Raw genomic sequence first — 121,896 nt, 5'->3', positions numbered from 1 at the left:
CCTGCAGCCCGGTGCACTCTACAGCGTGCCGGGAGGCCAGGCCTCTGCAGCGCTTGCTGGTGGCGGCCGGACAGAAGCTGCGCCTGAAGGGTTTGAGGTAAAGCGTCTTTTTCAGGTATCCCGGGACGCGGCAAAGGGGACACGCGACGTCCGCCCTGCCCGTGGGGGTCAAGCGCCCAGGCCGCGGCCTGTGGGGCCTGCGAGGCCGGCGGGCCGCGGCCTGCCCCATGGCGGGCGTTACTAGGAGACACCCTCCCGGCACCCCGCCCGCGTGGCCCCGCCCCCTCTTTAACATGGCCCCGCCCGTTAACAAGGCGCCGAGGGGCGTGGCCAGCAGCTAGCGGTCCCCATGGCAACGCTGCGGACGCCCCGTACATACGGCGGCCGGCCGGGGTCCCGTTCCCTTCCGGTGCAGGCTCCGCGCCCCCACTCCCCGGCGGCGCTGCCGCCATGTTAGCCGACGAGCAAGAGGAGGCGGATTTCCAGCGGTTCCTCCGTCGCGTGGACGACATCAGTAAGCAGCGCGGGAGGGGCGCTGCAGGGAGCTGGGCTGCGGGGGTGTGGGCGCCTGGCGCGCCCGGGCAGGTCCCGGGGAGTCTCGGAAGAGCCGGGGGCGCACTTGAGGTGGGAAGGGACGCGAAATGGCGAAGAGGAGCGCCCCCCCCTTCTCGTCCGGGCTTGTTGTGTGCGCAGGCTCCGTGAGAAGGCGGGAGTTGCGGCTTTCCAGGTGCCGGGAGCTGCTTCCTGGCGCTATAGGTAATTTTTTGCTAATGTGGAAGCTACCGATAGCTTTCAGGAGTGGGAAGCAGATTTGTCAGTGAATGTTTCCATTTTAAAGTGCTCTCCTGGTCTCTGGTGGCTTCAAAAGCATGTGTCACCTGAGGCAGAGCTGAGCTCCTGATCCTCCCGAGGTCACCCAAGTTCATGTGTGTATGTCTGGTTTTTCATCCCATTTTTTTTAGCCAATTTAGTCGAAGGCTTGAAGTCCACAGACCCAGCTATCCAGGAAAAAGCCCTTGCTGAGACAGAGAAAAGGCTCTGTGATGAAGAGGCTAGCGAGGAGGAAGAATGCAAGACGAAGGTGAACAGAACAGCGATCAACACACGACCTTCTGTAAGGTTTAACTTTTCCTTTGCTGTTTAAATTGTGCATGTTTGAGATCTTTTAAGTGATGTGGATTCACACAGCTTGCCCTGGAGGAAAAAGCTTGGAAAAATGCATATGCATATATTAGGGCATGACTTTGTCTTCTTCACTAGCACTCTTATTGGAATGTAGTTGATGTTGTGTTTTGTCTTAAGACTGTTACAAACATAAAACATTTCTCTTGGATTTGTCCAAGTTGGATGCAAGCATTCAGATGTCACAGGATGTAGCTTCTGCTTGCACTTCAGGGACTTGAGCAAAGCTAGTTGAAGACATAAGAGTGCTTTCATCAGTCTTATTAGGCTTTGATTCATGCAGTAGGGTCTGGATTTCAGTGACTTGGCCTATTAAAGACACAAATAGAAGCTTTTTCTTAATTTTAAAAGAAATTAAGTCCTTTATGTCCTTTGTTAGAGTGTCATTTTGACATTTCCACTGTATTTCAGTGCCTGTGTCACTTTGAACAACTGAACCAGATGTTCCTTTGCTGCTATGGGTTTTATTAAATATCTGTATGTGTACATGCATGTACTATGTTTCTGTTCTTTTAGGGCATGGAAAATGTGGAGACAGTGAACTCAGGTAGGACAATGTTCCCTCTAATATTTAGCTTCTCTTCATTGTTGTTTTAGCTGAGTTAGGGTGAGGTTTGCTGTTACCTCATGCAAGGTCCAAGTTCACTCCCACTACAGTCAAAGCTGTTTTTTCTTTTTAGCGAACGTTCAGTCAGATTAAGCAATGCATTCAGGAATCTTAGCTTTATGGCTGCATTTATTCATAGTTAGGAATCTTTTTGTTGTAGTTTGTCATCATATTCTTGCTTCTCATCTGGAAATTAATTATTCTAAATTCTAAAGAAACAAGCTCTTCTGTAGAGGTGAGATACTTAGAGGCAAGTATACAATCCTCAATTAGTAGGATGGTCTTTATCTATAATAGCTTGTCATTCACTTTCCAATTTCATGCTGGATTATTGAAATGATTTGTTGATTATATACGACTATTATTGAAATTACGATGTGATTTTCTTTGTAGAGAAAAGACTCAGAAATACTTCAAAAGTGACTTCTGTCTCATCTGCAGTTTGATTTTAATGAAGGTTTTTTGTGTGTTTGTTTTTTGACTGAAACTCCACCAACTCTCCTGGCTCAAAGATGGCTTTCTAGCAGTTTTGGAAAAGGATGCGAGAGAGCGTGCTAAACGAAGGAAGAGAAATGAACATTTAGCAAACGGTAATTGCTGAAGTTTTTCTAGTTAGTGCCTTCAGAAACTATTTGGAAGGAGATGGATGATTTAAGAGGCTGTTGTGCCACTCTCTGAATGCCATTCTTATGCACACTGAGGCGATGATGTCGTGTTTTTGAGATCAGTGATCTTCTGCACAGTGTTGATTAGCTGAAACAAGGTTATACGCTTCATACAGTTGTTGCAACTCATTTTTCTTCCTGCTCTTCTCCTTATGATAAGGTTTTGGGATGGAGGAAGGGAGTTTAAGTATTTAAAAATTGGGCTAAGCAAAGAAAAGACATGCTCAGAGTTTGCTTTTTAATGGAGGAATGCAGGCTGTGTACGTGGGATACCTCGGAAATCTCTTAAAAAGTATGGCTGATGACAGCGGCAGAGAAGCTGTAATTGTTGCAGCAGGAGAATATGGCCTCTCTCTTCCTCATTACCGTTTTGTAACAAATGTGATTTTGAGTGTGTGTGTGTGTGTGTCCTTTCTTTTGCAGCTCTGAAAGAGAAAGGAAATGATGCCTTCAGGAAAGGAGACTATGTCACAGCCATTCAGAAATACACTGAAGGCCTAGAAAAACTGAAGGACAAGCAGGAACTTTACACAAACAGAGCACAGGTCAGCATGCAAAAGTGAGCCACCAGTGTACTGCTTTCAGGGTAGTACTGCCAAGATAAAACACGAAAGGGTCCTGTGGGTGCAAGTACTTCTGCAAATGCATTGCACAATTTGCATGCATCTTGTGTACCTATAAAAGCTAGCAATGTGTTATGAGAAAATCCAAAGGAATCTGAAAGCTAAAAGTTCAGGCAAATTGAATAGAGGAGGACCTCAATGTAAGTTGGATTACAATGGAGATTTGATTTCTTGCCCAGAGATTATAGTATTCACTTGTCTTACTTGCTAAGATGACTCATTTGTAATATTTCAGTGTCTTTTTACAGTCTTAATGAAAGAGCTACACAAACATCACTAGAAATGTGAATTACTTGCTTTCTGTCTAATGTCTCTGAAGTCCAGAAAGCTTTTCCTGCTGTGACTAGTCCTTGCTGAGGGTGTAATCAAGCCTTCTCAGTCTTCGATGTTGCACAGATCAATCCCTGCTACCCCAAAAGGAATAAAAACTGTCTTGTGTATAGTTTTCTTGAAATACACTGCATTTTCTTTCAATTATCATTTTTATAGTTGTGGAAAGATGATGCTTGTTTTGTGTTCCCTACTTGCCTGGTCTAATCCATACTTGTGTTTTGAATTCCCTTTTTTTGTGTTTAGTCTAAATGACAAACAACCACAGTGAGATGGAAGAAAGATTAAGAAACCACTGATAATTATCCTGAAAACATCTATGTATAGGCACATCAGCAGGCTAATTCTTAGTTCATGTTTGCACAATAGTTAGGGGAAGATGTGTCAAATAGTCTAATTTTTCTGCCTAGACTCTCTTGGTTCTTAATTTCAGGCCTACATGAAGATGCATGAGTATGAAAAAGCCATTGGTGACTGTGAATGGGCTTTAAAGGTAACTCCAGGTTTCTGTCTTTTGTGATCAGGTCATGTGCCAATGGGAGGAGGGTTCGCGTATAATGATGGTGTAGAGACAATGCACTAATAGAAATAAAAGAATGTGGTGGTGGTGTACAGATTCGTGCATCCTGAGTTAACTTGCCTGCTATAAAGGAATTAACATTTCAGTGCTGCCTGTATGAAAAAAGTTTTCTACTTCTCAAGAATTTTTAATTGAAACATTTGTTACAAGTGATAAGCTAATTACCACACAAACTGGCAGACAACATCATGTCCATTGGGAAAAAAAAAAGTTTAAACCCATGAAGAGGAACTATTCATGTGCTGATGGTTTAAGTGAAGATTGTATAAAATACTAAAAAGCTGAATCTAGATCCGGTTGTGTTACATCAGCAATGCCCATTGAGTACAATGTGATTGAGAGATCATTAATAATATTGGCAGCATCATTTCAAAAAAATGTGTTTTCCAAAGATAATTGAGCCAGGAAAGATCAGCTAGTCTGTTAGCACTGAGTTAAATGTTTCTTATTTTTTTTATACAGCTAGTGGCAGTTAATACTCGTGTCATTCTCAAATTAATCGAAACAGATGTGGAAGTTCTGTTAAGGCTTAATATACAAACTTCAGACAGCAATAAGTGACTTGCACGCATAAAATGAGCGATAGTACAAAGATGGCCTGAAGTTATAATAGAGTCAAAACAAACTTTGTTAATTGCTCTGCAGCTGAAGGAGAACCTTACTGTACAATTGAGTTCTTGGCAAGACTTTTCTTGCCTGTAAACACCAGTGAATGCTTCTGACCTCAAAACAAGAGGGTGTTCCCTAGCTCTAGTTTATGATTCCACCCTTGCCATTTTGCTTTAGAATGGGAAAATACATCATTCTGTATCCTAACATCAATTCACTTGATGGTCAGTCTTATTGTAGTTTAGTATAGAAATTTAAAATGCTTGCAATTGGATGAGAATAAACTGCTACCTGGGGTAAACCTCCTTGAGAAAATTCAATCTGGACAACTCAACTGCATTTTTAACTGCATTAAAATATGTCCTTAGATATCTTACTACTGTTGTTATATAAATTCTGATGCCCAGGGAATCTATTAGCTGCCAGTTTTGGGAAGGGGGGAAACAATCTAAACTTTACAGATCTAGAATTCTGTTCATGTGAAGGTGATCAACTTATTCATGCGGGTCTAAATGTTACCTACGAGCATGAGAGTCTGCTTGAATTACCTAAAGGCAGTTTTCTGGGAAGGACGTTAGTACCAGCTGCTTTCAGCCTTTAAGCAGAGCAGAGCCAAAGCCTGTTCCTTGCACAGACAACAGAGCGAAGTTAGTACCTGAAAGTAATATTCAGTGTGTAAACAGTAGATTCCTCTAGTAGATGGTGTGACTATCCCCTTCTGTGCTTACCGTTACTTTTGGGCAGTTTTAACTGTGTTAGCCAGAAGTCTGGAAAAACATTTTATGTTTCAAAACTCTACACATGTCATGATGTGTGGGGTTTGTTTTTGTTTCGTTTTGCTGGTTTTAATTTTCTTATTTTTTTACACAGTGCAATGAAAAATGTATTAAAGCCTATTTTCAAATGGGTAAAGCTCACCTGGCACTGAAGCACTTCAGTGAGGTAAGTTGGCTAAGTCTTGGGGGCATATGGCCATATTTTGTTTTGCTTTTGACATGATGTGGATGAGAAGAATAAATTTGTGATTTTGCTGCAAGATACTTTACTACATTCCCTAACAAATTTAACACTTTTAGTACAACCCCCGTAAAGCTTCAGAAATTTTGAAGTGCTTGAAGAGAACAGGCAAGATCAAAAGCATTTCTGATCATTTCAGAAATGCCTGTAATAAAATAATTGTAGAAGATGGACCACACAAATCTACACCAAGTCTACCTCGGAGTTCCTGGCTGCTCAAGTCTATGAAGAAGGTTTTTCGTTGTCCTAAACTTGTGATCAGTTTAATTGTGAACATACCAGCAAGACATACAAATCAAATCCCTACTGATAGTTACAGTTCCTTTATTTTTTTTTTTGTTATACCTTATTTGCTATTTCATCTCTAGAAACTTGGCTTGTTTTGTTCCTACCAGCATATTCTTAGGTTTGCATTTCCAATTTTCCTTTTTATTTAGAATAGCAGGCTTGAGTAGTGACTGACAGTCATACTCATCTGGCACTTCCAATTGTGAAGGTTTTGACTTGTCTCTCAGGTTTTTTTTTTTCACACTTAGTAAAAGTACTGTGGTCCAAAAACTGTTCAACTTAAACAGGTTGAATCTGTCTAGGGTACAAATTTTTTTCATTTTCCCATTTCATCTTAAACTGTCTGTTCTTTTTCTCTGTTAAGTCCAGGCAGTGCTATCAGAAGATCTTAGAAATTGATCCCCGAAAAGAAAGCCTGTTTAAAAGTAAGAAATCTAAATTTTATACTCTGGGGTCTTGTTTTCTGATCAGAATAGAATGTAGACTCAAACCTACTCTCCAGGTTTTCAAAACTTTTCATGGAGTCTTTTCACACAGCCTTTGTATCCAACTGTTGCTTGTGTTTAAGCCCTGTGCTTCACTCAGCACAGCCACGGGTCATTGTAGGAAGCAGAGTGCTCCTTCTGTTGTGGAGCCAGTTTTGTTTTTGACTTGAAACTTCACTGTGTTAGAATACTTCGTCTAACTTGCTTTACTTTCTTCTGATTTCCAAGATTGCATGAATGAATTAAACTTGGAGGAAAAAAGAATGAACGAGGAAGAGAGAGCATTGAAGGAATTTCAGTCTGGCAAGTTTACAGCTTTATCAGTAAAAGAACTGCTGCACAAACTTGATAGGCCTGACCAGAACATTCTCTACTATACAGGAGGGATCAAAGTTTTGACAGGAGCCATCAGAGACTGTAAGTAGTTGGTGCAATTTTGGTAATCCAAATAGATAGTTTTAGGAAAATTGGTGTAAGTTTTAAAGGAACAGAAAAACTGTCCCTCTATTTAAAAAGCAGAAATCAACAATATGTTTATGTTAAAAGTTTAGGCCAGCAGATCTATTTTTATACATAAATCGATAGTGTAGCTGAGCTGTTAAGAGCTCTCAGGGGGTTGAGTGTTGATTTGGTGTTTAATTTCTTTCATAAGCATATTGATTTGCAAAGCCAGTCTCATGTTGAAGTCTTCCTAAAAAGCTTTTAACATTGTCAATCATTCTGTATAGCACCAGCCATGAATTAGAACAGTGTTCAGCTGCAAAGCTGTTTATACTTAAATTAGTGTTCTGAGGACTTTTCCTCTTTCAAAGATGCAACCCCCCTCCACCCTGCTGCAAGCTGTTGATGCAGTGACCGTATCATTTAACAGTATATTACAGAAGAGCAGGAGTCTGCCTTCACTGTGATGCATCAGGAAGATGGATCATGGGGCTTATTTGGTTATACTTGACTTTTTTCAGGCACTGAGCAGACTTTATTTAGAACAAATGATGGATTCAGTATCATCAATGACAACAAGGTCATAAGACAGTAAGTACTCTCCAAAGGAGAAGCAGGGTGTTACAGCATGAGGAAATGAAAAGATATTTTCAGGAAACACAATCACCATGTGAAATTCAGATGAAATGACTGAAAGATAATGTAACAACAGATTTTTATGTATGAATAGACTGACTTCTATCTGATCTTTAGACAAATAGTACTCTCTTGGCTGCAGTGGACAAAACTGATGGATTTCTGTTTCCGTCTCTGATCTCCTCTTTCTCTACCCTGTCTCTACGGGTGGGAGCAGATTTGTTAACCTGTTGTAAAAGAGCCTCTGATTTCAAAGCTTAGTCACTTTAAGTATATCTGGCTAGACTCCCTGCTCCTACAAATTGATATAGGTAAATATCTGGCCCCCTAGCTTTGTAATGTAATCTGAAAAACTATTTAACCCTATAAATAAGGAAGAAGATCATCCTTGGGGAGTTGTCTTCTCCTTTTTAAAGTGGCTTCTAAGACAACACATGTTATGTTTCAGTAGTCAAGAAACAAATCTGACCTATAGCTATCTAAATAGCTCCCTAAACTCTGTCTTAGATGGTATCTGTTCTCTGAAGGTGTATTTGAGTCAGGTTCACATAGACAATGGAAACAAGACCTGTGCGAAAGATGTGATTTGAAATTCTTGCACAACTAAGCCGGTTCAGAACATGGTGCGGTTAAACAGGACAAGTGCTATTCTTCAAGTTTCAACTGTCGTTTGCTCTTTTTAAAAGCTAACATTTCTAATTTAGGGGCTTCTGTGCAGAGAGGAAAGATGCTGCTGAAGTGGAGCTATCTGTTTCCCTTGTCTTCCTTTGGCAAGCTGTCTGCACTGGGAATGGTAAAACTGTAACCCATGCTAATCACTGTTAATGCACTGTTAATATGGCCCTTACTGTGCCTAGAATTGTTTTGTACAAATATCACTTCTTCAGAGCACTTAAGTGTAGACCTTACTGGAAATCAAGTTTTACAGGTCAAGTGCAAGTGCTGGAGATGCACTTTAGCTGCAACCACAATTTTGGCTGTTATATCCATCGCAAGATGAAATTTCCAGTCTGTTCCAGTGGGCATTTTAAGACTAAAGGAGTAGAAAGCAAGTATGATTATTGCTTGCTGTTAGGGTAGTGTCACTTTTTTTTTTTTTTTTTTTTTTTTTTTTTTTTTTTTTTTTTTTTTTTTTTTTTTAAGATGTTATACCAGTGAAAAGCAGATCTGTATAGAAATGCCATTGGGAAAAAGGTGATGTTGATATCTTTTTGCAACCAGGGCATTAGTAGTCACTGGAAGGTGATCTTTACCTCCAGTTCTAGGAAGTTTGCAGATAGAGGAGAAATGTGCCAGGGTGGGGCTGCTGGGGAAGTGTAGCAGACTGACACACAAGTAAAATTTATAATGCTTGGAGTCAGCATTTGAGCTGTCTTGTGTGCTATGGGATCTAGCTGATACCTAAGGGCGTATCTGTGCTTCAAGTGAAGGGGGAGACCTGATTTATATTTTGCCTGTAGACGGTTAGCAGTGAATACAGGTCCATACACAGGTCTAGCTCCATGTGTGTGCCTGGCAGGGCTTGAACAGCTCTGTGCCTAGCGGTTTGCAGACAGCTGATGGAGTAACTATGTGGAGCGCTCTGTGCTCTTGATTGTACTGACTGTTCTTTTGTAGCAATGCACGTTGCCCAAGAAGCTAGCCTGTTGCTAGTGAGAGTAGAAATTTAAACATCTAAAAGTATTAAAGCTAGTGGAGCTGTGAGAAGAGTGGTGGGTGTTTTACCTTACCATTGCTCTACAGGACTACTATGCAAGACGAACACATCAGTCATGGAGTGAATGATCCTGTTAGTGGATGAAAAAGATATTAAACTTCTTAAATCAGACCCTAGAGGAAAAAACCCAAGAGTAACAGGGGTTTCATTGTGCATGACTGATCATAAATCTTCTTTTTCAGAGGAAAATCAGCGTCTTCTATTAACTCACCCTGACATGAATGTACAGCTGTCCAAATTGCTTTCTTCTGGGGTACCAGAGATCCAGAAGGAGACCTTGGCACTAATCTCCCTCTACTCAGAGACTGAGAATGGGAGGAGACTGCTGGTCAGGCACCAGGACCTAACCAAGTAATAAATGCTACAGCAAATCAGAAAAATTTCCGTTTTTCCTTGGGCTCCCAGAGGTTCAAACTCATTCCACTAGCACCAAGCTGAGCAGTACATAGTTGGCAGGCTTTCTGAAAACTTGTAGGAACCCAATAACTTTAAGACTTTTGCCCTAGAGTGGTAGGCCTGCTTGAGCGAAAACTGTACAGTACTGGAGCAGCAGAGGTATGAAGTTAGGTATGTGGGGACAACTGCTTTGGTAAACTTTGTACCTGAACATGTTTGTGATGCTAAGTAGAAAGGGCTTACTCTCAGAAGTGTTTACATAATTTTGAGGCATAGTTCCTCCTCTAAAAGAGTAAGAGTGTGTTTGTGTAGCACTCCAGCAAGAACTTACATTGTTATCTCTTAATGGCTTGGGGTTTCAAGCTGCCACTCTCTCATCCTCTGGCAGTCAGCATTTGTGATTATTCACAGTGCTGCAATGACTCACTAAGTGGAGAAAGAAAGGAGTCTATTACCTCTAAACTATTGTCCTGCTATTTCCTTCAACAGTTAAGCAGAGGAGAGAATCTAACGTACTTGTTTGTATTAGATGGTTTGAGGTAACTGATGAACAGAAAAGGTTTTCCAACAGATGTATGCACTTCAGTGTATGATATAGCACATTAATTCCAAGACATTTTTTCCTCAAAGGGAAAGTTAAAGAAACAAGCCACATGTGAGAGGAAGTTTAATAAAGGCAGATAATATTGCTATGGCGTGAAGTGTCAGGAGCCTGAAAAAAAATCTTCTGTCAGCTTCTGAAAAAGATTCTAGGACTAATTGCTAGAAAAATGAGGATGTTCAGAAGGTAAAGTTGCAGGTATTGAGCTTCTTAGCTGTTGGGCTTATTGCCAAAAAGGGAGGACACCGTAGGTTTCCTTTCTGAACTGCAACCCCGGAGGAGGGTGTCAGGGAATTTCAGCTCAGCAGAGGGTCGTGTGGGAACCCCAGGTATTGAAATCTTGTGAACTGTGTGCAGCTCAACATCACACAGCAGCAAGCATGCTGTTCCAAGAGCTGACAAGGTGACTGGTATGATGATCTTTCTATTTTGGCAGGAGATGAAGTTTCCATTGCTGCTTGGGGAGGTTAACCTCTCCCCAAGACTGTTGCATTTGCTCAGTCTGTTCTTTGCAGCCATTCAAGTATCAACACTCTGACCTTCCTTGCATGTGTTTATAATCTGTTGAAAGCTGAGTACTGGGCTGATTGTGTCCTCTGTCCTGACTCCTGCATTCTGCTTATCTCAGGTGTGTTGTGAAGCTTACATGCTGATGAAATGTTTTAACACTGATGGATACTGGTACATATCTGTTAAAATTGGTGCAGTTGTGCAAGGAAGTAGAATTTTGCAAGAGCATCTAGTGCCAAGACCTTGTTGCAATGGCAATTAGGTGACTGAATATGTTTGGAGGATCTAGTATATGCAACTTGGCTGAAATCCTGCTGAACTGAAAGGAATTTAAGATTGCAGATTGCATTGGTGCACTTAAATTGCAATTTTGATCCTTAATTAAACCAAAGCTGATGAAAGTTTGTATGTTTTTTTTATAACAGGTGGCTACAGGTTTTGATGATGTTTGTCAACAGCCCTGATGCCAGGGCTAGCAGAGCCATGAACATACTGACTGATCTAACCAAAGAGGAAAAGTAACTTGCATTTCATCACTTATTTCTGGAAAGTTGTGCTTTGAAACACACTGAATGACCTTATCACTGTCTAGACACTAAGGGCAAATTGCAGAGCTGTACCCTGAATGCTCTTTTGTCCCATAGACAAAGAACCACTTCACATGGGTACTAGTAGATAAGAAGCTTTGGAAATGAAAGGATTTCTGTATTTTCTAGTCCTTCTGAAACAAAGACCTGTAATATATTTCTGTGGCTGATGCAAACTCATGCCATCAGGTTTGCCCAAGTGTAAGTTGGAACAAATTTGACTTACTAGTTTACATCAGAAGGAAGTCTTTATTCATACCTAAAGAGGATATTGAGAAAACGAATATACTTGCTTATTTAAATTATCCATGCTATTTTAAACATCTCCAGCTAGGACTTAGTTTCTGTACCTAGACCGTTTGTCAGCAGTAAAGTTGTTTAACTTGTCTTTTTGTTGCTGTTGTGTTGGCTTAGTTTGTGGGTTGGTTTTTTTTTTTTTTTTTTTTTTTTTTTTTTTTGCCTAAAGATATAAGAGTTTGATTATTGCTTTCTTTATCCTCAACAGTTTCAAAACCCAGTGTCGCATGAAGTTTTCCACAGATGTTTTACCTTTATTCAGCCAGTTGCTGGTATGAAAGATCTGTTCCTGTATTTCTTGGTAACTTTTGTACAATGTCTTTCATAACCATTCTTTCCAGTTTCACTGCCACTTGCTTACAGATAACTGGATTTCTTGTACCTACAGAACTAGATGAAATATGGTAACTCCTGTAGTTCTACCACAGAGGAGTTAAGTCATAGATCTTCCTTGGGAAAATGTTCTTCTTGGTCCCCAGTACTTAGTGCTTGGCTTATACCCAGTACTGGCTTTATAAACAGTGAAAACTCTGGACTGTGTTGCAGAGTCCCACTGATAATCTGTCAGGTCAGGATTTCATCCCTTAACTTTGCTTTAGACTGTTTTTGTTGGAACTTTAATGCACTGTCACTAACTGCTTGCATCTTGGATAGTGACTTTTCTTAATCTGATGGTTAAAAGATGACAGGTCACAAATGAAGTAAGTTTGGTGGTTCAGGTTCCTTCACTGGCTATCATTTATTTGCACTACACACATGTTTACAGTACTGTTAGTACAAAAACCTGTCTTCAGGCAGAGGAGAGATGATACAGGACATGAGTTCTGTTGCAGAAAGGCAGTTATAGGTATAGCTGGGAAGTAAAATACTTGTCCATTTTTCCAAATGAGCATGAAGAAAATGCAGTAATAACAGCTTTTCTTCACTGCTTGCTGTTCTCTCAGTCTAAGCAAACCTTACTGCAGTTATGACTACAGAAGCTGTTAGGTTCTGTGACCCCAGTACGTGACAGTGGACAATATTTGCAGTCTGAGATCAGGGACCACAGAAATCCTTTCTTCAGCCATGTGAATTTTTCAAAACAGGCTCAGAGGTTTTAGTTGTGAAAATGAAGGTAACTTGCAAACTTTGGACAGTTTGGATTTAATGCAAATAAGAATGATTCTGGAATCCTAGTTTCCATTGCCAGAGGGGTAGGAACACTGATTTGTTGTTTCCTTCTCATTTGTTCATAAAACTGTTATTCTGCTCTTCTGTTTTTTTAGACCTCTGCCAAGCTGGTGAACTGGACAGCCCTTGCCCATTGTATTGGCATCATGGGGGATCTGTGCGCAGATGTAGTCATGCGAAAGCAGATGGCTGATTGCCAAGAGTGCTGGCAGGCCTGCTTAAAGCTTGTGGTAAAGAGACTTGAACCCCCAAAACAGTGTTTTCAGACTCATTTCTTGTGGAAATGACGGTTGTGTGATCCTGTTTGTCTGCCTTCCCTAATAGCTCTGAACCCTTAACTGATACCCTTCAAATCTGACAAATGGATAAAGGTTTCAGCTGTCCATTGTTCACATAAGTTGAGTTGGTAGGTGGGTGGAGGAGTGAGGTCACATCAGTGGTCCCTTTCAGGGTAAGGATGCAGTATGAATTTGGTCTTTAGCAAGCAAAGAATTCAGTGTGGGAAAACATTTTCTGAATTGTCTATATATCAGTAGTCTCAGTTGGAGTGTACAGCTTTAGACACCTATGTCAACCATAAGAACAGATTTGTGTGAAAGGGGCTTCATTAGCTCTGGTGCTCATAATACTCTTTATTTTCCCTGGAGATCATGGTGCATCAGAGGAGCACTTTCCAGTACATAAGCACACAGTAGACTGGGGAATACACATTCTGAACTTTTGAATTGAATGTACTCTTCTCCCCTCTGTGTATAGGATGAATGTCTTGGTGGCAGTGCACCCAAATACCATGAGTGCTTGTTTGCAGTGCTGGGCCTAATAATGAACTTACTGCTTGAATCAAATGAAGCCATCCAGGTAAACAAGATGTATAAATGTTCTTTAGTAGCCTTCTTGCTTTAATTACTTCCCTGGAAATTTAGAATTGCTTGAGCGGTTACAGCATCTTTCTCCCTTATTACTGTAAATGGGCCTGATGCAAAGCCACTGATGTCATAGCAGAACATTCAAATAGAGTAGGAGACTGGTGGAGAGGGGATGATCATGGAATATCATGAACCTTGCAGTATGCACAGGGGAGGAGAGCTTGGCTGTGCTGTACAGATTTAGAGCCCTATTTCATTTCAGATGTGGTGAGGAACTTCAAGACTACCAACACTGGGTTTTACTGTTTAGTTAATTTTAAAAAAACTTTTTTAGTGTTTAAGGTGATCATTAAGGGTAGTTGACATTTTGAGAAATCTGAAAAGTATGTTTTGTTTTGAATCAGTCTCCAGTTACTGGATAGCTGCAGATGCTTAGCATATTCCAAAATTATGTAAAACTAAACATTTCATCAAGAAGGTAAAATTTTTTAAATTACATAAGGGTGCTGAAAAGTTAGTAACTTACTGCCATGTGTCCTTTAGAGTCTCCATTGGGTTCTTTCCTGGAGGCTAACTTTCCTTTCTAGCCCATCTCTGCTCTAACATTTCACTTGGTCACTTGGACCTGAAGCAGTCAGCTGGGCATGAATTTTTCACATTGTTTTTTCAGTATTTTGCTGTGGATGTAAGCAGGAGATGCATGCCTCTCCTCAGCAGTAAGGATGGAAGGATTGTGACAGTAAGTCGGTATCAGTGGACTAAAAAGAATGTATTAGCTGACTTGAGCTGGGTTCTTCAGGGCAAACTACTGCTCTGTGCAAGTCTTTTGGAAGTTTGCACGTTAGGCTTTGAAGCCTAAGAAAAATATGTGCAATTGTTATCAGTTAAAAAAAAAAAATACCACTTGTATTGCTCAGTTTTTAGTACTGTGTTTGATACAATAGGGTTCTCCATGTTCCCTTGAAATCTATTTATAGAAATTCTTACAAATCATTTGATCTTAGGATGGTTTTCATTACAAAACTCTTTTCAAAGTGTTAAACAAATCAACCTAGAAGCAAAGGAACAAGAGCAATTTGGGTGTTTAACAGCTGTTTCTTTTTACAATTCTTGCATGTGAATCATTCCTAGGAGATTGTACTCCCATTATTGTGTGTGTAACTCCCACAGAGAGCAGTTCTCCAAGGCAGATTGATAGGAGTATATGTGGTCTGAAATGGGAGTGCTATGGCCTCTAGCTGAACTTCTATGAACAGTTCTTTCCTGTTCTGCTTGCATCTACTTTGGCTTGATACCAGCCGTGTTGAACTAGTTTCTCCTGTGAATTTGTTTCGATGAACAAATATGTGAGGAGCTGTCCTGATCTTGGTTTAGTCTCCCCTCTACACTGAGCCTTTAGAAGTTCAGAGTTCAGTCTCCAATAAGAGGAGGAGCAATGTCCTAAAGATGTTATGTTCATTGTATTTCTGTAAATTTTTCTTCTTATCACTTTATCTACTTTGGTTTTACTCTGACAGCTGCAAAAAAATTTGAAAACTCCTAACAAAGTTGTTTGGACAAATAAACCTAACTTTCCTTTTCTCTCATATTCTTGTTAAGAGAGCCATTGGAGTGCTCAGTCGCATCCTGCCAGCATCCTCCTTGGCAATAGAAGAAGTAGTGAAAGGAGGAGTGGTGAAGAAAATGATCAAATTCCTGAAAGTAAATTAACTTAAATTTCACATTATTCTACTTTTATAGTCCCCAAAGAAAGCCAGCCAAAGTTGCCCCTGTGTTTAGCCTCCTGTCCCAAGGAAAAAGACTCAATTACTCTGCACCTGCGCATCATGTTGTCCATTGTGTCAGAGGGCCTGTGCTCTCAGATGTAATTTTAAGGAGTTATGAGAACAGGCAGCCAGGCAGTGGGGAGAGACCTTATTAGTTCCCTGAGGAGAAGGCATCAAAGAATCATGACACTGCTACCTTATTCTTGTAATCTGTAGCCCGGCTTCTTCAGTAGTTTCCATACGGGCTGGATGTCTGCCCACGCACACAGCTCTACTGAGAAGACCTGTAAATTGAGGAATCCACTACTGCAGATCCAGCTTGAGGATTAAAGCTGAAGACTGGGATAGTCTAATTCAGAGTCCTGAAGGGCAGTGGAGCCCTCCTCACTGATTTATCAGTGAGTGCTGAGTCAGGCCAAGGTGCAACTTGTCTCTAAGTGTATACATACCTTAATCTGCAGAAACTGTTTTGCTGTATATCTGTGTGTCAAACTTAATGTGTGTCAGCTCAGCCCTATGTGGATGCTGTAGAATCACTCACTATGATGCACATAAAATTAGCATAGAAGACGGCTATGGCACCCAGCCCAGCTATTGTAACTTGCAAGCATCACAGGAGTTAATAGTTACTTTGAAAGGAAGTGGGCTCCAGAGCATGAGGGAATTGTTTATGTATGATATTGGGAAATGTTTATGTTGGGAAAGAGATGTTCCTGTCTCACTCTGAGCCTGTGTTCTAAGATAGTACTTTATGCTCTCTGTTTATATGGCCAAAGTTCTTAATTTCAATTATCACTGTTAAACTCCAGTAGGCTGAATAATCTGGTGACAGCTTGCATTTCTCCTTTCAAATGACTTATACATTTTTCAGTATTGTGCAGGGCAGAGTCAGCTTCATAAATACACACACTCTAAAGTTTCTTTACTCTGCCCTTTACTGCATAATAAATCTGCTTTAATAGTCTTATTCCCTTATCAGTTATTAATTTTTGACAATACTCCTCTGATGTCAGTTTGCAAAGCACACTTATTCTTGTGGGTGTCCTATTAAAGGTCAGGTTATTATAGCATGAAGGTCTGAGTCACTGAAGGTCTGTGTCTGAGCACAGTCATGAGCTAATGTATTTATAGAGTTGGAGGGGGAGCCAAGATGTATACTCTACAAAGGTCTTAATTTGGTATTTGTGCTTAGGCATAATATCTAAATATCTTCATGGTACCTAGGCTATTCTCTGTGCTTGAGAAAGCTGGGGTATGAACTGTATGCTTTTTTTTAATGTGTGTGCTTTATTCCAATAAAAATCTAGGCTGGAGGACAGATCACATCCAGTTATGCTGTGAAGACCCTTTGCATCTGCACAAAAAGTAACAGTCAAGCTCAAGAAGAGGTGGTGAAGTCAGATAAAAGTAAGTGACAACTTCACTAATTAGAGACTGAATGTGGAGATGTAAGCATCATCTGAACACTTTCTGCCCTTTTCAAACAACTGAATGTCGATTTACTCCTGCAAGACTCTTTTGCCATGTTTTTTCCTGTAATAGTGCTTAATGAGCTTTGACTCTGTGTGTAGATGGAAATATGAGCATCAGATAATGAGCCTGAGTTATAGAAACTGCTTTAGTAAAATGGCTTGATGCATTTTTTTTCAGGGCTATAAATCTGTACATTTTGAAAATACTGCTTGTTAATTGTAACAGAGTAGGGCACTATTTCCAGAAGTTAGTAGCTGAAAGAAGGTATTTCATTTAGATACCTGAGTTCCAGTGGCTGAATTTGTTAATAATTTCCTTCAATTTTATGTGGAAATTTTTCCTGATATTAAAAGGAAATGGGTGTGGAGGAAGAGTAATAATACCAAACAGGTGTCTGGGTATTTTGAGTTATTAATATTTGTTCTAGTTGTGCGGAGCAACACTATTTAGATTGCTTTAAAATCTGGGTTTAATTAGTGCTAAAGTGATTACAGCTAAGAATGCGTATGTTTTATCTGGATAGCTGAATCTGTCAAGAAACTGTCAGCTTGTGTGGTTCGGCTGGAACCGTAAGGATTTTAGCTTGTTGAAAGCCTCTCAGAGCATCATCTTCCTCTTGTATATTCCATGTCAATGTCACTGTTATCTGTAGATGAAGCTTTCATTTCCTTGGATTAGCAATGACACTTCACTGTGAGTCTTCCCACCAAAACTCACTCTGGGTGTTTATCTTGGCAAACTGAGATGACAAAAACAGTGGCTCTTCACAATGCAGATGCTGTCCTGCTGCTATTAGCCCTTTGGAGTCAAGCTTTGGTACTATGACATTACATTGCATTCCAGCTGGGCCAGTAAGTTCAGCTTATTCACCAACAACTAACTGCTGGTACACTATCGGAGTCTGGGGCAACCCTGCCTTTTCAGAAGTTTTTTGGTTTTTTGGGTTTTTTTTTTTTTTGCAGCAGGAAAAAAGGGGGAAGTGTGATATGATTAGGTAGAACAGATGGGGCTACAAAATGAAATGAAAGTGGACTTATGTAACCCCAGGGAAACTTCCTGCATGTGAAGGCCATGGCTGTATTTTATTCTGAAAGCAGCAGCTCTAAATGGTACTAAATTCTGTGGCCTGAGGAGATGTTTCTACTGTTTACAGATGCCAGTAATAGCCATACAATTCTCTATCAAGAGTATAGACCAAATACTCTGCTCCTGTACATTGGTATAAGTTACTGGAGTAGATGGAACTGAGCTGATTCATGTTAGGTAAAGAGATGTAAAGCTTTATATTTTTTTTCTTCCATCTAGTCTTTCCAAAATAACACTTCTGTCTTAACAGATGTAGCTTGGTGCTGTAGGTGCTCTACTCTGCTTGCCCTACTAGTATGGTGGGGTATGAGGGGTTGATTTTTAAGTTGATTTTTAAGATCTCTTAGTCTGCAGGCAGCAAAGGTGGCATGTTCAGTTTCAGGGGAATGTTTAAGAAATGGAGAAACAGAAATTCCATGCTGAAGAACCTTATAGAGTAAAGAACCTCTCTGTTTTGTGAGGATGGCATCTAAGCAGGAGAACCTGAGGCAGCATCCTGGATCCAGAATCTTGCTAGGAAACTACCACACTCTTCCAGGCTTTCTAGAAAAATACCCCTTTAGGCATGCGGCTTTTTAGGCACGCAGCTTTTGCTATGGGAATAAAATGGCCTGGGATCTAGTGCCATTGATCTGCATTTTATAGGTTTGACAAGTCTGTTTTATTTTTCCAGAGACCAAGTGTTTATGCTTAGCTTTGTAATCTGATCTGTCCCAAGAACAAGCCTTTTGCAATGTTTTTCTTGTATTGCTTGCCTCACGTGTACTTAAATCCTTTAATTTAAGTTTTCTTTTCAGTTCCTTGAGCTCTTGTTATTTCCATAGGAATAGGTGTCACTCTTCCAGCCAGCTGTACTTCTCCTGACTGTTCTAATTATTATAGTATTGCTTAATAGCTATGCACAAGTAATTGCCACACTGCCCAGCCACATGTTGCTGAGATACAGGATACTGAAACTATTACCTGAGTTGAGGTAAAGGCAGGAGAAAATGTGAATGCTGTGTGAGCACTTCTGGGCGTATCCTGTGCAGTACTCTTTCTCCCAGGGTTTGGTGTGCTGCTGAAGCTCTTGGACTCAGAGAATGAAATGATTGTGGGAAATGCTGCTTTATGCCTTGGACAGTGCTTCGTAGTTCCTGGAGCAGCGACATCTTTACTGAATTCCAATGTTGTGATGATTTTGTTGAAACGTGCTGGTGGTGATGCTACAAACACTTCGGTGCAGGAGAATGCAGCGATTGCTCTGGGGAAGCTTTGTGTTGCTGAACCAAGGTATTGTAAAACAGACTTTGTTCTCATGTGCCATGCAGTGATTACTAGGTGAGAATGCTTGAACTGACATGGGAACCTATTTGGCAACTAGAGGCCAGCGGGGAAAAACTGGGGGATCCAGTAACACCTAACTAGTGTACTCAGTTTTACTTGTAGAGCAAGCAGGTACTGGGGAGAAATAAGCAGTTCAAATAAATATCCTATGAAATCTATCACCCTTCTTTGAACTGGAATTCCCACTTGTGGTGCTGTCCCCAGAGTCCTGCCTTAGAATTCCTGTGTTGTTATTTGGCTTGCTTAAATGGTTTTTGGAAGGTCATTTTGCATTGTTTTCTGATGTTACTTTTGCTGGAAGAATGGAAGGAAGGAGAGTGATGTTACATGTTTGTAGGGGTCAAAAATGAGAGCAAAACAAAAGTATAAATGTCAGCAAAGAATGTCTGTGCTGCTGCCTGCCAAGAGTATGCCAAGTCCTAGCTAGAGGCAAACTGTCAATTGCGTATTGAATTGCATTCCAGACAGAGGAACTGAGTTTGTTCCAGCATATTAATATACCTCCTGAACTACTACACAGAAGTCTAGGGATTATGTGTAGCTTTAAAAGTTTGAGAACCTTGCTTCTGCTTGTGGATGGACTTCCCAAATTAGCAGTGAAGAAAGTAACTGCTCTGAGATTTGCAAAACACTCCTGAGAAATGAAAAATCAAGAACTTTGTTTTGCTGGTTTTGTTAATTTGAAATATCACCTGTTTAAACACTTATGCCAAGTATTTAGAACTCTTGTTTTCTGTTTTGTGGGGAATAGTAATCTGGAAACTATTTCTCATCCTTCTTTTAGGAGGATTTGATTGTAGCACTAAACATCCCTGACAGTTTGGGTGTGGGATGTAGCAGAGCAATGGAAGCTTACAGTTCTTGTTTGTTCAGTCTTATTATCTCAGCATCTTATCCTTCCTTTCCGTGTTGGTCTTTTCAGGCATATTTTTCAACTGCGGGAGCTCAATGGAATGGCCATTCTGAACTCCTCTATGAAATATGTGCATAGTGTTTGAAGTCCTGAAGAATGCTTCAATACATGCTGTTAATATCATTTGCTGTTGAGTATTGCTGCTTCATTCTTGAATAAAACTAATTTGTAGGATTTTTCAATCCCTTTTAAAATTTTTTGCTGTTCCTCCATAGAAGCAAGTGAAACTGTATCAATACAAATATAAGAAGAAAAGTTCATTTATATTCTAGGCTAACAATTAAAGATATGAGCTTGCATTGGACTTGTTTTTGCTGTGATAAATGATGATGCCATTTGTTACTGCAAGTTCTTTGCTGTTGAATCATATTAAAAGCTAAGCGATGTTAGACCAATGGCTTGTCTAGTCTACTTTCATGTGTACCTGTGTATCAGAAGTACCCTGTGTTTCAGAAGACAATCTAAATATTCCCCTACCCTACAACTGTGGAGTGAACACCACTTTGAAGAATCCTTTTCCCCACTTGCTGTCCACCAGTGGCTAGACTATGCTTCAGGATAGTATGTGTGATACCCCTTGCTTTGCTTAAACCTGTGGGCGCTCATATTTACCTGCTTAAGTATTTTGGTCTCTCATTTCACTAAGTGCTCAGTCTCAGTGGTGTCTTATGGCAGTGAGGTTTACAGATGAATTATGGGTTGTCTCTCCTAGCATTGTTGTATTTACTGTCTTAGTGAAATTAATCAGATTCCTTTTGTCTTTTTTTTGTGTGGTGTCAGAACAGTAGTTGACTTTCCTGATTCTAGGTACTTTGTCATGGCCCCTGGTATTCATCCCTGATATTCTGTATGGTCATTCATTAATTAAATAATAACACAAATGGCACATTCTTCTAGTGTCTGTGATGAGAGGTTGATAATGAATTAATAGTAACTGCAAATGTAACTTGGAAAGAAAGCCAGTAATGCATTGCTCTTACCTCTTACATATTGTTCCAAAAAGGCAGTTTAAACCTTGTGAGTAAGAGGTCGGTCTGAAAAGGCTGGTTTCTGCACTAAAGCATAGTGGCTTTATTGCTGAAATTTACTGTCAGCCATAAAACAGAGAGCCTTAGAGTCAAGGTGAAGCACAAGGAATACACATTAATTGTCTGTGAATCATAAAAACACAGCTTTAGCTGGTGTTTAAGACCTTCTGGAAAGCATATCTAGTGAGGACTCTATGGTGGTGGTGTTGACAGAAGAGCAGCTATAGTACTGGTGGCTGAAGGCTGTTGAATTTAACAAATAGGCTCTTTACAAATAAGCAGATGCACATGATCTATAGTATAGATTATCCTATATATAATGTAGAGAAGTGCCCTTTCAGGGCATAAGCAGTCTGCAAAGACAGAGTAATACTACTCTTTCCCTTAGAATTATTCCTCTGGTTATAATTGTCAAGTTTCATGCTGTTTAGTCCTAACAGTTCCAATTCCAGTATCTACTGATTTATTGTGCTGCTTCTTATCTGTCAGTGTGATATGGATTGAACTGTAAATCACAATTTAATTACAGTACCTAGGACACAAGATATTGTCTGTTTTAGTCTAGATAACACAGTAATATAGACTTGGCCTCACTGCCAGCTGTACGAAGACAGGATAGGGAAGGCAATGTTTAGGCTATCAGCCAGAGGAATAAGCTGAGTAAAACTTGGAAAGGTGGAACTTCTGGAAACAGCCTTCTTGTTAAAAATCAATTGATGCCAACTGGTGCGGGCTTTTTTTGTGGGGGGTGGGGGTGGGGGGAGACAGATTATTGGTTGCTGTCTGGCCTAAGCTGTTATAAAGTAACCCAATACCCTGCCCATCCAGAACAAACACTGCAAATGCCCATTGCTAAAAGACAGCAGTGACTCCTTGGCCGGCAGCTACCTGTCTGAATATACTGTTATTGGGCTGACTCAGGAGCTGCTTCACGAGATGCAGGAAAAATTTCCCATCTTTATTTTGTTTGCAGCTGAACTACTGGATTTGTCTGGTGAGTGATGCATTTAGTTTTAACCTCAAGTGCTGTCTTCCTGCCGCCTTCTCCTACAGTATTTGTGAAGGAAAAACTGTTAGATGTTTTGCCATCAGTCTCAGGTGTGTGATGACAGTGAGATGAGGGACCAACTATTCTGTTTGTACAGCTGTTCTGGAAGGCTCAAGATATTGAATTAAATGATTTCTGTTATGGGAGTGTTAGTGACTCCAAATCGGGGCCCAGTTGTGCTACGTACCCAAGCTAAGAGACAGTCCATGACCTAAAGAGTGTGCTCACCTTTGGCTGGGGGGAAAGCAAAAATAAATAAATCAAGGGGGGGGGGGGTGACTTATCACGTAGTAGGTTAATAGTGGAACGGAGGATCTAATTCATCTGCTGAACTCTGGTTTACAGTCCAGTTTTCTGGGCACCATTGTTCCTATTTATTACTTTAAGCAAGATCTTCCCTCTTCACTGTGCAGTAGCACATTGTTCTGCATTTTTCTCTAGAAACAGCTGTCTTGCCAAATATTTCTGACGGCTTGAAATCAATGATGAGTCTGTAATGCTGTCATGCTTCAAATGAGTTCTTGGGGCTGCTGTCACTCACAGCAGGAGACCAGTCAGTCTTTGCTTTCTACCTCATGTTGTCTGTTTATGAGCATACCCTGCAAGCATTCATAAATTTAACTTGGCTCATGAAAGTAGTCTTGTGTATTTTAATCAGGACTTGAGTAAACTCTTGAGTAAAGATAAGCTTGGCTGCATTCAAAGAGTATTCTATCTGTCTTGTAATTCTGGTCCTTGTTTTTTTTTCTTTATGCACCTTTTTTCCCATGCAAAGATGTGTTGGTGTCTATTTATAACACTTGCTCTATCTGAGACCTTGATTCAGTTAAGTACTTGAGACCTTGATTCAGTTAAGTACTTGAGACCTTGATTCAGTTAAGTACTTGAGTTTGTCTGTACCATTTCTTGCATTTCTTCAAGTTCAGGCCAAACTGCGGGAGTTCTGTTTTCCTGTACAAAATGACAATTCAGACTATTTTATACATGTAATGCCATCTCCATCATCTGTTAACTTCTGTTTCTTTTTTTAGCAATAAACTAGTTTTTTGGCTTCCCTTTATATTAGTTTAGCTTGCTTGTAACTAACCAAAGTAGTACCAGTTCATCAAATGACCACAGAGAAGCTGTCAAGGCACAACTCTCGGACATGACCCCCTGGGATGCCATCTGAATTGCAGCTGGCTGACCTCTGCTTTGTCTTTGTCAAAAGCACAATTTAACTACATACCAAAATCACCTCTTAGCTTTTCTATACCTGTATTTGCTGGCAGGTGCCTAGGGGGAAATGCTTAAACTTTTGTGGGGAGGAAAATACATTAATATTTCAGCCCATGGTCAGCAAGCATGCTTAGGAATGTGGACCCTGTAAATGTGAAAGAGAAAAAAAAATCTGTTCATAAAACAGTAGCCATTTCAGTCATGAGTCTGCCTCTAAAATGGCCAAGTGTCTGCTTTTGATTTGAGAATTTAGAAGCAGAGAGGTTACTGTATTCTGCTTTGTGTCACTTAGGCAAAACACAACAGCTTCATACTGCAATGGTACTGAACCTCATGTAGCCTGTTCCAAAGCTTCCTCAAGCTAAAAGGTTGTGATGATGTCCTAAGTTTAGGAGAAGGCTATTGTGCAATTTGTAAGGCTAGTGTACCTGTTTTAGGGTTCGGTTCTTAAAAAGGGAACTTTGTTTTCAGTGTCTTTTTCTGCCTCTGATTTCTGAGACTCAGTGGAAACAGGACAATTACAGGTGGCCTGGTCAGCCAGCATAAATCAGGAAACTCAGCATAGGATTGGGATAATGGGAGAGGAGGAGTGATTAAGGAGGGCCAGGTGAGTGAGCTCTTTAATGTATGTTTTAATCTTGCTTTGCTTTTTAAGATTTGCCAGCCTGGCCCTGAGCAGCCTTAGGGCTTCATTCTCCCTGCATCTTAGGCTGCCATTCGTGCCTTTGAACAGTTAAGATAAAGGGTTCTATTCTGACTGGTTAATCTTTTGCATCAGTAGGGTGCAGGTATGAAGTGTCATCTTTACATGATATTGAATGTAAACAGCTAGAGATCATATTTATAGCAACTGGCCTTAAGAATGGCAGTGCCAGAGGTGCTGGTCCTCCCTTTTGTATGCTTCTGAATGGAACTAGTGGCTACTTAACTTTCCACTTCTCTTTCAGCCTGTTGCCAAGTGCTGCTGCAGACTATTAAAAGCTGATGTACAGTAAAGAGACACAGGGCTTGTTTTCTGTTCATTAGGTGCCTCCAGAAATGAAGAGCATGGCAGTGAACTGTTAGACCAGAACTTTCCTGGAGAAGCCCAACTGAGAGCTGAGAGCAGCCCAGTGACCAGTGAAGTGCTTTCCATTACAGAAGATAATTTAGACGAGGTGACCTTTGATTTTCAGACTCCAGCAGTTGACTCTACCACTGAAGTGACAGCTGACTTCATTCCTGTGCAAACAGAGGAAGCTGCGAAATTATCGGCTGTGGTGCCTAAAGGATTGGCTAGACATCTGGGGGGTGCTTATCAATTGCAGAAAGAAGCAGCAGCTTTAAAATTCCAGGATGGAGGCACATTTCCTAGCAGGCTTTTGAGTAGCCCAGGCCTCCCTATCTCAAGGCAAGGATCACAGTCAACCAGGCACCAGGAGCAGCCAAGCAAGTCATTACCAGGTAAACCAGAAAGAGAAAATAATACTGAGCCCAGTATTAAACCTCCCAGCTCTGGTGCTGGTTTGCCCCAGCCCAGTCACAGTGGGGGTATGCGTCAAGATTCTCTGGAGTTTGCAGCTGTCTTTTCTATTCCTGCTATCAAGCAGACAGAGGTGCCAAGTCCTAAAATGTCTCTTTTGACTTCAACAGTCAATTTCCATACTCCAAGAAAAGAAGCAGCAGGCTCTCCATTTTCTAGCACAGTTAAGATGGCTCTTGAAAGTGCTAGGGTGGATTGGTTACCAACATTAACGCCTTCAGCTAGCAAAAGGCTGAAAGACACAAATGTAGAAGGCCAGCCTGATAGCAAAGCTGGTGTCACACCTGCATCCCTGAAGAAGATTCAAATTGTGGATGCTAGAGTTACAACTCCTGCATTCTTTCAAAAGCCAGCCTCAGGGAACCTTGATGCAGTCTACTCTAGAATGATGCAATCAACTGCTGTCCAGTTTTCCCCTACTTTCTCTCTGAAGGAAGAAACAACAGACAGTAAAGCCAGAAACTCAAAAGCAGCTGAAATGAAGGGCTCTAGATCCCCAAGCCAGCTGCCTGCTCTCCAGACACTCCCACAGGGCAATGTACACTCTTCATTATTGATGCCTCTGGAAACACTAGTTAATAGTGTCTTAATTCAATCTTCATTTCAAGGGCCCAGGAAAACAACTGATAGATCACAGTCCTTCTCTTTGTCCCAGACTCTGAACTGTACTAAACATGTTTCTCAAGGAACCAAGAGCAGCTCTCAAAGTGGAGTGCTAGTTTTGCAAGGTGATGCTAATCATCAGACAATTACTAGGAAACCTGAAACAGCTGGATCCCCTTCTGCTAACTCATTCCCATTAAGCCAGTCACAGATGTCAGAGTTAAAATTTTCCCAAACTACTAGAGAGAGAGGAGTAACACCTGCCTTCTTTCCAGGTACATCTACTTTTGTGAATGCAGGCCTTCAGCCTCTAAGCACATTTGATTCTGTTCATGCAGGACATCAGCCACCAGCTACATCTGCTCCTGTTTATGCTGGATTGCAGCTAAGGGGCGTCTCTACTTCTGCCAAGGAGGGATTTCATGTACAGATTTCATCTGCTTTTACTAGTTCTGGGTCTCAGATTCAAGCCACTTCTACCCATCCTGGATCTCAGGAAACCTTCCCTATGAAGCTACATATGAGCACGGTGAAAGACTCCAAGGGAAAGACAAGTCTGTCGCATCAGATAGATAAGGCTGGTTCTCCCGAGCTGGGTCCACAAGCTAGCACAACCTCCAGCCCCCCTGGATTGTATGATGACAGTAACCAGAAAGTTTCTCTTCATGGCTTTATTTCTTCAGCCTCACAGAACCAGCAACCTGGCAGCCTAGAATCTTTTCCTCCAAAATTGGCCTTGCTCCACACACAAGGAAGGCAGCCCAGCTCAACAACAGCACATCCTGAACCGGTGGTGCCCAGTGGCTCTCATGAGATCCTGGCACATGTGGCACAAGCACTAGTTCAGCAGTCTGGTATGCTGGATGATACAGCTGCCAAAAACCTCAGTGACTTTAGAGTCAATCAACTTACAGTCCTACCATCATCCCAGTATTTGTCTTTTCTGCTTAGAAACAGTAATGGCATAATGTGCTTGCAGCCCATGCAAGACTCTGCTCTGCCTACAGGATTCCCAAACACCAGTATTGGGACTCTGGTTTCCATTCAACAAATGCTGGCAGCATCCAATTCTTCAGCATTAGATCTTGTAAACTTAAAAAATCTGAATCTTTCTAGCTTAATTCTGGTTAAGCCTGTATTTATCCTTTTGCCTACTGAGACACCAGAGTTCCAGATACCGCGTTCTCCTGAAGGTGAGGATGACCACAAAACTGTGTTATCTTTTACTAACAAGCAAGATCTGAATTTGGTTACTCCTGAAAGCAGCCACAATATTCCAATGAAAACTAGTTCCTCTTATTCCACTAGTAAGCCTTTGAGGCCTGAAACTACACTCTCTGCTGCTTCTAACCAGTCAGTAGAGAAAATAGAAGTAATTTCTCAGCCAGTGGTGATTAATACAAATTCTACAGCCAGTACTAGTTTATTTCAAGCTGTGACCTCAATATCAAATCACTTGCTGCATCCACTGACAAGGGTTAGCACTACAGTGCAGGCCACCCATCTGCATGGTCTGCCTGAAGAGATTCAGTTATCTGCTCCCTATTCCCAAGACAGCAGAGAGACTGATATCCTTTTGCTTAATGGAGGGTTTGCAGAGCCTCTCACCTCTGCTGTGCCACCATTAGTGTTGTCTACACAGCATAGCCCCTCTCTCTCCCCAAAAGTATTTTTCACAGCTGAAAAGCCAAGCTCTTCTGTAATTTCTTTACTGTCAGCAAAGAGACTCCCTGCTTCTGGAACACCAGCCCAACCTCTGTTTACTGTGGGAAGGACTGTGGATCACTGTCAGCACAGTATAAAACTAATGCTGCAAACAACCAGCCTTCACCAAGGCGTAGTGACTACATCTTCCTCCATCAATACACAGCGCACAAGTTGTTTGAACTTGCGCTCAGCTGGAACCATAAAACACCCATTGAAGATGTCTACAAACATCGTGCCTTTACAGTCTGCTTCACAAAGTGTCCCAAGCATGGCATCACTTCAAAGACTGCCAGCACAAGTACAGTTTGTGCCCAGCACACTGCCAGCTTTCTCAGCGCTTTCACCTGGTAACAACTACAACGATTCAGCAGCAGGAAGCAGTGCCCGTTCAGGAGGAGTCACTGCGCATGCTACAGTGGTACAAACACCCACCACTTCTATAAAACCTCATCTTACTAAACACTTGGTATTTACTCCTACTGTGCCTAAGTCCTTTGTGGTCACAGAGAGACCAACAGTAGCACCCGTGCTTGATCCATTTTTAACCAAGGTCCAAGCAAAAACAGCTGTTTCTGGGAAACTGTTGGCTGCAGTTACGCACACAGGGATACATGCCAAGTCTCCTGCAAGCCTACCTTCATCTGTGTCAACAGATGCCCCCCTGCCATCAGCTCTGAAATATGAGCAAACTAGTCTAGCACCTACTAAATTGCTCTCACGCACCAGCGTGGGAGAAAATGCAAAACCAACTCAAATCAGCACAAGTGCAAGAAAAATAGGAGCTAGTGCACTTTTGGGAACAAGCGTGTCTCTGCCAGCCATGTTTAACACAAGGACACAGCAACCCTCCGCAGCAGTTCTTGGCAGTAAGGTTGCTTTAACTCTGGTACAACCATCTGTGCCTGCAGGATCTGTTGCTCTTGAGAGAGAGCCTAAATTAACACCAAGCACATTACAATCTCCCTCAGCAACGACTTTCCTCTTTACAGCTAAGAATGATCATACGACTGCTTCAGTTACAAAAAAAAAAGTATTTCTTCTGCCAGTGTCAACTATCAGATCTGATCCATACATGGTTCTTCCTACAGCTGCCAAGGTGAACAAAGCAACTGTGGTCTCCCCATCAATAGGGAAGAGTGATGGTGTGTTAATGAAAGAGGAATATTCAGCAGCAACTGGCCGGCTGCCCATTCAGGCACCTGTATTTTCATCACATCAGGCATCAGCAAGTCTACAGAGTCACCCTTTGGAGAAAATATTATTGGTAGATAATACTGAACAACAGCCTGGTCATTCAAATCCTGACACTGGATTCATGCAGGTCACTGGGTCATCTACAACAAAAGTTGTAAACAAGGTTATATATCAGTCACCTGACTTAAATGCAGTAGCTGTCAATGATGCTGAGATGCTTCTAAACCAGTTCCTTCCAAGCCCGCAAAGCCCCTCATATTCTTCTCGGATTCTGGTAGCACTTACACCAGAGAGAAATTCCCTGCCAGATGTTATGAACACTGGACAGTCTGAGAAGCCGTTCTTGAATGCAGAAACAGAGGAGATGTTTAAAACAAATGAAGTGACTGAAGAAGCAGCTGAAGGCTTGGTAACCGTCTTGACACTGCTGGATTCTGAGCCCAGACTACTGCTGAGTGAATCACGCCAGAGAAGTGTTTTGCAGTCAGATGATGTCCTTCTGAATGGGTAATTATCTTAGTGGAGTTGCTGCTACATCTTTATGCTGCATGGTTTGAGGAGGAGGGGGGGAGGCAATATCCAAATTGCTTCATGGGCTCAGTAGCATGGGAAAGCTGTATTGTGATTTTAAAAACTCTTATTTCCTTCTAGATTAACCTCACATAAAAAAGGTGGGCCTTTCTGCATTTCAGATCCTAATACTGCTTTTCAGACCTTTCCCCCCTGCCCCATAGTAGCTTTCCATTCTGTGACTGTCCCCCAGACAAATTCTATAGGTAATTTTGCAAGTGGCAGCATTTAATAGTGCTCATGTAAATGTGCTAGCAAAGAAAACAGATATTCTCACTCAGTAAAACATTTCTAGGCTTCCCTCAGCTCAAATGATTTCATAGTGCAGAGAGGCAGGAGGTGTTTCTAGTCATGGGAATTCAGTCATGCTAGGGTCTACATCTTGTTCATTTGTTTCAACTTATTTGTAAGTTGGACTCACATTTCTGTTTGATTTAATTGAGGAAACAGACTGTAATGTTGTTTTGTTCTTAACAGGCTGCAGAGAATGCCTGGGTCTCATCTTTTCTTCCCTCTTTTCCTTCAGCCATGCAGTTGTGACTGATGTCTGTGGCTCTGATAACTACACTGTACAGATGAGCCTGCGCCCTGCCAGAGAAGCAAGCTCTGAGGTCCGTGGGTCACTGCTTTCCCAGGAGACTTTCCTGGCTTTAATCACTCTGCAGAGTAACAGCAGCCACCCTGTGCTACAAATCCGGTCATGCTGTGTGACCCCTACCACCATGCCAGAGGGACCAGATGCCACATGCTGTTTGTTCCACAGGTCAGACACGGAGCTGCAGGGACGGGCTGGGAATGGGATGAGGATTATCTCAGTCCTTACAGAATGCTTTCCCTTGTGTTCTATAGCTATAGGGAGTCTGTGACTTCTCTGGAGTTAAGATTACACTAAAAGCAGTAAGAATGCATCCAAGGGCGCACTGCTTATTTAGCAGTTTTGTAATCTATATAAAGGGCTTGATAAGGTTTAGGGTCTTTAGGGAAAAAAATCCTTCTACTCCTTTCACCTTTCGATTTTTGTAAATGAGCAGTGGCACTTCTCAGACCGTCTGCATGATCTTGGGCACAACACTCTTCCCTGCAATACATATCCCTGTCGGTGTTTCAAGGATGTTATTGCCTGAACTGTCTGGGTTGGGCACAGAGATACTTGAGGATTAATTAGTTAATGTTTGTAAAAACCCTTTGGGCATGAAATGTACGTTAGAAGTGCTAGGTATTGTTATCATCCATGAAAGAGTTTACTAATTTGCCCATGTTGGCTACAGTGGGAGGTCACCTAAGTAGTGCTTCTGAATCTACCTAGATCAGGGAATGATTATCATGCTATGGAAGCCTTTTTAATGGCTTTAGCAAAATCAGCTTCGCATAAAAAATTCTGCTGCTCTGGGACTGTGGCTTCCACAACAGTGACATGTACAGCCTGACACATTGTGATTTTGTGGATTTTTGTTTGATTGACTCTAGACACAGATGCTTGGCTTAGAACTTGTGTATAACTTTGCTAGCAGGCTCCACCTTTCTTGACTTGAGTCAGAGGAGTGCTAGAAGTTGAAACTCTTTTCCATTTGTCCTTGCCAGGTTGCCATCTGAATGCAGACATATCCAGTTACTGCAGAGCAGTCAGTCCAGAGCTGCTAGTTTCGCCATCCAGGTGTTCCAGATGCTGAATCACTCAGTGGCCTATTTGCACTGTGAGCTTAATGTCTGTCTGCATGGCAAAACAGGGTGTGAACAGGTATGTGGGAAGAGTCCTCTCCTCTCTCACTAGTCTTGTGACAGAGAGAAGTTGGGGAGAAACAAGGGAGAGGGAAAGATATCAGTAAGGAGTTTTTGGAAGGATTGGGTGCTTCCATCGAGTACAATTGATGGAGCAAAGATCTGTGATGGTAGATTGAGGGGTTCTGCTTTCTTCTAGCCTGCATGCTCTTTTCTTAATCTCCTGTATACTCTGTGTCTCCTAAAACCCTGACTGAATTTCTACTCTCAGTTAAGCTTACAGAGCTCACAGCGCCCTATTTTCACCTTACTATCACAAACTGTTTACTGCCGTATGGTGTAATCAGCTGAAGAAGCACAGTAACAAACAAGCAAGTAGCAACTTTTGCATGGTAGAATTACACAAAAGGGTTCAAATCTGTCTCTAAGTTGAGTTGTGCTGGGTCTGGGAGATGGGACTTTTCAGGCTTCTACAAGCTTGGAGGTCTCAGGGATAAGGTAGCTGATGTGTGTCTCTGTGGAACACTTGGCACAGTGTCTGATTGCTTAGCCATGAGCAATACTGTGGATTTAAATGGTACAGGAGTACAAAGTGTTTGAGAGGGGTGTAGCAGATCTATTCACAAAAGATTGAGTGGTTCCCCAGTCCCCCATTAGAGCTGGAAAGGCTCTGAAAATTCATTCAGTTAGGCTCAGGCTGCTTTTAAGAAGCTTTGGCAGGAATTAGAGAAGTCAGCTGGGGAGAGGTTTGTGAAGGATGAATTTCTTCATCTTTCGTATGTTCTGGCTGCTCAAATGGCACTTCCTAGAGTTTGGACACAATATAGGCCTAAAACCATGGTCAGACACTTTGGGAAGAACTCAGCCACTCTCTGTAACGAAGTCCCCAGATAGGATCATCCTGTATCTGGTCAATCCCTTCGCTAAAAGTCTGGAAGATGAGTATTTTGTATGTTAGTGCTATGAAATGGTAGCAATAGGTGCTAATCCCTAAGGAAAAGTAATTGGGGGAATAGAGATGCACATATGAGCTGGTCCAAGCATTAGGTAATCCACTTTTTGGAATGACAGCAGAGCTAGGCAAAGACTGAATCAGAAGAGATCTGCCACAACTGACACTGCAGTTGCTGTGGATTGCACGCAGCCACCAGTGCAGGAGATCCTGTTCAGGCACCTCCAGTACGTGTTTAAATTTTTTTCCACATGTCTTTCCTAGGACTGCTTTGAAAGTGTGGAGATGCTTCCCCCACCAAGTGATAGGAACAGCTATGGAAACCTGCACAATCTGATCTCATTTGGTCCAATTTTGAGAACGAAGAACAGGTTTCTGTATAAACCTGTGGAAGGTGAGTGTCTTGTTTTTTCGTGTCTCTGTCCCTCTTGAGCTGCAATCTCTATTCAACATACAATTTTTCTATCTATAAGGAAAACAGTACACTTTTAACAGCTTTCTTGACAACTGTCTAGTATGGCTAGGTTTTATCCAAACAGCGCCTCATGTTTGCGTTGGCCTTACTAAATCCCAGATGGGCAGATTAATCAGCATCAGATTTGGTAAACTGTCAGACAGGAGGTGCAGCCAACTTTGTTCCCTGTAGGAACTCTAGCTTTATAGGAAGGAGAGGGAAGGAAAACAAAGCAAAGTATCCTCTAGCTGAAAAGAGTTTTCCTGCGATTTTGTAGTTTTTTGGTGAAATATGTTGATTGAGGATGAGGAGTGCCATTAAAACTAATTGAGAGATCTGCTCTTTCCTTCAAGTGTCAGGGTTCTGAGAGAGATGGGATGGGAAGAGTGAGACAGGACATAGGGGCCTATTTTTAGATATTTTTCTTTTTTACTAGCTTTGGAGCTTGTAGAATCAAAGAGCAGTGCTGTCATTTTTTGTACTGAGTTTAGGGACGAGTCCCCAAAATTAGAGGCAGTTATCTGGTACAGAAAGGTAAGCCCATCCCCAGGTAACTGGAGAAAAATCTCACTCCAGTTTATGAACACTAGAAGCAGAATGAGGAGTTGAGATTGGTCTTTAGTCAGGAGCGTTTTCTTTTTTCTTTTTTCCATAGGTGAAATATGTCAGCTGGTTTGTGTTAATTAGATGCTGACCAGGTATTAGAAATGAGAAAGATTGAATCTGGCATATCATGAGCACAAGGCTTATTAAATCCCCTGGCACCATCTCTGAGAATCACTTAGCTTCTTGTGTCTCTGATAAATGTATGTATATGATATTTAATGCTGGGCTTTTATGGCAAAGAAGGTAGTGTGTTTGAAAAGGCACTGTACATTCAGATTACTCTATGGAAAGAGAGTTAGCCATACCTGCTTGGCATGGTATAAAGAATAACGGTGTTTTACGTCCTCTTTCCTCAGCCTACCTCTCTTAATATTGTTCACAGCTTGATTACTTCTTTCTTTCCAGGTCCTGATTCTGCTATGTTGGTACCTGTTCTGCTGGGATCCCTTACTGGTTTTGCTGTCTTGGGTGGTGCTTTCCTCAGCCTCTGGCTGCATCACAGACGGAGCACCAAAAACCTTGGTTATCCACCACTTGGGGAGATCCAAGGCCTGTGAACTATGAGCAGCTGACTGCTCCTGCAGGTTGCACGCCACCACTACACTGATCAGAAAAGCACTTGATTTTGTTTTGCACACTGTATTGCTTTTATAGAGCTTCTGCTGACCCAGGGAGCAAGGGATCCAATCTCTGCTTTAAGCACATCTCTCCCTTCTTTCCTTCTGCAGGAGAGAGTCCAAAACCTGCAGAGTAGAGAGAGGGCTGTAGTAGGGGTACAGCTGTAAAGGAGACGAGAACTTAGAATGCTATATCTGCACAGCAGCAGCACCCAGTCTACTCACAGAAATGGGAAACCAGACAGGAAATCAAAGTGCAGAAGAGAGATGTAAAATAAAACACTGTAAAGTACAGCCAAGACATCAAGGAAAATGAATGGCTATGAAAAAATAACAAAACCTGAGATTGCTATTTGGAAATGTGGTCAAGGGTCCAAGAACTCCAGACATCCAACCACTCAGCTTGTCAGCTTTTCTCATGTCTAAGATGCTGAGTTCCCTTTATTCTTTTGCTTCACTCATTACAGTGTTTTCTTGCTTTCAGTGGAAGCAAGTTTCCAGTAGCTGCCTGTTGGTAAAATCCAAATAGTGGGTGAAAGTTAAGAATTCAGGAGTTTTCTCTACAAGCCTGAATTTCAGAGCACACAGAAAAGAACTTGCCACATCCAAATCCTAGGCCTAGTTTCTTTGCCACTGTTGTCAGAACAGCAGACAGTGGAGGGGCAGTTGCCAGGGCAGCTTATGTCAAATGCAACAAAAGTACCTTGCACCTCTATCTCGATCAGCTTTCCTCCAAGAATTTCTTCAGATCTGATAAGCAGCTAAAAATCCTAGGTCAAGATTCAGTGACAATTTACTATTCAGAAATAGTAATTATCTGCACTGCAGTAGTGCTAAAGGAAATGGTAGCACATGGTATTTGACGTGGACTTGCCTACATAGAATGAAAATGTCTCTGTGCTAAATCATTCATGATCTCCGTGTGAGAGGCTGAATCAGAAGACTCCGGAGGACACCAGATATGCCCCCTTCTGCTACCTCACTTCTTGAGAGAATCCTCTTCAACCCCTCTGACCCATCTCCAACCACAGGATGGCCCAAGACCCACCTGGCAGAGAGCTCTGGCATTTCGCTGGTTGTGCAGTGATGTGTTCAGATGTAACTCTGACGGCTCTGGTACAAGAGTGAGGTTCTTCCTCCAGCATGAATGTGAGAAGCTGTTCCTTCAACTCTCCCCGCCAAGTGTAGGGTGTAGGAGCCTTTGGCTTACAGGCTTGCCTCCCACTGTAGATTGAATGGGGGATCCAGTATCCTGCCTTGCATGGTGAAGGTAGGATTGGTATCTTGGCAATATGGCCTTGCTATTCTCTGCCTTCAGATTTTGAAGGAAACATTCCAGATTTTTGGTACATCAGAAAGATTTTCTTCCTCTGGCTGCCTACAGGAGATGAGGTTTATAATATTATGAAGGGATATAATTGACTTTGCTTTCAAAGGAACCATTTTCCTTGGGGAAATGGATGATGTTACTTTCGGAAAAAGTTGAAAAGGTTCATTAACCGCTGCCTGATAACATCCAAATAGTCTGCCTTGATAAGGTAAAAGAAAAATTTTTCTCCTACTAATTTCATTTTGATTTTTATATTAACTAAAAATATTCATGTATAATGTATTTGAACTGTTTCTCATGATGTTTTGACATTGAAGTGAAATCTTTAGATATTATAAAAATGAATGGGTTATATTAAAATAATTCTCTTAGCTTTTGCCATGGGTGGAGTAAAGAGCTGTGCAGGTAATGATTTGAAATGCTGGAGAAGTTTTGTTTTGCAGGGAGCTTAAAAATGTACCTTTTCATTCTATTTTTTGTAACAAAAAACAAGTTTGAGGTACCTAGAAATACTTTGAGAATGGAAATAGTTTTTGCCCACCTTCTGTGTCTTCCTGGTTGTGGTGGCTACCTTCCAGAGTCAGCTTATGAGGCAGGCTTTCAAAGGCATGGAGAAGGAAGGGGACAGAAACAGTGGGATTGGAGGCTGCCGTAAGTGACATGAAGGAATTGTGAAGCCTGTCCCCATCATACAATATGGGGCAAATCCTCCATTAAGTGGTGCAAATAGCTCCTTAGTGACCCTCCTTCCTTTCCACAGTTAAATCTCCGCAAGGGACTGCTCATGTGATATGGAGATTGCAGACACATCAGCTATATTGTTTGAGATGGACTCCCAGGTTAGTTCTCGTTCATGCATGATGATCATTTTCATGAGAACGGAGCACTGTGCACAGAGAGCATCCACAGAATTGCCCTTCAAGTGATGGGAGAATATCATTCACTAAATACATTCCCTGTTCTTTTTTTCAGCCATCATAGTATTTCTCTTCCAAAGAGCTGAACCCATCTGTTTAGCTTTTAAGCCCATCTTGGAAGTCCAGAGTTGTTTCCCAATGTTGGCTGCTAAATGTGCCCTGTCTCCAGTCCAGATTCCTTCATAGTAAAACTTGTAATGCTTTGGAAGTACTTAAATGTTGTTTCCTTATAGATTGTCCTTTCGAAGCAAGTGTGTTTTTAATTTGCTTAACTGCAGTTGAGTCACAGTGAGCAGTCTCCAAAGCTGCTCAGAGAGTTCATGTTGTGTAGTGAGTGTCCCTTCTTTTAGGCTCTGTAGAAGGGGGAGGCTGGGAGCTTGGTGGTCCAAACAGCCTCCTGACTGCCAGATGGGTGCTGGGGGCTTTCAGGGTGTGGTGGGCAGGAGAAGCCCCAGACCTGGGTTTTAGAGAGAGACAAGGAAGGAAGGAGCTTCTGGAAAAGTTACTGAGAGCTGTTTTGCTTCATCTTTGGGTGAAAGGTTAAAATTACCTTTTTTCTGCTGGCAGTGACTCCCGCCTGGGGGGAGGTCAGGTGCTTTCTCTGGGGACAGGCCTAGTTAACACCAGCTGCGCTGACCATGGGGGTGCCCAGGGCTCCTGTGCACAGAGCAGGACTCAGACCAGCGCAGCCATTGCTGTTATCCTGCACCCCGCTACAGAAACAGCGCTCCTTACAGCTGGTCGCAAGCAGTGGGCTCTTTGTAGCAAATCGGAAGCTTCTCTAATTAACATGTCATACTTTTCATACTCAAACAGCTTGGTAGTCTCTTGCTGAGACTTAAGCTGTTTAGCTGTTGTTAAGCTGTCAGAGGCATAACATTAAAGAACTGCGAGGCATCGACAGATAGCTCTCCCTTGGTGTGACATTTTTACTCCAATATCGCTTTGAAGCTATTTTTCTTAGCAGTGATGCTTGAAATTCTGCAAAATGATGGATGTGACTGGCAGCAGGAGTATCAGTCTCGCCGTAGTGGTAATGCCTTAAAAATTAAAATCAGCAACAAGAAACCCCAAAACCTCAACAGTAACTGCAGTAAGGCCAGGGTGGGTTTTTGTTGATCTGTCTTTTCAAGGGCCCAAATTTGTGACATAAACCTCTGCAGTTCATTTTACTCCCTTTAATCTCTGAATAGCAGACAAAGAAAAGTGAGGCAGGGAGGACTGACTTGCACCAGCTGTGCACAGTTCAACAACAAGCTTCACAGTTGTGTTCATCAGCAGGCTGGGCTGTATGGAGGCACAGTGAAAAGTAACAGCATTTATACCGCAATGTAAGGGTCAGGGTCAGATCCAAGGCTGGCATAGTTGGGTCTGCTGCCCTTTGGAAAGAATCTGCATCTGCTTTAGGCCAAAAGGCCTGCTGCCATGAGACTCAAATGTGGACACTGATGCATCCTGGTTTTAGTGGTAAAGCAGGCAAAACAGATCGGTGGAGCACAGGAGACCTTGCAAATTGTTGTGTGAATAACCATGATCCATGTCCATCAATCGCAGCAAAAGCTTTGCTTCCCTTTTCCTTCACTTCCCCACACTTTGCTCCCTACGTGTTCACTTCTTTGCTGGTGTCTCTGTGTTCCTATATGTGATGGTATTTGTGAGGGGAATAATTGAAAAGCAACTGGGGAACATGCTGATGTGGCATGGAAGACTGAAGAACTTTTTTCTCTTGTAATATCAGTACTTGTTTTTTAATGTATTTGATCTTGATGTCAGATAATATCACATCTTTTCTTGCATACTTCTTCCTCTCCTCAGAAACAGTAATGTTACAGTACTGTTTGGTTTTCAACAAGTTAAATCAAAAGCTTTAAGATACCAGATTCTCCCATAAATGCTGAGCGAGGACAGGTATTAAAGTTTTAATTATTCGGTAATGATTATGTCACCTTGGGTTTTATGCTTGATATTTATGTCCAGCTGTGAAAGTTCTGCAACTGAAATATAGAAAGCAGATTGTGTACGTCTTCAGAAATCAGGACTCAGCTGTGAGTCCTGAGCTTTTGCAAAACTTCTGGCTTTACTGTGTCAGTGACTACCAACTGCTTGTCAGATAGAAATAATGACAGATATTCTCAACCCTCACTTTGTGTAGACAGAAAACTTGGGTGTGGGCATGGATTTGTTTTTCACACAAGGCAGCCTATATCCTGTTTTGAGGATCTTAACATGGTAACATAAATGTTAATAACAACGATACAGGTCTTCAGACACAGCTTGTATAATTCAGGACACTGGTTATCTCATGATCTGATTAATTTTACCCAGTACAATAATGTCAGTTACTTGCATGAAACAAACAGGATGCCCCAAATCAGGGAATTAACCTAGAATAAGCCTCCTCTTTAAAATTTGCAAAGATAAAAACAAAAACAAAACAAAGAAGTCCACCATTCAAGTTTTAGTCCTGTTGGAACATTGATCATACAGTATGTGTTGCTTGGTAACCAGTCCTGAGTAAAACAAAGAGGATAGTCGGAAGAGTCCTCCCTGGAATAATAATATCTTGCAATTATGGCCATCAGAAAGAAAAAACTGTCACAAGGAAGCAGTGTTCAGCTGCTCCCTCTAATCTAGGGAGGATCCTCAAATGCCCATTTCACAACAAAGAGTAAGATTTTATTATTATAATTTTTTTTCCCCAATTCACTGCTGCTGTGCAGATTTCTCCATTTGAAGCTCTGGTCCTAAAGCTGCTTTCATATGCCTGATTTGTTCAGAGATAATCTGTTCTTCAGATGTTCTGCAAAATGGCAGCTGTGGGCATTATCCAGTAGAGGAGAGAGGACTGTCTGGATGGCATACTTCAGACACGTGAACCTTTTATGTACATCTTTCTCTCAACTTTCCCCAGCTGAATCAAAACAGCTAAATTGAATGTTTCCACTGCTTAATATCACGTGAAATATTTACACAGGAAAAAAAAAAAACTAATTGTCACATAATTCAGCAGCTCATTTCCATCATCACTCTGACAGAAAAACAAAACTCAGCTTTGTATGTCATAGAACGTTCTCTAGAGGAGCTTAATTAAATTTATATTGAAAATAACAGGGGATTAAGAAGGCACAAGAGAAATACATTCCTCTTGCAGAGCATAACTGAGGTGGTAAAAGCACTTTTCAGAGAAAATTACCTGTTTGCTGCTCAGTTTCTATAGAAATTAAATGAGTCTTTACAAACTCTGGATAAGTGCATTCCAGCCCCCGTCTTGTGACTGTGCAACTTGCCACTTGTTATTTATAAAATTAATCGTAGGTCTCCATCCCCCTTTTCCCTTATTCAAATACATTTAAGTCTTTTGTCCCTGCTGATAAATATACTGATGGTTATATCATGTTCTTAACCAAGAACTGCCAAAGTTGACAGCCAAGGCAGCGCATGTCAGCTGCGTCTTTTGAAGGAAGCAGTAACAGGACATGAATCTTCTAAATGGCTCATTTCTTGAGTGCTCTGTTTAGACTCTTTAAAAAGACCCAGATTATTGAGCCCTAGACCTCATGAAACTCATGTCTTTAAGGTATCCAGAGTTGCTTGGGAAAATATAGTGTAGTGTTCCTTGCTTTGCCCCTGCCCTTGTCTGGGAAGGCACATGTGAATGCTTCTCCAGCACAAGATGTTTTTCTCTTGTTAGCATTAGCAGTCTTTCTCTGGTGAGACTTGAGTGAATTGCCTCTAGCCTTGAGCTGCAGGGATAGCTCTGAATCTACAATCTGTTGTTGTCTACAACATCCCAAAATCAGTGTGAAAGGCAGTCATACTTGCCAAGGGTCTAGTCTTGCCCCTGTTTGGGGCATGTGAGATGTACAGTACCTTCAATAGTGGATTCCTGGCACTCTGAGTATATGTGTAGAAATAACATTAAAATGATAAAACTACAACCCTGAAGCAGCAGCTGTGTGACAATGAAGGGGCCATTTCAGAGGTCTAAAATAATCTTTGTGACCTCTAGAAATTTGAGGTAATGTGGGATGATGATCACAATGATTAATTAGAAAATGTCAGATGCATTAGATCGTGTTCTCACTTAAAAGGCAGTCTTGTTCTGTTTCGCATGGGGTACATGCAGATAATAAAATTCTGCTCCAGCTCAGGAGGGCTCAGTGCCTTGGCTGAATGTTTCACGTTAATCCCTGTGTTGCTTTTCTGATTTTCTGCACTGTTAATTCTTCCGTTGCAGCTGCAATGTAGTGACTGCATACAGTGAAATAAAAAGTAGAAGAGGCCTTCTCAATACCTGAAAAAAGGGTGTCCCTGCAGTAGCGTTGGGAAGTTCACTCATCTAATAATATTTGTAAAAGACTCAGAGATTTGAAGATGGAAAGCAGAAAGGAAGTGCCGGGTTTTATTTTGCATCAGTCTTGTGTAGGCTAAACTTTCCCCATTTCTCTTTGGTCTGAGGTTCTTGGATCGAAAGGACTTTTCCTGTGTAGAAGATAAAGTGCCATTGGCAAACAAGGCTGTGCAAAACACACCTGTCAGTGCTCTCCACTGGCAGGGCTCCCTGTGCTGTCATTATTTCTCATAACAGGCCTGACTCAAAAGGAACATCTCTCTTTCTCCAAGGCTAAGACTCCAGGCTAGTTTGTTAGAGTTTCAGTTTGATTTGGATAGGGAGTGGTTAGGATAGGTGCTGCTTTTCCCTACTGGTCACAGTCTGCAAGAAAGATTTCCAGCAGCCCAGAGCCTGGCAGCCTTTGGATCCAGGGCTCTAGACAGCAGCATAGCAAAGTGCTACAATCCTCCAGTCTGGATGAAATCTGAAAAAGGGAAGGGAATCACTCTGTGCCTACTGCCGAACAGCCCTGGATTACCCAGAAAACTCTTGTGCAAAGCCCACAGGCAGATGAATAGAGAATTTGCTAGGTACTTTGCTCGTATTTGCCTGAGGAACGTAACCCCCAGCAGCTTCCTTCTGCAATGGGCATTTCATGTCAGGGAATTGCACGGGGTGTATTTACTCCTTGCCTCCTAATGTGATGACTCAGGAGTGCTGCCCCAAACACACAACTTTGTAATTCAGGTCCGGCACCAGGACCTGTCTTCCCAATGTCCTGTCATCATCTTGTTTCATTTTTGAAGACGTTCATAACAAAGACACAAAAGAATGAAAGGATTTTGGTGTTTCTTGCCCTTCAGATGATGCCATTTTACTGCATAGTCTGGTAGGAGGACAGTCCAGAGTGGGAGAGAATGAAAAACCTTTGCTCAAGTACAGATATCTGCATTTAGCTCATGGAAGACAGGGGAATTTCACGCTCTGGGAGGGAATCAAAGAGCTCTTGTCCTTTCTCAGCACTAATCCATTTCTGCTATTACCTGCATGCCCAGTCACATCTCACTTGCAGAATGATCTCTTCTGTCTGTACCAATTTGGTCATAAGATCATAGCACAGCATCATTCAAATCATTTTACTTCTTGCTTAGGAACCCACTAGTCTGCTTGTCAGTGCACACCACTTTTCCATTTTGCCTGTTGCTTTACTCTTGTTTTTAAAAGTAACCTTCATTAAAACTCAGACTCCTTAATTTTCTTCCTGTCCCCACCCTAGTGTAAGACTTTAGATCTTTCAGTTGATTTGAACTTGTCACAACCTTGATCTTTTCATTCCCTGCTGTCTCTGAATTCCTTGACATACTTTTTATCACACAAACAGATATTCAAAGGCTGTCTCTGGGTGTATGATGCTACTTTATGCTGCTATCCAGACAGCTTGGAAGAAAGCAGCATTCAACCCTATCAGCAGTCTGCTGTTTTGCTTGAACTTTTCTGAAGCAAGGGATTCTCAGAACAGAAGTCTTTTGAAGTCACTGCTTTCTCCTGGGTGTGTTTCCAGTGTTTACTTCTCTCAGCAAGTGGGAACTCCCAGAGGGAAAGCTCCTTCTGCTCCTCAGTAACTACAGTTTGTTTGTTTGGCAGCCGTGGGTTATTATGGACATGCAATTAAATGAAAATTAAAATAATCCTACATTTTGGGGAAACAGATCTTTATAAATAGGGCTGGAGTAAAAGGCTATTTTTAGTAGAAATGCTTAAGTTTTTTGCATGGCCCCCTAGGTGTGGAGAAGTAAGATGTCTCTGACAGCAATGATGACTGTAGGAGGGGGTGATTTTAATGTAAGAAGAAATGTTGAATTCTGTGCCTTCCTTTTATTACAAGAAGGGGGTTATAGGATCTGTACTGTATCAGATGTCAGTATGACACATGCTGTACTCCCTTCCCAGGCCTTTCATAGCCTGATATAATTAATCCTGAACTTTCCAGGGCCAGACTTTATGGGGAGAACAGGTGACTCATTTGGTTGGGAGGGTGATAGAAAAAAATGGATCCTAACAGCAATTTCTCAGGGCTTTATCATTCATTTGGAGAAGTTTAAATGGAGACTGGAAATTTAATATGGCATACCATGTCCTGCTGAGAAGCATCTGAAAGCTAGGAGATATAACCTTTTTCTAAGCTGTTACCCATGCCTGCATGCATGGCTGTGATCACATGAAGCAACCACAGTAGAAGAGTGCAGATAGGTGGTTGTGAACACTATGGGGTTAATATGTGGGACTTTTTCAGCCCAAAATGCAGATGGAAAGGCTGATCAGGTCAGCTGCAAGATGCAGTTCTTGGGCTCTGCTTCTTGCCTGATGTCTTAGCCCTGATCCTGCAAATATGTTCTTGTAACTTTTCTCCTCCTCCCTCTGCAGGTGATGTACTGTGGCTGTGCAGCTTGGGTGTCTGTGGGCACCTGAGATTGTGTGGTGGGGAGGGTCCGCAGTGCTGCGTTGTTGCTGGAAAGCGTGCCTTCTCCTTGCCTTCCTCAGAGCTCTTCTGGCCCCTGCCCAGCCCCAGCGCAGCACAAAAGGTAGCTGAGCCCTGGCTGATAAGCTGTGCCTGACCCAGGGGGGTTGCAGAGCAGGAGGGAGCTGCAGCACTGCAGATGCATGAGCTATAGAGGACACACGTGGTGGGGAGTCACCGCACGGGATAACTGGCAGTAGAAGATGCCCATGTACACCCTTAAATGTGTGGCACTTCCAAAGGAAAGGTGCACAAGAGGATGAGCAGGAAGCAGAGCTTTGTGCAACCCTTGGATCTCTTCATCACAATAGCTCTTTGACTTGGATGCAGAGGCCCTGCAGTCAGTTGTGTCTGCTTGCTGAAGCCCTGAGAAGAAACTGAATCGCTTTTGTTGGGAGGGAAGAGCTAGAGCAGCAGGGTGGGCTTGAGGGGCATCATCAGAGCTGTGCTAATGGGGCAGGGGAGAGTCCACAGGTACTGCAGACTGGGTCCCAGGGCCAGTGTGTGTAGGGGAAATGGCAATATCAGAGAGGGGCGGTGGTTCCCAAGAACAGACCTTCCTGAAAGCCTTTTTGAAGAAAATTGTCAAGTGCTGCCTGCATCAAGCCTGGGCTGGCTGGAAGGAGTAGCCCTGGGGGGTGGCAGATATTCCTGTGGCAGGTGAGATGGTCTGAGTGCAGCACAGGCCATTTCAATCCACCTGCCCCTACACTGTCTGTTCTCTTTCCAGACTGCACAGCACTTCTCTGTGCTACTGCTCAGCTTTAGGGAGTATTCTCAGCCTCTCCTTTTGAAATCGGATTACATATTGTTTCTAAAAGCAGCTCCCCACCCAGTTCTATCATTGCATGCAGACATGAGCAAACTTCCATTAAAGTAATGGAAGAAAGTGCCTGACTGGGTATCAAGGAGCTCTTGCTGTTTTCTCCTACCAGGCATTTCATCCCCAGCAAGTTTAACATCTTTCAATTCTTTCATCAGCTGCTACTTTCTTTTATTCTGGCTTAGAGCACAGCATGAAACTCTTCTGTAATTTGCCGCTGGCCTAGTTACAATCCCTCTTTCTTTCCTTCTGGGGAAAAAAATAATTGTTATTAAAGCTTGCAAATACTTTGCATAGTTACCGACCTGGAAAGGCCCGCGTTCAGCAGCACGGAGGCAGTTTGGAGAGATGTCATGGTTCGGATTCTCGGGTTGGGAATTCAGCCTTCTGCTCCTCACGCTCTCTCTGGCCTTGGGAAAATTCCTTTGTACCTAGACAAGACCCAGGAAGAGAGGTTTATATCACTGCTGTAATGAGCAGTGTAGGCTACCTCAGGGGTTCAGAATTGCAGGGCCCTAAGTCTGTTCACGAGCACAAGCTGCCTTGTGTTTGGCATGGCCAGGCTCCAGGGCAGCCGCAAGCTGAGGGAGCTGTGCCAAGTAGTGATGCTTCAAAGGCAAGACCGATGCTTTTATGAGTCCCTCAGAAGTACTGCTGTGTTTAATAAGTCGCTCTACTTTTGCAAGGAGGTGATACTGTGGCTTCTCTTTGTTAAGTGAGTCTAACAGTTTTTCCTCACTGGAGCTAGGACTTATGGACATGGGTTATCAAACTGGGTTTTTAGGTCCCAAATCTGCCAGTGTGCACACATTTAATGAACTCTGTACATATGCTCAGCTTAAGTTCACCAGTTTCCGTAGGTGATCAGTGTGAAGAGCTTATCTCTGATTTTATTACAACTTTCTTCTGTCTAGTGCTGCTTATTAAAGGGGACAGCTGTGAAGTCCTGGAATAAATATCCCAGAACTTCTTTGCTCAATTGCCTGCAATGTCTCTATAACACAAATATCCAATTATGATATACTGAGTTGCGTGAGTGCAATTTAGTTAAGAGGCACTTTGTATGTTACATAACTAATGTGCAGCTATAATGAACTACTCTTTATTAAATAAGTAATTGCTTCATTTCTGTTTAAAAAGAAAAAAATCTAGTTTGAAAAATGCAAAATGAAAGAGATCAAAGATCAAAACCATCCAATGGACAGAAAGCTCAACCAGCCCCCATAGAACATGACTTAATGCTCCGTCCTGGAGATGCGTGATAATTGAGTTTCTGAATTAACAAAAAACCTTGCTAGTTAGAAATTATCGCATTAAAGATTCTGTTTCTCTATGGAGCAATTTTAGAGAGGAAGATTAGGCCAGGGTCAACAATAAAGAGGTACAGTAATTAGCTGCAATAAAGGATAAAATGAGCCTTTTTCCTTGTTGTTAATCTTGCAGTACAAAAAGAGAAACATTAGGGATATTGTCAGAACTTAGTTTAGATAGAATTTGTTAAGTTTGGGGCATATCTGGACTCATTCCATGGGAGTTTTACTGCTCTTCAGCAGAAGCTCACTTCTCAGTAAAGCAGTGGAGTGTTTCTTCTATCACTGTAAAGATTTCATTGCTATTCTCTGGACAAACTGATCTGTCTGCTCCAAGCAGAAAAATACTTATAAGAGATTTGGGGAATGAATTTGTCTCTTTGTAAAAGACTGAAGTCTGCCAAAAGGCTTTGCTGAGACTGATCTGCCTTTATTTTGAAGAAATATTTGTTGTCTAACATGCAGGAAGTATGTCCCAGGAGAGCTGAGTAGGCCTGTCTATTTGCTGGCCAATGTGTTGTTCCTTTTGACTGAACACAATTGTGTTCTGTTTATGGCTCATCTCCCAGTGACTCCAGCAAATGCAGCAAAATATCGCAGGTCATCAACCCACTGAGACATTTTAAAAAAGGCACAGGGGGAAAAAAATCAAAAAAAAAAAAACCCAAAAATAGGGCAGAGGAAAGGTGGAAGTCACTGGAAGTCCAGTGAGGTTCTTGGGATTCTGGGAGGTGCTTTCAAGATCGTGTGTATGTTAACAAGTTGCTCAGTCAAGACATTTCATGTTGGTGAAGTAGGACAGGGTTAAATTGGCATTTCGCAAGCCTAATTGGATAAATATATCCATACAGTGGAAACAGAGAAAGCCCACTTTACCCTTTGCATCTGTGCAGGGGAGCTATTATTAATTTACAAGTGAATGGCTGTGCGTGCTAATAGAAGCTGACATTCCTCCCCATCTTAGTACAGCTCTGTTTGGCCTTTTTACCTAGTGTGATCAGTTTGCCAAACTGTGTGCGTGGCCCCCACCAACCTTGTGAGCATGCCGGGTGTTGTAGCTGCGTGGTGTGGCGTGCACCGTACATCTCCTGGGAACCGCTGTGTAGTGCTCGCCACTGTATCTCCTCAATGGCATGTTAGCGCCCAGTCAGGACAGTGATGAAGGAAGGGAAGAAGTACTTTACCACCGTTCTTGCACTGTCTCTAGTACCCAGCTATACAGTGATATTCAAGTGGGAAATTAATTGCATCGTTTGTGGTTCAGCCCTTTCAGCCAAGCATCCCTTCTAGGGGACTTCAGAATGCCCTCAGACTTGCTGGTCAATAGCATTGGGAATGTTACACGCATGTTTAAGTGCGGATTTGAAGTGAGACTTGATCCAGAGGACTCCATTACTCAAGGTAACGAGGAATCTGAGGAGGAAGCTGAGTACATTGTTTTCCAGGATTTTAAAGTGATTGGGGACTGTAAGATCAGCTCCTGTAACAGTATGTCACATGTGCTATATTCCTTCCAGATACTGTACATTAAATCAGAAAGACTTCCGTTAAACCTTTAAAATATTTTGAAAAAATTGACTCCCAAAGCATGCAAGGTCCTTTGGACAAATTTCTCAGGCATCCTTCTTTTTGCATCCTTCATTTCTCTGGATTTTTCTTTGGCCAGAGGAGGTCTTGGAGTGCAGCCAGGTTTATCTTCGGTCGTCCTTCAGGTCTGTGGGATGGAATATGGTGCTATTCTTTGCGTGAGCTTTTTCTACCCTTACCCAGGCAGACAATAGCATCAAGAGCAGAGTGCAGGAGTTTGACTTGCCGTTGTAGAATAGCTCTGTATTGTGATGACGCTGGTTTGGGGCAAGAGGAAGGCCATTCATAGCTGAAGTTAAAGTAGCCCTTATTTTACATGCGTCATTAGCTCTACAGATATTTGCAAGTCACTCTCAAGTCAGATTCCTGGACTGTCACTGCTGTGGTAACATTTACAACAGCAGCAATAATACAGAGACATTAAAAATAGTGCCTGATAATTATTTTTATTCACACCCACATTTTTCCAGAAGCTGTTGTTTTGAAGACACCTGCATAGTGTGATGAGATTTGGTGCTTATGGATAAGGCTAGTCTGAGCCCCAAGAGGAGAGACTGATAATTTGGAGACAGGGCACCAATTTGTGAGACTGGTGTGAACAGACAATAACTAACACCACCACCAGTTCCTTTACAGCCAAACACTCTAGTGAACTGTGTAGCAGGGAGAAACAGTTCTGGTCCCTTCAAACTGTGCTCTTGATGGATGTCCAAAGCCCTCTTCAGTGTCTGGAGAATGACCACCACAGTGCTGAGAATTTAACTGTCCATAGTCAAGATTAATTTAGCCTGTGCCCCTCCTGTTGCAGCTTCATTTTCAGCACTGGCATTCAGCTGCCAGATATTTTTCTCTGAGCACCCGGAGGTGACAGAGGAACCGAGGCTTGCTGTGATTCCGGGTGTTAGTTTCCGCAGTCCTACTCTGAGCCTGTCCTGTGGGCGGGTGCACATGCCGGAGTGTTGACTCTTGCAGCCCATCAGCACAGACCATGGTAATTGCAATAATTAATTCTTTCAGCTCCAGTCAGATTTCATGGGCCATGGCAGCTGGGTGCAATTGATTAATTGCCTCTGTTAGGTGGCATTGATCTAGGCTGGGAGAGAATGCTGCCTTAAACCCACTGAACAAAACAGATGCTTAAGATTGCCACATCTGCTGTTTGAACCTTGATGTCAAATGAGCTGTGCCCCAGATGTATCAGTATGGGTAGCAAGGACTAAATAGCAAGTATTAGTTCCTTGGAAACTGGGGCTGCACTCTAATTTCAGGAGAAAATCTACTTTTTTAGATCATTTGAGTAGAAGACAAAGCTTTATCTGGGATTTTTCTGCCCTGAAGCTCATAGAGAATTTGAGAAGGGAAAGGACTCCCAAATGAGCAGTTACTGAAAATATTTCACCTCATTTTTCTCTTTACAGTCTCCATGTTGAAAGATTCACATCTTTAGTTATCAGCAGAGATTGAACAGTTTGAAGCAGTGTGTGTGATATGTGTGTGTGTGTGCGTGCTGCCAGTGGGTTAAGGCAACCTTTGTGAGAGAATTAATGAATAAGATCAGAGAAGGGGGAGAGTGCGGAAGATGCTGGGTGATGTGCAGGATGTATGGAGCACGTGGGGAGTTCAGGCGAGTGAGTTAGACTAGACTGCAAACAATTTCAGACTATTTGCCTAGGAGTCTGCTCTTTTCTACACACTGGGAAGGGGAAGTCATGTTTTCCCATTTCTAATAGCAGAAGTCATGTGTGCTTTGTGTTCAGTAATCATTAGTCACTGTTGAAATTCATCTGTGTGCCAGCCAGCTGTCCCTCAGGTGGGACTCATTCGTGCATCCATTCCTCCCTTCTTTTCTCAGCACATCCCAGCCCTCCCTGCCAGCTGACGCCCTGGCACTCCACACACGGCCAGACTAGCCTTGCAGGTGCTGTAAATGTTTAGCCTGGTCCCTTTGATCTTCCTGAGGGGTTCTCAGCAAAGAGCTTTCGGGGTGGGGCTGTGCCTACCCCATTAATAGGGAGCTGAGTGCTCCAGCTCTTAATTTAGGACTCACAGCTCCCTTTTTCAGTAATTTTCTTTTTGCATACAGCATCTGCCAGCCAGAGAGGAGAGGCTTTTGCCTTTTTGCAGTCGAAACTCCAACCGGACGAGGAGATATGACGTACTTTGTCACTGCAGCACTGCTCTTCGTGGCACTTACTGGCAGTTTGTTGGAAGGTGATGAAAACTTTCTTATCTGAGTATACTTGAAAACTTTATATTTTGAAGAATTAATTTCTCCAGAAGTTCTAGACAATCAGAGATGTGGGATTTTGTCCTTTTTTGCTCAGACTAGGGTTGTCCATTTCTTCTGCTATTAGTCTTTTAAAAGCCAAGTATCCTGAAAGAACCAAGCAAAAGCCTTTGTATCATTATTAGCTGGTTGTGTTGCAGCAAGGGCTTCGTTACACTGGGTGCTCTACAGGCTTGGTGCTTTTCCCCTTCTGTGGCATAGCTCAGGCCAACTGTTTTTGCAGACAGGGATGAAAATTTCAAATCCACTTTATTCTGCCTAAAATGTAAGTGTGGATTTCAGACTTTGGAGAAACACATAGCAGGAAAGGTTGAAGGGACAACTGGAAGGCAAGTCTTTTTAGTAAAAATATATTTTTTGCTTATGAAATAAACTGTCCAGCATGTTTGTGCACATATACACACCCATACAGTCAACACTGCCTCTTTCAATCACTGACCACTGCTCTCATCTCCAGCACAAAGAAGTATCTGGATGGTCTCACCATGAACAGGGATGCCCCTACTGCAGTGCCAGCATCAGCTTGGTGTAGGTGTGCTGATTGTTTTCTGTGGGATGATAGCTTCACTGCAGGGCTTTCGGTTTTAAATATCAATTTCCAGCCACTCTGCTCTATTCAGAAAGCCTTTCTGCTTTGGATTGGCTGGGAGAAGAAGAGAGTCTCATTGTGAGTGAATCAAAATCAGCTTGCTTCATGGAAAATTTTTTTTTTTTTTTTAATTAAGAGCATAAAATTTACTAGCATTTTCCCTTTTACTATTATCTCTGAATCAAATTCCAGTTCTTAGCATTTCATTCTCTTTAATCTCCTTGGGTGGTTCTGATTTCCCCTTTGAAGTAACTTACTGAGCTTGCTTTTCAGAAAGGCAATCAGACAGGTTGCTTACCAGATGCCCTGAGAACTACCCTGTAGACCTGAACATTTCCTTGGATAGGTGGGTTCGGACACACAATCATGTCTCCATGGCTAAACAGGTTACCACATATTAACTGAACCACAATACATCACTCTGTGCATACTCCTAATGCATAGCAAGTGCAAAGTAAGCATTTTAATGTAAACATAATGAAAGAATGTAACCTAGAGCATTTTACTGTACAAGTGCCACCACCTGAGAGCATGTACAAACTCAATTACTGTAGCACAGTAAATTGCTAAGCCTCACTAATTCAGTCATAAATCTACATCTCTAGGTTAATTTGCTGTAACTTTCTCATTTAGACTCCAGCCTTCATATATGCTGCAGAGGAGCTCATTCCCTGTTGTTCTGCACTTGTGCTGTCATTTATAGCAAAACACAGTGCAAAGTGGGCGTACAGAGCTACAAAGGCAGAAGCGTATTTCCCGAAGTCTCTGCTTTTAGCCAGCCTACTCATTATATTTAGATTCTGTAGCCCATTTCCAAACTCACCAGTTTTGCTTTTGGGTCAAAACATTTAATTCTGAATCATCATCTGTGCTGTTCCCTGAGGGTGAACCCAGCCCACAGCCCTTAGCGATGTCAAAGCAGTAGTTCCAGCTCTTTAATACCACATCTCTGTGCTACTGGATTATCCAATGCAATGGATTTAATCCAGATCAGGCATGGGCACATAAGTATGTTTCTGACCTCCTAGCCAGAGCACAAGACGCCACATTTATAGCCACATCAGACCAGACTTTGGCTTTGCCCTGCTCTGAGTAAAGTCACTCTCATGCCATTACACTGCAAGTCTCTTTAAGGAACCATAGCAGCTGTTCTGCAACCCTACCATTTTTTTCTTGCCAGCTAGAAGAATTATCCCCAATTAAAGTCACTTTCATTTGAGACTAAAGCAGTCCCAAAGGGAGGGAGGAATTCTGCAAGAGATGTGCAGAAATTTTATTTAGACTAACAGTGACTGTCCATTTCTTTAGGTAGGCATACTCTAAAGCACTCATAACCTGTCTCACTGCACTGTATTTGCAGCTCCTGCGTTTTCCTCTATAGTCTGTAAATTTCCCAGCACATGGTTTGACAAAGCTCATGCTCATGAGATCTGCACAGAGATTGTTGTTTTTGCTGACTCCTAGGTTGCTGTTATTACTTGGAGATGAGATTGGCTTTTTTGCTATTTGTAATTTTGGAGTTTCTTGCTTTCTCTCATGGTCTGTAAAAGAAAATTGGCTTTATGGCTTTGTTATGGAATGTATATTAACAATGGTTAGTATGAAATGTTTGATGCAGTTACAAAACCTTAAGTTATGAACTGATTTTTCTCCCAACATGTGGAGTTTGTAGCCCTTTACATTTGGTCTGCACAGAACTGGAAGTGATTTACATAGTTGTTAAATGACGGAGATAGGAAGCGGAGAGCTCTGTGAGGACATTTGTCTTCTACAGACTCTTTTTCCATGTGGAGTGGTTACTATTAGAAGTTCAGAGTATCAGCCTCTGGTCCTTTTCTTCCAGCAGTGCTGCAGTCAGGGCTGTGAGCAGAAGGAAACACTGCAGCATTTCCGTTTGGACAGGACATGCATGTGTTCTAGCTTCAGCAAGGGCTTATCTACTGGTCCTGAATCAGGTCAGAGCTGTTCCTGCAGCTAAGTATGATGGCCTTTTCTCAGCTGAGGACTGATGCAGGCAGTCCCTTCTGAAGCTGAAAGCATGAACCCTCAGCGTGTTGCTGCAGAGTCAGGGTTTCATAGCTAACTCTCAGCGGTGACTGCTAGGTTAGTCAAGAAGCTTTCTTGTCCGCTGCCGTGGCATGGAAGTGCTCTGGGCTTCTCAGAGTTGGAGCAGATGAATGTCTTACATCTGAGGCAGGCCAGTGAGCCTTGAGAGGCCGATTTACCTCGTCTGTTCTGTGTCAAGGAGACTCCCCAAAGGGGGATGCTTGCTCCTTCCATGTCCCTTAGCAGTGCATTAATATCTCTGTAATGGCTTGGTTAAGATTTCAAAGCGATAGCTCCTGAAGTACAGCAATTGCAAAACCTCTGTGCTCTTTGCTTGCTTCCCTTTCATAAGTCTGGCATGAAATCCTGCAGCTGAGATTTAGGTGACATAATCTTTACAGTCTCATCAGAGCTATAGATAGAGCTGATTGCATGCAGCAGGGAAGCAATGGTAAGCTTGGTTCAATGTCCTCACTTGTTTTGATGATCTCCCTTTTTCATGGGCCCAGCATGGCAGCTTGGGTATGTAGAATGAAGTTTTTCCTCATTTAAAAGGCAATTACCCTGAGTTTTGCTTTGTTGTTTCTCAAGTCTCTTTAAGCTCATTTCTAGATCTGTTAATTATTCATTATAACTTAATTATATTTAGTCCGCTGTTATCACTCTTTGGTGAAGATTGCTGTTATTCATGAGTCAAAAACTATTAATGAAACAGTCTGATATTCTCAGAAAGAAGGGAGTTGGGAGAACTCTTTTAATTATAAGAAGAAGCTGTGATTTGAGAGAATGAGTTAATTTAACAGGTGCAACTGGTTTTCTCTTTTTTTGCTAGCTGTGCAGAAGAAAACATATCCATTAATCTCTGAGGCCTGGTCTGAAACTATAGGACTCAGTCAAATGTCGCAGGAGGTGGACGGGTGACTTCTCTTTCTGTTGAATGGTGTGAACAGTACTGGGTGGCATGGGTGGCTGGGGTTGTTCTGTGGTCGCATGTGGTAGAGATGGACAGCTCAAATATTCCCACCGATGTGAATTCTCACTTCAGGTGTGTTTAGCAAAGTGAAGTTTATGGTTAAGTTTTTGGGGCATATTCATTGCTACATAAAATGCAGTGCTAAAAATAATGTACTTATTGTACAAATTGTCTGCAGTACCACAGCACTCTGAGAGCTTGTGTTTATATTCTCCATGCAGAGAGATTGTAAGTTCATATATTCCACACAACCGTTTATTGTTGCCAACCAAACTCATAACAAGCTGTTGACTCATCTATATTTTTTCCCCCAAGCTTTTACAGATTTTACAGCTAAACAAATGATGTCCCAATGAAAGCAGTGGCTTTGATACCCTGTCTTGAACTCCTACTGGTATGGATGTGAACATGTGGTGCCAAAAAGCAAATACAGGCAGGTGCTGTGATGCCAAAAGTGTCAGCGTGACTGCTCTTTGCTAGGAACTCATCGGTTTTTCATCCCTTCCTCCTCCAGATCCTCCCAAGTCTGTTTTCATCTAGAAGAGGAGGGAGCTGGAGAAACTTAAGATCATTTTCTTTCCTGCCTGTCTCTCTCCGCACCTTTTATTTCCCTTCTCTGAGGCTCCTAAGTTCAGTTTAGACAAAAGCTAGAATTCTTGAGGAAAAGGTGAGATAAGGGAAGAAAATTAATCTGAAGAGCAAGTCAAAAAAAATACAAGACGTCATCTGAACTCCATCATCTTTTCCTGTTACATGTTTCTACAGCATATAGCACAATTGTAGGTCCCTAGAGTGTGATGCATTATGGCTGAATACCATTGTTGCAGCTTCTGGTAAAAAGAATGAAGTAAGTATACGACATCATGGTAGCTTGTGCAAGTCTCTCTTTAATTACAGTGCTGGCTGAGGACATTTGTTGGTGTCGCATGTTCCGGTTATGGGTAACATACATTCCTGACTCTTCAGGGAGAGTCACGTTTTCACTGGAGATTTTCACCAGAGAGATAGTGGCTATTTGTCTGTTTTTGTTTTTATTTTAGCAAGATTTAATAAGCTGGTTAGAGCTATTGTAATTAGTTTACTCTTCAACCAGGAAAATACGTGATATCATGACTGTGGTGGGAGCAAGCAGGCAAGCGCAGAGTACAGTGCAGTCAGAATTTACCAGCTTCTTAACTGAAACTTGTTCAGGAGGTGCAGAGAGCCACGCTGTCTTCAGTGAGCTGTGAATCACAGGGAGGAAAAGCCAGAACAGAAAGTCACAAGAAGTAGAACTGAAGCTTCACTTGCAAATAATGATTCACAAAACAGGGAGTATAGCAAGGGTCTCTTACAACTGCTTCTGAGTAGAATTCATTTTGCAAACTTTCTTCAGGAGCAAAGAAATAAGATCTTCTCAGTAAGGTGTTAAAAATATATCAGCATCCTTGCCATCATCAGTATGTCTCACCATCTTAAGTCCTTAGGAAGGCTGTATTTTTAGAGGGGAGGTACCGGTGAGGACTGCATTTGACAGACTCAAATCTGAGGACAAGAGGCCTTAAGAGTCCTGCCTCATGCCACTGGCCCTCGTTATTTGCAGTTGTTACTTGTTTATAAAAGCACCTTCCATCACAACTGTGGACCTGGATGTCATGTGCTAGGTGCCGTACAAGCACAGTTTGCAAAGACAGTCCTTGTTCTTGGAATTAATTTATTCTTTGTAAAGCCAGAGGTGATATGTTCCTGTCTTGCTCCTGCCTGGCTTCTAAGAGAGTTATGAAGGCTTGATTCATGGGTGGAAAGTGCTATATTTTGTCGTCTTTAAATGTAGATGTTTTATGGGAAAGAAAAACTTGCTGCAAAGGAGATAACATATGTGGCATTACCAGCTTTGCAAGAACAGTGGAGATGTTAGGAATGAGGAGCTTAAACTCATTGGTAGTTTTTCTGAACAGATGCTTAATCTCTAGGAAGTGATACCTGGCTTTTTTTGGTCCGAGTTAGGAAAGATGTGAATGACATAGGCCCTTTTTCAGTAGCTTTTTTTCTCCATGACATTTTGGGAGACTTGTTCCTTTAGTGGTTCAGGTGAGTTGAGCTATCAGGTTTTGCATCTGAATTTAGAAAGAAAATTTTCAAACAAAGTACATTGTATCTAAGATAATGATTTTGTCCCATTATGGGTTAACACTGAATATGAAATAAAATTACGGCACAAAGTTAAGAAATTATTCACTTTCCACTTATTTTGATGGCTAACACTGGGTTTTAGTACAGCACAAATATCACGTGTGGCAGCTTCCAAATGCTTTAAAGTTTTTTGTGTATATGCATATTTTTTTTTCTATTTTGATTCAGCTCCTCAACTGGTAAGTTCAGTAAATCACACGGCACTTTTCTGCTTTGCAGTTGCTAGTATGTTAGAAATTCGAGCCGAAGCTTGTTACTACTTTTTCCACAAAAAACATTGGCTTTACATTATTCTTTGAGTCTTTTAATTAAGACTAGTCTGAATTGATTCCTGTTACAGGGTCAACTTGCTTGGTTAAAATTGGAAAAGAAAGAACAGATAACGTCCTCCTTTCTTTGATTCTTGCACCTGAGATCTCTTGAGTTCTTGTTTCCAATTTTCTGATGAATAAGATTTGACAGTTTCCTGTGCTGTTGTAAGAATTATTTTTTCCCTTGCACGTAATCCTGTTGATGTTCAAAGTGCAAAGGCTCCCTAGTTGTGCGTTACAGTGCTAACACAACCTATATGTTTATAATGTTTTGTTCTGACAGCATCATATAAATAAAATGTTGGTATGATAAGCATGTAGTTCTTCTATTCAACCTAGGATATGGGACCTATTTCTGCCAAGGTTATATGCTAAAATCCTTCACTAAGCTGGCGCACCTTTAGGCAGCTGTAGGATCACTTTTCATTTAAATTTATAGCTATGAACAGACCTCGAAAAGCCATGTTCAAATGTTATCCAAGCCTAGGAGCTAAATACTAATAACACTGGTTATTGGCCCCTTCCAGGAACAGAAGGATTAGATGGGAAAGCTTTGGATCAAGGTGGAACTTCTGTTTCAGTTTAAGGAAACAGCTGAGGGTATGTATTACAGCTACTTGACATAATCTCTTCTCAATATACAGCTGGAACACATGAATTATATTATCGGCACAGTCCATCCCACAGGAAAATGCTTTGTTAGCAATTTAGGAAAAGCAGAGAATAAAAGCAGCCCCCCCACCCCCGAGCAGCAGCTTTTATCTTGTTCTTGTTTCTTCTTTTTGTTCTTGTTGTATCTTGTTTGTTCTGAAATAGAAACTGTGTGGATATTCCACAACTGTGCATAGAGAGAAAAGGGATTATATTGCTGTTCAGATTGTTTTAAAATCTTCAGAAAATAGCAGGTAATTAGAACTTGGGAGCCTGCCTTTGCATATGGCAATTGTAATCATCTAGCTATCCAGACCCTACAGTGATTTCTAGCCAGACCTATTTCCATGTCATTTTATTCATCTCACTGTATATTATTTACAGAGATATTACAAAATATATTGTGAACTGAGTACAGTTAGTAAGCAGAGCATGGATTTGGCAATGCCAGAGTCAGTGTGCTGACATTATGCTGTTGATAGATTTTCAATTGTTTTAAACCATGAAACATAGATAACAGAGAGTAAGGGATGCTGGAAACATCCAGACCTTCAGAGTCCAACCTAGACACAGGAGCTCATCCAGCTAGGGGCTTTCTTGGGCTTTTGTCTTGGCTTTTTCAAAAACACACTGTCTTTATCCCAGTTAATCTAAATTAGGCACAATGTCACTGTGCACACTCTCTGACAGACACAAGCAAATCATATCTTAGGTGATCCTTGGTTTCATGGCGCCTTAAGGTTAGGTGAGAAGAACTGGACCTAAATTTCACTTGTCCAGATTCCTATCTGAGACGGACATGGCTCCAGATGCCTCACCTGGCAGGCTGTCTTCATATTTCTGCATTCACCACAGTATCACTCTTCAGTTAGTTTTGCAGCTTCTTGTAAGAGGCTGGAGATGAAATGCTGGTGGGCAGAAATTGCTGCTGGGCTGGCTGATGATAGATGATAGTTGGTATCCTATTTAATCAGTGCATACCATGCAAAACAAGGTATCACGTCTTTAGTTTCTTTCCCTGTTTATTTTTTGGCTTGAGCTTCTGTTCAATTCATCCTACTTATTCATATTTACATTGGTGTAATGGTCCCATATGAGACATATGCTCCCCTTCTTCTTTCTGCCCATTGCTTGTGGGCCTACATTATTGTAGGGAATCTGTAGGTGGCAGAACCTTCCTGGCCCACCTGGGGTTTTCCGAAAGTTTTTTTTTTTTTTCTCAAGGCCTCAGCAGTTTAATACTGGACAAGTCAGCTGCAGGTGAAGGCAAAGCTATTGCATGGGGTTTCCGCAAGCTCTGTCTGGCTCCTATTGTGAAGCGGAAAAGATGGTCTCATCTTTGGTGAGGATTGTATCAATGACAAAACACATAAGCCAATAGTGGTAGTGACCCGTCACTACCTGCACATGGCTCTGCAAGCGTCTGTGTTTAATGCACTCAAGGTTAGTTGGCTGCAGGGAAGTATCAAGTGAGCGTGTCTCAGTTTTTGCTTCTGCTTTAAACACAGTGTGAGGGTAGCTCTTAAAAGTGCCCTTGGGAATTGGTCTCCCAGAGTCCAAAGGTCACCTCAAGGGCTGGGAGAACTCCCACATGAAGGTCGTCATTACATCCTGACCAAGAGGCCTGGGGCATGGCACAGTTGTTACAACACTGTAGGCCTTGTGCCCAATACAAGAGCTTGAGATCTCCCTATGGCTCCCCATTTGTCTCTGTGCGTGCATGACGTTGGTTTCTTTTCTGTCATTCTTAAAAATGTAGTTACTGTTTTTTTCTTTTAGCAGTGGAGGATCTTCATGAAAGCCTTACGAAATTCAATGTTGAAGGTAGTGTAAATAATTGGGTTGACAGCACTATTGACATATCCAAGCCACGTAAAGGCGCTATACATTGCTGGGGGGATGTTGCAATCGCAGTGCATGTTCAGGATGTGAGTGATGAAGAATGGGAGCCAGCAGATGATGAAAACACCTGGGGAGAAAGGAGAGAGACAGACTCTGATTGCTGAAAGCTGGAAATTTTTTGAGACTATCAGAACAGTAAGGTTCCTCAGAGTGGTAAAGGAAAAGAGATTCCCTGAGCAATATGCCTTCAGTTTGTTACAATTCGTAGTCTGTATTCTGATTATCTAAGCACTAAAGGACTTCTCTACTCATGTAAGTAGATTAGTTACAACAGAAACTAGGGCCTTAAGAGGTGCCACTTTCATACTGAACTATATTGCCTTTTGTGCTATAGCTGTATTAGACAGCCCATGAGTTTTCTCACTCCTGCACCTCACTGTGCTTTGGCAATCAAAATGCTCCACAGCTGAAAAGCTTTGAGCCTGTTGTACACCAAAGAGAACCTTCCTTAGCTGGAAAGAAGGTAGCCTTCCTACTAGGAGCATCATGCCTGCTTTCACAGCAGTCTATCTTCTGATTTATCCTGTGAAGCTGGAGGCCACTGCAAATTATTCACACCTCCATCATTTCTCCCTGCATTTCTGCCTCTATTTTGTATCTGTTTTATACATTGTTTTTTTCAGTTATTCCCTATTTCTCCTGCATGTCCCACCAGAAGGTACATCTGCTATGTGTCACATGCCTGGTCAAACAGTTGGACATCCAGACTCAATACTTAGTCCTGGGTAGCTGTTGGTTCTCCACAGAAACACGAAGAGGAAGCCAGAGCACACTCTTACCAAGTACAATGGCTAGCATCTGAGTGGCTTTCTTTTCCTTCTGTTGTGACAGTTTCCTCCTGCTCACAGTCTTGAGAGAGGTCCTTGTCTTTCCATTGGGCATAGACTGGATCTCAAAGACCTTGGCTGTTTGGAGGGTTTCTTTGGCATGTCCATTCTTCTCGACTTTCACAGGGCTGTCCAAGGTTGCCTGAAGGGTTGAATTGGTGCACTGATTGGAAGCAACTGGCACAATCAGCTGATGGTTGCTTCGTGCACCTGGTTTGAAAGTGGTCTTCTCAGGAGGACTGGTACTGGACACCATCTCCATTTCCATCTCCTCTATGTGACTCTCTGCCTCCTGGACAAGAATCAAATACCCACAACACAGACAGGTAAATATACAGGGAGGAGCAGTGAACAATTCTTACAGAGTGAAGCAGGATGCTGTTGATGAAGGATCAGCCCCTCTTCTTGCCATCTACCTTTTTTGGTGGATGCTTGGCTGTTAATTGTTCACATGGGAGAATACATTTGGGTAGATGAGACGGGCAGAACTGCAGTGAGGGGTGCTGACTCCTTTGTTATACAAAGAGACGAGGAGGTGGGAGACATACTGTCTCTATGCCCCCATGTATTTCAGTTAGGTTTTTCAGAAAATAAATCAATAAGCAAAACCCAACAAAAGCCAATGCAGTTTGAGATTTAAATAATAAGGAGAAGAATAAAACCAAAGGACATAAATTGTTAAAATGTCATGGCTTTTATAGCTGATCTTTAGGTGAGCTTAGTCTGGCTTTTTTAGCTCTCTGATCTTAAACCCTCTGCTTCACTCTAAGGAACAGGAAGAATATTTAAATTTTGCTATTGAACGTTAACCTTTGCTCTTAGCTTATTTTTCTCCCACCCTATGTAAATTCATTTTGTGCCCTGAAAGGGGAACAGGGGAAAGCTGAATGCTCTGGAAAGCTACCACTTCTCTTTAACACTCACCACTTTGCGTTTATTAACTTGGAAACTCCCATTGGACTTCACAATAACTGTGCAGAGCTTCACATCTTCTGGATGAGTGCATTTGTCCTAAGGGGCAAGCATCAGCTTATAGGTTACACAGGCAGATAGTAATTAGGAAGAGAAGCTGGTAAGGGAGGCACATGGAGATATAAACATAGGGCACGAAGCAGAAGTTAATTAGTGTGACTAAGGCACTGTAGGTGATGGAAAAGTACTCTGAAGAAGGAATAATGGAGGCAGGTATCCTTGTGCTTTTCACCAAGGGAAGGAAACTACAAGGATTTGGTCATGTTTCAGTCCACCCTGTCTCTGCCTCTTTTTCCTCACATGGAACTGGTTTCTGAGGCAATTATTAGGATGTAGGTTGGGGATGGTGCCTCTGAAACTTTACGTTCCTACTAATCGTTTTGTGCACCTGCTGGACTAGCACACTGACAAGCAGTCTCACACTTGACGTGCTCATCCTCACTCTACTTATCCTGTGCTCCGTGAGGCTGTTTTTCATGGCTATATTTCAGCGGTATCATTCCAGTGGTGTAGTTTATACAACAGCCAAGCAAACAATGTCCGTGGAGCTGCTTTGTCTTAGCAGGGCTGACTTGGGAAGTGATGAAGCCTGTAAGCTGGGGTGAGTCTTAACACCACCCAAAATCAGCAGAGTCAAAGGAAATGGGGTCTGGTCAAAGAAGTAGTTCCTAGTGCAGATCTGCTATTGAAACATCCCCTGAGATCCAGGGAGGCTTGTGAAGCATCAGCCAGTGACCTGATAATCCCCAGCGTGCAGCTGAGATTCCCCAGTAGTATCAGACACAGCATCCACCTTTGTGAGCCAACATTTCACACATTCCAGACAGTGTCATTTAGGGAGAGAAGGAAGTGCTTCAGGGAAGGAAGTGGAGCAGGAAGGGAAAAGGATGGAGATGGTTGAGAGCAAGGGGGAGGGTCTCAGTACCTTCAGCGGGGCCTGTGTGTCAGAATCCAGGGCGTGGGTGCTGCGCTTGGTGTTGACGCGCTTCCTGCGCTTCCGGAGCACTATGTAAATCTGTACGTACACCAGCAGGGTGACAATGAAGGGAACATAGAAGGAGACGATAGAGGAATACACAACAAAGGCAGGATTGGCAATGATACACTCATTCTCATCTGGAAGACAAAAAATTCCAAGATTATCATCCCAGTTTTTAGGAGCTAGTGCCAGCATTCCCCTCCTCTCTCTCTGACAGGAAGCATGGGGATACCCAGAGAGGGAGGGGTGCTGGGGGGACCATCACATCAATTGGAAGTGGTGCAAGATGAATGAACAAACACTTGGATCACAGGGAGTCACGTACAGGCCCAAGGTCTCTGGCTATTCACTGGCTTATAACAGCATACAAATCCCACGCTGTATGTGATCCAGTCTTCCTAGGAAACTGGTGACAGAACAGCCATTTCCTCTCCCCTGTCTCAGTGAAGCGTTTGTCACATGCCTTTCTTTGTCACATGTGTTAATATAATAGTGTGTTATTTAGTGGGGTGGTTTTTTTTTTTTGGTAGCACTGACAAGTGTTATGTAAGCTTCTACATAACCTCTGTTCTGACGTGTCTATGATGTTGATCTGGAACAGCAAGAGATGAAACAGATCCAGAAGTGGCTGACAGAAATATCCTGGGCTGTCACGGGGAGAGGATACCTTAAATACAGAGGGATGCATTCCGATACACTTAAAACCTGAATCCCATGTTTATTCCTGGCTTTGTAACAGAAGTCCATCTGGGACCCAGTAAAGCCAGGAAGATGCTGAGAGCCAGCTCTAGATGACATAACACTCACCTGTGTTATTGAGGCCAAACAGGAGTGGGCAGGAGATGGCAAATGAAAGCACCCAGACCACAGCAATCATGATGGTGACCCTGCGCTTTGAGCTGTAGCGGGTATTGTACAGCATTGGCATTGCTACTGCTGTGTACCTGCAGTGTGAAGAAACAAAATCAGTCTTTTGTTATTCTGCCAGGGCTGATAAATCTTGTGGGAAATTATACCTAGCTACTGTGTCCAAAAGCCAAGTCCAGAAAGAATATAGGGCAAGCCAGGTTTCATGAAGCTCCAAGTTTCCTGTTTTGCAAGGCAGGAGGCTGGGGTAAGCTTAGCACAACATTTCTCTTCTGTGCTGAGTTACTGCCTTCACACTGGGGCCTGTTCCATCACTTAAGTATATAAACAGAAGGATCGATCTAATAGAGATATATACACACAGCCTAAATTCCATTTACATTTTCAAGGCTAGTGTTTCTGTGGCTGCCACTAAGTGAATCCGTACTCAGATGCTTATTTAGGTCCTCTCTCAACAGGCTTCAAAAGCCTTCAAAACACTTCAGCAAGACTAGCTCTCACCACTGACAAGTCCCAGGGACACAGGTGAATTTAGACCACATAAAGGTGACCTTGACCACACTCCTGATAGCCATACAGGACTTGACCTGACTCGCTACCGTGGAGCCTTCACCTGTCAATGCTGATGGCACAGAGATTGAGGATACTGGCAGTACACATCATAACATCAAGGGTTACGAAGATATCACAGTGAATCCGACTGAACCTCCACTCACCAACAACCTACAAAGAGAGAGAACATAGTCAATAAAAGTAGTCACTGAGGATGCACTGCTGAGAAAGTCTAAAGGGACAATTTTGCACAAACATATAAAGACACTTGCTGGTACCTGGAGTTCTGCTGGTTTAAGTGGGATCAGCACTTTGTCCACGGAAGTTTCAGCTGGTCACGTGCAATCAACCACATTGCTGTGCCAAACAGGGTTGTTTGCCAGAGAGCATCTTCAGGGGCTTTGTGTTGTCTAGGCTAAGGCTCTCAAGTGATTGAACTGCCACAGAGAAAGTACTCTGGTCCATCTGAACCATTCTTTAGAGCTCTTTCCTGAGGCCTAGTGTGATTTCATCCTTCCCAATGCCATCCTGTTAATCTGCATTCTGAGTTGGGCAACCCATACGGGAAACACAAACCTGGCCTCACATGCTCCAATGGCATAAGAGAACAAGTCCCCTCAAAGTCAGTGTGAACTATGTAGTAGCTTAAACAGGTGTCTAAAGCATTACATAGTATCAGAAAGGAAGTACATTAATTTTATGTCCCTAGCACCTCTGATTGTATTTACAGCCTTTCATAAGATACTTTTTTGCAATTATACTTAGCAAAGATAAGTAATGGAAAAGCAGGAGCTTTCCTTTGTTTCTTTATTTTAAAAAGTCAGAGAAGAAATTCCTCATGTATTATTTTTCATGAACAAAATGGATTTAATTGAGTGAAAAGTGTTTGACATATATTACATACTGTAATAAAGACAGAGAACTAATGATAACATTTGAGTAACCAGTAGCCTTATCTTCCCTTATCTTGCTACTGAAACCAAACTTTGACAGTTAAGTTTAACAGCAATTATTAGGACTACTGTATTTGGCATGCAGTGGAAAAAGTATATTTCCCTCTAATATAAATAGAGTCCTACTGCACTTGAAAATAGAATGAATAAGATGATAGCTATTCTTCAGTTATTTCTGCTCTGATATACATAACCATAGGCAGCATAAAGAAGGAAGAATGACTGCATTGAAGTCTGAGTGACAGATGAATACACAGTGATTAAAAAAGCATTTAAAAGACAAAGTCACATCAGTAACTTTATTTGATTAGAATTTGCCCAAAGGCAAAGGTTTGCAGCCAGATAAAATCCTGTGTGACAATCAGTTTCGCGAACTTATGAGCTTATGGGAGATGCTGTAAGCTGCAGCAGTTTTTTCTCTTAGTGTATGCAGTTATGTATGAGAAACCTCAGAAGTTTGGAGGTAGAAGGTTTCTTTCCAATGGAGCCAATTTTTAAAAGGATTTCCAGTGTTTTGACATCATTTTTGTCCCAACTTGTGGCACAGACACTATAAACCATGAAATTATTTGTGGAATAAAGGATTCTGGCCAGTTTTGATTTGAGACTGCAGGCACAGAGAGGGATCACAGCATCCCTAACCCACGTCAGTGCAATGGCTCCTTCTTTGTTAGCAAATATTGAGAGGTTTATTCAAGTTATGGCAGATAGGACTAGGTTTAATAGAGTGTGGATGAGAGCAGACAGGACCCTTTATCAACAGAAAATCCTAACAACGGTAGGATATACAAGCCTAAATTTGTCCTACTTGGTAGATTAATGAGACTGAGCTTCCTAGCCAATTCCATGTACACACAAGCCCAGAAGGAGGAAAGCATCTTATTCTTCCAAATTAAAACAGAGATTGAGATACTCATAGCTAAGCCTAAGAGAGTGGGAGCTTCTCACAGAAAGAGCCTCTGTTTAAAATGGGTTGTTGCAAAAGAGGAATACAATAGAAGAGTGTAACTAATCCCAGAGGTATTAACTGCAATCACAACTAGCCTGTGGTCATGTTAATAAGCTTTAGCACATGCACAGTGCTTTACATTTTTAAAGTGCCACACAAGCAATACTTACCTAGAGTGATAATTAGTATTGTGGCTTCTCGACAGCCCGTGTCATGTCAGTGGGTTTGTTTTGCTTTGCATTAATGTTTAATGGGCTGATAACAGCTTCTTCCCCCTGCTCTCCTCTCAGTTTTATCATCTTCTCTCCTAAACAAATCTTTGACAATAACTTGAAAATTCTATCTAGTTTCAGCCTTCTGCTTTCTCGCCACCCTTCATTCTCTCCTGGTCATTTATTTTGGTGCAGGATTGCCCCCAGCTTTCCAAATCTCGGCTGACTGAAAAAACACAGACAACCCATGCATCGAAAGGGCCAGGGATGAAGGGCCGTTCAGCTTCTCTTACCCTTTCATGTACAAATTTGCTATTTCATTCTTTCCAGCTATTTCCAAGAGTTCCAAGAGTCATTTGCCATCAGGAAAATGTGTGGCGGTCTTGGGAATATTTGGCTGTCACAAAACAGTGCTGCTCAATTATGGCACTGTATGCAGAAGCATAGAGCTCATTTTGTACCAGAGAGTCATGCTAACTACGGTAATGTGACAAGTAGCTCACATGTGATTCTGTTTTTCTTATATATTGTGACATAATAGGTCTGCATTTACATCCTACTTACACAATTGCCTGCTCGCCTGATTTCTGTGGTCCTTCAGAATATGCTTTTGATTACTGTTGGGTGCAGTTTATTAGTGTGACACCCATGATGTTGTTGCAGATTCATTCTCATGCTTGAGAACACCCAGTTTGTCTGTGTAGTTTTAAAACAAAACTTGGGGTCTTATCACTTTCGAAGCCTGTATTTAAAGGCCAGATTTTTCAATGCAATTGGGTTGCAATTTAGCCTTCTGAATTTTCAAATCAGCCTGTCATCTGCTACCAAGTCCACTTCCTGGAAAAATCTGATCAGCTGTTAGGAAACCAACAATCATTTTCATTTTGTGACAAGTAGGAGGGCCTGGACATTTAGTTGATGTCCAGGCATAAACCTCACCTCTCACTAACCATCCACCAGAAATATTTGGTGCTGTGAAAGAAAACTGGACCACCTACCTCCAGATAGACCACCCAAGGCATGACCAGAGTTGCTAGCAAGAGATCTGCCACTGCCAGACTGACGATCAGGTAATTAGTGGTAGTCTGAAGGGCTTTTTCCCTGGACACAGCCATACACACCAGCACATTGCCAAAAACTATAACAAAGATGAGGAGGGTGAGCAACATGGCATAGTAGTTGTACTGAGGCTTCTGGTCTGCATCGGACTCGTTGAGTGGCTTGCTCCAGTTCCTGTTGCCGATGTCACCATTGTACCAGGAGAGGTTTAGTGGATCCATGAAGGTGAAAGTGCCACGTTCCAGCTGCACCCTGTCACAGAGAAGATGTCAAGAAGACAGTCAGAGGCCAAAAATCTAAAAAATAAAATCATCATGAATATGCTACCTTATATAGAGTCTTGTTGCCAACACGTAAGCTAGTATGCCCTGCAAAGATTGCAATATTTAATGGCCTAAAGGGGAAAGTATGGGACCAGGTCTGGAACTGTAGGTGGTGTCGCGAGCAAGCTGATGTTAGCTGATCTGCCTGTGCCTCAGTGACTCTGTGTCTGAAGAAAATGAAACACCCCTTCCAGAGTGCTGAAATAGTGCAGCTCAGAATACAGACAGACATTTCTCCTGCAATAGCTGAAAATGATGCTTTGCAATTTCAGAGAGATAATTCAGAGAAACTTTTACAGAGGATGATATAACTCAAGCTTTAAAAATCTTTTTAAAGGGGTAAAATTGACACATAAATATTCTGAGAACTTTTCTCTTTTGTCATAGTGTCTATCCCAATTCCAAATGAAAAATATGGAATTGCTTAATTTGCATAGTTTTTTTTTTTTTTTTAAAGCAAATAGCAAGCAGATTATAAAACATCTTGATCCCAGGCTCTGTGGAACCATCTCTGGGTGTATGTGTGCACACACACAGAGGCACAAAAGTATGTGTTTATGGATGATGGGTTGTATTTCCTCTCTCAATGGACCTGCTTACATGCCTAAATCTCACATTCATGCAAATGACAGAAAAGCTTCATTATTTACTGCTTCTTTAGTGACTAGTGCTGGCTTTTCTGAGATGCTGAGCAGTCTCAAGTGACTCTCTGTACCTAGTATCTGATGTCCTTTGATTCTCCCTGAGTTTTCTTCTGTAGCCAGTTCCTGCACACCTACATGGGCATATTATTCTGGATGGGTTCGTCAGCAAAAGTACAGCAATTTGACAGTACCAAATGGAAATTCCCCTTGCATCCCTGTGTGATGCTGGTTTAAAGTTTTGCTTTAGCAAAGGCTACATATGGATGCAGGGCATTTTAAAACATACTATTTAAAGTTCCTCTAATTTAGCCCTCTTTCTGCAGGAAAAGCTTCAGACAGTATCAGTACAAAATCCAAGAGGAGATAAGCAAATATATTTATTTTAGAGAGGATAATCTTTACACATCTAATAAAAGCCTAGGTTTCAGTCAGATTTTTGACATGTTCCCGATTTCTGGATGCAAGCATATAATCCTTCCAATCCACTCAATAGCACTCTCAGTGGGATCAAAAGGCACCTTCATGCTATTTTAGTCCGACGTTAGATAAGGCCTAGTTGACTGGCATCCCACCACACACACCATAATCCTGTTTTCCAACTTATATCCTGCTGTCTCTGGCTGAAGCCCATACAATGGCCTTGTGAACTACAAAAGCCACTGGGAGGTCTTAGCAGAAGCACGGAGTCTTGCAGGAGGCAGGATGCCTCTGTTTTAGGGCAACAGGTTTTGCCAAGCGAGGTGGCTTCTTGTGTTTCTCTTCAGGACAGGACGAGGCACTTCCCACTGTGATTTCCCTGCAGGGTCATCAGCAAAGACAGTGATGCTCATATCCTGAAAAGCCCTCCCAGGCAGTGCAGCTACCGGGCAGAGACAAGCTGCTCCCACAGTTATGATGTATCTTGTTTTGTTTCTCTTGTTTATTGCTGTTACTGTATTGGGTATTAGCTAGTGTCTAGATATTTTCATGGGGACATGGAAAATTCTAGGCCGTCTCCTTTATCACTGACCTGCTGCTTTGGTCACATTTTGAAAAACTGGGCTGGATTCATTGCTATGGTTTTCTTATTGATTTTACAGTTCTGTAATCATTTAAATCAATACAGATGCATTGGAGGAAGATTGTTATCTGTTAAGCAATTACTGTTGAAATGGATTGCTACTGAAAGTAGTTGCTTCTAGCTCAATAAATCATATCAAGTTTTGACCTAATGTGCCCATTCTTTCTTCTGTGTACGTCTGCATTTTGAAATTTGCCTTTTTTAAAGGAAATAAAAGTATCAGCACAGAGGGTTTGGTTTTGTTTTGTTTTGTTTTGTTTTGTTTTTACAGTTTTGCAGTCCAAAATCAAAGCCAGAGTAAATGTATGTTTTCTAGGAATATCTACACTGGTCCATGAGCAACTGGAAAATAAATCTCAGGTGCTCTGGAAATTTAGTTATGAGGCCTCTCCACCCTTCTGACTTGTCTGATTATTTGTATATAAAGTAAATATTGAAAAGCTATATAAGGAGGCTTTCTCATGGTATTTCAATAGCTCTGTTTCCTGGGCAGGTGCTCAAGTAAAAAGAAACAAACAACTGTGAATCCCCATGTCTGTTTTGGGGATAGACATACCTGGGCTCAGAGGACATACAGGCCACCTACCATATGATCTTAACTTGCACATCACAGCTGCTTCTCACTACTGTGCAGGAAACCAAGGCCCCACAGTCCTCATTGGTGGTGCTTGACATTTTTCATTACTTAGACACCGCTGTAGTCAGGTAAATCTGTCCTGGCACTAGGCTAAGTAATAGAGTAGCCCTCTATAGCAAAACCATGTTAGGGGACATTCTCCCAGAGAGCTGTGATCTGCTGCAGACAAGGCAATTTCCAGTTATTGTCAGTCTTGCACCCAGTCTGAGAAACGCACATGATGAGGCACGCTGCTGACTTGTGAAGCTACCCAAGGTGCTATTTGCCTTTCTGGCTTTCCCATTTTGTTCCCTGAGGTCAGGTAACAGTAAACAGGTCACAAAGTGGAAAGAAGTATGTAATCAAAGTGCATGATGATGTGCAGGCAAAGTAAGAAGTAAGACAGTCCATGTATTTCCTTTTTACTGGCATTAAGTTGCAATTACTTCATTCTTGTGATTGACTCCAAGGACAGTAAAGATCGAAGCTATTCTGAGATGCTGTTGACAGGGAAGAACTTGTGCAAGCACAGTCTATGTTGAATATTAATCTTTCACTTACTTGACTGTCACAGCATGTTCTTGCCTCTTGAACAAAGCAGACACGTATAGCAAAGGAGCCCCTGTGATCAGTTCCACAGGTCCAGGTAGCGTCTGTTCTGTGGTTATGCCTGCCCGTGTAGGAGGAGAAGAGCTTTGTAACCATCTCTGAGTTCACCTCCTGATTCAGCTGCACTGCACTACAAACTGTTCAAACTCAAGTGCAGTGTGCCGCAGTCAGAAAGCCTATAGTCTAACAGGTCAGTGATGCTTTTTTCCTGTTTCTCTGCGAGTCATGCCCTTCAGGCAGTGGCATTTCCAGGAAGTGCCGGACCACATGGCCATGTTGTTTTTCAGCATCATGACATACACTGCAAAAAGTTTGTGTAATTGTTTCTCTTCCCCTCCTTGCATTACCTCATAGGCAGTTACACTTTCTGCAAGCTGTATTTTCAGGATAGGGAACAGACTCTGTAGCTCAGGGTGTGAGTTAAATCAGTCTTAAAGGAAAAACAACTTTTCAGTCCCACATTGCTAGAATGACAATGAAATATCAGAAAGACTAAAAAGGAGTATCACACAGTACCTTGAAATTATCTGATCTGTTTTAATAATACTAATTTGCTAATGCTAATCTATGCAGCATCTGTCAAGATATTCAATGGAAATAACAAAGGCCTCAAATGGGGCCTTTATGAAATCATATTGTTTAGTACCTGATACATAACCCCGCTCCTATTCCAGTCATTTAAAATGAACAAGTAGCTTTCTCACTGGACAGGGAGGTGAGCACCTAATGGTTAATTGCAGTGAGTGTCTTTGTCATGAGCTATAATTAAAAGACTGGAGTCTCAGCATTCTCCAGGTCCTGTTCACCCTGCCCTGAATTCCAGCATACAAATGGTTCGCTGGCTGGAAGTAGGATGAAGACCCAGAGGGGAGGCTGATCTGATGGTCAGATACCTCGACAGGGATTCAAGAACCCCCACACTATTTCCAGTTCCTTCCATGGCTTTCTGTGGTCTGGGATCCTAGTAACTGTTGCAGCTGAGTCAGGTAGAGTGCCTGGGATTTTGCATTGGCTGCCCCTGACATGCCTCATCAGCTAACTGCTCCGCATGTTTCAGAGCAGATGTGCCGTGACCTGCTTTGTTTATTTTTCATTTGCTGCTTGGGGCTTTGGGCCAGGTTCTTTTTTTATTTTTCTTTGCTTTTCCTTATATTTTTCCTCCAGCAGGGAAATAAATAAATGAAATAACCATGAGCTGAATCGTGATGATAATGAGACTTGACAGTAGCAGTTTAGGTTATTCAGGTCAGGGCTGGACTGTGCCTGCCTTCTGCAATTCCCCAAGTGAGGTTGCAGTGCAAAGGGGAAAATGGTGAGGGCACGACTGGGTGCCTTCCTGGAGTCCAGCTTCTTCAGCTTCTGGCACTGGGAAGGCAGGTCTCATTTGAAGTCAGTGGCGTCACAGCAAGCCACCATTTCTACCCATCAGCCTGGCTGATCACCTTGCACCCTGCACTGTTAGCAAGGCAACATATAAACAAATGGTGTTTGTTGTCATAGAGTACCCTAAACCCTGTTGAGGTTCTCCTGTTTGCTATGACCCAGCAAAGAGAACTGCAATTGTGTATCTTAGGTGGCTTCCCAAGGAGTCTGTGCCCAGCCTTCCTGCCTGGGCTCAGGCCATGCAAGACGAGAGCCACAAGCAGTAGCTGTGTCATGACTTTTCAGCCAGCAATCACAAGTGGGAGCATAGTCAGGCTGCTCTGAATCCCCCTGTCTGTGTTAGCACTAAGGTACCTTTTGGCAACGCTAAAAGACAGCACCGCTCCCAGGATGGTTTCTTGTCTCCGAAGGCCACATCTGTGCTCTGCTTCCTCAGCCAGGCCTTTTTCAGAAGGCAGCAAGAGGCCAGTCCCTGAGAGGCCTTCCATGGGCTATGGATCAGGTCCAAGGTTTACAGCCATTTCTTGAGGGCAAAGAGGGAGAAGAATGAAAATGAACTCAATAGAGAGGAAGAAATGATACATAAAAAACTGCTGCTGCCTGGATAGAGAGGCCTGTGAGTTACTAGCTTCAAATGCAGACAGCAAAAAGCTACTCTCTGCCAAGAAAGATGTATAGAAAAGCTGAAGTGCAGGGTGTGGCTTGGGAAGGGAAGGCCGCGGATTCCCCTCTGGTGATACAGCGCAGTAGAATCGATATCTCTATGGCCAGATTTCCAGAGGCTGCAAGCTCGCTGAGGTCTGTGGATGTCCGTGGGATTATACCGATTTTATGCCAGCAGGTGGTGCAGCGCAGTGATATCAGGACTCCAGGTACCCCTAGATAACTGGCATGCAACTACTCAAGTGTCCATGCTGTAAGAAACTGGCTAAAAGTTCAGTTACATCATCAGGCCTGGCACCAAGTGCTCTTGGTGGGGGTCTTTGTCTGGTGCCATCAAGGGAAAAGCAGAAGTTCCACATTTCCAAAGAGGCTTCAGTACATTTGGCCACTGTCTCTGGCATATTGGAAAGACACTTTTTCTGGAACAGAGACATTTTCACCTGTGCCGAATACCTTCATGATTTTTACGCTGATACTTTTTTTGTTGAGGTTGTTTAAACAAAGCTGGAAATATCTTTGCCCTTCTGCATATCTAGTTCCCTCTAACAAGCCTTCGGCTTTCCAGGAACCTCGTGTTTTTCTTCTCTGGGCAGCTCAGGCAACTCTTCTTTTATTCTTCTTGTTTCTGTTTAGTGATCCCCTTTGCCGCATTTTGCAAGCTAGTCCCTGTGAGCATGGAAATACCCAAGATGGTTTTGCCTTAATTTTGGGCTTTCATGGCATCCTGCTGCAGCAGTGCCCAGAGGCCCTGCTGAGCAACGAGGGCCACAGTGTGCCAGGCACTGTATGTAAATGGAAGGGAACCCTGTCCCAAAACACTCACAAACTGGAATTAGGATGAGGGGGCCAGTGGTAGAAGAGAAGAGAAGCAGCACTAGGGATCAGCACAAGAAGGAAAGGTCAATTTGCAGCTGGCAGAGGAGTAGATCCTCAGCGGTGTAAGTGAGGACCAGAGCACTGACATGGAAACCAGCTAGTTTCCATCCACTGAGCTCTGCTCCTCCTAACACACACTAGCTTCCGCTCACAGCACCACAGACATTGGTTGGGTGAGTTTATCTAAAGCGAGGGGTTCTTTTGTGCTTCCAGTGACAGCAGGGGTGCTGAGGAGTCATTAAATATAGGAAAAGAAGCCTGGAAGTGGGAAAAATTGTGGTGGCAATTGTGATGGGATAGTTAAGTGGCAGTTGCCATTTGTTGCCCAGTAATTAAGCAGTTGCAAACAGCTGTGCCGCTAATCCAGCATTCCCACTGCTCCGCCTGCACCAAACGTGGATGAATGTAAGCAGCTTCTTAATGAGATAAAAATGGAAGCTGTTATTTCCTACTGATGCATAAGTGTCATTCTTTTGGCTGTTCCCCTAAGGGAAATGATAGAGAAGTGCTGAGCTCTACTCAGAAAGTGGGATATTGATAGTGCTCTGTATGTTCTTGCACATGCCTTAGAAAAAGAAGGAATTTCCACATGACGTGTGTCTGCTGAAGCAATGTGGGCTAAAACATGAGTATTGCCTCAGTCTGCAAATTATCTCTGTCCTCTGCATCAATTGAGCTGACAGTGCTGGCAAAAATGGACATGCTCAGAGCTCACGGGGCACACCTGAGTCCACCCTTTGACAGCCCCAAGAGCAAGAGTAGAGAAGTGCTGAGCCGAGTGTCACTGTAGGAGCTAATGGTTTCCCTGAGCTTGCCAGAGCTGCTAACGCCAGATGCTCCATGGAAGAGCAAGCGCAGCAGTCTGGTGACAATAACCCAGCTCTGGCTTGCAGCAGGGGCAGACAAATGCTAACATCAAGTCATAGCTGTGCCATTGAGCAGGGTGAAATACTGCCCTTGTCCCCTTTGTTGAAACAGCAGCTTTGCCAACTTTGGTAAATTAGCATAGTGAGGCCAGCAAAGGTAGATTTGCCATAGCTGAACTGACACCCACGGCTGCAAAGACTCTCTGGAACTGCATTAATCCATATTGATCATTTCAGTCCCTTGCCAGGTTTGCTGGTGTTTTCAAAAGCAAAATAGCCACATCTGTACCTCAGCCTGAAATGGTCACTACGCCAGGAAATGGTGAAGTGTCAGCAAGCATGATCAAGGAATAAAGGCAAGAGCCCTTCAAAAGCAACTGGAGATTTCATCTGCTTTCATTTTGAGCTTTCCAGTTTGAGAGATCTTAAAGGGACTTTGTTTCACTGCTCGGCACTTCCTAAAACAAGTACTTTCATACTATCTTAAGCTGCATCTGCCTGAAGACCAACCATGATTTGAAAATCTGGCCATGTTCTCAGAACACCCCAAACAGGCCATTTAATTTTCTTCATAAAAGACAAAGCAAATTAGATTTATTAAACCATTTAAGTGATCAAAATAGCAAAACATTTGCAAATATCAAATTCCCTTGGGAACAATGGTTTCTTTGTGTTTCACTGAGCTTTTTGTGTGCTATTCTCATTCAAAGAACAATTTGTATAATAAACCTTGGAAATTTGTTGCATATGGGTCTTTAATAGCTGATAATTCAAAAAGTGTCTGTCTGACAGTGCTATCAGCAGCACTTGATAGCTCTACAAATGTCTTCTTAAAAACTGTCAAAGTGTCACAAATTAATTAAATGTTAGCTTATGTGACTCAGAATGAAGGGGAAAAATCAATGCTAAATGCAGCAACAATTTTTTCTTTTCTCCCGTTGCCCTTTGATAATGCAAAACTATCTAAAGAAGGCAGAAAGATGCATAAAATGCAGGATGAAAGAAGGAGGAACACAGAAAGGTATGTTAAAAGTATAAATGGAGTGGAATGACTTAATGTGTGCAGGATCAGCACCTTGGTCCTGTCCTGGTTCCTGTTCAGCTGAGACTGCAGTTCTTCAATTCCATGTTGGATTTGCAAATAGCATTTCAAAACCATAAGTTAGGCTCATTTCAGATTCCATAAAAAGAATAAAATGAGGGTTTTTGGTCCCAGTATGTGTTCAATAAGGATTTCAGAAAAACGACTCAGGCTCAGTTCTGGTTTGAGAAAGAATAACAGTTTGAAAGAGTTTGTGTTTGGGTTTGAGTTCAGTTCAGCTCCCTGGCTGTGCGTGTATACCTTCTCTGCCTGCCCTTTCCACACCAGTAGGTTTTAGATCAAATTCATGGTCTGTAAAGGCAGAAAAAGTCTTTGCACATATTAAAACTATAATGCTTTAGTTTACAGGAAGTCTTAGATAGGTATTTTCAACACCACTTTGAGCAAAAAAATGACACTATACACTGCACTAAGGAAAGCTGGGAACACTCAAAAGCTCGGTTCTCCCTGCCTGCATATGTCTTTCTCAAAGGGAGTGGTAGGTTACTGCTACTCATGACACCTTCTGCACTAGTCGACTCATTTTGGCTCCTCTGAGCAAGAGGAGCCCCTGTGACCTGCAGCAGTGAAAGAAACAGGGTGCTGCACTTCCCCTGTGTCTCTGGCACATACCTCCCGGGCCACAATTGCACCATATGATTCACTAATAAGCAAAATTATTTAAAAATAGGAACAGCATAACGAGACCAGCTTGTGCCTCTCTCTTGTAACTGTTGCTCTTATGAAAAAAACCAATGCTTATATGATGACTTAGCTCTGTTTCAGTTTCTAGCCTGACAGGGAAAACGGAAAAGAATGAGCTCAGCTTTCAGTTGCAAGCCCATCTGCACCACAAAGCTGTTACATCAGCCACCATCATCCTCGACCTTTATCTTAATTTCAAAAAAGAATCATGAAGCTACAACATTAGCTCACAAGCAGGAAAGAAGTTTTAGTATCCGTATTGACCTGAGAAACTGTTCTCAGTGTTTCACAAAACAGGATTGTGCTTCATGGGGAAAAGGCCAGAGAGACAAGGAGGAGGTTAAGTACAGAGTGCATCTAGCCCTGCTCATTTTGCAGGCCATTGCAGTTCAGCTGAGGAACTGCCAGAACCACACACAACCAATCTCTCTTGTGCCCATTTATTGTCAGTTTGCTTGATGGGGGTGAATATAGCAGGCCGCAGATAAATTGAGCAGAAGTTCTCTTCCGTTTCTCTCTGCAGCTTCTGTAAGAGGGTTTTCTTTTTCTTTCCTCTCAGCAAAAATAATTTTAAAGCGATTAAGGTTTTTCTTCTTCATAAGGACTTGGTACAGTGGGTTTTATAAGTATATGGATTTAGGGTTGTGCCATGTTCTCAGCAGCTGCAAATTAGGGCAGCCTGATGGAAGCTGACTACTACCAAAGAGAGATTCACAACATAAACCTCCTTTCCTTGCTGTTCAACCGGTCAATGGAAGGTTTATCCTATCAGCAAAATCACATGTGCACATCCCTGCCACACTGCCCATATTCACAGTCATGAGTGGCTATGAGCAATTCTGCTATAGGTTTTTTATGTGGTTAGAAAGAGAGATGAGGTCAGAAAGCCAATTCTTTTCCTCTTCTGCACAATTTCATAAAAAGAAACAATGTTGTATGAATGCCAACATAAATAGCAGTTGGTGTTTGTGGTAGGGTAGCTTGCTTGCAAGACAACACAGCATTGGCAGCCTGACAGCAGCACGACTCTGTTTTCAGCCCGGGTCTTTTCTCTCAGCTAGCTGGTCATCATGAGAAAAATCAAAAGATTATGTTTGAACAGTTTTTAAATGAAACATTTTAGTGTTTCTGTTCAAAACAAGTTTTAATTTAGAAAAGTGAAACATGAAAACGATCCAAGTATTTTGCATGAAATGAGGAAACTAAAACATAGGGTAATTTGTGATCACAGCCTTAAAGACTGCATTTCATACTTATCCAAAAAGTAAGAAACTGCAGTTATATGGACAACTTTGGTAATTCCTAACATTTGGGAGTTTCTGTTTCAGTCCTAAAAATAATTTTAATTTCTTCAGACACCAAACTGACATCATTTGGAAGCATTATGGTGGCCATCAGAGTATCTTGCAAGTCTTTCAGCGTTAGTGTAAGAGCGCTTTGTATTTTACTGCTGACAGTTTTTCAGCAAAGAGTGAGGAAGCACTTAAAGAAGCTGACCTGAAAAGAGAGTGCTTTTTAGCACCTTTGTCCAGGCACCTGCATTTTCCTATGGCGACAGAGGGAAGGCATGACAAATACAGAGGAAGGATAGTACAAATGGCATGTCATTATATGAGATTTTATGAGAAAACCCTCCTCCTTCAAAACAGCAATCCACCATCTATACTGTCCCTACTAGTGTCCTGCAACCCCTCAGTAACCTTTCATCCAGACTGAAAGGTTTTGGCAGTACCTTGTAGTTAAAATACTGTCCAGGCAGTTGTGGGGCAGGGGGAGCTTTCTAAAATTTTTCTTTTGCTGTTCTGGTTTCTCCTCCAAATGGTTTGGTCTGATGTAATGAACTCCCATTGAAAAGGTATGGGGACAGAGGGGAAGGATTTGGGAAATGCCGGTTCTTCAGGAAGCCTTTAGAGAACACCAGGCTTCAGGACAGCCCACGCAGTGACCTGTAAGGCTATCAGGCTAAAAAATGGTGCTTGTAGGCTGCAGAGTGCAAACCGTAGTTTTACATCTTGTTGTAGTGCCTGCCTGACCTTTTTCAGTATAAAAGTATAGAGGGTCAGAAAGGATTTGCTATCATGTGCCATGTTATGCATCGGTAGCAGTAGTTTACAGAGGAATACGCTTGTATTCTCTGTGTTAAAGCTTTTGCATGTCCTTTTGCACTGAAATAGCTGGAGTTGGTGTATGGAAACTATGTGATATCCTGTTCAGTGGTGTCTGAGCCCTCTGAGCTGTTTCATATTGCTGCAGCCACCAGAAGGCTACTGGCACAGAGTTTGTCAATGTACCAAGCTGGTGTTTCTGTTTGCTCTGCTTGTGACCCTGCTGGTTCCAGTAACCCTGTGCACTGATATCCTCAGCAAGGCAGGAACCGAGGAGTGAGTTAATCTCTTAGCTGAGGCTTTGGATGCAGAATGTGGGTAGAGTCCTGAAATGCAACAAATTTCTTTGTGAATTATCTGCAGTAAAGCTACTTTAATTCCCACACACAGGCTACACAGGGTTTTAGTATGGTTGAGCTAATCCAGATATGGATTTGCTGATAGTTCAAGGGCATGAGGGAGCAGCAAGGTTATAGTCTTGCGTTTGATGCCAGCTGGTGCAGCAGCATGCCTGTGTCATGCAGAGCATCTCTGTGGCTTTCCCCTTCCATAGGATCAGAAGTCCTTCCATGCCAGTGCCAATCTCCATCACTTTAACTCCCCTGATTGTCCCTTCCCAGGTATGGCCTAATCAGCAAGCAGTTTGCCATCCAGAGGAAAACAGCCTCTCTCAGCAAGTCCACATGCTTTCCAGACAGCTTTCAGCAACTGGAGGAACTCTGCTCTCTGGTTACTACTCCGTGCTGGCAATGACAGGAGAGGGAGACAGGAGAGAGGCTGAGTGCAGAACCAGAGTTTTTTCTCTCCTTTATAATGAGCTCCCCACTCTTTTCAGAAAGAAAAGAAAAAAAATGCATTTGTTTGCAATGCCAGTGTTTCTCTTCAGCTCCTCATGATAGATCATCTAATTACATTTGTGGCAAACAAGCACAACATCTCCCTCACAAATGTGTAATGTTCACAACTGGCAGCAGCAAAACAGTTTGTCTTCCTGGCAAGGTCTGAAACAGGAAATGTGGATGAAGTCGAGAAGCAGAGTTTGCTCTGCCATACAGAGGTAGATGTGCCAGATGGCTCTTTGGGAAGCAAGGGGCAAAGGAGACTAGCAGAAACTCACAGCTAGAGCTCACCTGTGTGTGAAGAGCAGCCTGGGTCTGCCTTGTGCTTTTCTTAGTTCTGTGCTCTGTCAGAAGTGCCCTGATTCAGTGCAAATGCCCCTTTTTCTCCTCTTAGACAACGGCAAAGGTGTAGCACTCATTCTGGATTTACTCTGCCTGTAAATGCCTTTGGGCATAAAAATTCGCGGGCCAGATTCTGAGCTAGCACCAGTGTCTAGCAGACACCATGATATATGCCATTGCGGCATGTGGTTTCTGTTTGCTAAAGATTTGTAACCTTCAGAGCTAACCCGGGCCTGGCTGCCAAAACATGCAGTCAGCCTTTGGTTCTTCATAAAATCGTATCGAATTCCCTAAGGTTTTGCCCCAGACATAATGTATTTGAGATGGCGTCTGGAGTTCAGCCTGGAGCAGGCTGGAAAGGCAGCAGATGCACCTGGCACCTGCCAGGCTGAAGCCAAGGGAAGCGGCGGCACAAGCTGTGGAAAAGTCCAAAGCATTTGAGCAGATGGCACTGCTCTCTGCCTCAGTGCCTGAGGAATGACTGCTGGCTGGACTGTGCTTTCCTGGGGGGGGAATGATGAGCTCGCACAGGGCTTGCAGACAGCTAGCAGTGCTCATGTGAGCTATGGAGGTCACTAGCTCTGCCTGCTCTCAGGGGTTCAGCTTTCCCACGGGCTCCAGACGCTGCCATGCTACTTGACTCAGGACTCCTTCTGCCAGAGAACTCCATGTGGTCCTGACAGCAAAACCCAACAAAAGCCACCGGCAACGAAATCCTCACAGCGGCTGTTTCTGCTGCTTGCCTTTCCCAAGGTATTTCTCACATGCCAGTCTAGCCAGATTGCCTATTTTCCCTTGACTGCTGCTACTCAGACATATCCAACAGGTTACTGAAAGTCTAGCCTAGGGCTATCTGGGATAGGAGTTTAGAGACAGATTTGCTCTAAAGGCATTTCTGTTTGGCAGAAATCAATGTCTAAGTGGTATTTGCACAGTACAGTGCCTCCCTGAATATTGTCATTTTCCTCTGAAATTTCAGAATCAGTGGGCCACTGGGAAGCTGTCAAACTGACATCCTTTCTGTCTTGAATATGCCTCTATAGCTCTTGGTGCTGCTTACCAGGCTCCACTGAGACTGTGACTGAGGCCTTGCAATTGAAGGAAATGACATATTCTTTTGGTGTAGGAAGGATATGGAAGAGGAAGAGATGGGGAAAGTGTTTTTGAGGAGGTGTTTTTCTTCCTGTTAAGGAGCACCATGTAGAGGAAGACAGCTTCTGGAGCAGCTTCAGTATTTCCTGCACGTGAGCCCAGAGCTGATAATTCATGCTGTGTATTCCTGGTCATGGTTCACTGGAGAGGAAAGAAGGTGGGTAACAGCTAGCAGTGACTGAGAAGTTGTTCCCATCCAGTCTTACGCAAAAGATAGTGTCTGCAGAGACTGAGAAGGAAAAGGAGAAGTGAGGAAGTAGGAAAGCAGGAATTTGACAATGAAGATGGAGGAGGTCCTGGTGGTAGGTATATTTCAAATAGCTGAGCACTGACAATATCTCTGCAGAAAGCTGTGCTGGGCATACTGCACTTTTTACATTCTTGAATTTTCTTAGACAGTGGTTTTCTCTCTATTAAGAAGTAGATTACACAAGCAGGAGGCTTAGCTACCTCTGTTCCCACCTTCTTAATTACAAGTATTTTTCAGAAATTGTTTAGAGTCAAAGATCCTGAGAGGGCTGTGCTTTTTTTGGAGCTGAGTCCTAACTCTTCAGCACTGTGCAACCTCCATGTCCATCCAGTACAACAGTTCTTCCCTCAGTTCTTCAACTCCTTGCAAGAGCCTCTTGAAAAGTTTTCTCCTCTCCTGCCTTTCTAAATAGCTCCCCGTTCTTCAGGTACTTTATTATTCAAAATACAAGGCATTTTAGTCACAGTTATTGCTCAGTTCTGATTCAGAAATACTGCTGCATTTCACCTGGTCCTGTATGCTGTCTAATTGGATCTTACTACTAGGAAAGGCATATGTCCCCCCGGAGTGTGCTGTGAAGCACCTAATCTAAGTGCTTCCTTCTCAGAAGTGCTATTAGCATGGGGTTTGTATATAATATGCTGCTGCTGCATAGGTCTTTGAGCTACTGACTTTAACCATACTTCTTGCTGATGCCACAGTATTTTCTTCTCAAGCATTTTATTTCCCAATAATTGTGTTTTCAGAGCTCTCAGCACTGATTCTGTAACATGAATCACCACGTCCCTAACAGCAGCAGAAGGAGAGCCTAGCGCAGAGTGTGAGGAGAACCAGAGCGGCTCGAATCTCCTTTTCCCAGAACACGGAGAGTTTCATTCCCATGGGAGTGGGTGGCAGGATGGTCTTCCTGCAATGCTCTTGTAACTCAAGAAATGCAAGGCTGATTCCCAGTTCTGCTGCAGATGCTTCAATGCCTTTGACTTCAGGAAGTCACTTGATTTCTCAGTTCTCCCCTTGTGGAATTACTGCGTTAATCATCCCTCTTGTCCTACAGTGCCATAAAATTCTGCCTGAGTTTTAAATTGGATTGCAGAGAGGAGAGGGAAAGAGAAGTTTTATGGGTTTGAGGTTTTTTCCCCCACAAAAACAGTTGTCCCTTATCCCTGGGCACGGTGATGATGGAGCAAAACATTTCCCAGGACTGCTGTGGTATTGGTAGAATGGTCAGAAGTGGAACAAAGAGTGTTACTGACATCCCTTCAGTGCCAAAAGGTATTGAAAACCAGCACACATGTTAGGCTGGACTGTTTGGAGCAGGATATTCTAAGGCTGAATTTCACTGGGAATTCCGTACCTCCTGCCTTAATGGCCTTCGTAAATCTTGTCCTTAATTAATGGCTTTCCAGGTTTTTTACAAGAACTAGTGGAAGGGAAGCATTCTGTGATATCTTCCCTTGAGTTAAAGACATGTACACTCAGCTTGCATTAGAATATCTTTCTGCTGATAAAAACCAAGTTTTGTTTTTAAAACGTCTTTCTCTTAATTCAAGACCCGCTGCTTATCATGGGATTTTATCAGAAATGTCTTGGAATTTTCTGATTTTAACATTTTCTCATTAGAATATGTTAAACAGCCAAAACTAAAAACATTTTCAAGAAGCTAGTCTCTTCATGCATGAGCTTTTTTAGGATATAGCAAGGTTTCAAACGCATTAAATCTTCTCACATCAAAATGAGGAAAAAAATATAACCATCTATTCTGAAGTTTTAGTTGATTTGTGTATATCTTTGAAAAGATATAACTCAAAACATTTTGGTTAACCAAGTTTAGAATACATTTTGCAAACATTTTCACAGATTTCATCCTCTTTCATGAGAGGGAAAAATTCAGAACCATTTTGCCCTCAGATCATGTTTCCAAGACTTCCAGCATGGGGTCTTAAGCCATCTCAGCAATCATAAGAACACGTGGTCTCAGTGCTAGTCTACCTTAGAGGAGACTTGACAGATGCACAGACAGTCATCTCAAATAGAAGTGTGTTGTGAATCACTAGTTTTCCTTCACAAATGGAAGAAGGTATAAGTATTTTTTTCCAGCAATAATCTCTTTCTGGAAAACACCATCACTCCTACCCACCTGTAATCCAGAAGAGAGATTTGACTCCTGCCTGGCAGGCAGCTGGAGCAGCACTATTGATTCGTGTTGCTCTTTAAGGACGGGGGGGAGAGGGCAAGCTTTGAGCTTTGATCTTGGGGGCATTGGGCAGATTAAGGACTTTGCAAGGTGGCACTGTTCCAAGCACAGTCCACTTGAACGGGTCTCAGCTTGGTGGAAAGGAGAGGCAGGCCAGGATCTTTTAAAATTGCTTGTGACTGTATATGCTGTCAGTTTGGGGTAGCCAACCACAGATATTACACAGAGCTTGATTTTCAGTGCTTAAGGTGTGAAAAATTTCTTTCTTAGAAACAAAGACCTGTTTTGGTGTCTTCTGTTGGGCTTATTTGAAAAGAAATTGTGGAACCGATTAGATCTTGCACTGCAGGGTCTAATGGAATCTGTAATAGCTACAGACAAGATTGCAAATTGATGGAGTGAGTATTGCATGTCATTTCATTCCTGCAGTCTCACCTGGAGAAGGCTGCTGTCAGACACAGGTCTTCTGACTACAAAGGCATTGGTTCTCATTGGCTATTGCAGTGTTATAGACCTACTGTCCTGTATTGAACAGAAGTCTGTTTTTTCTTAATTTGTTTATATGTATCTTCATGCTAAATCCCTCTGAGTAGATGTGAGCTACCGACTAATCCAATAAATCCCAAGCGTTATGATACTGGTGATCTATCATCTTCTAGAATTTATTATGTATTTGAGATCATCCAACAATGTCTGCAAATAATCCTCAATCAGTAGAAGAGCTAACTGTACTATTTTGAGAAATTGAAATGTTTGAATCTCTTCATTCCTCATCCCCAAATAGCTATCTATAGAGAGGGCTGATGTTTGGACAAAATATTTACTTTTAAGTACTGGTTAAAATGTGGAATATGATTAAGGATTTAAAAAGTTTTTGTTTTGTCTGTTTTTTGTTCACTCTAAGTTTTGCTGCTTGGCATTTGAACGGTGTAACTTAATTTGACTGCAGAAAGAGATTGTGTTTGTTCCTCAGCCGAACAAAAATTTTTTTCCCTTCAGCCAGGCTCTCTGTGTTTATGCAGCACCTAGCACTATGATATTCCAGTTCTGAGGCTTTCAGCCATACTTTATTAAAAGTAAACAATAATAAATCAGATTGAGGAAATCAAATATTTGCCTTCCACTTTTGTCATCTAATATTCATTTAACTTCTGCTCTTTTCATTGCCAGTCCTATCAGTAAGCTTGTTTGCAAAAATGCTTGCCTAAAAGCTAATTCCAGAGGAAAGTGGAGTCTTTTAGCTTTGCCTTGCCTTGCCTTCCCTTCCCTTTTTTTCTTATGTTTTGCAGGCATTTGCCCTGAACCATACATGACTAACATTTTCCATGAAGTCCCTTTTAATAGATTCTTTGTAGAAAGTTTGATGTAGATGTGTCAATCAGCACAACATTCATGTGACTGCTTCTTGCTTTAAGTGCTGCTTCCCTGCATTTGAAACTTCAAGAAAACATTAGATGAATTACTGCTTTGGCCCTTGTGGTGAATGAGTATAAATACTGCCTAGAATCAGTAGAAGGGAGGCAAGGAGGCGCTGCATGTTCCTCCCAGGCAGATCAGCCAGTGCTTCTAAAATCCTACTGATCTTTAATCATTTAATCCCTGCTGCAGATCAGCTCCACCTTTCACTTAAATCCTGACTTCCAACACCCACCTTTGTCATCTTTGCAAGCAAAATGTAAGTAGAGGAAGGACATATATCTAGTTGTGGGCCATTCTTTTACATCTCCTCCAGCAGAGTGGGCATTCAGCCATAGAAGAATTGGGCTTGATCATCAGCTACTGTAAACTGGCATCTGCTACCACAGCAATAGTGCTGGAAAGGACTTGGGGAGATCATGAACTTTCCAATAGAAGTTTTGTCATTATTTGAAGGGGATTTGGCCCTTAACTCATGTAACAGAAATAGCATGTGTATTTGGATCTCAAGCAAACATGTGGGAGAGAGAGACACACACACATGCAATACTGAAAATAAAACTGGTCTGATAATATCAAGGCACAGATTACAAGAGCAGAGTGTACATTTTGTAGAGAGTGAGCTTGTGGGGAGTTAGCAGCTTGCTTTGGGGACCCCAACAGGACACATGCTAGAGGAAACTCCTATTTCCTAGTGTCATTCACGTTTCAGAGGCTGGGCAAGGAAATTCGCATCGGGCGAATGATGACGCAGTGAGCCCCCAATCACACCCTCCTCGGGGCACCTTAGGACAGCTCCTCCCATCCGAATGTACAGCACAGGAACAGACTAAAAAGGAGTCAGGCATCTTTTCCCTCCCAGCCTTTTGGCTGAACTAATGAAAGATGCAATGTGACAAGTCTTGTCATATGCTATCAGATAACCCTATACAATGCCACCCCTGCCTGACTCACCATCGAACCCCTCATCCACATCACGGGAGCCAAGGGCTCCCTCACGCTCCTGCTAGGACTGTAGCAATCTAGCATCCCTGCTCTTAACTTTCCAGGACCAGCTTGCTCCACAGCTGTGCCCTGACTAGCCTCTCATCAAGAGAGCAGGGAGGAAAAAAAACTAGGCCTTCATCCTGCCAGTGTTTAAGGAAAGGATTTTCCAACATGCCTAAAGAAACTGAGTGCTCATTCTTACTTGTCCTCACTTGTCGGAGCCCCTTGACAATCTATAGGCCATCCAGTTCTTGCTGTTCATTACTTTTTGAGCCCTTTACCAGCTGAGTGATTTCAATGGTTTTGCCCTGTTTTCCTAAAGAAAGATGCTCATCTGCTTATATTGGGGGGAGGGAAAGGAAAAGGGAGGTTGTTGTCTGTGTTCATGTGTGAGTATATTTTTCTCTGCCTGTCTCTTAAACTGTTTGGTCAGTGTCAAAAAAGATTGGTAAGAGCACAGAGGTCTTACACTGAATGTTAAGTTCCTCCCAGTTTTATGAAATGTGATAGTGGGTAGAGAAGAGAGCCATCTTGGTACACCTCTTCCTAGATCCCAGACAATCTGCATGGGACCTGAGACCTGAGAAAGAACCCTACAGGAAAGCAGATGTTATTGCTTCCATCATTTGTGGTACAGTTTGTTTTCCAGGTGAATTCATAAATATTTTGTTTCCTCCTGAGCGAAGATGGTATAAGATTGTGGTGTAAGAAGTGGTATAAAATTGTCTCTGTCCTACTCAGTTTTGCAAGTCAGAAGGCACTAAACTAAACTTCTCCCAAAGGCCTTCATTAAAATTCAGGCAAGCTCTTCAGCATTTTGAAGTCTAACTACAGCACGCATGCAGGTTGCAGCCTAACAACAGACTGGTCTTCCAGGTCTCGAGGCTGTTGCTACAGTCCCTTTGCTCAGCTAATGGCTTTGGGCTGATTCTTCAAGGGATGAAGCAGGGGCCTGTAAATCTGAAGAGTTGACAGAAACCTTGAAAATACATGTAACTTCCCCTTACTGCACATCACTTGTTGCCCGCAACATGTACAAATCCTGAATGATTTGAGTCACTTCATTTTCAGAGTTGCAGAAAATTCTGCCTGGGCACAGAAGAGCTGTTGTAAGCGAGAGGTGGGTCACAGGCCTTCTTAGCATACCAAGAGGTACAATAAACTGTAGTAGGAACAACTTTACCTTTTAGGGTGGCCAGCACAGACTAGCTCATTAAGTCCAGACTAAAGACTGCATAGGCTTTGTGATGGCCTTTGCTACAGGACTGAAGCAAGGAAGTGTGCAGTTTACTGCTCCGGGAATATTTAAGCACACAAGAGGCTCTTGGAGGGTGCTGCAAAGTCTCAGGGCAAGGAATGAGGGAAGCACTGTGCTAATGTTTCACGCTTTTCAGCGGTAGACACCCACTTTGCTGTGGCCAGGGAGCAACCTGGGCTTCCCCCTGTGTTTCCCTAGCGAGGTCTCTATGCACACTCAACAGCTGCGCCTAGGTTTTAGCTATTGATGTTTACACAGCCAGTAAGTGTCATCCTGCTGTGAGGCATTTGTATACAAAATACAGCCGTGAAAAGTTTATAATCTAAATCCCCAAACAGGCAACAGGAGATGAAAAGAAAGGAAACATTGTTGCTGTTTATGTTGCAGTAACACCCTGACCCCCTGGGAGCGGCTCCAGCTCTCCTCTGTGCAGACACCGAGCAGTTCACTGTGATAGCAGCAGCTTGGCTCGCTCACAACATCCCATCGGCCTCGGAGTCCGGCACCAGGACGCTTGGCTTGCAGCCCAATAAGCCGCCAGATTTACTGGCTGAGGTTACAAGCGAAAGTGGAGAACAGTCTGAGAATTTTTTTTTTTTTTTTTGCACTGACATCTTCTCCAGTTGAATTTATCTGGGGTCAGTTGGTAGGTATATTTGAAAAAAAGCCTGAAATCGTGAAAGCTGTAAAGTGCAAGTTCTGGCTGGCAGGAAGTGCTTCCTGCAGTGTGCACCTCTAGCATCTAATACGGTGAAGACTTCAGAGGCTCTGAGGCCTCTGAGCTCAGCCTTTGCAAAGACAACATCCATAATGAATGCAGTTTGTAGCCCTGGTAGTCTGGACATGCTCTAGTTATGAATTCTGTATCATTTCCATATTCATTTACTCCAGAAAGTCATTAACAGAGCCCAAGAGAGTCATGAATATTTCTGTCCTATTTAGCACGGGGAGCAACTACTCTTTCAGAGGAAATGTTACACGGGGCCACTAATGTTTTTAATTATGGAGCGTTAGGTACAAGTAATTGTGAAAGTTAAGGCAGGGCTAAACCTACTCCCGTCTTCAGTGGCTGTTTTATTCATCAGCAATATAAAGAAGGGGGTGCAGAAAACTAAAAGTAAAATGTACACGATCTGAACAAAAATGTTCAGTGCCCTGTTTGCTGAAGGTGGAACAAGTAGAGAAGCCCAAGAGAAAACTCCAGCAGGCACTGGCCTTTGTCTTCCTAAAAGAAGTGACTAAAACAGCATAGAGAAGAGGCGTTGTTTTACACACTTGTCTTGCAAATCCAGCTGCCTTCATCTTCCCATCAAAGCTCAGTCTTGGCATCCCCATTTGCAGAAATAGTTTGCAATAAGATTCAAAAGAGAGTTTTATTTGCTGTTTTCTACCAGATCTATGTCTTACTCTTTTCCACAAACAGCTGTGCAACAGTACAAAAAAAAAAAAAAAAAAAAAAAAAAAAAAAAAAAGAAAGAAAAAGAAGAGAAAAGAAAAAAGACAATGCATTCTCTCTTTGGGTTAAAGATTTTCTTGCCCTGATAAATATAAGCCAGAAGAGGGGTAAGGCTTAGTCAGGAAAGTGGGAATGAGGCATCCCTTGCCCATGTAAATCAGCCCACTTCTACTGCTTCTGACTACTGATGCCATCTGTGGCCTCTTTCTTGAGTTTTCCAAGAAGGGAGCAAAGTGCAGGCACTAACTCATGTTGTTTTGCTAAGAACAGACACAAGATGGGTTTTGGGGGAAACCCCTGATTCTCCCTGTCTGGCAGACCAACCACTGAGGCAGATGATTTCCAAGCCCCTTTTCCAGCTGCTGTCACTGATAAGCCTTCATTTCCTTTATCTCAAAGGCTCTGGGATGATTCATGCGAACACTTCCATCATACTTCTCCACATATTCTACATCTGTTTTGGCCTCAGGAACTTCTCAGATATATTTGTTTTTGCTGAAACATGGTACATCTGTCCAAAGTCACATCTATAGCGAGGATGGAAATTTCATAAACTAATAAAGCTGCACCTTTTACACTGAACAAAGATGACAAACACACGGTGGCAATTTGGCAGTGTGCTATGGCTTTGTCAGCAGCAGCATGCTAGGGATTGCAGTCTGCATTTTCCTTGAGTCTATAGTGCTCTTTGGGGAGAAAAAGCATGTTCTTTTTACCGTCTGTAAGCGATGTGATTTGCTGTGTAATCCTGGGTTGCTGACATTGTCTATGACTTCACAGTTTTTCATTTAACCCAAAATCAGGCACATGCTTAAAGGTCGAGGTGTTGTCACACCTGGCCCATGAAAAGTGTCTTCAGAATAATATCTTGGGGGGGGGGGGGGGGGCGCTGAATGCTGACAGAAGTGTCCGAGTTGTTGGACTGTCTCTTGCACATATTTAATAATTGCTTTTACTTTAATATTTCTGCTCATTGTTCTTTTTTTATCCCTTTTCTAAAAGATGTTTATCATATGCACAAGCAATGTCTCTCACGCTAAGGTTTTGTGGGTATGATTTTGAGGCTTTCTGACTCAGAAATTCACCAATTTAACTAAATTGCAAAATGAAGTCTCAAAGGATCTTAACATTGTTGTTATGCCTTTTTGGTCATTTTCTGTTACTGTTGCAACTTCTAATTGATTTTTACTTGACACTGAGAAAAAAACAATCTACAGACAAATAAAAATATCACTTGGAAAGGAGAGCAAAGGAAATTGCAAGGAAATCGACATCATCTGCAGACAAATACCCTCCTACACAACTAATAATTGCAAATCATCATTGTATAGCTTACTTTTTTATTAGCAAAACATCTTTCAAAGGAAATATGTGTGTTTGTGTTCTAGAAAGTACCCTTGGCTTTTCTGGTGGTGGACTAAGGGAATGGCAAAATGCCAGTGGCAGAAATGATCTCTCTTCTAGGAGTGTTAACTTCTGTCAAAAGTTTTGAACCCAGAATGCTTTTTGTTAAATGAAATGTGGTAATAAAGAAATATTATTACATTTGTATTGGTAGAAAAAAAAAGAAAAAGAAAGAAAGAAAGAAAGAAAAGAAAAGAAAAAAAAGAAAAGAAAGGAGGAAAAATCATGAGAAAAGCAGTTACTTTCTGAGAAGAAATTAATTCAGTTCGACTTTCAATGGAAATAGTTTTGGCCATGAAGTTTTCAGCTCGCCCTAGTTGTTACAGCTCTCCAGAAACAATGTTATGATCAAGGGTATCAAAAAAGACTTTTTAAATGTGTGCTGCCTCCTCCTTACAAATTTGCTCTATATGCACACTTCCTTTTGTGCCAAGGATAGTAAAATCTTCCCAACTGTCTCAGAGCCTTCTCAAAACAAATATATGCCAACTGAGCCATCGCTATGATGCAGTCATTGCAATTCTCAGTGTGACACCTTATCCTGCAAAGTGCTTACTGATCTCCAGATTGTTTTGAATATAAAACATACTGCATAATGCCACAGAACGTTTTAAAAACACAAGAGGCCATTACAAGTCTGGGCAATACTTGATGTGACTGAAACGTGTAACCCTTAGCGATACACAGTTTTGCAAAGCTAGCATTATTTTATTTAGGCCAGTGAACAATGCTGCCCGTTCAAGATCCAGCTTTGTGTCTCTGAGAGCCTGATCCAGCCCCCATGGGAGCTCCTGAGAGTATGCCTGCCTTGTGATTTAAATGCTGTTAGCCTATTACCACATACCATCCAGGCAGATATGTGCTCAGAAATATCTATAGACAGAGCTCCAATGCCCAGTATTCATTAACAGATAAGAAGGAATCCCTGTATTTATTGATAGTTATCCTAAGCTCAGTTTCTTCTAAGTGCAGAGTAGACACTTTGAGCTATAGCCAAACTAACGGCCAGCAATGTGAATGACAGCTGCATGTGATCAAATGTGCCAATATCTACCTCTGCCTTTGCCTTTAACTTGGAAACGGACCCACACCCTTCCACTTGTTAACTTTATCTCTAGCAGTTACCCCAGTGCTACCCTGGGAAATATTTAAGGTTACTTTACAACTATTTGCAAGATTTGAGGAAAAGGCTCCATTTTTACTCTGTTTTTCTAGAGGGGAAAGACCAAGGGAAACCTAAGAGTTGACTGAAACCTTTGCGTGCAGTTGTAAAATAATAACAATAATAACCGTAGTGCTTTAATAAACTCCTGTTACTTATTCACACTAGAGGAGGCCTAGAATCCCCACTCATGGGCTGTGACCAACCTGAGATTCATGCTCTACAAACAAAAATAAACCAATAACAATAACATGTAGGAATCTTTATTAACATGGGGATTTTGATGTTGACTTTTTGATTCCCTAGTTAGTAAGATAATTAAAAAAACCTCTAAATATTACTGTCAGTTTGCCATTAAGAAAGTGCAAATAAAGAGCTTACACATGCCTATCCCTTTCACTCGGAGTCATGGTGAGCTGAAGTATTCCTGTACAATCATAGACACTTTTTTAAAGCACCTATAACCCCAGGGAGATTATAAATGATTCATGTACTAGGACCTCGGTGATTCTTGCTGTTTAATATCACATATTAAGGTTTTTCTTTCTATTTTAATGCTTTTAAAATTAAGATCTTCATAATTGTAGATTTCCAAGCACAAGTGACTAAAATTAGACTCCTAAATCTATGTGTAGATGCCTAAGCAAAAGTGGGCTGACTGGAGACACCCTGTTCTCTCTGCTTAGGGAGAGCACTAGATTCACAAGCATGCAGGTAAGGCTCTAACTCAAAGGTGTTCTTGCTTGGAGTGGTAACCAGAGAAAACAGATAAAAGGGTTAGAGCTCTAACTGCGGACTTTTGTGATCCTGCAGCTAATCACATTTTTCCAGCCTGTGGTATAAATATGTAAAAGACCATGAAATACGCAGATACAGAGGTAATTGGAGGTCAGAAGAGTGCCTGTAACAGACAGAATCTTAATTTGCTAAACAGCAAATTGCATGAGATATTTAAATACTTATTGAAGCCGATATGCAGTTCAGACAAGTAATTTGCAAGGTGTGATGTATTAGGTAGTAAATGGACTTCTCTGATACTGTTTCTCACTTCTAGCATTCAGGGAAACATGATTCAAAAGAACCCCGGTATGTTGGTTAAGAATTCATTTCTCTATAATGCAGAGAACGGCACTATGCCTTCTCAACAGCGTTGTTCCTATTGATGTGTCCACAATGTTAGCAGCTGGCAACCTGAAACATTCAGTAAAATTAAATACATGTATTTATCAACTAAGAAGCATCTTTTCAGCTCTCGGGACATCTCAGACAGAAACAGCTGAGGCTGCAAACTCTGAAATTTGGGATAAATAATGGAACACATACAGAAAAGGAGATACAAATCAAAATGAATGCTAACTGCAAAGGCTGCACAAGCACAGTGGATTTCACTTGTTTCGGCAGGACTGGATCACACTCTCATTAGCCTTCCCCAGGCAGTGGTACACAGGTTCAGTGTGTTTATGTAGCTCCATTAGGAATGTAAAGTGTGGATATCATTCTGCTCATCTGGGCCTACCTGCAGGGCTGAACACCATGTTCTATTATTGACTGCTTTTACTGCTCCTTACAGTCAGTCTCTTTTTCTCCAGTGCTACATAACACATAAGGCTGCATTTACATTTTCTGAATGGACTAATCATGGCTCTCTGCTTTGATAAAGAACGTGCAGCCTCCCACATAACCACATGGAAACTAACGAGAAAGAGTAAACCAGAAATAAACCCGTTCTAGGGGGTTGAGAGAAAAATACCCACCGAGATAATTGGGAGGGATGTACAGCAAAGAAGCAATTGAACACGTAGTCACATCTTAAAAAAAAAAGAATATAATGCTAAAAATATCCATATGAGGGACAGCAAGAGAAAACATGATTGAAGCGGAACAATTGGTAGAGGAGTTAATACTTATTAACAACCATTTTAGATTGAATACAGGTTGGTTTTGTAACAGCAGAAGGAATGATGCATTTGACAGTACTTAAACAATTGCCTCCCCCTTTCCCAAAGAATCTAGTTAGCAACACCCTGGAGAGGCAGCACAAATTAACTGGTTTAATTTGTGTGCTCCTGAAGAAATAGCCAGAGCATTTATAGTTACCAGAAGTTTTTCCTTGTAAAATTCAGTTAATGGTGAAGTTATATCGCAAACAAATCTTTCCAAATCCTTCCTCCCCGTATTTCAAGCCTTGATATGTTTTCAAATTTAGCTTACTATATCCCCTCTTCTTTCCTTAAAAAAGCAGCCATGAGAGGTCAGAAAAAGTTCCTTTGTTCAGTGTCTTTTTTCTGACAGTATCCGAAAGCTGGGGCCTGGGCAAGAGTGAAAGAATGGAGCAAGTATATACGGTATTTCTGCAAGTACCCTGCCATCTTCCAACCATTTGCATCTCAGCTATTTGCTAAGCCAATGTGGTTTCTATGCATTTATTAACCATCTGTGGATTTCGTTCTCTTGGCACTGAAATTGTATAGTTTCCCCTTGAACCTGGGTTAATAAGATTTAGGAACATTTAGCATCCAGGCTTCCAGTAGCAAAAGACTTCACAGCTTAATTACATGTTATGTGAATATACTCCCCATCCTATATCTCCTGGCATTGAAATGTCAGCTATGTACAAAGTGAGAAAGCAAACACTCATTTTCAGATTTCATAATTGTTCAGAAGAAAATTGTGCACAGAGGATGAAATTGAAAAAGAGTTATTATAAAATTCTAAGATTCATGAGCCAAATCAATCTCATCTAAATCTGAAGAATCTGCAAATACTTTTGCATTTGAAGGTAAATATTTTTTAAACTTGCTTATTCTATTATACCATTAGTATGTAATAGTTGTCAAAGAATATTGTGACTTACATGAAGAGAGAGATGAGAAAAAGGATAAGTTTAGCACAAAGATGTCAAAGACAAGCAAGCAAATGCTTTTTAGAAGTAGAGACTAGGGCATAGAAGTTCATTCCATGGTTTCTTTCACATAGTGGAAGTAACAATATCCAAAGGCGGGTTCCAAGCAGTATTATGAAATTCCACCATCTTTCTTTTGGAAAAACTTGTTTGTTTTTTTTTCCATCCGAATGTTCCCTGCAGTTTCAGCTGTAGCTTCAATTGCATATAACACCTTGGATGCCATTAGGCGAGAATGAGAAAGCCTAGCAGTAAGTCAGTCTATTTTGTCCTCAAGGCTTTTAGAACTAGTGGGCAATTTGGTTGTTACATAGCACAGAGAGACAGTTATCTGCCCAGTAGGGTTAAAATGGCCCATTTGGCAGGAAGGGGTTTTAGAATATGTCTGTCCTTCATGGGATAAATGCAGAGCCATCCAAGATAATTTTGCTTTCTGAGAGTAAGTTGTACTCCAGAGAGAGAGACAGGAATTCTCTGTGGCATTCTGAGATGCATCAAATACTAAGCTTTATAAGCTCTTTAAAGGCAAATTTGAATTCCAAAGTTGAACTACACAGGATGGGAAGAGTGGCCATTTGCTGATTTAAGGGTTTTCTGTTTTATAAAAGGGGCATGTCTTATTCACAAGAACTTACTGGTCTATGCCATCATTTAGACCTTTCAACATAATGACAAAATACTGCTGTTCTGATCTAGTCACATTTAACAGCACGTTTCGCTTGAATTATCAATTATCCAGTACTTTGAACCCTTGCTAATGGTGCTAATAGCCTGAGTCTGTTGGCCTGAGGGAGTATGAGAAAGAATACATTGAGCCAGCAGTGAAGTCCCATTAAAGGAAATACTGACCGAGTGTTTTATACTTCAGAAAAGCTGGAAGGATTAAAGTGCAATCTTTGTGCTTGCTGCCTTGCAGGCCTGCAGCGTATGCAGAGTGAGAGGATGTCAAGCTGTGATTGCCTTCTGAGAGGAGTGTGAGTATGTAGATGATCACCTTTGCTTTGCAGATCTTTGCACGGAGGTAACCTACTCACTTCAGCAGGCTTCCTGTGGATTTTGGATTGTGTTGTGAATCAGAGCAGTTTCAGGATCCTGGGCATGAGGGATGCCATGTGACCACTTATCTGATCTAAACCATGACCTAGCCTTTCGCGCAGAGTGTAAAAATGACACCAAAGAGTAATGCAAAGGCAAAAGGAAGCTGTTTGCTTTGGGGTATGATCTGTGCTTACTACAATACAATGTCTACTGACTAGTAACCCAGCACCACTTGGCTTTTTGGGGGTGTGTGTTCGTATCCTTCTTTCTAAAGCCTCAAATATACACTTTTGCTTTATAAATGTAATGGCAACAGACTGAAGCTCTGTTTTACATACATGCAATCTCAATGGAAATGTGCCTATAGAAGTTATATGTAAATGGAATATCACGGCAGCTTATACACATTTGATATGTGTAGTACATGTAACTGCATGCAATGCAGTTAGGTGCTATTTCATGACATGTGACACATCATTTAAGACAATTCACTTAATTCACATCAGATAATGATGGCTCTATAGCTATCTATAGAAATATTAAGGGAAAAAACAGTGTCAAAATGCACACCCAGGTAATTCTGCTGAGTTAGAGCTATTCCTCCTGATTTTACCATTTCAAATGGTCAGGAGATTTGAAGTCTGCCCTTCTCTCTTTCTTTCTTTCTGCATCATAATTGCTTGTCATGTCATACACTGTCTATGTAAGAAAAAGATAATCACATGGTACGTAAATCAACAGAAAGTACTTTTACAAAGCGCTGCTCAGAAGAATAGGAAGTAAAGAATAAAAATTTTAAGGCAAGAGAATTTCTGTACTATGAAAAGGAATGAAAGTGAAGAAAAATATACAAAAACTACTGAGATTTAGTTCTATCAAAAACCTGTTTACAAAGCTTTCTTGTTTGATAGACTTAGCAATAGTATCAATAGACCTCTTTCTGTTTCTAGATTGCTATGGACAATCCATGGACTTTTATTTTGGAAGAAATAAAAGACATAAACACAAGATTATGAATTCTTCAGACCATTGTGTGATTAAAGAAGAACATTTAAATGAAATGGTGAACATGTTAGAAATACAACCCATGTAACTTTGCAGGGAACTGCATGTGTAATCTATTTGACTGGTTATAATATAATTTTGTGGCTGGTTATTTATAAAACAGTAAAGTTACTCTCCTTTCTGACTTGGAAGTGTACTTGAAGAACAGTGACTCATGCTCCACATGCTGTTAGCACTATGGTCCATACTTCATATGTGCAGCAGTCAGGCTGAGAGACACTTAACAATTTACATGTGAGGACTGCATCTACTGTCAACAACTTTAAACCAAAATACTTCAGCACTGAATAGGACCCAATACAACCCTCCCTTCTCATTTCCTGTCCTAAATCCCTTGTTCCCACTGGTTTCAAAAGCCAGATGAAACTTAAAACTGAATGACAATGGAAAAATATTAAGACACAAACAAGAACAATTCAGACTTCCTTCATGCTGCAGAGGTTGCTGTAAACCTTGCATAAAAGCTACTTGCAATGTTCAGAGGAAAATCCCTGAGAGATCGCCTTCCAAGGCTTATTCAGGAACAAGTGAGGGAAACTGATCTCCCATCCTTTACTGGGAAAGACTGTTCAACATTAAGACCAGTGCTGAGAAGTAAATTATAAGGGATATTAGTTTTGTCTTTGGTAGAAAAATTGAGTGTCATAAGAAAAAAAAAAGTGTCTTTCCTGAAACAATTTGATTGAACAATTTCATTCTTTTGGGAAATGGAATGTACCTACATTATATTCTAACTACACATACACCTCCTACAGTTTTCCCTGTCACTTTATTTCCATTATGTGCCTGTGAGAGGGATGTTAAGCATCAAACTTTGAGAAGAATCCTAGTTTCTTAGCATCTTTAGATGCATCTTTAGCATTTAAAAGCAATTAAAAGGTTTATTGGTTTGCGGTTAGAATTTCTGAGGAAAAAATAAGATAATTTTTAAATTTCAAAACTCTCTTTCACCTAATCTATTGCAAAGGAGCAACCTAAACAGATCAGTTGGTATAACAACAAATATTTTCTTCTTCTACTGTCTTTATTTACATTGCTAGGTGGTGATGATTGCAACAGCTGCTATTCCCTCTGTTCCCTCACTGGAGTGTTCACACCATTTACATTTCTTGAAGAAAAGCATCAACACATATCTCTTACCTTCAAGCCATATGAATCTCTCGAGCAGAGGTGGCAGTACTTTGTGTCCAATATATCCAAAACCCCACAGCTCTCCACCGTGGCTTTTCTCAAGCTCTCCCAAGCTTTCGAGCAGACTTTTTGGTATTCAGTGGCACTTTTCCTGACCACGCACACAGAGAGGAATTAAAAAAAAATCACCTGCCCGACCCCTGCAAACTGGGACTCGCGCAGAGGAAACTTACTGTGGTCGCCCCCAAGCTGAGCTAGCAGCTGCCAGAAGTTCAGGAGCTCGGGGAGTATGTTAGCCTCCTGGGAAGAGGTGGTTTTGGAGCAAAGCTCTCCTGCAGTAATTTGCTGTCCATCTCTCTCAGCACATCGCTGGGTGGGAAAGCTACAGTTCCTTCTCCATTTCCCAGAGCCCAGATCTGGCTCGCTGCGAATCGCAGCCACCCCTTCCTCCTGCAACGAGATCCAACAACCTGTTTCCACTCCAGCTCCCGGGGCTGGCCGGGGGGTGCGCTTTCCCGCGGCGCCTCCCTCTCCCTCCGAGCTCTGCCTTGCCAGCCAGGGGGCGAAGTTTCCTCCCCTGAATCCCAGCGACTCCCCCCGGAGGGGAGACCGTCCTCGGGGCGCGCACAGCAGCGGCTCTCCCGCGGGGCTGCGGGCGGCGGCTTCAGCACCGGGAGCTGGACAGCGGCAAGGCCGGGCGGCGGCGGCGGCGGCGGCGGCGGCGGCGGCGGCGGCGGCGGCGGCGGCGGCGGCGGCGGCGGCGTCGGGGCGGAGCGCGGCCCCGCGACGCCCGGGGCTGCTCGCCCGCACGGAGGCAGCCGCTCCCGCCGCAGCCCCGCCGACGGGAGCCCGCAGCGGCCCCCGCCCCAGAGAAGCCCCGGTGGAAAGAAGCCTTCCCCCGCCTGGCTGCCCCGCCCTGCCCTGCCCTGCCCTGCCCTGTCCTGCCCCGCCCTTCCCTGCCCTGCCCTGCCCTGCTCTGCCCTGCCCTGCACACGGATGCTGGGCAGCCTCCAGGCTACAAGGCTGCTGGCTGCCCCTGCACACGCTGGCGGCGCCCAGCCCGAGCCTGTGCACAGCTGTCAGCCCTCATAGGAAGGCAGGGCATAGGTGGAGTGACCGTCCATCCATGCTATGGATTAGCCCTGGGTGTTTCTGTGTGAGATGGCAGCCTGGGAGCACTAAGCAAAGGGAGCAGAAAAGGGAGAGGAGCAGGGCCCTGGGAGGGCAGCCGGAGGATGCAGCATGCCTAGCTTGCAGCGGGGAGCAGCTCCAGGGTAGCAGTGACCCTGACCCAGCAGCAGCACCACCACACATAGCCAGGGCCTCAAAGGCTGCAGGCCTCCCTCAGGCAGGTGGATTGCCCATGTCCTGCTGCTGCAGGCTCTTTCTCTACCCCTGAGCCTGGGGAAAATGAGAGGGGACCTGCCTGGAGCTGCTGACATGAGCCACAGTCACACCTTCCCTGCTGTGCAGGCAGACTCCAAATGCCTCTGAACAGCGTCGAGGTAGGAAAGGCAGGCAGGAATTTCTGAGCAAGGAAGTTGCCTACAGTAGTTATTGCTACTGTAAGCAGTTTGTGTGCTTCCCTTGTAAAGAAACAGGTCACTGACAGAGGGACACCACTTGTCTGCACTCTTCACCAGTGCAGAAGTCCCAGCATGGTCCTCTGTATTTGCTAACCCCTCATGCTAAAAGGCTTAACGGTGCTCCTGGTTTAAACACTCATTATAATGGTAAATAGATCTCTTAGCAGTTTATATAGCAAGAGACACCATTTCCTGACAGGATGTTAAAATAAAGCTGTTTTTGCAATATTTTAAAATCTTATACTTAATATCTTTAATACCACTTAACTTTCAAAGCAAAAGGAGTCCTTAATTAGCAGTGTGTTTCCTAAGAAAGCTTTTCTCTTTAAAGAAATAGCTTGATTTTCTTTTCTGAATGTATTTTTCTTACTAGCAGATAACACCAGACAAAAAGAAAAATGAATGAAGACTGTTTCTTTGGTTAGGTTTAAAATAGGTTTGAGTTTCTGTAAGATTTTTCTACTAAGGAGTGGATCTAGAAGCGTGCTTCTAACCATTTCTGATTGTGGCACCCCACACATTTCGCATCTGAGCTACTGACCCCTTTAGGATATTGCAAATAGGAACTGCTGTGAAATGTACATACATTTGCTTTCTGAGTCATCCTTAGTGTGAAAGTCAAGTTGAATTCTCTTGAACTTTCCAAATGTTATTGAAATATTTTATTTCTTATCCAAGTAATGTTCCACTGTGTGTTTTGCACATAATGTCAGGGTAGCCCAATGAATACTAGAGCCAGTACCTTTAACACAAAAAACAGAAACAGCTACAGGGACTGCTGTAACATTGCAGTAACCTGGAAGTTTTCCTCTGAAGTGCTAAATTACTACTCAGTGTCACTATGGGCAGCATCAGATGTTATTATTTTGGTGTTTCTAAAATGCTCTGATTTCTCCTTGGAAGCAGACTGGGAAAGTTTTTGTGTATGTGTATATATATATACATATATATATATACTTATATGTATGCCATTTTATTCCCCTCAAAATAAATATATTTATTTAATGGATGGACAACACTTCTTTGGGGTATTTATGCTTTCTTTAAGGCCAAAAAGATTCTTGTCCTTCCCTAGGCTCCTTTGGCTTTCAGTTGTGTCACAAGAATGCTTTTTGTCCAGTCACCTGTAAGAAAAATACCTACACTCCAATCCAATCCAGGAAAACAATCACTTTGTAATTAATAATGGGAAAAGCTCGATGAATGGACAGACTGACTTTATCTGATTGTTTACCATCTGCTGAGGCTGTGCATACAAGTCAATATTGCCATTTTGATTTACAGGCTTTAATAGTACAGTGAATGTTCAGCTACTCCTAATAGTTATATTTGTGCATTGCTGTCACCACATTTTTTCAGCCATGCTAAAGAAGATAGATAGCTTTTATTCTGTCCACCAGAAAGCTATGAATTAAAGCAATGGCTGGTCTGATGGAAGACAGTGTTACATATCACATCTCTTGCCTGTGTTAGCAATGTGCCTACTCTGTAATGTGAAGAACCACATCCTCAGCTGATGAAAACTGCAAGCCGCTTTATTTGGACTATGTAGCTGTTCTTACGAAGTGTATGGGGAGATTAATTTCCCTTGAATTTTGTATCAAGAATTTCAATAAATACCCTAGAGCTAGGTGAATCATTTGGGAAAGAAAAAAAGCAACAATAACAACGAAAACTCATGCGGGGCGGGGCGGGGGAAGGGGGAACCTGAAGCCAAAATAAAATGAAACTTCAAACCCATGAAAGATGAAACAATCATAATCTTTTTTAAGAGTTTCATCAACAAGCAAAATCTCTTTTTCTTCAGTGCCTCTCTGGTTTATGATTACTCACTGAACAGGCTTGGTGAATAACTCTTTGGCTGGAGGTTGTTCAATAGCAGTTCTCTGCAAGTAGGCAAGTCCGAAGTGTTAATCTGGAGTAGACACATAGATCCTAAGATATATCTCCTCCTTTATTTTAGGGTTATAAGGGTTGGAGTGTGGTTCTTTGTGTAAATATCACAAGCATTCTGTAATACTTCTTCAACATGTGTTCTCTCTATTTGCATCCCTAACAGAAAACAGTAATCAGATCAGCAGTGAAAGTGGATCAAGATACGATATCTCCTGCACCACCAATACTGGTAAAATATACCTTCCCCAGCCAATATTACACTCTAGATTTAGCAATACGAACCTCCGTCAAGGGCTGAAATGCCAGTCCCATTTCCTCTTGCGCTCCCTAATCCCAGTCCAGACTGTGCTCCTTCCTTAATCGCTTCACCAGCACCAGCTAGCAGGTAGAATATTTGCAGAAAAGTCAAGAGGGATCCCTGTGCAAAGCTGAGGGAAGCAGGCAGAGCTTCCTGCTCTCTTGCATCACCTGCCCAGTCATCCTTCACAGCTAACTATTGCAATGTAATTTGGCTGGAATTTGTGTCTCCTTTATCAGAAATAAACCGCATAGCTCATGAGCATTCAACGCAGAAGACGCTTTCTCTCAAGGTAGACTTGTATCTGATTCTGAGTAGAAGACTTCAAGTTCAGGAAGGCATATCAGTCCCAATGAGGCTTGTGAACGTGAGTGTTCTGCTTTTTTTCCATGTATTTTGGCAAAAACAATACCAGAGTCTTACTTTTATCTGAGTGCTAGTGCAGAGGGAGTCTTTGTTTTCCTCAGCAGAAGAGGCACATGGTATTAATAGGGCTAGAAATAGCTCCTGGTGAGTTATTAGCTCTGTGCCTTGCACCATTGCATGAAAACTGTTCCTGCCAGAGATAATACCCACTACTTGTTACAGGCTCACCCTTAACTGAACAGTATTTAATCTATCTCTGGGAAATTCAAGCTCTTGACATAGCTGTGGATGTTGTTTTCACAAGTGACACAGAGTCATAATCCCATTGGAAGGGTCCTATCAAGCATGCTGTACTTATATTAGAAAGTACGAGCTACAAATAAACTGTTGAAATGATGGGCTACATCCAAACTACTTCATCTGACCTGATCTGAGGGCCAGGCTTGATGTTTCCCGAAATTTCTTTTCGTGTTTTCTTTTTATTGTAACACCAAATGTGATTCAAAAATAAAAAAACAATTACATTGTGTTTTCAACTTGCTCTCCTAGATCTAGCTGAAGTAGAAAAATTTCCCCAAGAGTGATTCAAAAGCTTTTGTTCTGAACAGTATCTGGCAGAAAAAAATAAGACCAAAAAAGTTTTGCCAAAGCGTTTCCACGCATTGAAATAAAAGAGCCTCTGAGACTGCTCGCGGCTGGGGACTCCCCAGAGGACCCCGGCAGTGAAGGAGGTCCCTGAGGCGCTGTGGGTGCTCCGGGGCTGCGCGTGCCGCGGGGCTCTCTGAGTGGGGGAGGGGGCGCGTGCCGCGGGGCTCTGGGCGCAGCCAACGGTCGGCGCGTGGCCACCGCCAACGGTCGTCGCGCGCAGCGCAGCTGCTTCGCGGTGCGGGCGCGCGACTTCTCCCGCCTCGGCCGGCGCGCGGACGGCCCCTATTTAAGGCGGGCACGAGCCGGCTGTGGCGTAGTTCCAGTCAGGGAGGGGCGGCGGCGGGAGGCGCGCCGCGCCGCGCCGCGCCGCGCCGCGCCGGCCAGCACTCAGCAGCACGGGCTGAAGTGAGGGTCGGGGGCTTGCGCGGGCATTGTGGGGCATGGCAGGGGGACACTGAGGAGACTCCTAGGGGCGGGCAACCAAGAAACCTGAGACATCTTAGTGGGGACAGTGTGAACATTTTGGAAGGAAAAAATGAGACAAATGAGATGGGAAAGGGTAGGCGTCGTGAAGGGTAAAGCAAAAGCCCCTCAGAGTGGACAGGAGGAGCATTATGGAGGGAAAGGCTGAGGTATCTGAAGAGGGAAAGAGCTAGAATTTTTGAGGGAAAAGCTGAGGTAACATTGAGGGAACATGGTGAGTATTCTGTAGGGAGATAGTGAGATAACGTAGAGGGGACACGATGAACATTTTGGAAGGAAAGCTGATGTAACATTGAGATGGCAAGGCAAGGATTTTGTGGGGAAAAGGAGGAGTAGGTCAGAGAGGAGCGAGTGAGCATTCTGGTGGGAAAATCTGAGGCAACTTGAAGGGGAGAGGAAGAGCATTTTGTGGAGAAAAGCTGAGGTACCTTAGAGGGGAGAGGGTGAGCATTTGGAGAGGGAAAGCCTGAGGTACCTGAAGAGGGACAGAGCCAGAATTTTTGAGGGAAAAGCTGAGGTAACATCGAAGGAAGATGACGAGGATTTTGGAGAGAGATAGTGAGATAACGTAGAGGAGACACTCCGAGCTTTTTGGAAGGAAAGATGAGGTTCCATTGAGATGGAGAAGTGAGCATTTTGTAGGAAAAAGCTGGGGTACCATCCAAGGGTCAGGAAGAGCATTTTGGAGAGAAAGGCAGAAGTAGGTGAGAAGGGAGAAAGCCAGTATTTTTGAGGGAAAAGCTGAGGTAAAATCGAGGCAACATGGTGAGTATTTTGGAGGGAGGTAGTGAGGTAACTCAGGGGAGACACGATGAGCTTTTTGGAAGGAAACGTGAGGTACCATTGAGATGGCAAGGATTTTGTGGGGAAAAGGTGGGGTACCTGAGAGGAGAGAGGGTGAGCTTTTTGGAGGGAAAATCTGAGGTGACTTGGAGGGGAGAGGGTGAGGATTTTGGCGGGAAAAGCTGAGGTACCTGAGAGGGGACAGAAGGAGAATTTTTGAGGGAAAAGCTGAGGTAAAATCGAGGGAACAGTGCACGTATTTTGCAGGGAGGAAGAGAGGTAACTCGGGGGAACAGGATGAGCTTTTTGGAAGGAAAGCTGAGGTAACATTGAGATGGTGAGGTGAGGATTTTGTAGGGAAAAGCTGGGGTAGCTCAGAGGAGAGAAGGTGAGCATTCCTGAGGTAAAATCTGAGGTAACTTAGAGGGGAGAGGGTGAGGATTTTGGCGGGAAAAGCTGAGGAACATGAGAGGGGACTGGAGGAGCATTTTGGAGGGAAAATCTGAGGTAACTTAGAGGGCAGAGGGTGAGGATTTCAGCAGGAAAAGCTGAGGTAAAATAGAGGGAACATGGCAAGTGTTTTGGAGGGGGATAGGTAACTTGGGGAGATAGGAGCATTTCGGAAGGAAGATGAGGTTACATTGGGTTGATGAGGTGAGGATTTTGGCGGGAAGAGCTGAGGAACCTGAGAGGGGACAGAGCCAGTGTTTTTGAGGGAAAAGCTGAGGTAAAATCGAGGGAACAGGGCGAGTATTTTGTAGGGAGATAGTGATAGAACATAGAGGGGACACGATGAGCATTTTGGAAGTGAAGCTGAGGTGACATTGAGATTGGGGCAGTGAGGGTTTTGTAGGAAAAGCTGAGGTAGCTCAGAGGAGAGAGGGCGAGTGTTTTTGAGGTAAAATCTGAGGTAACTTAGAGGAGAGAGGGTGAGGGTTTTGGCGGGAAAGGCTGAGGAACCTGAGAGGGGACAGGAGGAGGAGTTTGGAGAGAGAATTCTGAGGTAACCTTAGAGGGGAGAGGGCGAGGATTTTGGAGGGAAAGACTGAGGTAAAATCGAAGGAAGATGCCTAGTATTTTGGGGGGAGACATTGAAATAAGGTAGAGGGAACAGGATGAGCTTTTTGACAGGAAAGCTGAGGTTAGATTGAGGTGGAGAGGTGAGCGTTTTGTAGGGAAAAGCTGGGGTAGCTCAGAGGGGAGAAGGTGAGCATTTCTGACGTAAAATCTGAGGTAACTTAGAGGGGAGAGGGCGGGGATTTTGGAGGGAAGAGCTGAGGTAACTGAGAGGGGAGAGGGCGAGCATTTTGGAGGGAAAATCTGAGGTAACTTAGAGGGGAGAGGGTGAGCATTTTGACGGGAAGAGGTGAGGAACCTGAGAGGGGACAGACCCAGTATTTTTGAGGCAAAAGCTGAGGTAAAATCGAGGGAACAGGGCAAGTATTTTGTAGGAAGATTGTGATATAATGTAGAGGGGATACAGCAAGTATTTTGGAGGCAGATAGTGAGGAAACCCGGGGGGACAGGATGAGATTTTGGAAAGAAAGGTGGGGTAACATTGAGATGGTGAGGTGAGAATTTTGTAGGGAAAAGCTGGGGTATCTCAGAGGGGACAGGAGGAGCATTTTGGCGGGAAAACCTGAGGTAACTATGAGGGGAGAGGGGGAGGATTTTGGTGGGAAAAGCTGAGGTAACTATGAGGGGAGAGGGTGAGCATTTTGAAGGGAAAGGCAAAAGTAGCTGAGAAGGGAGAGAGCCAGTATTTTTGAGGGAAAAGCTGAGGTAAAATCGAGGGAACATGACAAGTATTTTACAGGGAGACAGTGAGGAAACTTAGGGGGGACAGGAGGAGCTATTTGGAAGGAAAGCTGAGGTACAACTGAGACAGCGAGGTGAGGATTTTCTTGTGGAAAGCTGGTGTAGCTCAGAGGGGAGAGGGCAGGCGCTTTGGAGGGAAAATGTGAGGTAACTCAGAGGGGAGAAGCTGAGGATTATGGAGGGAAAGGCTGAGGCTTCATAACAGAGGAGAGTGAACATTGTGGAGGAAGAAGCTGAGGTGTATTAGAGGGGACAGGATGGGCATTTTGGAGGGAAAAATGGAGGTACCTCAGAGAAACCAAGGTGACGATTTTGGCGGGAAAAGCTGAGGTACCTCAGAGGGGACAGGGCGGCCATTTTGGAGAGAAAGGTCGAGGTACTTCAGAGGGAATGGGGCTGGCATTTTGGTGGTGAAAGCTGCAGTACCTCAGAGGGGGCGGAGTGAGCACTTTTGTGGGGAAAGGGTGAGGTAGCTGGGAAGGGACAGAGCCAGAGTTTTTGAGGGAAAAGTTGAGGCGAGATGGCAGGCATTTAGGAGGGGAAAGTTGAGGTACATCCAAGGGGAGAGGGTGAGCACTTTTGAGTGCAAAATCTGAGGTGCTTTGGGGAAGATAGGGAGGGAGGGAGGCTAGAGAAGAGTGCAGAGGAGGCAGTGGCAAGCAGCACATTCGCCCCTGTTGCGAGCGGCAGGAGTGGTGCTTCTGAAGACTCAGTACTTCCCTGGGTGTAGGAGTTTGGAGCTCAGCCTTCTTGGTCCTAAGCATGTCTGCTTTGCTTTCCAGCAGCTCATGGAGAAGAAAGGAGAGGAGTCGTGAGGAGCGGCGAGTCAAGAGTGAGCACGAAGAGAGGATGAGGAAGATGGAAGAGGAGGGAAGAGAAAGGCACTCTGGGCAAAGGGACTGCCCTGGCAGCAGGGCTGTGGTCACATGAGAGCACGGCTGGCACCTTTGGTGCCCTTGCTCCCTTTGCACTGGGCGACCTCCCTGTAAGCAGGGCTCGGGTCTTTGCTTTTGTTGGCCTTTTGCCATGTTGCTCCTTGGCTGCCTGGAGAGAGGGACGAGCCTGTAAGGAGGCTGCGAGTCCCTTTCTCCGCCCCGGAGGGGACAGGGAGCTCACCGGAACCCAGGCCCGCCCTGTAAGCAGGGCCGGGCTCTTTGCCCCCTGCGGCTTTCCGCCTGCCGGCCCCTGGCCGGCGCCACCCCCGCGCTCGGGGTGTGTGCCAGCATTGGCCCTTTGGCGCCCCGTGAAGCCCCTTGGCATGTTGAGTGCTCCGGCCTCCATGCAGCCTGGGGGCAGGCCTGAGCCTCTCCTCCCGCTCCTGGGTACGGACCGGGCCCCCGACGTTGGCTGGCTGCCCTGGGCTCCCTTTCTCTCCTGGAAAGCCGTGTTACATGTCTCCTGTCTCCTGTGCTTGTCTCTTTCCTCTTGTCCTCTGTCCTGTTGGGAGTGAGTGAGCTAATGAGTGAGCTTGTCCTTTAGGCCTCTGTAAAAAACGCTGCAGCGCGTTTAGCTCCGGCTTCCCAGGCCTGAAAGAAGGGCTCTGGGCAGTAGCAGAGGGGTCCCGTCTCGGGCCCAGATTTGAGGAGGGGGAGAGTTCCGGCTTGCCCCTTCCTCCCCCGGGCAGAGCGGAGCCACTTGGTAATGGTGTGGGCGAGGGGACCTGCCCGTAGTCGGGGCCCAGGTCTGTGCCCGCGTGGCCGCCTGTCCTGCTGGCCACGTGGCCAGCGTGGCGGCCCTGTAGTCAGGGCGTGCGTCACAAGCCGTGGAGCCCTGTGCGCCCGGAGCAGCTTGGCCTCCCTGTAAGCAGGGCGGAGGGGCCTGCCCTCCCGCGGCCTGCTGCTTTAGCCAGCCACCAGGAATGACCCCTCCCCGGCCCGCTAAGGGGGCAGGCGGAGGAAGTGCCCTGCCGCAGGGCGCTGTGCGGCCTCCGGGCCGCTTCTTCTGGGGGCCACCTGCCCACAGCCGGGCTCGAGGTGCCCCCTGGGCTCCTGCAGACGTGCTGTTGTGCTGCAGCCAGGCTGGCCAGCCCGTAAGCCGGGCCTAGGCCAGAGCCTCCTGCCCCATGGGGCTCGGGGCTAGTGCCAGCGCTGGGGGCAGCGGCCTGTAAGCAGGGCCGCGCGTGTTCCCTGTGCTGTGCAGGAGGTGCTGGGAGCGCCCGCCTGTAAGGAGGTGGGTTGTGCGGGGCCCCCGCCTTTGAGAGGCGCGGGGTCCGGGGCTGTGGGGCCAGGCGGGCCCTCCCTGTAGTCAGGGCGAGGGTGCCGGCCCCCGGCCTTTGGCCGGCGTGCTCGCTGCCTGGCTGCTGCGAGTCATTCCTGTGGCCCTGGGGGAAGGCTGAGCTCTCTGTCTGCCTGGGTGTCGTGGCCCTCCCTGTAATCGGGGTGCGGGCCTGGAGCCTGCGTGCTCAGCTGGCAGCCGGTTTGGGGCGACCGCCCCGTTAGCGGGGCCCAGGTCAGAGTGCCCCTGCATGGGAGAGAAGGAGCCTCCCTCTGCCGCGGGGCCCCGGGCTGCCCTGTAGCTCGGGGACTGGCCTGTGCCCTGGGGCCCCGGCCTTAGGCAGGTGGGGCAGTGGCCCCGGCCCCCTGTAAGCAGGGCTGAAGCCTCCTGGGCCACTGCTCTCCGTGCCCAGCTCCATTTGCCCAGAGTGCCCGCCTCTGACCCCCGCTGCAGCTTCAATCAAGACCGCTGGACACCTCGTCAGCTGGAGGCCGTGCAGTGGGCAGCGGCTGCTGGTGAGTTGAGCAAGGGCTTTGGCCCGGGAGGCGTTGGGGGCTCGGGCGCAGCATCTTTGCGAAGGGAGGGGCCTGCCGGGCCTTTGGGAGGAGCTGCCGCCTAAGGGCAGTGGGGCGAGTGGCCGAGTGAGTGTCGCTTTGGCGAGAGGAGCTCATCTGCGACGTTTTAGCTGGGGGGGTGAGGGGGTAGGGGGGTTAGGCGTAGGCTTAGGGTTGGGTGTCCGGGCAAGGGAGGGGCCTGTTGGGTCGAGCTGTGGGGTGCTGCCCGCCGCGCCTCTGTCCTTCGGGCAGGCAGAGGTGGCCCTGGCCAGCGCTAAGCGCGTCTGCTTTGCTTTCCTGCAGCTCATGGAGAAGAAAGGAGAGGAGCCGTGAGGAGCGCGAGTCAAGAGTGAGCACGAAGAGAGGATGAGGAAGATGGAAGAGAAAGGTACTCTAGGCAGAAAGACCGCCCTGGCAGCAGGGCTGTGTTCATGTAAGAGCATCGCTGCTCTTATCAGAACATTTCTGTTGCTTTGGTGGGGGTACTTGGTGAATACAGCTCTCTGGGGTTTGGTTAGTTATGCCCATTTTGTGTTACAAAGGCTTCGCTTCCCCCTTTCCTCTTAAAAAATCCTTTCTGTACAGTTCGGTTGCTGCACCGGCTGTGGGGAATGGGATATCCTGGCAGCTGAGGCTTTTGTCTCGGTCAGAAGCGGACTGTGCGGCTGCCTGTGGGCTTGGGGCGGAGTCCTGAGGGGTCGCAGGGGTTTTGAGGTGGTTTTCTGTGTTCTAAGAGCGTCTTTCTCTTTCAGCCTGTGCCCGGCGGAGGCAGCGGGAGGACCTGAGCATGGGGCGTCGCAGTCTCCTCTTGTCCTGGAGCAGCTTCTGGATCTCCCTTTTTCCCAGTTACTGAATAAAATGCTTTGTCAGCTTGTAGGTCCCCCTACCCCCGGGCCCATTTCACACCCAGCTCTGCTGTAACTCACACCAGGCCCATTGCACTGCACAGGCGGTCTGAACTTTGGCCCAGCTGTTGGAGGTTTTGCTGTTGTGAGGCTAGTGTGTGCTTGTCCTTAGTGGTGGCAAGGGGCGGACGTCAACGACTGTGTGGCAGCAGCTTCCAGGTAGGAGTGCGGTGGTAGTGCAGGGTTGTTGTGGAGGTGTTGTGGTAGTTCAGGGTGCTTGTGGTAGGAGTGCAGTGGTAGTGCAGGGTTGTTGTGGTAGGAGTGCGGTGGTAGTTTAGGGTTGTTGTGGAGGTGTTGTGGTAGGAGTGCGGTGGTAGTGCAGGGTTGTGGTAAGAGTGCGGTGGTAGTGCAAGGGTGTTGTGGAGGTGTTGTGGTAGGAGTGTGGTGGTACTGCAGGGGTGTTGTGGTAGACTTGAAGTGGTAGTGCAGGGTTGTTGTGGAGATGTTGTGGTAGGAGTGCGGTGGTAGTGCAGGGTTGTGGTAGGAGTGCGGTGGTAGTGCAAGGGTGTTGTGGAGGTGTTGTGGTAGGAGTGTGGTGGTACTGCAGGGGTGTTGTGGTAGGCCTGCGGTGGTACTGCAGGGGTGTTGTGGAGGTGTTGTGGTAGGTGTGCGGTGGTATTGCAGTGCTGTAGGAGGATTTATTTTGGCTTGTCCGTGGCCTGCGGCAGCAGCACGCAGTGTTTAGCATGAGGGGATGAGGGTGCGCCAGCTGTAGCGGCCTGTTCAGTGCAGAGTAGGGGGCAGAGGGGAGGTCGCCTGTGCGGTGCAATTGGATGGGGGTGCGGAGTTGGTGTGAGTGGGGTGTTGAAAACAGCCCCGCCCCAGGCCCCCACCCCGGCCCCCTCGGCCCTGCCCCTGTGCCACTGTTGCCCTAGTTGTCTTTTTACTGTTGCGTTTGTGACTGAGCTGACAGAAATCAAAGACCCCGTGTGCTCTCTTTGCATCACCTGCAGCAGTCCCCTGTGGGGCAGTTGATGGTGGGTGGGTGGGGTCGGGGCGGGGCCATGGGCAGCAGTGGGAGGAGTCGGGGGTGAGGCCATGGGGTAGTGGGAGGAATCAGGGTGGGGCCATGGGGGCAATGAGGGGGGGTCAGGGGTGGGGCCACGGGAGGCAGTGGGAGGGGTCAGGGGTGGGGCCACAGGAGGCAGTGGGAGGGGTCATGGGGCAGGGCCACATGGGAAGTAGGAGGGGTCATGGGGCAGGGCCATGGGGGTGGTGGGTGGAGTTATGAGGCAGGGCCATGGGGGTGGTGGGAGGAGTCAGGGGCATGGCCATGGGGGTGGTGGGAGGGGTTATGGGGCAGGGCCATGGGGAGGTGGGAGGAGTCAGGGGTGGGGCCATGAGGGTCGTGGTAGGGGCTATGGGGCGGGGCCATGGGGTGGTGGGAGGGGTTATGGGGCAGTGGGAGGGGTCAGGGGCGGGCCCATGTGGGCAGAGGGAGGGGTCATGGGGCGGGGTCAGAGGGGCCATGGGCGGGGTGGGGGTGGAGCCATGTGGGCAGTGGGGGGGTCGCAGGGCAGGGCAACGGGAGGCGGTGGGTCGGGTCGGGGAGGGGTCGCAGGGCAGTGGGAGGGGTCATGCGGCAGGTCCACGGGGGCAGTGGGAGGGGTTGTGGGACAGGGTACTGGGGGCATTGGGGGGGTCGTGGGGCGAGGCCATGGGGGTGGTGGGAGGGGTCATGGGCGGGGCCACGGGAGGCAGTGGGAGGAGTTGGTGTGGGGTCACAGGGGCAGTGGGAGGAGTCATGGGGTGGGGCCATGGGGTGGTGGGAGAGGTCCCGGGGCCGACCCCCGGCGGGGTGGCTGGGGTGGCCTTGGCCTGGCTCCCCTGAGCTCTGCACTGGGCCAAGGTGGCAGTGCGGCTGCGGCGCGGGTCCCGCTGCGGCTCTGGCCCTGCAGCACGGTGAAGCTCTCGGGCGATGCAAATGCCTGTTCCCAAGCAAATGCCGCCAGCGCTGCCAAGCGCTGCGCTGGGCGCCGATGGCGACACCCCAGGGTGGTCAGCATGTTTTTTTTCCAAAAGCAATGCATCAGGAAGTTGTCATATTAGAGAGGGTTGGGAAGAAGGAACTCTGACCTGCCTCTGCCACTAGTTTGCTGTGAGGCATTAGGCAAGTTTCTTGTCTTTACTCTGTCTTAGCCTAAAGTTAGGACAAGTTTTCTGGATTACCATGGGCTTGGGGTTTACATATTAATGAGCATCTCATATGCCCAACCAAGATCCAGCCTGACCAGCATTATCTACCTGTTTGGACCAATCAGGCTTGTCGCCCTGCAGCCAAATTTAATGTCAAATAATTAATCTGGACAACATGACTTAAACTGCCCTATGCGCCATTATTGAGTAGCCTGACATGGTCAACCGGAGCTGGCCAAATTTGACCCCACTGTCTTAAGCTGAGACCTCTGACACGTTTGAAACACCACATAAGGGAATGTGTGTGAAAGCTTTGCCTTTCCTTCCTCCACTGTGGATTTCATTTCTGTGAAATGGGAATAAGGAAACTAATAGATTTACATTAATGCACAGGGTGGTCTGAAGACTTACCTAACAGCATTTTATTTATTAAAATATCCCTGAATGTAGAAGAGCACTATGCAACTTCTGCTGTTTCTCTTCTAACCATGTACCACTTCTTGAAGTTGCTTTTATTCTCCAAAGCGGTCTATTCAATTCCCACAGCATTCCTGACTTGGGGAAATGCTATAAGAGCACATTCAAATAAAATAAAAATTGCTGTAGCTGTTTTAAAAACATTTGTTTTAGGTCTCTAGAGAGCAAGTCCAGGTTGGAAGCAGAAGCAGAGCGTCAATAATAATTTGTAATTGAATGAAGGGTTGAAATATGCATATTGAAGCTCTTGGAGTTGCAGAGCATATATTTCTTATCTCTCAGGGTAGCTGTTTGGAAACTAGAAAGGGAATTAATTTCCTTCTTTTGGATAGCTATAAAAATGTACTGCTAAAAGGGACCAAGATTTCTTGGTGTTGCCATTGTTCTTCATCAGCTGGTGCCTTTTGTGCTGGATACTTGTCCCACTGAACGCGGTATTTTTCATGACAGATAGGGACAGGACTGTGATGATTTAGAAGAACCTGTCTAAGCACAGTTTATAAATTATGGTTAGCCTTAAGAAAATGCTGTATCTGAATATTTCAATGTAAATGGAGTTGGCCAGGTGCTGTCAGAGCTCTGTCACATCCGCAAAGTGAAGAAATGTTAAACTCTGATAGCCCCCATTCACTTGGAGACACATGCAGAGCACATGTATAAATGTCCCAAATTTTGAATGCTAACTAGGTTATTTTAAAAGAGAGAGAGAAGAGTCTTCCTATGTCTCTCCATCTCTTTCTCTGGTGTTTTTTCTCCGCTAACAAAGGCCCCTGGGAACTCTGAGTGTTGGCAATCAACTTGGAAAAATTCACCTGGATTGCAAGAGCCTCTTTTCTTCCTTTTCTTTTTTTCACCTCCTCGTTATTTCTCCAAAGCTCAGCAGCCGGTGGAGACATGTAATTAAAGTTAATTGTGATTGCTGTGTGATGCGCCAGCCCCCACACTGACACGGCTGCTGGGTGCCTCCGGCTCACATACTGCTGCTGCCTGTGAGCACGAGTGGGCACACTTCCCAGGGAAAAGTCTAAAGAAACGCTCTTCTCCTCCCCAGGCCACCATGACCCCATGCCAGCCTCCTCCAGCAGCCAGCCACTGGCACAGTTTGCCCTTGAGCGAGGGAGAGCAGCTCCTGCCTCTCCGGCCTGATTCCTGCTGAGAGGTGGGAGACTCGCCTCATCCCTCCAGTGTCTCCGTCTGCACACGGACCCCGGCGGGCGGCAGGGTAAGGTGCTGGGCTGGCACTGAGGAGCACACTGGCTGGGCAAGCCAAGCCACGGTACATTGCCATAGCATTAGGAACCAGGGGAGTTTAGTTTTCTCGAGGATTTACGTCAGTAAAATGGAGATTAACACAGTCTTTCCCCTCTTTTTGTTGCCTTGATCATAATCTCTTCTGGGCAGGGGTTATCTTCACTTGATGGTATCCTGTTCTGGACTGTGGTTCCTAGATCTTACATTGATACAAATAACCACACCACTGTAATTTGGCAGAAAGAGATTTAAACCCATATTGTTACTAGAGCTGGATGGAAAGTGCTTATTTCCCATGACCTGGAGAAGAGACTGTGGTGCGTCTTGGAATATGAAGTCTGGTTTGGAAACTCAGCCTATTTACAGGAATATTTACAGCCTTTTTATAGGAACATGGAACAACTCAACTGCAACTCCTAAGAAGTCCTGGAGGAATTTGCATCTTCATAAACATATTATTTTTTATGAAATGCAAGACTTTTTTCCCAAGAAGGACAATCATATGCACACTTGAAAATCCAATTTTCTGTCAAAAAGCATTCAAGTAGAAAATCCGTATCAAATCTTGTTATTACATTTTTATTAATGTTATATCAGTGACTTCCCATTCCCACTTCCCTGCTCCCTTTTATTCCCAGTTCACTCAAAAATATTATGTAAACATCAAACAAATATCTTCCTCCCTTTGACCTTCTTTGAAGCTCCTAAGTGCTGATTTGCATCATCTGAGAAAATATTAGCTGGCAGTAATCAACGCTTCAGTTGCAAGTTTTCTTCCCCTAGGCAGAGGAAGAGAATGAGGACACTTTCATACACAACCAAAGCCAGTCCTGTCACATCCTGCAGTGAAGCAGTGCTTCAGTGGTGCCTGGCCCTGCTGCTAGTGATGGTGTCAGCTCCTGCTACTGGCTGGACTAGTTGCTTCTGGCTGTATTCCTGGCAGCACATGTTTTAAGGGAGCCACACAAAAAGTACTGTGCAAATTCCATTTGGAGAGTATGATAGTAACGTTTGATGCCACAGTCTGTTTCTAATAGGAAGGATGGCAAAGTCCGTAAAAGCTTTGGCTGTATCGAAGTTCTCAGACCCCACAGCAGATTTAGCTGATAATACTGGAAGCTTCCCGTTGCCAGTGGTGGTTGCCAGCCTCAAAGAAAACTTTTGGGGCTCTCCAGAGCTCTGCGTATTGCTACTAGATCAGATGTGAATAATATTCCTCCTTATCCTGGCTAGCCTCTAATGGTTGTAGCTTATTGCCCCAGCATGGCTCTTCGGCAGTTTCCCCTCAGCAGTAATAAGTGTATAAAGTTTGTAGTAACCATGAGGATTAACTTACGTTGATTCAGGAACACCTTGTTTTAAAGGAAAGGAGTTTTACCTTGATGTTTCAGGATTAATGGTCAATCTGTTTAATTAATAGATTGGCTTAGCAGCAATCTATTCCCTTCCCGTCTGCTTCATACCCAAATGTATACGAGTAACGAATCAAGCTTACCTGCCCTTTTTTCAAAAGCACAAAGATCTTTCCAAATCTTTAACTCTCTGTTTTCCTGTATTTTACATAGAGGGCGCTCTGCTAGCTCTTTTTCAGAAATGAGATTCACGAGCTACCTGGATTCTCTTTGCAGTTAGGGAAATAATTACTTTACGCAATATAATTTGCTTAAAACCATGACAGTTTTAACTATAGTTTAAGGCTAAATGACTGTTCAGCAAGACAGCTGGTAAAATTTACCCTGTAATAAGACTGAAGCAATATAAACAAGCCCAGCCCATTTGGGGCTTTGAGTTAATATAGATGTCAAATACTTCTTTCAATACCTCTAAATTTCCCAAACAATCAGACATTTTCCTCCCGTACAAATGTATTTATAATCGGTCCCATCCTTTGTCACCTAAACTCACTACATACGTTGCCTCCTGGTCTGTCCTGGATCCCCATAATTAATGATGTTTGAATGTAAATTTATCTCTAATGGAAGGTTATCTGATTTGTTGCAATGCCATAAGCACCTGTACGACAGCACCAGGAAGAGCTCCCACTGCAGCGCAGTGTCGGCAAGCTCCAGGCCTGGCTCCCCTGGTACTTGGAAAGTGGCTGCTGCAAATAAAAAGCAGCCTGAAATCGCCAAGAAAGACGGTGCTTCAGCCCTTGGAAGAAAGCGTGCCCCAAGATCTTTTCTCCGTTCTTCTGAGTTCCTGTAGTGGCTGTGCACCACTTAAATGGTAGACTTTATTTGAGTTTACCTTCTGCTATGCTCTCGGGTGTTATAAGGAACTCCTTGTGAAGGCCACCCCCAGGGAGAACGGCACTTCCCGGGCATTTGCAGTAGGGCATGATCCACAGCAATGAGGTCGTGTTTGTGAAGGAGTGGAGCATGTGCTTACACGTTCTGCTGAACTGTGCTCAGGATCTCACAGAGCTAGGGCTGGTCAAGGGTGACAGTCAAACTGGGTTTAGGCAAAAGGGACTGCAAGGGTTTTCAGCACTGATTACGGTAATTTTAACAAGCAGGAGGTGTAGGACTCGATCTCCGGTTAATTGGTACCCATGAAAAGGCCGCTGTTCACTTCAGTATGCTTTGGATCAGGCCTTTAAAATGGCCGAATCAGCCAGAAATCAGTGTCAAGCAAGTGGAAATCATACTTGTAGAGGAGCTGAGTGAAATTACTGACAACTAAAACCATTTCTTTGCAGCCTCCCAGCAGGCTAAGGAATGCCAAACAATTCTAATTTAAATCACAACCAGCAGGGAATAATCTCTGGGGCCTGATGTCCTTTATCCTGCTCAGATAATAACAGTGATACAATTGCAATTATGGTGATAATGCTCAGAATTCATTTGCGTATGCTTGAGTTGTGGTGATTTATTGTTTGGTAATTAGCTCGCTGGAGTCTTAAGGATGGAATAATCTCCCCTATTTACATAATCAAGGCCTCAAGGACTTCAGAGCAGGGCATGCTATCAGCAGATGGCCATAGCGTGTGTGGTAGGGTCCCCTAGTTTTTGTAACTCATGTTGCATGCAGTCTTGGCGTCTTTTAGCCTATAGCACCAACTCACTGTCTTCTACTAATTAAGTGTAAATGACATTAATATAGAGAACTCTTCCTTGGTGTTCTGCGCTGCTTTCACCCTGTTAAAAGCCCATTCAGAGGGATTCCTGTGCCTCAACTGTGGCTGCATGGGTGCTGTAAGAGTCAGGATTTGGGGAGACCAGGCAAAGCATGCAATCTCCTACGCTCAAAAAAAAAAGAAAAAAAGTGCTCTGTGGACTCTGCATACCCACCTGAGGTAGAGTTGAGAAGAAAAATTAGAACAAAGCCTTTGTCAAAGCTGATAGAACAAGTAAAACAAAATACAGAAAGAGCAAAAATTCACAGAACAAATAAACGGATAATTTTTATTATGGATTAGATTGTCTAACTTCCTACGATCACAGAAATGACATGGTAGACGCTTATTTTGGAAGAAGTCTTGGAACGTCTGTTCCAAACACAAGCTACAATAATCCATCCTAATGATCTAAAAAAATCTTGCCTCCTCCCACCCTCCCCCAGCATATGCCACAAATTATGATCTGTTGCAGGCAGAGAACATTAATGACATCCAAATGTGTCAGGCTGCTGCAATAGCAAAAAATTGTGAGGTCGCACTACTCAAATGCTTTGATCTGGGCCTGCTTCCACTCACAACATTATTTATTATTGAAAAATTTCATTTTTCACCTAATTGTTCCTATAATAGTTTTAATTATTTGTATCTTATGACAAATAGTTTAAAATTTTCTCATTTTTATAAATTATTTTATAAAACATTATATAAAATGAGGCATTTCTTCCACATAAAAAGAAAAATAGTTAAAGATCAAGAGCTGCCAACCAAACCTCAGCTGCTCTGTCTGTTATTCATACTTCTCTTTTTACCTAGATTTATCTGCTCAAACAGTACTATGGGCCCTGTTAGGATGCAGTAAATATTCAAAAAGTGGTGATTAAATTTTGGGAATAAATTGCAGTAATGGGTTAGAATCTCTCCCTCTCTGACAGGTTTAAAGAACAGGATAGATTAAAGTTTGCAAGAATATTTGAGGTTGGGCTGTCTGCCATTAGCTTTTTTGCAGTTTTCTCTGTAATAAGGTATCTGTTTCTGAGTTCAAAAGGGGTTTTCCTTGTAGAGGAAGAGACAATAGAAGTTACTGTAGGGCAGATTAATTTTGGGGACATCTACTGCGCTGGAAGAAATGTGTAATATTTTCCTTTACTGAAGTGAACATTTGGGAAGGGGAGTCTTTCATATGTTGTTTTCTTCAGGGCAAACCAAAGATTACAAAAATCAAAACATTTACAGTGTGTTTTCCATGTGCTTTCTTGGATCTAGCTGAAGTAGAAAAAATTCCCCAAGAGTGATTCAAAAGCTTTTGTTCTGAACAGTGTCTGGCAGAAAAAAATAAGACCAAAAAAGAAGTTTTGCCAAAGTGTTTCCACGCATTGAAATAAAAGAGCCTCTGAGACTGCTCGCGGCTGGCCACTCCCCAGAGGACCCCGGCGGTGAAGGAGGTCCCCGAGGCGCTGTGGGTGCTCCGGGGCTGCGCGTGCCGCGGGGCTCTCTGAGGCGGGGGGGGGGAAGCGGCGCGTGCCGCGGGGCTCTGGGCGCAGCCAACGGTCGGCGCGTGGCCACTGCCAACGGTCGGCACGCGCCGCGCAGCTGTTCCCGCCTCGGCCGGCGCGCGGACGGCCCCTATTTAAGGCGGGCTCGCGCCGGCTGTGGCGCAGTTCCAGTCAGGGAGTGATGCCGGCAGGAGGGGCGGTTGCCGCGCCGCGCCGGCTAGTGTACAGCAGCACGGGCTGAAGTGAGGGTCGGGGGCTTGCGCGGGCATTGTGGGGCATGGCAGGGGGACACTGAGGAGACTCCTAGGGGCGGGCAACCAAGAAACCTGAGACATCTTAGTGGGGACAGTGTGAACATTTTGGAAGGACAAAATGAGACAAATGAGATGGGAAAGGGCAGGCATCATGAAGGGTAAAGCAAAAGCCCCTCAGAGTGGACAGGAGGAGCATTATGGAGGGAAAGGCTGAGGTACCTGAAGAGGGACAGAGCCAGAATTTTTGAGGGAAAAGCTGAGGTAACATTGAGGGAATGTGGCAAGTGTTCTGTAGGGAGATAGTGAGATAACCCTGGGGGACAGGATGAGCATTTCAGAAGGAAAGCTAATGTAACACTGACATGGTGGGGTGAGGATTCTGTGGGGGAAAAGGAGGAGTAGCTCAGAGAGGAGAGGGCGAGCATTTTGGGGGGAAAGTCTGGGGTAACTATGAGGGGAGAAGGTGAGCATTTTGGGGGGAAAGGCAGAAGTAGCTGAGAAGAGAGAGAGCCAGAATTTTTGAGGGAAAAGCTGAGGTAAAATCGAGGGAACATAGTATTTTGGAGGGAGATAGAGATATAACCCTGAGGAGACAGGAGGAGGTTTTTGAAAGGAAAGCTGAGGTACTCTTGAGCTGGCAAGGCAAGGATTTTGTGAGGAAAGGTGGGGTAATGCAGAGAGGAGCAGGTGAGCATTTTGGCAGGAAAACCTGAGGTAACTATGAGGGGAGAGGGAGAGCATTTTGTGGGGGAAAGCTGAGGTACCTGAGAGGGGAGAAGGTAAGCATTTTGGTGGGAAAACCTGAGGTAACTGTGAGGGGAGAGGGTGAGCATTTTGGGGGGGGGAAATCTCAGGTACCTCAGAGGGGGGAGGGCAAGATAGGCTGAGGTAGGGGAGAAGGGACATACCAGTATTTTTGAGGTAAAAGCTGAGGTAAAACTGAGGGAACATGGCAAGTATTTTGCAGGGAGGCAGTGAGGAAACTCAGGGGGGACAGGAGGAGCTATTTGGAAGGAAAGCTGAGGTACAACTGAGACAGCGAAGTGAGGATTTTGTGGGGTAGCTCAGAGAGGAGAAATTGAACATTTTGGAAGTAAAATCTGAGGTAACTTGGAGGGGAGAGGGAGAGCATTTTGTGGGGAAAGGCTGAGGTACCTGAGAGGAGAGAGGGTGAGGATTTTGGGGGGGAAAGTCTGAGGTAATTATGAGAGGAGAGGGGGAGGATTTTGTGGGGAAAAGCTGAGGTACCTGAGAGGGGAGAGGGTGAGCATTTTGGCGGGAAAACGTGAGGTAACTATGAGGGGAGAGGGGGAGGATTTTGTGGGGAAAGGCTGAGGTACCTGAGAGGAGAGAGGGGGAGGATTTTGGGGGGGAAAGTCTGAGGTAACAATGAGGGGAGAGGGTGAGCATTTTGGGGGGAAAATCTGAGGTAACTATGAGAGGAGAGGGCGAGCATTTTGGGGGGAAAAGCAGAAGTAGCTGAGAAGAGAGCCAGAATTTTTGAGGGAAAAGCTGAGGTAAAATTGAGGGAACATAGTATTTTGGAGGGAGATAGTGATATAACCCTGAGGAGACAGGAGGAATTTTTTGGAAGGAAAGCTGAGGTACTCTTGAGCTGGCAAGGCAAGGATTTTGTGGGGAAAGACGGGGTGATGCAGAGAGGAGCAGGTGAGCATTTTGGCGGGAAAATCTGAGGTAACTATGAGGAGAGAAGGGGAGAATTTTGTGGGGAAAAGCTGAGGTACCTGAGAGGAGAGAGGGTGAGGATTTTGGGGGGAAAGTCTGAGGTAACTATGAGAGGAGAGAGGTTGAGGATTTTGGTGGGAGAAGTTGAGGTAACTATCAGGGGAGAGGGTGAACATTTTGGGGGGAAAGTCTGAGGTAACTATGAGGGGAGAGGGTGAGCATTTTGGGGGGAAAGTCTGAGGTAACTGAGAGGAGAGGGTGAGCATTTTGGCGGGAAAACCTGAGGTAACTGAGAGGGGAGAGGGTGAGCATTTTGGAGGGAAAACCTGAGGTAACTGAGAGGGGAGAGGGTGAGCATTTTGGAGGGAAAACCTGAGGTAACTATGAGGGGAGAGGGGGAGGATTTTGGTGGGAAAAGCTGAGGTAACTATGAGGGGAGAGGGTGAGCATTTTGAAGGGAAAGGCAAAAGTAGCTGAGAAGGGAGAGAGCCAGTATTTTTGAGGGAAAAGCTGAGGTAAAATCGAGGGAACATGACAAGTATTTTACAGGGAGACAGTGAGGAAACTTAGGGGGGACAGGAGGAGCTATTTGGAAGGAAAGCTGAGGTACAACTGAGACAGCGAGGTGAGGATTTTCTTGTGGAAAGCTGGTGTAGCTCAGAGGGGAGAGGGCAGGCGCTTTGGAGGGAAAATGTGAGGTAACTCAGAGGGGAGAAGCTGAGGATTATGGAGGGAAAGGCTGAGGCTTCATAACAGAGGAGAGTGAACATTGTGGAGGAAGAAGCTGAGGTGTATTAGAGGGGACAGGATGGGCATTTTGGAGGGAAAAATGGAGGTACCTCAGAGAAACCAAGGTGACGATTTTGGCGGGAAAAGCTGAGGTACCTCAGAGGGGACAGGGCGGCCATTTTGGAGAGAAAGGTCGAGGTACTTCAGAGGGAATGGGGCTGGCATTTTGGTGGTGAAAGCTGCAGTACCTCAGAGGGGGCGGAGTGAGCACTTTTGTGGGGAAAGGGTGAGGTAGCTGGGAAGGGACAGAGCCAGAGTTTTTGAGGGAAAAGTTGAGGCGAGATGGCAGGCATTTAGGAGGGGAAAGTTGAGGTACATCCAAGGGGAGAGGGTGAGCACTTTTGAGTGCAAAATCTGAGGTGCTTTGGGGAAGATAGGGAGGGAGGGAGGCTAGAGAAGAGTGCAGAGGAGGCAGTGGCAAGCAGCACATTCGCCCCTGTTGCGAGCGGCAGGAGTGGTGCTTCTGAAGACTCAGTACTTCCCTGGGTGTAGGAGTTTGGAGCTCAGCCTTCTTGGTCCTAAGCATGTCTGCTTTGCTTTCCAGCAGCTCATGGAGAAGAAAGGAGAGGAGTCGTGAGGAGCGGCGAGTCAAGAGTGAGCACGAAGAGAGGATGAGGAAGATGGAAGAGGAGGGAAGAGAAAGGCACTCTGGGCAAAGGGACTGCCCTGGCAGCAGGGCTGTGGTCACATGAGAGCACGGCTGGCACCTTTGGTGCCCTTGCTCCCTTTGCACTGGGCGACCTCCCTGTAAGCAGGGCTCGGGTCTTTGCTTTTGTTGGCCTTTTGCCATGTTGCTCCTTGGCTGCCTGGAGAGAGGGACGAGCCTGTAAGGAGGCTGCGAGTCCCTTTCTCCGCCCCGGAGGGGACAGGGAGCTCACCGGAACCCAGGCCCGCCCTGTAAGCAGGGCCGGGCTCTTTGCCCCCCACGGCTTTCCGCCTGCCGGCCCCTGGCCGGCGCCACCCCCGCGCTCGGGGTGTGTGCCAGCATTGGCCCTTTGGCGCCCCGTGAAGCCCCTTGGCATGTTGAGTGCTCCGGCCTCCATGCAGCCTGGGGGCAGGCCTGAGCCTCTCCTCCCGCTCCTGGGTACGGACCGGGCCCCCGACGTTGGCTGGCTGCCCTGGGCTCCCTTTCTCTCCTGGAAAGCCGTGTTACATGTCTCCTGTCTCCTGTGCTTGTCTCTTTCCTCTTGTCCTCTGTCCTGTTGGGAGTGAGTGAGCTAATGAGTGAGCTTGTCCTTTAGGCCTCTGTAAAAAGCGCTGCAGCGTATTAGCTCCGGCTTCCCAGGCCTGAAAGAAGGGCTCTGGGCAGTAGCAGAGGGGTCCCGTCTCGGGCCCAGATTTGAGGAGGGGGAGAGTTCCGGCTTGCCCCTTCCTCCCCCGGGCAGAGCGGAGCCACTTGGTAATGGTGTGGGCGAGGGGACCTGCCCGTAGTCGGGACCCAGGTCTGTGCCCGCGTGGCCGCCTGTCCTGCTGGCCACGTGGCCAGCGTGACGGCCCTGTAGTCAGGGCGTGCGTCACAAGCCGTGGAGCCCTGTGCGCCCGGAGCAGCTTGGCCTCCCTGTAAGCAGGGCGGAGGGGCCTGCCCTCCCGCGGCCTGCTGCTTTAGCCAGCCACCAGGAATGACCCCTCCCCGGCCCGCTAAGGGGGCAGGCGGAGGAAGTGCCCTGCCGCAGGGCGCTGTGCGGCCTCCGGGCCGCTTCTTCTGGGGGCCACCTGCCCACAGCCGGGCTCGAGGTGCCCCCTGGGCTCCTGCAGACGTGCTGTTGTGCTGCAGCCAGGCTGGCCAGCCCGTAAGCCGGGCCTAGGCCAGAGCCTCCTGCCCCGTGGGGCTCGGGGCTAGTGCCAGCGCTGGGGGCAGCGGCCTGTAAGCAGGGCCGTGCGTGTTCCCTGTGCTGTGCGGGAGGTGCTGGGAGCGCCCGCCTGTAAGGAGGTGGGTTGTGCGGGGCCCCCGCCTTTGAGAGGCGCGGGGTCTGGGGCTGTGGGGCCAGGCGGGCCCTCCCTGTAGTCAGGGCGAGGGTGCCGGCCCCCGGCCTTTGGCCGGCGTGCTCGCTGCCTGGCTGCTGCGAGTCATTCCTGTGGCCCTGGGGGAAGGCTGAGCTCTCTGTCTGCCTGGGTGTCGTGGCCCTCCCTGTAATCGGGGTGCGGGCCTGGAGCCTGCGTGCTCAGCTGGCAGCCGGTTTGGGGCGACCGCCCCGTTAGCGGGGCCCAGGTCAGAGTGCCCCTGCATGGGAGAGAAGGAGCCTCCCTCTGCCGCGGGGCCCCGGGCTGCCCTGTAGCTCGGGGACTGGCCTGTGCCCTGGGGCCCCGGCCTTAGGCAGTTGGGGCAGTGGCCCCGGCCCCCTGTAAGCAGGGCTGAAGCCTCCTGGGCCACTGCTCTCCGTGCCCAGCTCCATTTGCCCAGAGTGCCCGCCTCTGACCCCCGCTGCAGCTTCAATCAAGACCGCTGGACACCTCGTCAGCTGGAGGCCGTGCAGTGGGCAGCGGCTGCTGGTGAGTTGAGCAAGGGCTTTGGCCCGGGAGGCGTTGGGGGCTCGGGCGCAGCATCTTTGCGAAGGGAGGGGCCTGCCGGGCCTTTGGGAGGAGCTGCCGCCTAAGGGCAGTGGGGCGAGTGGCCGAGTGAGTGTCGCTTTGGCGAGAGGAGCTCATCTGCGACGTTTTAGCTGGGGGGGGGTGAGGGGGTAGGGGGGTTAGGCGTAGGCTTAGGGTTGGGTGTCCGGGCAAGGGAGGGGCCTGTTGGGTCGAGCTGTGGGGAGCTGCCCCCTGAGCCTCTGTCCTTTGGGCAGGCAGGGGTGGCCCTGGCCAGTGCTAAGCGCGTCTGCTTTGCTTTCTCGCAGCTCATGGAGAAGAAAGGAGAGGAGCCGTGAGGAGCGGCGAGTCAAGAGTGAGCACGAAGAGAGGATGAGGAAGATGGAAGAGGAGGGAAGAGAAAGGCACTCTGGGCAAAGGGACTGCCCTGGCAGCAGGGCTGTGGTCACATGAGAGCACGGCTGGCACCTTTGGTGCCCTTGCTCCCTTTGCACTGGGCGACCTCCCTGTAAGCAGGGCTCGGGTCTTTGCTTTTGTTGGCCTTTTGCCATGTTGCTCCTTGGCTGCCTGGAGAGAGGGACGAGCCTGTAAGGAGGCTGCGAGTCCCTTTCTCCGCCCCGGAGGGGACAGGGAGCTCACCGGAACCCAGGCCCGCCCTGTAAGCAGGGCCGGGCTCTTTGTCCCCCACGGCTTTCCGCCTGCCGGCCCCTGGCCGGCGCCACCCCCGCGCTCGGGGTGTGTGCCAGCATTGGCCCTTTGGCGCCCCGTGAAGCCCCTTGGCATGTTGAGTGCTCCGGCCTCCATGCAGCCTGGGGGCAGGCCTGAGCCTCTCCTCCCGCTCCTGGGTACGGACCGGGCCCCCGACGTTGGCTGGCTGCCCTGGGCTCCCTTTCTCTCCTGGAAAGCCGTGTTACATGTCTCCTGTCTCCTGTGCTTGTCTCTTTCCTCTTGTCCTCTGTCCTGTTGGGAGTGAGTGAGCTAATGAGTGAGCTTGTCCTTTAGGCCTCTGTAAAAAGCGCTGCAGCGTATTAGCTCCGGCTTCCCAGGCCTGAAAGAAGGGCTCTGGGCAGTAGCAGAGGGGTCCCGTCTCGGGCCCAGATTTGAGGAGGGGGAGAGTTCCGGCTTGCCCCTTCCTCCCCCGGGCAGAGCGGAGCCACTTGGTAATGGTGTGGGCGAGGGGACCTGCCCGTAGTCGGGGCCCAGGTCTGTGCCCGCGTGGCCGCCTGTCCTGCTGGCCACGTGGCCAGCGTGACGGCCCTGTAGTCGGGGCGTGCGTCACAAGCCGTGGAGCCCTGTGCGCCCGGAGCAGCTTGGCCTCCCTGTAAGCAGGGCGGAGGGGCCTGCCCTCCCGCGGCCTGCTGCTTTAGCCAGCCACCAGGAATGACCCCTCCCTGGCCCGCTAAGGGGGCAGGCGGAGGAAGTGCCCTGCCGCAGGGCGCTGTGCGGCCTCCGGGCCGCTGCTTCTGGGGGCCACCTGCCCGCAGCCGGGCTCGAGGTGCCCCCTGGGCTCCTGCAGACGTGCTGTTGTGCTGCAGCCAGGCTGGCCAGCCCGTAAGCCGGGCCTAGGCCAGAGCCTCCTGCCCCGTGGGGCTCGGGGCTAGTGCCAGCGCTGGGGGCAGCGGCCTGTAAGCAGGGCCGCGCGTGTTCCCTGTGCTGTGCAGGAGGTGCTGGGAGCGCCCGCCTGTAAGGAGGTGGGTTGTGCGGGGCCCCCGCCTTTGAGAGGCGCGGGGTCTGGGGCTGTGGGGCCAGGTGGGCCCTCCCTGTAGTCAGGGCGAGGGTGCCGGCCCCCAGCCTTTGGCCGGCGTGCTCGCTGCCTGGCTGCTGCGAGTCATTCCTGTGGCCCTGGGGGAAGGCTGAGCTCTCTGTCTGCCTGGGTGTCGTGGCCCTCCCTGTAATCGGGGTGCGGGCCTGGAGCCCGCGTGCTCAGCTGGCAGCCGGTTTGGGGCGACCGCCCCGTTAGCGGGGCCCAGGTCAGAGTGCCCCTGCATGGGAGAGAAGGAGCCTCCCTCTGCCGCGGGGCCCCGGGCTGCCCTGTAGCTCGGGGACTGGCCTGTGCCCTGGGGCCCCGGCCTTAGGCAGTTGGGGCAGTGGCCCCGGCCCCCTGTAAGCAGGGCTGAAGCCTCCTGGGCCACTGCTCTCCGTGCCCAGCTCCATTTGCCCAGAGTGCCCGCCTCTGACCCCCGCTGCAGCTTCAATCAAGACCGCTGGACACCTCGTCAGCTGGAGGCCGTGCAGTGGGCAGCGGCTGCTGGTGAGTTGAGCAAGGGCTTTGGCCCGGGAGGCGTTGGGGGCTCGGGCGCAGCATCTTTGCGAAGGGAGGGGCCTGCCGGGCCTTTGGGAGGAGCTGCCGCCTAAGGGCAGTGGGGCGAGTGGCCGAGTGAGTGTCGCTTTGGCGAGAGGAGCTCATCTGCGACGTTTTAGCTGGGGGGGGTGAGGGGGTAGGGGGGTTAGGCGTAGGCTTAGGGTTGGGTGTCCGGGCAAGGGAGGGGCCTGTTGGGTCGAGCTGTGGGGAGCTGCCCCCTGAGCCTCTGTCCTTTGGGCAGGCAGGGGTGGCCCTGGC

At 44.7% G+C, this 121,896-nt stretch overlaps 2 protein-coding genes and 2 long non-coding RNA genes across 19 annotated transcripts in view; 3 read left to right on the top strand and 1 right to left on the bottom strand.

The window, feature by feature from the left end:
* Window positions 1-319: 319 nt before the first annotated feature.
* Window positions 320-66,785, top strand: TTC12 (tetratricopeptide repeat domain 12). Of its 16 annotated transcripts, none has more exons than XR_010392483.1 (25): window positions 601-756; window positions 963-1,114; window positions 1,699-1,729; window positions 2,302-2,379; window positions 2,878-2,999; window positions 3,841-3,900; window positions 5,467-5,538; window positions 6,266-6,326; window positions 6,615-6,803; window positions 7,349-7,418; window positions 8,168-8,256; window positions 9,363-9,531; window positions 11,113-11,205; window positions 11,780-11,843; window positions 12,837-12,971; window positions 13,498-13,599; window positions 14,278-14,346; window positions 15,207-15,308; window positions 16,681-16,780; window positions 24,492-28,998; window positions 29,588-29,824; window positions 30,643-30,799; window positions 31,997-32,126; window positions 33,198-34,947; window positions 55,133-66,785. XR_010392483.1 is itself a non-coding variant. In XM_064524214.1 (25 exons), the coding sequence occupies exons 1-25, from the start codon at window positions 642-644 to the stop codon at window positions 33,347-33,349; spliced, it is 6,978 nt and encodes a 2,325-aa protein (XP_064380284.1). In that variant the 5' UTR covers window positions 601-641; the 3' UTR covers window positions 33,350-66,785. The 16 variants fall into 16 exon arrangements, 9 of the variants coding, with proteins under 9 accessions (XP_025974307.2, XP_025974314.2, XP_064380284.1 ...); XR_010392481.1 differs by having other exon boundaries at window positions 35,500-66,785; XR_010392480.1 differs by having other exon boundaries at window positions 33,198-35,578.
* On the bottom strand, window positions 57,032-64,749 carry DRD2 (dopamine receptor D2). The gene is made up of 7 exons (XM_026118530.2): window positions 64,468-64,749; window positions 61,417-61,526; window positions 60,744-60,880; window positions 59,883-60,073; window positions 58,912-58,996; window positions 57,938-58,291; window positions 57,032-57,225 (listed from the first exon to the last, which is right to left on the bottom strand). Exons 1-7 carry the CDS (start codon window positions 64,747-64,749, stop codon window positions 57,032-57,034), a joined length of 1,353 nt encoding a protein of 450 aa, XP_025974315.1.
* A 30,920-nt stretch (window positions 66,786-97,705) lies between the features above and the next one.
* On the top strand, window positions 97,706-106,549 carry LOC135330480 (uncharacterized). Its single transcript, XR_010392476.1, has 5 exons — window positions 97,706-97,766; window positions 98,075-98,202; window positions 102,716-104,662; window positions 105,005-105,089; window positions 105,454-106,549. It is a non-coding gene; the product is annotated as an uncharacterized LOC135330480 (long non-coding RNA).
* A 10,809-nt stretch (window positions 106,550-117,358) lies between these two features.
* LOC135330479 (uncharacterized) overlaps window positions 117,359-121,896 on the top strand; it is a 12,903-nt gene continuing 8,365 nt past the window's right edge. Inside the window, exons 1-2 of the long non-coding RNA XR_010392475.1 lie at window positions 117,359-119,300; window positions 119,645-121,587. This is a non-coding gene — a long non-coding RNA (uncharacterized LOC135330479). The remainder of the gene's footprint in view (window positions 119,301-119,644; window positions 121,588-121,896) is intronic.

Source organism: Dromaius novaehollandiae, chromosome 21, assembly GCF_036370855.1.
Source record: "Dromaius novaehollandiae isolate bDroNov1 chromosome 21, bDroNov1.hap1, whole genome shotgun sequence".
Classification (NCBI taxonomy): domain Eukaryota; kingdom Metazoa; phylum Chordata; class Aves; order Casuariiformes; family Dromaiidae; genus Dromaius; species Dromaius novaehollandiae.
Note: the sequence above shows the minus strand (reverse complement) of the source record. Positions and strands in the feature narration are given on the sequence as shown.

Coding starts and splice junctions, on each gene's coding strand:
- TTC12 (XM_064524211.1), top strand. CDS start 642: ATGGCGAAGAGGAGCGCCCCCCCCTTCTCGTCCGGGCTTGTTGTGTGC. Junction 8,257..9,362: donor AGCTGTCTGCACTGGGAATG/GTAAAACTGTAA, acceptor CTTCTTTTTCAG/AGGAAAATCAGCGTCTTCTA. Junction 11,844..12,836: donor CTTTATTCAGCCAGTTGCTG/GTATGAAAGATC, acceptor CTGTTTTTTTAG/ACCTCTGCCAAGCTGGTGAA.
- DRD2 (XM_026118530.2), bottom strand. CDS start 64,749: ATGGATCCACTAAACCTCTCCTGGTACAATGGTGACATCGGCAACAGG. Junction 60,881..61,416: donor TGTGCCATCAGCATTGACAG/GTGAAGGCTCCA, acceptor TTCACACTGCAG/GTACACAGCAGTAGCAATGC. Junction 58,292..58,911: donor CCAAGTTAATAAACGCAAAG/TGGTGAGTGTTA, acceptor GTTGTGGGTATT/TGATTCTTGTCCAGGAGGCA.